Source organism: Pinus tabuliformis, chromosome X, assembly GCF_031772625.1.
Source record: "Pinus tabuliformis cultivar Carrire ecotype Pingquan chromosome X, CPIR1, whole genome shotgun sequence".
Classification (NCBI taxonomy): domain Eukaryota; kingdom Viridiplantae; phylum Streptophyta; class Pinopsida; order Pinales; family Pinaceae; genus Pinus; species Pinus tabuliformis.
The window spans coordinates 922,903,181-923,047,359 of record NC_142308.1 but is presented as its reverse complement, the minus strand read 5'-3'; the positions used below and the strand labels follow the sequence as shown (position 1 = coordinate 923,047,359).

Below are 144,179 nucleotides of genomic sequence, written 5' to 3'. Positions count from 1 at the left end.
CCCTCGACGAGTGTTGAGCACAATGCTAAATTAGGAAAAAGAACTAGGGTCCCATGTACATGTGCTTGGCACTAGGCTAAAATAATCCAACAAGCCCCACCATAAGCCTGGGTCCCATGTACAAGTTTTAATTGTCATGCTAGAGTATCCAATGTCCCATGTGCAAATACCAACTATCATACTGAATTATTTCAAGGAGATAATCCACAAACTTTAGTCCCATGTGCAACAAATCATATTGATTCCCCATTGGATATATTTGACCTCATTACCTAGAAGAGAATGATTCTTCAAATTAAGGTTAGGTGACCTCTCAATGTGCTAAGCTCCAAATACAATAAAATCCACACATTTCATAAGAAGTATTTCAACCTTATCCATGACTACATAAGAGAACCCTAATCATAACAAGCTCCTAGCTACTAAGTAGACCTTTCTTAATGAGGCCTCATTATATTTATTCGTTACTACCTAACATAACGGGTTTTATAATTAATCCAAGTTACATTAAATGGTCTTCATTATTATCAATATTACTATGGTCCCTTCACCCTCGTGTTACACCCTTGGGAAGGATCTCAAGATTCCCAATCTTAAGAGGCATGTGTACAGGAAGGGATTACTTCTATAAAAGTGTCATATTATGGTGTTTTATTACCTTAAGGATATTTTTATATAACCAATTAAAGGGGATTTTCTATGTTATTATTGGATGTCTTAAATGTGACAGAGTTTTCAAATAACAGGTACTTAAAAAGTGGTACTAGAGCTCTTTCTTGCACCAAAAAGGAAGAAATGTTTCTCCTATTTATGATTAAGATTTGAAGAAAATATTTATATATCTATGTTTCTCTTGGAAAATAAACCGATTTCAAAAAATAAATCATCCAAATAAGAGTTTAGAAATTGAAGATATCACTATTTTGAAATAAGTTGTTAATCCTCTTTTTAAGATAGTTGTGTGGATTGAATAGAAAATATTTGTTGATAAGGTTAATATATTATTTCCAACCCAACATAATTGGCATCAACAGATGAATACTATATCATCTTGAAGTCTTTCACAACCATTGTGTATTTCACATTATGCGATATAACTTTTATCCTAAGTGTGTTTTAGATCCTACTTTGCCTCCTCCTTTTATTATTCCCCCAATGAAGTTTTTGTGTGAGGGAAAATGAGATTCTTTCACTTATGTATATTATATTTATATTATTGAAATGAATATAAATAATAGAATATGGCTTGAATTATTTCATGCTAGTTCTTGTGCCCTTGTCCTATCTTTTATGTCTTATTACTTAATATGATATCATAGCACCTTTAGTCTTAAGGGATTGATAGCTTGTATATTGTAGTGTTCCACGAGGTTCAATAGCTTCATGATTAACTCAAAACTCTAAAGAAATATTGCATTTGTATTATCTCACTAATCCCATAGAAACTGGGATGATAAGAAAGCTTTCCAAATTTCTAAAGAGTGTGTAGCAAAGCTCCAACAAATTTGGGAGGGTGGTTACAATATTCCTATAATTTTCCTTGATTCGATTAGGAAACTTCCAATAATTATTATTTATATTGTTGAGTGACTACTCTCGATAATGAGATATATGTGATCATATATTCATAAGTTTTTTGTTTGGGAAAAGACGTATGGTCTATATCATGATGGAATGCTTCAAATTTGAGTGGTTCAATTGTTTTCTCTTATATACAACATGCATACAATCCACAACATTTGGTTTGAGTATTAGCATGGCCTTTAATGTGTTCTATTTTAAATCATGTGTATTCTTAGAAGAGAAAATATATCTTCTATTTCACTCTTGATTTGTAATTTACAACTGGAGTTTAAATCATCCCCTCTAAGCACTATTTTTTTTTGAATAACAACAAATCCAATATCACTTTAACCAAACCAGGTAGTCTTTTGTCAAAAAGAATATTATCATCAAGAATCCATAGGCTCACATGCCTCCACCTAACACATCAGATAGCACAAGGGCCCAAACAGTCCCATACCTGAATGCCTCAAACATGTTACATCACAAAACGTAACATAACACATAACATGTACACGTGGCACAACACATGAACATATAGAACAATACCACATACACATAATATATGCATATACACACATGACTTAACACATTGTAACAAAAAACAAATCTTATGTGCATCCACCATCCAAATCTAGTATCTATGGTATTCTTAATTATCCATGCTTATCCCAGCATGACATATATCATGTTTCTTTCCCTTTTTCTGATTTATCCTTCAACATTCCATGTTCATGATATAAACACGGGCATAACATAAGAATCATACTCACATGATGTTAAAATCATAAATATCTAGGGATACTTTTTCCCAATTAATTCCTCTCATAACTGATAATCACAACATGTCATCCATTCCTATGCTAACCACATAAGCATAACCAATAATTCATCAACAAGAACAATCTAGAAAATAACCTTTCAGTCAAAATAACATCATATACATTTATTCAATCATCAACATGATCATAATAACAACACAAGTACATGTGTGCATAAGGTCAAAGTTAAGAGAACTTCCTTCATCCGTGCAAAGCATGCACAACATTAAGAACAATGGTTCCCAACTTGGCTAAGGCATTTTTTACCTAAATCTCATTCATTTTACCTTTTCTTGTTACCTTTTTCATGGTTGACCTACCACTAATTATTTATCCCTATGGATCAAACCATCCCAACTGGCCGCAATATTTTTATTTCCTTCCTTTAGCTACTTTATATTCATGTGTTAGGCTTCATCCAAGTCTCACATTTCCTTTTGGGTTCAAGTCAGCTCTTTGCAAGCTCCATTAGTTTTCCTCTTTCTCTAAAAAATTCCCAAGACCCTCAAAACATCGAAGGCATGCACAAGAAGAAAAATGAAGAAAATATAGAAATCCAAACAACAATACAAAACCATAAACAAAGTGGCATTGCCATCCACCAATCACAGTAAAAAACATAAATCAAGCTCAAACAAATTGGGAAACATCAAATGCACAAACCTTTCAATGGACACCATAACTCAATCCCCATGATTCCCTAATGTTTCCAAGGGTTCATAAATAAAAGCTCAGATTGAGCCTTCTTCAAGATTTTATGGCAGCCTCTTTTTCCCTATAATTCCTTGCAACATGTTGCCATACACCCGCAATGGTCAGTGCATTAATAAATAAATAAATATACTAGATTCCTTGCCTTGTTGTACCAATCACATTTCCCTACAAATAAACACATATATTATTTACTTATTAGCCACACATTTCAAAATCCGGGACATAATTAAACACACACACACACACAAATATATATCCTTCATCCGTGAAAATCATGCACAACATTGAGAACAAATGTTTCCAACTTGACTAAGGTGGTTTTTACCTAAATCTCATTCATTTTACCTTTTCTTGTTACCTTTTTCATGGTTGACCTACCACTATCCATTTATCCCTATGGATCAAACCATCCCCAACTGGTTGCAATATTTTTCTTTCCTTCCTTCGACTACCCTTTATTCATGTGTTAGGCTTCATCTGGGTCTTACATTGCCTGTTAGGTTTGAATCAGCTCTTCGTAAGCTCCATTAGTTTTCCTCTTTCTCTAAAAACTCCCCAAGACCCTAAAAACATAGAAGGCATGCACAAGAAGAAAAATGAAGAAAACATAGAAATCCAAACAACAATACAAAGCCATAAAAAAATTGGCATTGCCATGCACCAATCACACTAAAAATCATAAATCAAGCTCAAACAGATTGGGAAACATAAAATGCGCAAACATTTCAATGGACTCCATAACTCAATCCCTGTGATTTCCTAGTGTTTCCAAGGGTTCATAAAGAAAAGCTCATATCGAGCCTTCTTCAATATTTTATGGTAGCCTCTTTTTCCTTGTAATTCCATGCAACATGCTAACATACACCTGCAATTGTCAGTGCATTAATAAATAAATAAATATACTAGTTGCCTTGCCTTGTTGTACCAAGCACTTTTCCCTCCAACTAAACACATATCTGATTTACTTATTAGTCACACATTTCAAAATCTGGGACATAAATACACACACACACACACAGATATATATATATATATATATATATATATATATATATATATATATATATATATATATATATCATAAACTTTCAAAAACCATAATTTGTTACATGCACATGCACACATTAGCTCCTAAAATATTTCAATTTCCTTAACGAGTTTAACTATAATTAGAACCAGCTATTATGCCCAAACCAACATCATTAATTTTATCTATCCTTTGTACCGAGACCAAGAAATTTTTTAAATTCAACCCTTATTCCAAGGCTAGTATTCAAGGTAGCTGCAACTTAAAAGAATTAAAATAGAACACTTTGTCACACCATCATTAGCTCACTCATTTACTCATGCCTTTACAAGATTAAATTTCAACCTCTTATCATAAAATTATCGTCCTTAATTATTTTTTATCTCTCTATCAAGATCCCTACCGTCATTTGTTAAAAAATAGCCTTAATTGACTTCAATCAGTCTCTTTGCTGAGACTATCATCCCTAGTCAAAGAATTAACCTTTCCATAAAAAACCATAGTAGAAATTACCTTTAGCCTTATTTCTATAGGCCAACAACAATAAGTGTCTCATAAATTTTACAATCGTAAACAATAGTATCTTTGACATCTTCAACCATGTCCTCATCATCTGAGTTGCATGGTCTAGTGGGGTAATCCTTGTCATGTGAAATGTTCTATGAAGTCTGATAAGTTAAGACAAACTCTTTTATAGTAGTCTCATTACCACATTCTTCAACTAATTTGAGATAGGAGAATACCCGATATGGGTAAATTGGATATTTATTGAAGAGGATGATAAACACAAGAGATTTTTTTCTAATTCAAGATAAACTCTAATATTTCAGTCTCAAAGATCAGTTACAAGCCATCAACCTGTAGAATTTGTTATTTTTTTAACTCGTTACTTTTCATATTCATGACTATGTCAAGCATATGTAGACATTCTCACCATTAATACATGTATAAATTATTCAATCACAATTCCATACCCAACACCTACTTGTGTAGGTAAGAAATCAACCTACCATTCACCTTCACATTGCTACAACCAATATGAGCAAGTAACCACATAGTTGTGATTCCTTTGTGTACAAGTTCTCTGCAACACCTTTGCCTCTAAACTCATCCATTTCAAATATAGAACATGAATGCCCCATCTCTTACTGAGATAATAACCTTTACAAGCCTCGACCAACCACTTCACTAGCTACACTCTGTTCCTTAACAAGGAAGGAATTAACCAAGTACAGCAAGCATTCATAAGGTAAGGATAATATCAACATATCGAAATGAAAATCAACCTCCACTAAGGTTCTTAGCCTTGAAAACTTATAGATCATGGTATCTCCACATCCCAACCAACCTATAATACATATGTCTATCATTCACTAAACTAGTTGGTGCTATGAAAAATACACCTCACACAAGGATTTTTCTAAAGCCCTCGTATCACATGAGCTTTCTCCTGCATAATTATTATGAGTATGCAAGGTCACATCACCCTACTAATGGTGATGGTATGATACAAATAACCGTACTCCCTTCCTTACTGGCAATCCTAAAAAATTACCGAGAATGACAATTTGTCAAGATCACAACTATTAGTCGTCTAGACCTTCATGTTGCCAGCCAACAAGCATATTCCTTGCCAAGTCATTTATCACAACACCATTTCAAACATCATTGCAGTTAACTTATGATCCAAATTAACATTATGAGTAGGATGTCTGGCAAACTAAGAGAGTCTGCAACTTGAGAATTGTTCTAAGGCATTCTAGGGTTGGTTGGAATGACATTGAGAGGCACAAGGTTGATGACTGCCTCCTCATCATTTTGAGAATTAGAATTAATTTCTGAATTAGATACTCTAAAATAATCCACAAGGGTTAACCTAACGAAAATATCATCAAGGTTGTATTTTTATATCCCGTAGTACGTATTTTATCTCCTGCTATCCTACAAAGAGTTTATAGTTGTCCAACTGCTTGTCTCAGATCACCATGTTGAGCAGTGTCTCCATCTGACGGTGCTGGGTGATGGAGTGTAAGAAGTGAATTCTTCTTCTTCTAAATTTACCATATTCTGGTAGCCATTTCACATTACTTCCAGAAATCTCTGAGTCGGACAAGTATTTACGGTCTCTGAATTCCTTTAATTCTAAATTTAGGAATTCTTTCCCGACTTCAAGAGAATCAATGTCGAAGAAATTGGTGATAAATTCCCATGCAAAAGTAGCCTATGCCTCGAGGAAGACACAACGGATGCACCACCCCATCACACTTATAGTCTTCGTCTCGGAGCCATTGTGTACCTACAATGCAAACAATTGCTTACATAATATACAAGACGAAACACCAACCAATTTTGGTACCTAGAACAAAGTATGTTGACTCTAACACAAATATAAGGATTACAAATGCCAACAAAACCTATAAGGAAAAAAAACTTCCAAATTTTGAAACCTATATGAGATATTATTGCCTCCGTAGCAAATGAAGAGAGTTGGAACACGTTTGGATGGTAGAAATCCATAGTAAGGAAGGTATAGATGGACAACCTGAGAACCTCGAGGAGGAAGAGAGATAAAAGTTATGATTTTATCAGTAAACCTAGTTTCAGAACCATAATACCACACCCCGCAGACAGGAACTAGACAGTTAAATGACACTCCTGACAGCTCAGATGTTTGGAGAGAGGTCGATGATAAGGCCACCACAATTTCAAAGGATGACCCAGACCCCGTGTTTTGTAAAAACAACACAAAAAACATTGTTGATGAACCCCCTTCCAGAAAACAGGGTTAAACAAAATTCGACAACAAGAATAGCTAACATGAAAGTACTATCGAAAGGGAAGACTATGGATGCCTAAACCATTGCCATGAAATAATGAAAGAGCCAAGAGATGACCTTACTTGATTTCGAAGGGTGCCTCCTGAGGTTGGCGAGGTTGCTCTCCACTGTAAATCATATAAAAGACGTTCCACCACCCTACCAACGTTCAAGGGTATATAAATTGCTTTGCATGGATGGAAAACCTGGTACCATAGAAGGAGATTAAACCTTCAACCCTACAAATTGTTGCCCGAATGTCACAATCAAACCTCAACTTAACAAACCTGAGACAAAACCGCATGATGAATTCATTAATGAGAGTAAAACCTCTCTCAAAGTGACCAAACCAGATATCCAATTAGCCATTGCAAAGGTTCGCCATATCTAGGACGATAGAAGGAATGATCTTGCTTGAGATCCTAGGACATGCAATTCCTTTGCTTTGTATTTGAGGGACTTTAATCACCCTCACCCTTGCCATATAATATTACATATGAACTTCACATGTGAGGTTATCTTTTCCCTACCTCAAGGACTGACAACCCCATCCCATTTGTATTTCATGTGTGTCTCGCCATGCTTTAGTTTTCATGTCACCAGAATGGAGGAAATTTACCTGAGCTCGATTACTATGTTAGTCAAAGAGTGGATAACAAGTAGACACCCCCATCAGGGTTATAGGACTTCATGGTAAATTTGTCTTGCTCAACTATCTGCCTAACTCCTTGGAGGTCATTTCTCTGTGCCAACTCCATCCAAGGCTCGTCGATGTACACGTGTTCTTGTTGACTTCCCATTTCACAAGTTGGGCTGCCACCTTATTCCCTACCCTCTTCATGTTTATGGGGATTATATAATCGAAATTTGTTAAAAGGATACTTATATTTGTGGCCATATCCTTTAGGTGCCAACTGTGTATTGCTCTATCGATGGGTGACCCATAAGTAGTTTTCTAATACATGAAATGGTGAGTAGGGAATCTCCATGGATTTGTAGAAATCTATCACCTTTCTCCTTTGTAATTTGAAGATCCCGCTTAAGAGCCATAAAATCAGCCATATTGTTTATGGCCCATCCATAAGACTAAGAAAAACTATGAAGTGGATCTGAAATTGTGTTTTGAAATATTCCTCCATAACCCACTTTACGTGGATCACATTTTGTTGCTCTGGAAAATCTTAAGGAAACGAAAGCCTGAGGAGGTGGGATAAATGATGTGGAACTGGTTAATTTGATGCTAATTGATGCCTTGTGATTCGTAACTCCTCTAATATATTGGAAGTTTAATTTTTTAAAAATAATTGTCTCTTCCACATTGGGTTTCAAATATACCATTGGTGGAGGGGATACTATGATTTTCTCCCTAATATTTTGAAGAATAATATCGTGGAGGGTTTGTAATGTCCTTTGCTTACCTTCAAACATTTGAATATTTATTTCTTTCTGCATAGTCCAAAGTGTGAAGCCAAGTGCTAGCCGCCATGCTTTAGAGATCATAGGGTGTTTGATATTTCTCTTAAACCATTCTTCGAGCGATTGTGTAATTGAGGGGAAGAGAGACATAAAACACCTGAATTTCTTAGAATGAAATGCCATAGATCCTATGCAAAATAACATGAAAATAAAATATGATGCATTGTCTCTTCCTCTTTCATGCAAAAAACATAGATAGACGGTCCTGCAAATCCTTTGGACCAAAATCTTTCCCACATGAGTAGGCATCCCCAAGCAATCAACCATAGGAAGGTCGATACTTTTGGCCAGCCGCATTCCTTCCATCTATCCTTCCACAACATAATTTGTACTTGTGACTACGTGTTTGTTAATATGGAATAGGATTATTTTACCATGAACATGCCTGAAGATACCTCACCCTAGTGTAGTATGTCTTGCTTTTCCGATCTGTGAATGAGTCTCTTTTGTAAAATATAATGGAATTGTGTCCATTGGTTCTCCCTTATACATTGATTAGTTGTTGATTCCCAATCACTTTTGTATTTCCATTTATTCTAGAGTTTATCCCTCTCTGGTCCTTTCCAAAAATGTGCCACCTTATAACCCCCTGGAGTTTGAGAGAGCTTCATTATTGGTTGAAGGTCCTCGATCTCTTGTAATATAGGAAATTGGTTCCACGATTCCCATAAAAAATTAGTCTTCGTTCCTTTTCTAATCTCTAAGAATGCATGTTAATGTTGAACTAGTTCTTTTGTCTAAAATTTCCATGTCTAAATCCCAGATCCTCTAATGTTGCCTTTAAAACACAATCACTTTGTTGAGGTGGAGAGGGATAGGTATTTTCGGGACCAAATATGTTTCCATAGTTGCATGCCTCCTTGCACCCACCACCACCATAGTTTCATTTCATATGCTTTATTAATAAGGATATGGTCTCTCATACTTAACCCTCCCTATAGCTTTGGATTTGGTGACTTATTCCATCCCACTAGTGCCCATTTTCTCTTATTTGTAGAACCCTTCCATCAAAAATTTATCCAAATTGATATCAACTGATTTGACACTAAAATTGGAATTAGCATTATAAAAAGCTGGTAATTGGGTATATATTTAAGGATTGCTATAGTAAGGACTAGGCATGGGGACACTCAATGAACCTCTGACATATCACATGCATTTGTGGCATACTAAAAAATACCCCTAATTTGACTACATATTGTAAAATATCTCTAAAAGTCACATTATTTAACCCCCTACCAATATGAACCAAATACACCTTCCCAATTAAAAAACCCCTGCTTTCACTAGATATTGTACGTATCCATTTTTTTCATTAAAATGTTTTATACCCCTTTATATTTTTTTGTTAACTTTAACATCCATTTTTTATACTTTCCAATAGAAAAACCCTTTACCCCCTATTATATGCTCAATATATTATGTCATTTTTTCCTCAATATATACCCCCCAATATGAATGCACATGGTATGGTATTTCTCCCCTAATGAAGCCCTCATCGGACTAGGTGACTTGGAATGTTCAATGACTGGAAGGCCTAATTGTTGACTTTTCATTTCGACTTTTCCAAAAGAGCTTCCCACGTTGCAATTCGGTTATAAAAGATTATGAGGGGGACACCTAAATATTTGGTGGGTATTCGACCTTTAGTATAGCCTATCAATTTTCCTAAACTGATTTGGACCATCTTTGGGTAGTTAAAATAAAATATTTGTGTTTTATCCTTATTGACCTCCATGTCAGATGCGTCTATAAAAAATTGTAAAATTACTCTTATTATTTTCAGCTTTTTAGTGGTAGGAAGACCAAATAATATAACATCATCTACAGACTGTAGATGAGTTATCAGAAGGTATTCACCATACAATCGAAGCCCATATATTAAACCTCTCTCGCCATCCTTCTAAAACAATTGGCCAAGTCCTTCCATTGCTAGAATGAAAAGGAATGGTGAGAAAGGATGTCATTGTCTTAAACCCCTTGACGATTTAAGAGTTTGTGATGGAGATCCATTAACCAATATAGAGAAGGAGACGGTTTAAATTAGACAGCATACCCAAGCTAACTAGTGTGGGGAAATCCATAGGCATTTAAAATATGGAACAAATATGTCAAACTTATTCGATCATATGCTTTAGAGAGATCCAATTTAATAAACATACTTAGTCATTTGGATGACCTCATTGAATGTATGATTTCATGAACCATAATGACTCCATCAAATATCTATCTTCCCTGTACAAATCCATATTGACAAGGAGAGATAAGGGAAGGAAGAAGGGGTTTCAAATGATTAGCCAAGACAGAAGGGATGGTGTTGTAGAGGACATTACAAAGATAAACAGGTCAATAGCCTTTTGGTTTCTCAGAATGGGAAATCTTGGGGACTAAATTAGGAAAAGTTGTATTTAGAGATGGGTGTAAGGAGTTACTCAACCTAGATTCTACCACTAGTTCTTGTATTTCCTTTCCCAAAAAATCCCAACACTTTTAGAAGAAATATGTTTTGAAACCATTTGTTCTATTTACTTTGTTTGTTGGCATACTCATCACTGTCATCTCAACTTCATCCAGTGTGATAGGACTCACCAACACTATATTTTGATCTCAGTTAATCTTCCTTGGGATATGATGAAGCACTGCTTCTATAATAAGTGTTCGATTCCTGTTTTTTTCTATTAATAAATTTTGAAAAAAATGAACCAATTCTTTTTATATTTCCAAATGCTCAAGTTTCCTTACCCCGTCCTGACCTATTAGAGAAAAAAAAATATTTTGATGTCTCCTTTGGAGCATATAATAATGGAAAAACTTAGAATTTATCTCCCCTTCCTTTAACCATTGGACACATGAATTTTATTTCCACATTGTCTCTTCCTGTTGTCTTCTACTTTCTAATTTTTGTAAGGTATCGGCTTCCACAACAGCTAATTCCTCAAACCAACTTTTAGAATGATTTCTATTCAATGCTAGAAATTTTTGCCTCCAATTTTTCCAATTGTACAAATATTTAATATTTTGTTTTAGAGCTCTTAATTTGACCTGAAACATATGCATTTTATTAACACCTTCCTCTCTAATTTCCATCTGCCATTTTGAAAGTGATTCCACAAAGGAAGTATCATGGAACCAGAAGCTCTCAAATTGAAGAGGCCAATTAGGAGGAGCTTCTTTCAAGTCAATTTCTAATCTAATGGGCTAATGGTCGGATCCCATACAAGGAATAATTGAAGTTTCAACACAGATATCCTTGTGCATTATTCCCTCAGAGAGTAGGAAACGGTATTGTCATCAAGCGATCTGTTTGGAACCTCCTCTATGATTATTCTGAGTATGGATATTGTTGTTAGTGTGAATATCTACAAGGTGGATATTTTCTTTACATTCATTGAAATCCATAGATGTTTGATCTAGTCAATGTACACTGCCTTTTTTTCCTTTAACGTTCAAATGATTTGAAAATCACCTCCCACCACCTACAAGGGTTCCCTATGAGTTGTTTGGTATCATATAATTGTTGCAAGAAAGTTTGTTTATCTTTCATGCTTATCTGTCCATAAATTGCCGATAGGAATACACTTTGTGATGTTCCTATGTAATGAAATATTCTTGTGAGTGTTCTATATGTAGCCCACCATTCTTTGAAAACTAGTTGGTTGGGGTTCCACCATATTGCTAAGCCTCCCACAGTTCCTTTTGCATCCAAAGACACCATTTCGCAGCCTTTCTAGCACAAGCCTGCAATTTTGGACATTTTATCTCCTATTAATTTGGTTTCTTGTAAAATGAGAATAAATGGGTTGTATTTACTAATTTGATCCCTAAGATAACATTGTTTCCCTCTTTTACTAAGCTCTCTAATATTCCAAGACAATATCTTCATATTGTAATGCTAGGTAAAGTAGATGGGATATTCATCGAAATAGTTGATGTACCCTGACTTACCTGATTTTGATAATTGTTTGTCTAGCTTCCTTTCTCGGTTTGTTACCCTTTTTCTTCAATTCTTTATAAGTATTTCCTGCCCTTTTCCCTTAAAACTCTAAAAATCTTGGGCAATTTTCTCATTTAAGAGGTCACACCACTTTGCTTTAAAATAAAGGTAACCACTTGCTTACAATTCTCTATTTTCTAGACTTAAATCTCCCAAATATTTATGAGTCGAGTTGTTAACGTAGGAGAATAACACTTTCTCTTCTTTGGAAGGATTGGTTTCTTTCTGATTCATCAATGGATCCACCTCCTCGAAACCTGACAGTGAGTTAAAATCAAAGCATGCAATAATGATCTCTTGCTATTTTTTACGTTTCAACCCATTGTGATCATCAGATAATTTTGGTTGTAGGATTTCCATTTGATTATCCTCCCCTTTTTGTATGTCTTCATCCATTTCATCTAAGAGAGAGAATGGGTTTTTCTCCTTCATTATCCTTTGAGTATTTAAGGGACGATTTTTTTTGTTTCATCTTTTGGATTATACTCCGGTGAAACCATCCATTGAAGCTAAGCCTCCTACAACTTGTTCCTTCCTTCTCTTAGGGAAATCTTGGATAAGGTGACCATGTTCATGGCAGAGACACCATCTAAATGGTACATTCTCATAATCCATAGGTTGTTTCCAGACTTTTCCTTGGTAATCGAGCTCAATAGAGTCTGTTAAAGGTTTGGAAATGCTCATGTAGATATAAAATCAAGTATGTGACATATTTTTCCCCTCCTAGATATATGTGAGATATTTACAAAGTGCCCTAATGCTTGTCCTATTCCTTCGAGGATTTCAAGTATCCAGAAGTCCACTGGTAGGGAATATAGTCTAATCCAAACTAGTGCTTCAGTGAATTCTTCTTTATCAAGATTGAAACATACCTCCCAATGTCTTTTGTAAAGACTGAAATTGTTGTAAAAATACAAACCACTCTTAAATATTCTAGCTTTATCTTCGAGGTTGGAGAATATGACTGTAAAAAATCCTTTTGGTCTTAATCTCAAGTCAATTTCTCTTTTTGGTTTTCAATTATGTTGTATCCGTCATTCTAGATCCTTTTCCATTGGCCATATGCCTATGAATTTACATATGAAAGCATGATCTCTCATGCTTTTTCTGTAGTCATCTAGTACCTTTGTCGGAATAATTAATCTGGGGATTTGGGGTACTTTAGGGATACATTATCCCTTTAGACCCTTTTTCCACTGGTCCCCTCGGACCAGTAACTGGGCTGATTCTATCCCATTTCCTTTAGCTGTTGATTTCATGTCATTGTGGATAAGGCTTCTGCTTAGTACATTATAGAAGGAGGGGTTTCCCCTCCCACCCTGGAATACGTTATACAGATACAGAGCTAGGATTTTTCAGTCAAACAACAAATATTCTTACCGTCTATAAAATATCGCTTGTGGAACAATGTATTGATTCAGTGCTCTCAATCTTCACCACCTTCTGTTCCTCCACATTTCATAGTAGTTTAAGATTATTGATTGATATCTCTCAACATTTACCAACAATTTAACTTAGAATTAAAATTAAAAAAATAATATTATCATTTTTCAATTAGAAATTATTTAGATTATTATTCAATCTTAAAAGTGAGAAGGCATTTTATTTTGTTCTTCCGCTTGTCTTCCCTTCTCTACGTAATGTATAGTTACAAATTGTGAAGCCATAGCCTATAACTTGGAAGTGAAAAGAAAATTAAGAAACATTCAAGAGAGAGATGAATTTCAGGTTATATTGAGATGACTTGCAAGTTATATTTTTCATCCATTTTAGTAAATCACTAATGCTCAAATTATCAAAATTTTAAGAATTATAGTCTACACTCGTTAAGTTTAAGATATTTTTTTTTCATATTATTGTTCTCCAAAATTTTATTTAAACTGAAATTATGAATATTAATCTCTGAGGTAGCAAAATCGGAATGCAATAAAAATGTTGAAAATGTGAAACATATTTAAAAATAAAAAATTAATCATGAAAATTATAATCTAACTAAAAAATTATATAAATAAAGTATGATGGCTTTAAAACAAAATCCATACCACAAATTATGGTTGCTTAAAAAATATCCATGATATATAACACTTCAACATTTTTTTTAAGTATAATTTATTAAAATATAAAAATAAAAACAAAAAATAAGTTTATTTTTAATGGTTTGGTTTTATTTTGATATTAATCTTGGAATGTGACATGTCTAGTTCATAATGAGTATTTATTCTCATGGCTTTATGTTTAATTTTATAACAATTTTTGGGGACCAATATAGAATATAAAATATTTACGAAAAAAAAATAAAAAATTAATACATTATATTTTTTTAGGAAAGAAATTAGTTTCCCTCTTAACTCCAGGGCTAGAGAGGTTGGAGTATCAATCCAGCCTACAAGTATACTCACTTAAGGTTCACAAGCCTAGAAACCAATAGAATAATATTTATTAAGACATTATAGCTCATCATGTAACTAGCAGAAATTTAAACTTGGGTGGAGAGTATAATAGTCATTTTGCCTAACCACTCAAAAATTTTCCATTTAACTTAATTTTTAATACATTACTAATAAACAAAATCAAAGTTTTATATTTTTATTAATAAAATTTAATTTTTTTATTAATTATAAAATTACTAACAATGTTAAATAATTCAATAAAAATTCAAACATTAATAGACATCATTATTAATATAGCTAACCAAATGAATCCAAGGATCACTTTTTTTGTTTGTTGCACTTTCACTAAGTAGGTTTGGGGGGCTTGGGGTATCTGATATCTTTCTTTTGATCATGATTGCAGGTGGGAAGCTATATCTTTCAAAGAGATATGGATAGGATGGACTAAGAATAGCGCCATTAAATATTTTAAGCTATCCCCCTCATTTTGTGTTGGGGTGTTTGGTTGGCAAGGAATACAAAATTTTTTCAAAACTCTTCATCCTATACGAAAAAGGTTACAATAGAAGGTTTAGCTATTCCATCACACTACCTCTAATCCAAGATTCCTTAGGGTAGGAGATCAGTGGTCATGGAAACTCCATATGTCCACATTCCTTGGGGTTATTTTGGGGGTGTCTCTCTGGGGAAGCATCCATATGTGCAAGTGGTTTTGTTCTTCACTTATCTGTGAATCAATCCTATCATGTTAAAAATGGGTCTTTGCAGTGGCACAAATAATTTTCCATAAATTATTGCATGTAAATCTCTTATTGCTTTTTATCATGAAAATGGATCAATGTTTCGGTGACTCTTTATTAGTATTAAACTAGGTCAATAAGACAGAGATGCAGGCATATTATTCTTGATCATATTGTGGACTACATTTAGAGATTAAAAAATTCATTCACTTCATTTTGATGTTGTCATTTATACAGGGAGAGGAACGGGGATGCTAATAGAGTTTCTAAAGAAGGACTACTTTTGGGATGCTAATAGACTTTCTAAGGAAGGACTACTTTTGGATTAGGGGTTATAGCAGGGGACTGAGATATTTCAAGTGTTATCACAAGACATGCTAATAGAATTTCTAAGGGAGGACTACTTTTGGGATGCTAAGAGACTTTCTAAGGGAGGACTACTTTTGGATTAGGGGTTATAGCAGGTGACTGAGATATTTCAAGTGTTATCACAAGGCTTTTAAAGACCAGCCTCCTCATGTTGTACCTATTTAACATATTTTAGACCAGTCTCCTCATGTTGTACACTACTTTTGGATTAGGGGTTATAGAAAGTGACTGAGATATTTCAAGTGTTATCACAAGACATGCTAATAGAATTTCTAAGGAAGGACTACTTTTGGGATGCTAACAAACTTTCTAAGGGAGGACTACTTTTGGATTAGGGGTTATAGAAGGTGACTAAGATATTTCAACTGTTATTACAAGGCTTTTAAAGACCAGCCTCCTCATGTTGTACCTATTTAGCTTATTTTCTTGTACCTATTTAACATATTTTAGACCAGCCTCCTCATGTTGTACCTATTTAACATATTTTAGACCAGCCTCCTCATGTTGTACCTATTTAGCATATTTTCTTTATATCTCTATTTCATATGTATCTTATAGATCTTTGTTAAGTATGACTGCAGTTTTTTTGACAATGATCATATACCTTGATTTGTGATACAGAAATGTAAGCACATAATGACTAATATATTTTTTTGTTAGTTTTTTGCTACTTAACAATGTGGGAAGAATCTCATGAATGCACACTTCAAAAGTGTATATACAAAATGTATCTTATTTTCAATTATGAATGAGAATACAATTATTTTTAGCCAAGAAAAAATACAACCAGACAAATTTCCACCCACCAAACTCTTTATAAATATGAACAAATTTTCTCAAAATTCCACTACCAGTGATTTAATTGAATAAATCTTTTATTTCTTATCAATATTAATATACCAAATATAAGTATAAGAGAGTGAGATTCATTATAAATAAAACCAATCAATTAAGTTTTATTCTAATTAAAAAATTGGAAATTATATTTTTTTATTATTAAATTTCTCTACACTTTTTCTAAATCTAAAGAAATTTCTACTGCAAACCACATACCTTTCATTTTTCTGAATATTAATTTACTAAAAATGAGTATAAAACAATTCAAATTTATTATAAAATTAATAACCAAATTTTCTTGAAAAAATGAGGAAAAATGAAATTACACTATCATTTTTTCTTATTATTTCAAATTAAATTATTGAGGTCCACGGGTTTTGGATAGATGATGATTGGGTGCTCTGTTAAGGCACTCCTTGATGTGAAGTTATCCCCAATATTAATTGGAGTGATATAAATTAAAAAAAATAATTAAATTATTAAAAATTACTTAAAAATTTAAAACTGACTATCTTTTAAATCATCAACATTACCTTTATTAATAGACCAAAAAAAAAAAAAATGCCCGCCTCGAATGCAAATGAGATTGCATTTTTGTATTGCTATGTTTCACTTTTGATCAATCCATTAAGAAATCCGAAAGATTTAACATTTTACTTTAGCAAACATTAACATCGTCTTTATCAATATACTGTTCAATGATAATGCGGACATTAAAGAAACTGGACACAACCATCTAGGCTTGCATTTCTCTGTGTGTAAGAGGTTATTCTGGTTATATTTAGACACATGTCAAATTAATTATCTACACATGCCTAGTGTGTTCCAAGCTGTAAGACATGTAGTAGTTTTACCCAGGATAAGGAAAAATAATTTTATTTTATTTTTTTCTCTTTTTACTTTCATCGATAAAGAATTTTCTAACAGTAAGATATGTGGTAGTTTTACATAGAACCAGGAAAAACAAATTTTTATTTTATTTTTTTCTTCTTTCTACTTTCATCGATAGAGAATGTTCTAACATTTTGTAGGTGAAAAAAGGGAAATACAGATTTGAATACATTGAGCTACATTTCAAAGTATTTTAACTTTCTAGATTTTTTTAATAATAAAGTCTTTTGTCCATATCAGGAAAATGTCAATGTTTGAGTTTATTGGTTTCTCTCTTATTATTTTTTTTCAGGGGGCGGGGCCTGCTGAAGAAGCTATATATATATTGTCAAATACATTCTATACATAGTACATACATCACTGACCATGGCTCAAATACGCTGCAGTGTAGCTCTGCAAGACTCGATACTGGCCGGGGATGTGTAAACCTACCACCCTGACTATTACATCATGCACTCACGTGCTGATTTCTCTCTCTTATTATTACACACTCAAAAAAGGAAATGTCCTTGTTTTATCAAATCACTCTCTTATTTTATAAATTTCGTTAATAATTTCATTTATAATATTAACATTTTTAAAGAAAAAATAGTATTATTAAAAGTATTGTAGTAGATACATGGTGAGTATATCAGCTCAGTTTTATAACTTCCTCAGAACCAGCTGCCTGCCAACCCATTACATAAAACTGCATGACGACATATTGACATATTAACAAGACACCAATTGATTAATAGAGATTTCATTACAGTGATTGTTACTAAAAGTGACAAACCCGAAATTTACAAAATTTGAGACCCCTGCAAGAGCACTGCCTACTGAAATTATAGACTCAACCCACAAAAACTGTAACCAACCAAAGACCCCATGAAGATCATTCTAATTTTGAAGCTGACTTATTAAGTTCTATATCTTGTTTAACTGGGAACTCCGGAGGCTAGTTCTGAAAAGCTAGAGAAGGTCTGCTAATATTGAGATATGTGGGGATCCCTCTAAGAGCATCGACATCGTCTTCCAACCAGTCAATTTGTTGCTTGAGAGATAGATTGTGTTCTTCTTGTTCAGCCTGCATATGGAACATTTTCCAAAACTTCACTTGAAGATCATAGGATGCCCTCTACAAAGCTTCTATTTCTTAAATGCGATTAGAACGCAGATGGGCATCAGAGAAGGCACTAGAATTGTAGCTAGAAGCCATTAAAATAGAGTGACTTCTTTGCCAGAGCGAGCTCAACCAACTCAAGTTGACAGAGCAGAGAAATGTTGTTTTGTGAGTGTATGGAGTGAAATTCAGGCTTCTAAAGGCAGGGTCGTGACAACTTGAGCTTGGAAACCAACAATTTCCTAAAGTCTCAACCCGTTCACCATGCCACTGCTGAATTACTAAATTACCCTGTGTCCAAGGTACCCACGGGGCAGCAAAGAGGATTTGAGACAAATTATTTTCCCAAACAAATACAATAAAGCCGAGTCTTGAGGGTCTTTCTCCCAAACAAGTACAATAAAGCCGAGTCTGGAGGGACTTTCTTTCCTGTACTGAAATTGGGAAATTGTCCAACCAAATAGAGGAGGCTCAAAGTTACCTTTGAACTGATTAGCATGCGTAGGAGAAATGCAGCTAGGATCAACCGAAGGACATTGTGAGCCGAAGAGGCCTTTGCGCCAAATCAACCATAAACAAAAGTGATAATTGTCGGACTTCCCTGCTACAAGATGAAGCACCAGGATGGCTGGAGACTCTTCACAGAGCAGACCAAAGGAAGCCTGACCATATGCCACAACTAGATACAAAGACCGAACCTTTGTCCAATTCCTCATCCATGAGCAGGAACACAAAGTCGTCGAATTTATGGGGGGAGATAGAGCACAATTGAGAGCCATTTTATCTTCATATTTTCTATCTTGCCACATGATTGTCACCATTCCTTCGTTTATTTCGCTCGGATGCCTATCAACAAAATTGTTCAGAAATATGGCGAGAGGGTTATTACAATAATGTAACCATAGAAATTCATAAGTGCAAGCATGCGAGGAGGGGAGTTGAAGCTCTGCATGTCGGTGGACATCACATGAAACCATGTCAAGGATATAGTAGGGAGAGGAAATCTTAACTAACTCAATAAAGGCACAAAGTGTATTTGTCTTTTTGCACAAGGTGCCTTTTTGGACATTTGACTTTTGCTTGTTTCTCGAGATGTCTTGGATCCTTTTGTATCTTATGATGGTTTTTATATTATCTCAATATAATCTATGATACTTTTTTCTCTGAAAAAACTAACTCAATAAAGGCGACGGGACAGAAAAGTCTCCCGAGGGGCCTTGAAGTGGAAACGGAGGAAAGAGAGTGGGAGAAAGGGAAAAGAAGGAAGGGAATAATGGGGATAGGAGCTGTGCAGGGAAATGGAGAAATGAGATGATGTTCAAGGAGTTTAGAGATGGGAGGAATATGGAGAAAGAAAGGGGACATAAATTCTGGAAGGAGAGAGAAGAAAGGGAGAAATTTTTTATTTCAAACTTAAATCTTCAAATAAAAGGAGAGTTGAACAAAATGCTAGAGAGTGAATTCATTGGACCTTAGGGGATGAGACTAACACTAATATTACCATTGATTTCAAGCATGGATTCTCTTAATGCACAAGCTTTGTTTACTTCCAAATATGCCTTCGTGTTGCTATTTTTAAGGATATGATAAAATTTTCTATTGTGAGAGAATTTTTCCAAGTTTTTGATGCGAAATAGAATTTGGGAGAGGGAATTGTCCTTAGGGTTGCTAGGTTAGTAAGGTACAATATTGTGATTAGTGTGTCACCCAAGATAGTGATGTCATCAATACCTTTATCTTTTTCAATAATGAGGCCTTGATAAAGTCCATATAGCTCAGCGTGATTGTTAGTCTTCCTACCCAATCCCAATATTCATCTTATTTCAGCTATTCCACCATGATTAAACAAAATCCCTCCCCCTCTAGGATTAATATTAACAATATGAAATAAATCGAATATCTATATATATATATATATATATATAGAGAGAGAGAGAGAGAGAGAGAGAGAGAGATGCATTGTATAGCATAGTAAGATGGTGATGTGTGATTAGCTAAACCTCAATTTGGCGTGTTCCTTTTAAAATAAAAATTAAAATATACTCTGAATTAAAAAACTATGTCAACTATAATAAAAACATTAATGAATATATATATTTGGTTAGTTTTAATTAAAAATATTATAAAAATCAATAATCTCACTATCACTATGCTCACTTGCGTTGTTAATATTACAAAGCTTCACTTTCACCATTTTAACCATAAGTTAAATATTCCCATGTCTATTTAAACAAATGCCATAAGGCAACTTAGTCTATGCCATTGAAATTAAGGATTATAATGCTACAAAATTTGAATATAGAAATCACTAGCATGATACATATAAGCATACTATGAAATAGTTAAACTAATATTAGTATAATAAGGAGAAGATTAATATATATTTTTCATATATGTAAGCTAACAAAAAGTGAGTATTCTATAAAACTATTTTAAAAAGAAAATTTGTATTCATATTTATATGACAAAGTTTGACAATTTATATTTTCCTTCAAAAGAAAAAAGCAAAATGTTGTACTTCAATTACGAAGTAGTAACTTTTGTAGGACTTGTTCAAATCATATTTACATTATGTGCATATACAATTAAATGGATGTAGTAACTTGTATAGGACTTGTTCAAATCATATTTACATTATGTGCATACACAACTAAATGGATGTTGCAACTAAATTACAAATCATTTAGTACAATGCACAATTACATAGTGTTGATCAATTTGGCATGGCACTTAACATGATGCTAGACTGCTAGACTCTTTCTTAGGAAGGGATTAATAATGTGAAAATTGTGAGGTATTTTTCTTGAGTTTCGGTTGGCCTAAGAATGGATTAATAATGTGAAAAATGTGACCTATTTTTCTTGAGTTTCTTTTGGCCTAAGCATTCAATCATTGGCCATCTCATAGTTTGTCCATATTTTCGAAAAAGCAATGAAGAAACAATATCTATTAATGCTTTTTTGACTTTTCTAAAAATTATCATACATTGTCTCATAACTTCGAAAAATAATGGAGAAAGTATGAATTCAAGTAGAGTGGAGAAGAGATGCTTTCTAATTATATGAAAAGTTCATTGTAAAATTGAGGATTCCAATAAATGATAAAATTAGAAGGGCTAGACAAAATCAAGAGTAGAATACAAATAAAATAAAAATGTCTCTTCTATTTAACTTATAGACTTATATATAAATTAGTTAGAAAATTGAATCATAAAGAATATTAAAAGGAAATATGCATATAAGAAGTTATGCTTTGTTATTGTTAATTTATGTGGATGATGTTATGTTATTAACAAATCATAAAAATACTTGTGATAAAAATATAATCATTTCATATAGTAATGACATTTTCTTCTTAGGTAATATCATTGTTATTATTAAAACTCTTGTGTAGAGAAATATATAACCATGAGCATAAATTCCATTTATTTTGTACATAATAAATGAAAAATAATTTTATATGGTTGTTGTTTGGCCTATAGAGTTAGTTCAAAATCCCTGAAAGAATGTAATATATTCTATAAATAGTAAATGGAAAAAATAGCAACACTAACAATTTTATATAATTGTTGTATGAGTTATAGAGTTAGTTAAAGAATCATAGAAGAATGTTGAAAACATTAACAAATTGTTTTTAGTAAAACAATTATCTATTAAAATACAAACATCAATTTATTATATATATTATCAAATTTAATAATAATAAAAAAAATACAAGTGAAAATTATTTACTCAGATAAAAGTTAAACAAAAGTTATCTGTCTCACATAGAGTTAGAAACCTATAAATAAATCTCAACTAATAATACATCTAAAATAAAAATTATATACATAAAAATATATACTTTACAAACCAAAAAAAATGAGCACAAAGTACATGTAATGAGACATGATGCTATAAAAAAATTAAATGAAAATATAAACATTTTTTTTGTTATTTGTGAGAATAGAACTTTTTTGTTCTCAAATTCTGTAATCTTATTTGTGAGAATAGATCGATTGGATATTGATAGTGTATTTTGCACGTAAAGTATAGATAGATTAAAATTTCTATGAGCCATTGTGTTATTATGTGCAAATGTAATTTGTATGTGCAATTAAAGTATTTCAATTCAAACACTCTTATCCACCATCATTCTTCTCATGCCATTTCGTAACTGCCATGTTTAAAAACAAAGTCAAGGTAATCCAAACAAGAAAAAAGTCTCTGAAATGACCAAATAAATATGTATTACTATTTTAATAAGACAAGTATAATACATGCTTCTTTTTTAAAGACTTATATCTTTACTGTTGATTGGCTGAAAACTAATAAAACTTAAAATATTAGTTAGACTAATATCGAGTTCTGGGTTAAATTAAATAAAAATTTAAAATATTGGTTAACTTATATGAAATTTTGTCATTACCTAATAATTTGCAATTATTTTTTCTGGAATATATTGTCACAACCCATATGACTTATATCAATTCAAGCTTACAATATAGCTAAATAACATCCATCCATATCCATATATATATATATATATATATGAATCCTTGATAAAAGTTGGAACTATTTCATATACTCTATAAGTATGTTATGGCAAAAGACTGAAAATGTGAACTTGGGAAACACTTTTAGCTTGTTTTTTACATACAAAATTGCTAATTTTAATGTTTTTCCAACTTCAAGTTCTACAAAACCATATTTTCTTTGAGAATTTTTGTGTGCAGTAAAAACAAGATTTCTAGAGAATTGTCTTGCCTTCATACTCATATTTTAAAAAAATTATGGACATATAGTTGGAAAAATTTGGTAGATACTGAATGCATATACATCAAAATTTCGGGAAAGTATAATGAATGACTTCAGTATCCACCATGAAGGTATACTGAGTGACTTTAGTGTCAACCATGGTTTGTATGGACAGTAATTCATTTTAGGAAAACAATTATATCATCACAATCTACACATATTGCACTCGAGTTTGGACTATTTTTAGTCAGTTTTCATATTCAATCATTATGTTTAATCATTTAATGAAATAGGGTAAGACAAAAAAATGGTGATCATTAATGAGTCTATTGAAAATAAAGTTGTCATTTTATTCATATTCAATCATTATGTTTAATCATTTAATGAAATAGGGTAAGACAAAAAAAATGGTGATCATTAATGAGTCTATTGAAAATAAAGTTGTCATTTTAATGTGATCATTAATGTGTCTGCTAAAAATAACGTTTTGAAGAGGACATAGAGAAAAAGTGTCGTGTGAATTTATAAATGATTTGGTATTTCAATTTTGAAGTTATTGACTTTTTATTTCAGGTAATTTTCAAAGTCTATTTTAGTACAAAATTATTAATAAATATAATTTCCCATTGAAATGAATAAAATTTAAAATTTATATCATTCAAAATTATTCAAAATTAAATTCAGAGTTGAATTAAATAGTACCAAAAGCATCAGCTAACTCCTAAATTTTGCAGAGATTTGATTCCTGTGAAGTAACCTTTCCTAGAAAAACATTGATTTTTTTTTTTCATTACCTCAAAACTCTCGGGCGAGAGTTGTGAAAAACTTTGGGCTCAGAAAATTACAACTCTCGGCTGAGAGTTTTTTGCAACTTTGATTAACTTTAGCTACACTAAATTAACAATTTAAAAACTCTTGTCCTAGAAATTTAGCAGCTCTCAACCGAGAATAGTGTGAGACACCAAGTTCAATGAGTTCATCTTTGGATAAAATTCCTATAAGGTAAGTTTTTATTTATACGGGAAAAATAAGAAATTTTTTTTTAATAGAAAGAAAAAGAATTTTTTTGTGGTTGTTTTTGTATGAAAATAAAATATGGTTAATTTTTTATATATATATAAAATATTTTGAATGTTTTTTTTTCTAAGATACAAATATTGTCTTTTTGATAAGAGGAAAAAAGAGTATATATATATATATATATATAAAATTAATTTAATCTAAAATAAATTTCTAAATATCTTTTGTTTTAGAAAAAATCAAAATATTTTTTTAATAGAAAAATATTAATATTTAATTTCTATAGAAAAACAATAAAATAATGCTTTTTCTATCTCCACAATATATGTGGAAAATGATTTTTTTGTGGGGTAGAAGAAGCATTATTTTATTGGTTTTCTATGGAAATTAAATATTAATATTTCTCTATGATAAAGATATTTTGATTTTTTTCTAAAGTAGAAGATATATAGAAATTTATTTTAGATTAAATTATGACTTAAAAAAAAAAAAAAAAAAACGCTTTGAGATATTTAAATTTGTCTTGAATCATTTGTAGTATTAAAAGCTTGAATTGTCTTGTGTTGTTTTGGAATTAGATTTCATATTTCTAAATTTAAGAACATAGAAAACCAAAAGAATTGTAAACGAAAGTATGATTGCATTAGAACTATTTTAAAGGGGGAAAATGAAAAGCTAAAATCAAATAGAAGAGAACTAAGGGAAAATAGAGAGACCAAAAAGAATGTGGATATATCAAATAGAAAGCCTCAAGGAAATGTGGAGGTACCAAATAGAGAGCTCGAAGAAGATGTTAGGGTACAAAATAGGGATTTTGAAAGAAATGTGGATTTACATGTAAATGATGAGGAAATGAGAGATGTCGAGGAACTTGTCAACAAGAATACCGACACTATGGTGAGTCAACTAGTGTTTTAAATTTTAAATAAATTTTAATACTTATATTAAATCATATTTCGAAGTCATCATTATGATCTATTTTAATAATGTTCAATATACATACATGTCAAGTACAACATACAAATTTATATCTTTTTATGCAGGGACAACATCCAACCTACAAAAAGATCCTACCACATCTAGAAAAACACAGAAATTAATTGGAAGATACAAGAACATTATATTTGATGAAAATTTTCTGGAGAATATGGGTCCAACTACAATTGAAGAAATTGGGTCATCAATCAATGAACAAACAATTCAAAATAAAGTAAATAAGGGAATCAAAATGTTTTTCAGAGTAACTCTCTCATAGCACAAACTCAAATGTTATATCGAATTTTCAAACACAAATCTTTAATAGATGTAGTTCAATTATTGGGCATTAGAGATTCCAAAGAGGTTCAGGTAAATCAGTTGGTATAAAAAAAAATATGACATCAGCGCTTGGCACACTTGCAAAAAATCAATCTCGAGATGGAAAAACTTCTTGTAGAGCATTGTTAATAGGTAATGCCGAAAAAGGAACTGCATCACATCGGTTGTTGTTAGTGGCAACAAGAATATACAAAACATCAAGAAAAAGTCTATGAAGGCATAAAAAATTTAGGATTCAAGTAGATGACAATGATGAGCTTGCATGTTGGGATAATATCTATAGGCAATCCTATCAAGATATACTTGACAATAATGTGAGAGATAGGGTAAAACAGTTTTGGAATTCGAATTCTTGTGTATTACAAATGAAACGGATGTTGTGCAACATCATATATCTATAGGGAATTATGAAGATCATCCCAAACAAACAAAAGAAGTCAATCAAATGGAGTTATTTCAAAATTTTATGGAGAGTAATGCTAATGTGAATGTTTCCATTACCACATTTGTGAAGCTTAAACCATGGTATTTCATGCATGTAACTATTTCTGACACTTGTTGTTGTCGATACCATGTAGAATTTCAATTATATTATGAGACGTTTCTAAAATTTGGTGTAAATTATTGGTCTAATGATCTCCCTCCTTCTAGTGTTCATGAATTTTTATCTAATATATTATGTGGTTGAGAAAATTGCTAATTATTTTATAAGAAAGAATGTGTTGGTGTAAGAAAGTGTAAAGAGTGTTCTCATTTGGCACTTGAATCTAAGTATCCTATGATCTGAATGATTCACAATTGTCAAATGTCACTGTTAAGTGGAGAAGATATGAGTATTCATTGCAATTTCAACGTTAACGTCAAGAAGGATTAATTTACTTGAAGACGGAATTTCTATGACACATCCGATGAAGAAGTTTATGGAGAAAATATATAAATATATCAAGCACTCTCATACAACAAAATTGAAAGACTTACAGTTCAAACAATCATGTGATGTCACTACAACAGAATAGGAAATTTGCGCTAGATTTAGCATTAGATTTTAGTGCAATTTGTTTCCAATTTGGATGAGCAGTTTGGCACTAAATTTGACTCTATTCTACAATTTTTAAAGTGTCTTTTTTTGTGATAGCTTTTGCATCCTTTTTTGCATCATATTTTGCATCTAGTTTTGTTCCATGTTTTGCGTCTAATTTTGTACCACTTTATGTATCTAGTATTTCACCTTGTTTTACATCAACTTTTCCTTCCAATTTTTTCATATGTTTTTGCATCATTTTTTCTTCTAGTTTTGCGTTATTCTTTACTTCTAGTTTTGCACCATAATTTGCATTAGGTTTTACACCATTTTTTGCATCCAATTTCTACTAGGTTTTGCATCTAGTCTTACACCAGTTTTTTCTTCTAATTTTGTACCTATTTTTGCATCCAATTTTGCACCATATCTTAAATATGATTTAGCACCAAATTTTGAGTCATTTTTGTGTCCATTTGTGCATCTTATTTTGCACCACTTTTTTCATCCACTTTTACATTTGATTTTTCTCCCTTTTCTGCACCATATTTTGCATCATTTGTTGCATCCAATTCTGCATCATTTTTGACACCATTTCTTGCTTCCAATTTTACATCATTTTGAGCATCCAAATTTTCATCTAGATTTGCATCCTATGTTGAGCCAATGTGTGTTGCATCCACGTTTGCATCCCATTTTGTGTCTAATGTTATCTTCCATTTTGAACCATTTTTTGCATCTACTTTTGCATTTGTTTCTGCACCAAGTTTTACATTGCTTTTTGCACCTCATTTTTCATCCAACATTGCATCTCAATTTATGTTCAATTTGAGCCATTTTTATGCCCATTTTTGTACCATTTTCTATGTTTACTTATATGTCCAATTTTACATCTTTTTTTACATCCATTTTTGCATCTTTTTTTGTGTCTAATTTTGCATCTTTTTCAGCATCCAAATTTCCATAATTTTTTGTGCCTTGTTTTGTGTACAGATTAGCATCTCATTTTGAGCCTAGGTTTGAGTCTAAAATTGCATCTAGTTATGTGTTATTTTTGGTATCCCATATTGTGTCCTTGGTTTCAACCTTTTCTTATTCCCATTTTTCATCTTTTTTATTTTTATTTTTTATATCCTCTTTTGTGCCCAATTTTTCATCCCAATTTTACACCATTTTTTGCATCCTCATTTGGCATCTAAATTTGTATCATTTTTTGCTTATTTTCAGCACCCAACTTGGCATCCTTTTTTTCATCCAATTTTATATCTAGTTTTTTGTCCTTTCTTGCATCTAGTTTGGTGTCCATTTCTTTATCCTTATTTGCACCCAGTTTGGTATCCTTTTGCATGCCATGTTTGGTTCGCTTCTTTGTGTCCAGTGTTACACCCTTTTTTACTTCTAGTTTAGAACCCTTTTCGTGTCCTTGTTTGCATCTTGTTTTGATGCCTAGTTTAACATCCAATTCTACTCTCAATTTTGCATCCATGGTTACACCACATTTACATCCACATTTGGCTTCTTGTTTAGAGTGTATTGTTCTTTCCATTTATGACCCCATTTATGGGTTCATTTTACTAATTTCAATTACATAGTGAAATATATTACAGTGTCTAAATATCATTAAAGAAAATATGACAATTCAAATTGATAACATAGTGTTTGTAAAGAAATTTAAGGGACACTGACAACATCCATCCAAAATATAGAAATATCATCATATACAATAAGTCTCCATAAAAAAATCATTAACAATTTTCGATATACATATATGACTACCAAATCAATACTAATCACAGATATCATTATTCCAAGGTAAATTCACAATATTCACCCAAAAATAGTAATATCATCATACATAATGGTTCTCCATCAGAAAACATTGATGATTTTCAAAACATATATAAAGTAACAAGATAATCCTACTAATATGATTATCATCTTCAATCAAATGAACTAAAATTCCAATGTGTGATTACTATATCAAAATATTTCATGAATATCATTATTCTAAGGTAAATTCACAACATCCATCCAAAGATAGTAATATCACCATACATAATAATTCTTCATAAAAATAATGTTTATAATTCTCAATATATATAGTAAAAACATAATAATGATAATATCATCACCATGTCTAATAAAATCAACTAAAATTCAATGTATGATAACCAAATCAAAATGTTTCATAGATATCATTACTCTAAGGTAAATCCATGACATCCATCTAAAAATAGGAATTTCCAAGATCATCAAGATATTGCTAGCTAGCTACACCACCAAAATCATAGCCAAGATCATCTTCATGCATTAACATGATCATCATCCTAACGATCCCAGTTAGTTTCATCCACATCATCATCACCAATGTTATCACCATCATCATCATCACAAATGCTATCACCATCCTCATCATCGTTGTCTCCTATATCTGGCGTATGTTCAACATAGTATGGATTATCCTCTTTGGGGCCATTACCCTATAGTGTTCTTGAAAAAAAATCAATATTACATGTTATTATTCATTTCATAGTACAATACATATTTTGATTGCAATTATAACCATAAAATGAGGTAGGATACAATAACATATAATCGTACTAAAAAATAAAATGAAAAATTGGTTTAAGATATATTGGAGATCCAACTAAGATTATGCTTGTAATTCACATTAAGTACTAGAAGCAATTTTTAATGCATATGAAGTAGGTACCCAAATTTTCTTCATATTATATTGTGAATGTTTCTTATGATTTCCATGCACCATTGGTAAACTAAAAGTTACTGGAAGTTGTAGTTCAAATTACAATTTTAATTCGCAAGTGCATAATCTTCTTAATCACAAATTGTGAACATTCTGCACAATGGACTCGCAACAAGGATTCACCACCATGCTTCAGGTTGTCATTACTGGGTTAAGAATCAACATGAAAAAAATCATGCCATTCATAATTTGAAAGGCAAGCAATCGACTCATCTTCTACAATAAATTGGTAACTAATTCAAGTTATCATCAGTCTCAAGTATATTACATGATACAACAGATTGCATGATACAACAGTCTTAGCCTGGAGAAGCTAGATTGGATTATACAATAGTCTTAGCCTAGAGAAGTTGTAGGATATTCAAGAAAATATGTCCATGGAAATGCATGTCACCAACAACACAATAGGAAAACCCTACATTAAAGAGGTCAACATGCTAAATATTATACCATACCACATATGAAAGGGTAGATCATAATTGCAGAGTGCACAACTATTTAAAAATGGTGTGTGAATATAATCATAGCTCCATCACAAAGATATCAAAATATACAACAGAAACAATTATTGAATATCTTGTACCATACATGTAACACCCCCTTTTAAATTATTATTATTATTATTATTATTGGTCTAATTTCATCATTGGTGACGCTATATCATGGTCATGGCATAGTTATTTGTGGGGTAGAAGAAGCATTATTTTATTGGTTTTCTATGGAAATTAAATATTAATATTTTTCTATGATAAAGATATTTTGATTTTTTTCTAAAGTAGAAGATATATAGAAATTTATTTTAAATTAAATTATGACTTACCATAAAAAAGTAAAAAAATAAATAAAAATAAAAAATAAAATAAAATAAAATAAATGCTTTGAGATATTTAAATTTGTCTTGAATCATTTGTAGTATTAAAAGCTTGAATTGTCTTGTGTTGTTTTGGAATTAGATTTCATATTTCTAAATTTAAGGACATAGGAAACCAAAAGAATTGTCAACGAAAGTATGATTGCATTAGAACTATTTTAAAGGGGGAAAGTGAAAAGCTAAAATCAAATAGGAGAGAACTAAGGGAAAATAGAGAGACCAAAAAGAATGTGGATATATCAAATAGAAAGCCTCAAGGAAATGTGGAGGTACCAAATAGAGAGCTCGAAGAAGATTTTAGGGTACAAAATAGGGAGTTTGAAAGAAATGTGGATTTACATGTAAATGCTGAGGAAATGAGAGATGTCGAGGAACTTGTCAACAAGAATACCGACACTATGGTGAGTCAACTAGTGTTTTAAATTTTAAATAAATTTTAATACTTATATTAAATCATATTTCGAAGTCATCATTATGATCTATTTTAATAATGTTCAATATACATACATGTCAAGTACAACATACAAATTTATATTTTTTTATGCAGGGACAACATCCAACCTACAAAAAGATCCTACCACATCTAGAAAAACACAGAAATTAATTGGAAGATATAAGAACATTACATTTGATGAAAATTTTCTGGAGAATATGGGTCCAACTACAATTGAATAAATTGGGTCATCAACCAATGAACAAACAATTCAAAATAAAGTAAATAAGGGAATCAAAATGTTTTTCAGAGTAACTCTATCATAGCACAAACTCAAATGTTATATAGAATTTTCAAACACAAATCTTTAATAGATGTAGTTCAATCACTAGGCATTATAGATTCCAAAGAGGTTGAGGTAAATCAGTTGGTATAAAAAAAATATGACATCAGCGCTTGGCACACTTGAAAAAAATCGATCTCGAGATGGAAAAACTTCTTGTAGAGCATTGTTAATAGGTAATGCCGAAAAAGGAACTGCATCACATCGGTTGTTGTCAGTGGCAACAAGAATATACAAAACATCAAGAAAAATTCTATGGAGGCATAAAAAATTTAGGATTCAAGTAGATGAGAATGATGAGCTTGCATGTTGGGATAATATCTGTAGGCAATCCTATCAAGATATACTTGAAAATAATGTGAGAGAAGGGTAAAACAGTTTTGGAATTCGAATTGTTGTGTATTACAAATGAAATGGATGTTGTGCAACATCATATATCTATAGGGAATTATGAAGATCATCCCAAACAAACAAAAGAAGTCAATCAAGTGGAGTTGTTTCAAAATTTTATGGAGAGTAATGCTATTGTGAATGTTTCCATTACCACATTTGTGAAGCTTAAACCATGGTATTTCATGCATGTAACTATTTCTGACACTTGTTGTTGTCGATACCATGTAGAATTTCAATTATATTATGAGACATTTCTAAAATTTGGTGTAAATTATTGGTCTAATGATCCCCCTCCTTCTAGTGTTCATGAATTTTTATCTAATATATTATGTGGTTGAGAAAATTGCCAATTATTTTATAAGAAAGAATGTGTTGGTGGAAGAAAGTGCAAAGAGTGTTCATTTGGCACTTGAATCTAAGTATCCTATGATCTGAATGATTCACAATTGTCAAATGTCACTGTGAAGTGGAGAAGATATGAATATATTACATACATTGTCATTGCAGTTTCAACGTTAACGTCAAGAAGGATTAATTTACTTGAAGACGGAATTTATATGACACATCCGATCAAGAAGTTTATGGAGAAAATATATAAATATATCAAGCACTCTCATACAAAAAAATTGAAAGACTTACAGTTCAAACAATCATGTGATGTCACTACAACAGAATAGGAAATTTGCGCTAGATTTAGCATTAGATTTTAGTGCAATTTGTTTCCAATTTGGATGAGCAGTCTGGCACTAAATTTGACCCTATTCTACAATTTTTAAAGTGTCTTTTTTTGTGACAGTTTTTTCATCCTTTTTTGCATCAGATTTTGCATCTAGTTTTGTTCCATGTTTTGCGTCTAATTTAGTACCACTTTATGTATCTAGTATTTCACCTTGTTTTACATCAACTTTTCCTTCCAATTTTTTCATATGTTTTTGCATCATTTTTTCTTCTAGTTTTGCGTCATTCTTTACTTCTAGTTTTGCACCATAATTTGCATTAGGTTTTACACCATTTTTTGCATTCAATTTAACACCTTTTTTTTGCATCCAATTTCTGCTAGGTTTTGCATCTAGTCTTACACCAGTTTTTTCTTCTAATTTTGTACCTATTTTTGTATCCAATTTTGCACCATATATTAAATATGATTTAGCACCAAATTTTGAGTCATTTTTGTGTCCATTTGTGCATCTTATTTTGCACCACTTTTTTCATCCACTTTTACATTTGATTTTTCTCCCTTTTTTGCACCATATTTTGCATCATTTATTGCATCCAATTTTGCATCGTTTTTAACACCATTTTGAGCAACCAAATTTTCATCTAGATTTGCATCCTATGTTGAACCAATGTGTGTTGCATCAATGTTTTCATCCCATTTTGTGTCTAATGTTATCTTCCATTTTGTTCCATTTTTTACATCCACTTTTGCATTTGTTTCTGCACCAAGTTTTACATTGCTTTTTGCACCTCATTTTTCGTCCAACATTGCATCTCAATTTATGTTCAATTTGAGCCATTTTTATGCCCATTTTTGTACCATTTTCTATTTTTACTTATATGTCCAATTTTACATCTTTTTTTACATCCATTTTTGCATCTTTTTTGGTCTCTAATTTTGCATCTTTTTCAGCATCCAAATTTCCATAATTTTTTGTGCCTTGTTTTGTGTACAGATTAGCATCTCATTTTGTGCCTAGGTTTGAGTCTAAAATTGCATCTAGTTATGTGTTATTTTTGGTATCCCATATTGCATCCTCGGTTTCAACCTTTTCTTATCTCCATTTTTCATCTTTTTTTGTCTTTTTTACATCCTCTTTTGTGCCCAATTTTTCATCCCAATTTTACACCATTTTTTGCATCCTCATTTGGCATCTAAATTTGTATCCTTTTTTGCTTATTTTTAGCACCCAAATTGGCATCCTTTTTTTCATCCAATTTTACATCTAGTTGTTTGTCCTTTCTTGCATCTAGTTTGGTGTCCATTTCTTTATCCTTATTTGCACCCAGTTTGGTATCCTTTTGTATGCCATGTTTGGTTCCCTTCTTTGTGTCTAGTGTTACACCCTTTTTTACTTCTAGTTTAAAACCCTTTTTGTGTCCTTGTTTGCATCTTGTTTTGATGCCTAGTTTAACATCCAATTCTACTCTCAATTTTGCATCCATGGTTACACCACATTTACATCCACATTTGGCTTCTTGTTTAGAGTGTATTGTTCTTTCCATTTATGACCCCATTTATGGGTTCATTTTACTAATTTCAATTACATAGTGAAATATATTACAGTTTCTAAATATCATTAAAGAAAATATGACAATTCAAATTGATAACATAGTGTTTGTAAAGAAATTTAAGGGACAATGACAACATCCATCCAAAATATAGAAATACCATCATATATAATAAGTCTCCATAAAAAAATCATTAACAATTTTCGATATACATATATGACTACCAAATCAATACTAATAAAAAATATCATTATTCCAAGGTAAATTCACAATATTCACCCAAAAATAGTAATATCATCATACATAATGGTTCTCCATCAAAAAACATTGATGATTTTCAAAACATATATAAAGTAACAAGATAATCCTAATAATATAATTATCATCTTCAATCAAATGAACTAAAATTCCAATGTGTGATTACTATATCAAAATATTTCATAAATATCATTATTCTAAGGTAAATTCACAACATCCATCCAAAGATAGTAATATCACCATACATAATAATTCTTCATAAAAATAATGTTTATAATTCTCAATATATATAGTAAAAACATAATAATGATAATATCATCACCATGTTTAATAAAATCAACTAAAATTCAATGTGTGATAACTGAATCAAAATGTTTCATAGATATCATTATTCTAAGGTAAATCCACAACATCCATCTAAAAATAGGAATTTCAAAGATCATCAAGATATTGCTAGCTAGCTACACCACCAAAATCATAACCAAGATCATCTTCATTCATTAACATGATCATCATCCTGATGATCCCAGTCAGTTTCATCCACATCATCATCACCAATGTTATCACCATCATCATCATCACAAATGCTATCACCATCCTCATCATCATTGTCTCCTATATCTGATGTATGTTCAACATAGTATGGATTATCATCTTTGGGGCCATTACCCTATAGTGTTCTTGAACAAAAATCAATATTACATGTTATTATTCATTTCATAGTACAATACATATTTTGGTTGCAATTATAACCATAAAATGAGGTAGGATACAATAACATATAATAATACTAAAATATAAAATGAAAAATTGGTTTAAGATATATTGGAGATCCAACTAAGATTATGCTTGTAATTCACATTAAGTACTAGAAGCAATTTTTAATGCATATGAAGTAGGTACCCAATTTTTCTTCATATTATATTGTGAATGTTTCTTATGATTTCCATGCACCATTGGTAAACTAAAAGTTACTGGAAGTTGTAGTTCAAATTACAATTGTAATTCGCAAATGCATAATCTTCTTAATCACAAATTGTGAACATTATGCACGATGGACTCGCAACAAGGATTCACCACCATGCTTCAGGTTATCATTACTGGGTTAAGAATCAACATGAAAAAAATCATGCCATTCATAATTTGGAAGGCAAGAAATCGACTCATCTTCTACAATAAATTGGTAACTAATTCAAGTTATCATCAGTCTCAACTATATTACATGATACAACAGATTACATGATACAACAGTCTTAGCCTAGAGAAGCTAGATTAGATTATACAATAGTCTTAGCCTAGAGAAGTTGTAGGATATTAAAGAAAATATGTCCATGGAAATGCATGTCACCAACAACACAATAGGAAAACCCTACATTAAAGAGGTCAACATGCTAAATATTATACCATGCCACATATGAAAGGGTAGATCATAATTGCAGAGCGCACAACTATTTAAAAATGGTGTGTGAATATAATCATAGCTCCATCACAAAGATATCAAAAGATACAATAGAACAATTATTGAATATCTTGTACCATACCTGTAACACCCCCTTTTAAATTATTATTATTATTATTATTGGTCTAATTTCATCATTGGTGACTCTATATCATGGTCATGGCATAGTTATAATTCGATTAGGTTTTCTTTTACACTTGGGGTACTCATTTTGTAACACCATTCCTTGAAATATTTGATGTGCAAGTTATGGAGATGACTCCTTGTCCCATAACTACTGATGTTGTAAGTCATATGGTGATGACTATGTTAAATACATAGAGGGTGTATCGTTTACTAACAACCTTCATACACATTTGTTATAGAGAGGTTCTTGAAGCTTATAATTAAATCTGTATGATCTCATGAGGTGTACTTTATAACCTATTGAAAAATGTGTAACTAGGTTTGGTCTTCATAAATATGAAATGTACTTTGGATTCTTGTGTTTTGTAAAATGAAAGAAAAAATATTATTATTATTATTGGAACATGGGTTTCATGCTCAAGGTATTTTATTTTACAATTTAAGCACCCATTGAGTGGTTCTAAGGTTTTCCCTAGGTCAAGAAGTCAAAAGATTCATTATCATAAGTTGAAAACCCCATCGGGCACATTGTAACTTGTAAAGAAAATTATTTGTGTCATTAAAATTTTCAAAATACCCTTCAAGACCAAGCTGGTCAGGAAGCTAGGAAGTTGGCCTATTTTGAGGAACCATGTCCACCTTAGAAGCCTATATAAAGGAGGGAACTTGACCTCATTTCTTCATTCTATTGAAATATGTAACTAGGTTCGGTCTTCATAATGACATATGTAATCATGATTTTATATATTCAATGTAAAGAGAAAAATAAATTTATTGTTGTTGTTCTTGAGGCATGGTTTTCATGCTCAAGGGAAATTTATTTTTAGGTCAAGCGCCCATTGATTCCTTCTAGGGTTGTCATAAAGTCAATTGAGTCATTATCATGTATTGAAGATCCATTTGGGCATGTTACATATTATAAAGGAAATTTATTTGAGTCAAAGTAGAGTCAGAAGACCCTCCAATACCTCATCATGGCGCAAAGATCAAGTCAGATTACATGAAGGGATAAGTCAGCCTAAATATAGCAATGCGTACCCCTCAAAAGCCTATATATATGAAGGAACACAACCTCTTTTGGACACACACTCAAGCAAGTTCGATCTCCTCAAGATAAAAGCTAGAAAAGGATGATGAAGAATAACAAGAACAAGATCGAAGTTTTTTGACTCTCTCTCTCTCTCTTGTGTTAGGGTTTCTACAATTACTGGGAAAGACGAAATTCTATAGCTGCATCAAATTTTTGAAGCTGCATTGAAGCTGCAGTAAGGTCAAAGTTGTCATTCTACTAGAGAGGTTGAAGTTGCAGTAGAATCTATTGGATGAAATTGTAAAAGGATTTGCTAGAGGGGACAGAGTTGCAGAAGAATTTGTTTAGAAAAAGAATTTGATGGAGGTCGAAATTGCAGGAGTTGTTGAGGAACTGCTAGAAGGAAAGCTTGTCAAGGGACTTGGCCTTGGAGGGTCTTGGTGAAGGGTCATAGGTCTTGGAATTCATCAATTGAAGATTCTATAAGCAAATAATTCTTGTGGGTTTTCCTCTCAAGTGGAGAGGTTTTCACCTTAGATGATCGTCTATATCTTGTGTCCTCTTGTTTCATTGTTTTTATGGTTTGATATTTTTTTGATGAAAATAGCACAATAATAATCACTTTAAAGAATAATATAATTAAGATAAGTAAAAATACATGAATATAAATTATCAAAGTGAGAGAAATCACATAATCTAGCTGCCCTAGATTTCTTAACATGGTTTGAAATCTAAGGCAACAAGTCAAGGAAAGGCATCTTAAAGAAGTACACTTAAGGGACAAAGCACAAGAAGAACATCCAAGGAACAACAAGAAAATCAATCAACTAGAAGGACTAAACCTCTCAGCATCTTGAAGGAAGTATCTAAGGAGCATCAAAGAAGACCTCAAAACCCTAACTCATTCAAGGAATCTTTAGTTGAAATTTTTTTGGGAATCCCACATATCGAACAAGGGAAAGAATACCACAAGTACTCAACATCCACTCAATTAAACGAAGACTCTACATTTGAAGCGCCTTGGGAAAACCACTACATCCTAATCTATCATCCAATGAAGTAAGGAGAAGACGTTTTCATCAAGGTGATGTCCTTTTTTGTGAGTTAAGGATCACTTCTGAAGGAATAAATTTTCATCAAGAAGACATCTTCTATTATCAACATCATCATCAAAATCCGGAAGGCATCAAGTCGAAGATATCATCATCAAGGAGTATCTTCTCAAGTAAGTACCTATATATATATATATATATATATATATATATATATATATATATATATATGAATCTACTAAAATTATTTAATTTTACAAGGAGAGCAACAAATTAATTAGGTCAACAAACTATCTTGCACGGAAAAAGAGAACAAATTTGATCCTCATATAAAATGACATCATTGATCATGTTAAGGGTTTAATTGTCAAATTGCCAAAAGAAGAATCTCAAGCTCTAGAAGAATACATGAAGGGGGAAATAAGGGCTCAAATAATCCTTATAGAATATAAGGATTCTCTCATCCCATATGTAGTAAAGTTAGAAAAGTCAAAATACCATTGGGTTGTGTTATATTCTTTCCACGACTAGCTACCCTAGTGAAACCAGGGGCTTAGAGGGGAGGCGGAGCCCCCCCTTCATTGTGCCAACAGTGTAGTCGGGGGGGGTGGCGGTGTCATAGGGAGGTTTGAGGGGGGCAATTAGCCCTGCTCTACGGGGTTCGAGGCAACGCCCCAGGGAAATTTTTTTTTTTGGACCCTATATTAGGTGGGCGGACCTACCTATGGTTTTGTGCATGGTTTTTGCACATGGTTTTGGGTGCAATGGTTTTCAGTCCATGGTATTGGATGCTTCGACATGTATACTATTGTAACATTGAAAGGAATATAATGAAAAATCACTCTGGTAGTCCCGGTTTTGGGATCTAGGGGAAAATATCTATGTATATTTGTTTTTATGTGTTATGCTCTCGCTATTGTTTATTTTCTATTTTTAGAATTTGTATGCACTTAATTTATGTACGGGGTTAAAACCTACAAATACATCTATGACAAACTAGTCGAATTATTCTCCATGAGTACTGCATGAGAAGTGATATCATTAAGAACCAAGCTCTACAATATGAAGATATTAAAGGAAGAAAGAATAGCCTCATACTCTATGAGGGTGCTAGAAATATGAGATCAACTGTAAAAGTTGGGGGAATTAATGTCTAATAAGGAAATGACCATTATGGTGCTTAATGAGATACCAGAGGAATGAGGCAACGTCATATCAAGAATTAATGGAAAGAAGGAAGCTACCCCATTCAATGAACTTTTGTCACTATATAATATCGAAGAAACGAAGTTGAAGGAAAAAAGTGACGTGGGATCAAATGAACAAGTTCAAGCATTTGTTTCCATGGCTAAAATAAAAGGAAAGTTTGGGAAGTTTTGTCCTCAGATAAAGAAGAAGAATATGTCAAAGATCCAATGTTATGGTTTTCAATAATATGGGCACTGCAAGAGATATTTTCCAAAGCTCAAGAAAGAAAACAATAAAAGTAATGAAGCCCATATCATCGAAGAAATGGAAGAACCTGAGAAGAAGAAATCAAAGAAGGAAGAAGTGAAAGATCTCTACTATTCTTCACCTAGTTCTTTTCAGGTTTGTAAAGTATAACTATCATGGTATGATATGATGTATCATTTTATGGGATAGCATCATAATATCATATGATTGAAGTAAGAACTTGTGATGTCAATATAATAATCTTGAAATATATTTGAAGTAAAAGTCTACATGGTTATAGCAGTCATCATAGTAAGGAAGTAAATCTTGGTAACCTCTTTGAAATCATAAGTAATACTCATGGGTAGAATAAATTCATCTAGCATAGAGCTCATCATACATCATAATCATTGTTGGCATTATGATACAGGTGTTGTCCTTGATGGCAACTCACTCAGATGAAAGATCACAGTACAATAGGTTAACAACAAAGAATTACATATCAGACTACAACGAATGAAGAAAGAGATGTATACGCAGGTTCACCTTGACCAAGGTGCGTATACACGGAGGTTCACTAAACACAAGTAGCGTATATGTACACACGCACTTTCGTAGAAGGAAAATCACATATATCTTGGAAAACTAAGTTTTTGGTCCAAGGTATTTAGTCCATGGTATTTTGATCCATGGTATTGGTCCAAGGTATCTGGTCCGAGGTATTGACCCTAGATATTTGGTCCAAGGTATTGGTCCTAAGTGGTTTTGGTCCATGGTATTGAGAAAGGCCTAAAACTATAAAAGGAGGAGAAGATCATTAGGCCAGGTGTTCAAGTATCGAATATATGATGAAGTGCGAGATTTACTATGCAGGTTATTGGCTTATGGTGTTGTGCTTGATTTGAACCAGGGATGAACCTTAGCGGTTGATGGATGATAAGATCTAATGATAGATCGGGATCTTAAGGCTTGAAATGAATTATCTTTATATGGTTTGATCATGTTTATTCTAGATCTGAATACTGGCACATGTGTTTTTCTGTAAATATTATGATCTGGGTATAACTAAAGTCTGGAATAGCTGCAGAATTATGAATTAATATTTGCATATGTATATGCTGGTTGGCTTTGAGAAAAGCGCGTATACACGCAGGTTCAACACATGGAAGTAGCGTATACCTTATAAAGTATGTTTTAGTTGTTTCTATTTGCTGTTGCAGAGTTCTGCGTTTTGGTTTGGGTTCTGGTTATTGTATTCTAGTGATAGTATTCTGAATGATCAGATTGATGGGTTGTCAAAGTGATTGATTGATTTGGTTGTGGTTGGTTCAGAAAGTGATTGGTTGATGTAGATTTATTTGATGATTGAATTACAATTATGATGTTGTTGATGGATCGAGTCTAAAAATTTATGAAACGCGGTCCTTGGAGGAAGAAAGAAGGTTGTAGCCTTCTGTAGGTCACAGCCTACGTACTAGTAAACATATCAGCTAGTACAGGAGTTAGGGGGTTGTGGCTCCCTTCTAGTAGAAGCTGGAGAAGGAGAGAAGGTTGTAACCTTGTGTAGGTAGAAGCCTGCATACTGGTATAAGTCTGCACCAGTACAAAATTGTAAACATATTTTCTTATTATTAATAGAAGACAGAGACGACAGTTGCAGGTGGTTTTCACCCACATTGGGTTCCCACCTTATATCTTGGTGTTCATATGTGCTGCTTATGCGTGATGCTTTATTCTGCTTTTACTGCACTATCTAATAAATATTTGATATACTGGTTAAAGTTCAATGCATGATAAATTGGGTAAATCAAAAGTTCTCTGCACATACACTGGTTGTTTTAAGTACAGTCGTGTATACATGCTAGTTCACTTAGCTAAAGTAGTGTATACAAATCCGTTTGGAAAATAAAATTATTGATATGATAATACTGATTCACTCCCCCTCTCAGTATTATTTCCAATAGTTGGTATCAGAGTAGGTCCTTCAGAAGAAGCTTGATTGCTTGAAGGGAGATCCATCATCATGAGTAATCAAAAAAGCATGGGATCCATCAGACCGCCAATCTTTGATGGGAGAAACTTTGTTTATTGGGAGATAAGAACCACAACCTATCTACAATCACTTGGAACATATGTCTGGGAAATCATGGAAGGAGGATATACATTTCCATCAGCAATTCCTACAGATACGGTAGGTAAAAAGGAATATGAAACCAATGACAGGGTTGTCAATACATTATTGGGAATTCTGTCACAATCAGAGTTTGTCAAAGTTATGAAGCTCAAATCAACCAAAGAAATATGGGAAAAAATCATTCTAAGCTACGAAGGAGACTCTCAGGTAAAACATGCTAAACTGTAAACTCTTAGAATTCAATATGAAACTCTTAAGATGCACAATGATGAAAGTATAGCTAGTTACTTCTTACATATAGATAAGTTTGTTAATTGCATGAAGAATCTAGGTGAAGAGATAAAGGAAGTTACCTTAGTTGAGAAAGTTTTAAGATCCTTGTTTACTAAATTTGAATCAAAAGTATCTACCATAGAAGAAAAACAAGATCTATAGACTATCACTATGACATAGCTTCGTGAAATCTTAACTACCTTTGAGATGAGAAAAGGAGGCCCACCAGATATGAGAGAAGTTTCATTTAAAGCTTAAGCAAAAGGAAAGGAAGAAATCAATGAATCAACACATATTTCAGAAGAAGAAGATGAAGTAAACTTTGTCAAGAAACTTCAACGGGGTTCCAGAAGATTTAGAGGTAAATGACCTTTCAAATGTTTTTCTTGTGGTAGAGTCAGTCATTATGCTACCAAATGTCCTCATAAATATAAATTTGATAAAGGGAAGGAATCTACAAAATGGAATAGAAAACAAAGTGTAAGTAAAAAGAGTTACTATTCTCATGAAGATAGCGATGGTTTATCAAATAGTGATGAAGATGAAAATAGTAATGACTATAGACTTCTAATGGCTTATGAAGATGATAATTTTTGGGATGCTTTAGAAGAAGATGACCTTCATGAAGAAATCTCTAGAATCAAAATCTATTTAGAAGAAAATAATATGATTATAGATACCTTGACATACCAACTTGCTGAAATAGAAAAACACAATGAAAACCTAGAATGTGAAATTGTGGGTCTAAGAAAGGATATTGAGAAAACAAAATCTCGCAATCTTAGATTTGCTAAAGGATCAAAAACCTTAAATGAAATTATCAAAGTGCAGCATTCTCCTCTAATAAAGATAGGTCTTGGATATAATGAAGAAGAATCTCAATCACAGAAGCCATCAACCTCCACTAAAATCTATCTTGATGCAGCAAAGAACAGTGAACAGTATGACAATCGTCAACAAAGGCATAAAGCAAATCACCAGGTAAATCAGGCTCAATTTGCTTCAAGGATGAACAGAAGCCACAACCAACCTTAGGTAAATCATACTCAATTTGCTTCAAAGATGAATATCAATAGAAACTACAATCACCAGGTTAATAGATTCGATAATCGTAGGAACTTCTTTAATGGTCAATGTTTCTCATGTCATAATTTTGGACACAAAGCTACTCAATGTGTTGCTTACAAAACCATCATGACTAGATAAGCACACAAATCAAAGGAATGTGACAGGGATCAAGAAAAGTTCCTATATTAACTTTTCTCTTCTTGAAAATGAAATAGAATGCTCAATCTATAACAACTTTGGCCATGAAGAAACTAAATGCAGGAGTAAATTTTGGAAAATATCTCAAAAGAAGCAAACTCCATTAAATCCCAAAATATGGAGAAGGAAAGAACCTCAAACAGAAAGATGTGGTATAGCCTTGTATGCAGAAGGACAAAAAAATCAATGGTACATCGACAGTGGATGCTTAAAACACCTGACAGGTGACAAAGAAAAACTTCACTCATATAATTCCTTAGAAAAAGAAAAGAATGTCTCATTTGGAAATGACAGTCCTACTATCATAAAAGGTAAAGGCTCTATTTTCTTGAAAGAAAAGGTTAAAGATGGGAATGTTATGTATGTAGATGGTCTAAATCATAACCTGTTGAGTGTCAGTCAAATGTGTGATCAAGGAAATGAAGTGGTGTTTCGATCAAATGGATGTGTTGTTCGTGAGCTTGATACAGGAGAAACCGTGATCAAAGGTACAAGAACTCCAAACAACTTATACATACTCAAGGGAGGACAACAAAAGTGCTATCTAAGCAAAAATGATGAAAACTGGCTATGGCACAGAAGATTGGGACATCTAAGCTTTTCTCAAATAAGAAAAGCATGCAGATTCTAGGTTGTTCATGATCTTCCAGATATCAGCATTCCTGAAAATACAATATGCAAACCATGTCAATTCGGTAAGCAAACCAGATCTCACTTCATTGAAAAAGAAGGGTCAGCTAGTAAGCCTCTTAAACTTGTTCATACTGATTTATGTGGACCATCAAGGAAAAAGTCACCTTATGGAGAAGAATACTTTATATTGTTCATTGATGATTTTTCCAAAATGTGTTGGATAGGTCTTCTAAAGCATAAAGATGAAGCATTTGAAAAGTTCAAAGCCTTCAAAACGTTGGTTAAAAATGAATCAGATCACAAAATCAAATGCATCAGATCAAATAAAGGAGCGGAATTTACCTCAGATGAATTCTTTGACTTTTGTGAACAACATGGAATAAAAAGGCAGTTCTCCACCGCAATGACTCCTTATCAAAATGGAGTGGTAGAAAGAATGAAAAAAATTGTTCAACAAATGGCTCAAGCTATGCTAGACGAATTTTGAACTCCTACAACCTTTTGGGGTGAAGCTGCATTCGTTGCCATAACTATTCTCAACCAAGCAAATGTTTGGGTAAACAACACTCAAAAACCACATGAACTTTGGTATGGGAAGACTCCTATGGTAGAATACTTTAAATTTTTTGGAAGCAAATGCTATATCAAAAGGACTAATGGAAAAATTGGTAAGTTTGGGCCCACAGCAGATGAAGGTATTCTTCTTGGTTACTCTTCCCGAAGTAAAGGATATAAATGTTATAATAAAAGACTTGGAAAAATTGTTGAAAGTATTGATGTTGTAGTTGATGAAGCATGCAAAAATCCAAAACGGATAAACACTGAAGATTATGACAATGAAGAGGATGGGAATTATTTTCCCACATTAAATCACAATGATTCTGAAGAAGAAACCAATGAATCACCAGAAGTAGAGATAACGATAGAAGAAAAGTCTTTGTCTAGGTATGTTCAGAAAAATCATCCAAAAAATCAAATTTTAGGGGAAAAAGAGGCAAGCGTACAGACAAGAAGAACTATTACAGAAACCTCAAACTATCTAGCATTACTATCCTCCATTGAACCTCAAAATGTAAATGAAGCATGCAAAGATGGCTGTTGGGTCAAGGCTATGAATGAAGAACTTGAGAAAATTGAAAAGAATAATACTTGGGAATTAGTTCCTAGACCTCATGATAAAAATATCATAGGAACTAAATGGATATTCAAAAACAAGCTGAATGAAAATGGAGAAGTTATTAGAAACACAGCTAGACTTGTTTGTAAAGGATATGCTCAACAAGAAGGTATAGATTTTGAAGAAACTTTTGCACTTGTTGCTAGACTTGAAGCCATAAGGATGTTTCTTGCTCTTTCTAGTTTTTAGAAATTCAAAGTATACCAAATGGATGTAAAATCTGCCTTCCTTAATGAAGACTTAGAAGAAGAAGTATATATTGAACAACCAAAAGGATTCATTCTTGGAAATGATGCAAAACTTGTATGCAGACTCAGAAAGGCTCTCTATGGTCTAAAACAGGCTCTAAGGGCCTGTTATTACCGTCTTGAAAAATATCTCCACCAACAAGGTTTTTCAAAGGGGTTAACAAATAGCAATCTATATACAAAGACTAACAGTGATAAATTGCTAATAATTGTTGTTTATGTTGATGATATCATTTTTGGTAGCAATGAAGAATCCATGAGTCGGAATTTTGCTTCAGTAATGCAGCAAGAATTTGAAATATCCTTGCTTGGTGGGCTTACCTATTTTCTTGGTCTACAAGTTCAACAAAATAAAGATGGTATTTTTCTTTCACAAACCAAATATCTCAAATAGATCTTGAAAAGTACAGCATGGAATATTCTAAACTAGTATGTACCGTAATGGTAATAGGATGCAGTCTCAGCTCAAATGATGAATCAGCAGTAGTACATCAACCAACTTACAGATCCATGATTGGCAGTTTGCTTTATCTAACAGGTACCCGACCTGACATCATGCATGCAGTATGAATAGTTGGAAGATTCTAATCAAATCCAAAGGAATCACACCTTCAAGTAGTCAAAATGATTTCCAAATATCTTCAAGGAACACAAAAATTTGGTTTATGGTATCCTAGAGATACAGATCTTACTCTTCATGCATATATAGATGCAGATTGGGCCAGAAGTGTTGATGATAGAAAAAGCACTAGTGGTGGTGTATTCTATATGGGTTCCAAGTTAGTGTCTTGGTTTAGCAAGAAACAAAGTTCAATTGCATTATCTACAGCTGAAGCAAAATATGTGGCTGATGCATCTTGTTGCACACAACTACTTTGGATGATGCAAACCTTGCAAGACATTCAGATCACATGTACTCCACCCATCTCCATTCTATGTGATAATACAAGTGTTATCAATATTTCAAAGAATCCAGTCATGCACTCCAAGACCAAGCACATACCCATGAAATATCACTTTCTACATGAACAAATGCTTGAAAAAAGGTCAAATTGGAGCATGTTCCCTCCAAAGAACAGGTTGCTGATATATTCACTAAACCACTACCCAAAGATACATTTGAATATCTCAAACAAAAGTTGGGAGTAGTTGCTACATCATCCTATTGTTAAATCCTATTTTTCATATAAAGGTTGTTATACGTGAGTTTCATGAAGCTTAGTCACATACATACGCGAGTTTCTGTAGGCACAGTCGCGTATATGTTGGTTTGAGGAAAAGTAGTGGGCCAGACTCAGGAAAAGGGGGCTTGATATGGCTCTGTCAATTATCTACTCTGTTTGATGATGGTTACAATCTATTCATAACATGTGAAAATATGTTGGTCCTCATAAGTTGTTGATAACTTGATGTATATCTTATTAATGATGATGCCTTGATATTTCTTACCGATATATGCAATAATCAGATCTGACAGTGAAAATCTGGCACAGGTTCAGGGGGAGCATATGCTTCTAATAATGCATTGTTGGCATTATCTTAGAAGATCTTGGTATAGATCCGCATAATTGTTTTGATTCAGGTGACTCTTTTGTTGATGGAAATATACAGGCTATTGATCCTGATGGTGTTGATGGTGCAGATCATATATGGTGTATGATAGTTGCTATCACGGTCTTGTTTAGATCAGTTGTCCTTATTATAAATGTCATGTATACCATTTAATGTAAAGGTCATGAATATACCTAATTTGTAACCCCACTATGCATGGGATGGATGATGTAATATTTCTTGTTTTTGTCATGTATAAACCATTGGTATATCCCCACTTGGTTGGGAGATGGATGTATGAGTCATTGGTGATAGGAAGGTAATCCTCACATAATTTATTTATAGAGTCATGTTATTATTTTAGAAAATCTTCTTCCAGACTTTGCTAGTGCTCAGGGGGAGCATGGACTCAATCATGGGAGCTCAATCAATACATTCAACATATCAGAGAATTCAACATGCACTCAGGGGGAGCATGAACCTTTGCCCTTGATGTCAAAGGGGGAGAGTGATTTGGTGTTGTTGTTTCCATCAAGTCCAAAGGGATATATTGTTGGCATTATGATACAGGTGTTATCCTTGATGGAAACTCACTTAGATGAAAGATCACAGTACAATAGGTTAACAACAAAGAATTACATATCAAACTACAAAGAATGAAGAAAGAGATGTATATGCAGGTTCACCTTAGCCAAGGTGCATATACACGTAGGTTCACTGAACACAAGTAGCGTATACGTACACACACACTTTCACAGAAGGAAAAGCGCTATATCTTGGAAAACTAAGTTTTTGGTCCAAGGTATTTAGTCCATGGTATTTTGATCCATGGTATTGGTCCAAGGTATCTGGTCTGAGGTATTGACCCTAGATATTTGGTCCAAGGTATTGGTCCTAAGTGGTTTTGGTCCATGGTATTGAGAAAGGCCTAAAACTATAAAAGGAGGAGAAGATTATTAGGCCAGGTGTGCAAGTATCCAATATCTGATAAAGTGTGAGATCTAGTATATAGGTTATTAGCTTATGGTGTTGTGCTTGATCTGAACTAGGGATGAACCTTAGCGGTTGATGGAGGATAAGCTCTAATGATAGATCAGGATCATAAGGCTTGAAATGAATTATCTTTATATGGTTTGATCATGTTTATTCTAGATCTGAATACTGACGCATGTGTTGTTCTGTAAATATTATGATCTGGGTATAACTGAAGTCTAGAATAGTTGTAGAACTATGAATTAATAGTTGCAGATGTATACGCCGGTTGGCTTTGAGAAAAGCACGTATACACGCAGGTTTGACACATGGAAGTAGCGTATACCTTATAAAGTATGTTTCAGTTGTTTCTATTTGCTATTATAGAGTTCTAGGTTTTGGCTTGGGTTCTGGTTACTGTATTCTGGTGACAATATTCTGAATGATCAGATTGATGGGTTGTCAAAGTGATTGATGTTGGGTTGTGTTATATTCTTTCCACATAGTTAATAGGGGGTTTTAGGGGCACCCGTAAACCCACTTTATGGGGTCCGGGGCAGCGCCTCGGAAAATTTTGGTTTTGGACCCTATGTTAGGTTGGGCGGACCCACCTATGGTTTTGTGCATGATTTTCGCACATGTTTTTTGGATGCGATGGTTTTTGGTCCATGGTATTGGACGCAATGGTTTTCAGTCCATGGTATTGTATGCTTCAGCATGTATAAATATGTATTGTAATATTGAAAGGAACATAATGAAAAAAATCAAGCTGGTAGTCCCGGTTTTGGGATCCAGGGGAAAATCTCTAAGTATATGTGTTTTATGTGTTCTTCTCTCGCATTATTTATTTTCTGTGTTTTAGAATTCGTATGCAGGTAATTTCTGTATGGGGTTAAAACCTACATTTGGTGACAGAGCAGATTTGGCTTCAAGGGGACACCTTTGTTGCTGAGGGGTTTCGCTCGGGCCTATGGTAGACCCTGTTCAGTGGGAGATCTGCGAGATCAATTATGGTGGTGAAAGAATATGGCGAGAAGTGGAAGGATAGAGATTGAGAAATTTAATGGTCAGAGTTTTGAGTTGTGGAAACTCAAGATGGAGGATCTATTGGTGGATAAAGATCAATGGATTGCGGTAGATCCAGGTACTAAACCAACGGGAGTGTTCGACGAAGAATGGAAGAAGTTGGAGCGAAAGGCAAAGAGAACAATACGATTGTGTGTCTCAGATTGACTATTATTGAATGTATTAGGGGAAGCTACAACAAAGCCTTTGTGGGACAAGTTAGGGACTGTGTACCAATCTAAGTCTCTAGTGAATAAACTGTTCCTGTGGAAAAAGCTATATAACCTGAGGATGAAAGATGGAGACTCGGTGATAGAGCATCTGAATGCATTTAATACTGTGGTAAGTCAGTTAGCATTTGTTGATATTAAAATTTTAGATGAAGATAAGTGCATCAGTTTGTTGTGTTCTCTACCGGATTGTGGGATAGTCAGGTTATTGCAATAGGTAGCAATGCAACTGCCTTGCAGTTTGATGAAATAGTCCCAGCCTTGCTGACGGAGGATATGAGACAGAAAAATATGGAGAGCCAAAATGGTGATGCCTTGTCTGTACGAGGGTGGTCCCAGAACAGAAACAAAAATAATTCATCGAGTGGGAGATCTAAATCTCCAGGAAAACCTGTAAAGGTGGTGTGCTGGAAATGCGGAAAGGAAGGCCACTTCAAAAGGGACTGTAAATCTAAAGCTCTTGAAAAAGGAAAAGGATCTGATGAGGCTCCTTCTGCAGAGGTGAAAACCACCTTAGATGAAGGTGGGGATGTGTACTTGGCTTCTTCAAGTACACATGTAGATCATGAGGCATGGTTGATTGACTCAGGTGCATATTTTCACTTCACTCTCCATAGAGAGTGGTTCTGTGAGTATGAGAAATATGATGGTGGTGATGTCTTCTTGGGGGATGATAGGAAGGCTAGAATCATTGGTCGTGGAAAAGTAAAGTTGAAGCTGCAAGGTGGAAGGGTTAGAACACTTCCGAGTGTTCTGCATATTCCTGCATTAGCCAGAAATCTGATTTCTATTAGTAAGTTGGATGATGCAGGTGCAACAACAGTGTTCGAGAAGGATACCTACAAGATGGTTTGGGGAGCACTGGTATTGATGCAGGGATTTTGGATTGGAACTCTATACAAGCTGCAAGGTAGCACTGTTGTTGATGGGTGCAACAGTTCCGTGGTTCCTGAAAGTGGAGCAGAAAATCTAGTGGTCTCTAGAGAAAAGACCATGTTGTGGCATCAAAGGCTTGGAAATATTGGAGAGAAGGGCCTTCGAATACTTCGTGGTAAAGGTATGGTGGAAGGTATGAGTAATAGCTCTCTGGATTTTGATTTCTGTGAAAATTGTGTATACGGGAAGAAGAATCGGGTGAGTTTCCCCTCTGGTGGTAAGAGGGTGAAACATATATTAGAGCTTGTGCACAATGATGTGTTTGGACCTGTGAAGGTTCCATCACTAGGTAAGTTTGCGTACTATGTATCATTTATAGATGACTTCTCAAGGAATACATGGATATATTTCCTTAAGAAGAAATCTGAAGTCTTTGATAGGTTTAAAGAATTTAAGGTTCTAGTGGAAAACCAGACAGAGAAGAAAAAGGTGTTGAGGACAGATAATGGTGGAGAGTTTTGCAGTAAGGAATTTGAAGAATTCTGCAAGAAGTGTGGTATAACACAGCAGAAGACTACTCCATATACACTTCAGCAAAATGGAGTTGCAGAAAGAATGAAGAAGATGTTAATGGAAAGGGAAAGAAGCATGCTCAGTGGTGCCGAGTTAGGACAAGAATTTTGGGCAGAGGCGGTGGATACTGCATGTTACCTGGTTAATAGGTCACCTTCATCAGCGTTGGAGGATAAGACTCCACAAGAGGTATGGACTGGTAAGAAACCCTCTCTTTCACATCTAAGGGTATTTAAATGTGATGCATATGTACATGTTCCAAATAAGAAAAGAACAAAGTTGGATAGTAAATCTGAAAAGTGCATCTTTATTAGGTATAACGATGGTTTAAAGGGTTATAAGCTTTAGAACCTTGTAACAAGGAAGGTTATGTACAACCAAGATGTGGTGTTCAGAGAGGTGAAAGATGTTATTAAACATGAAGTCCAACCAAAGGAACCTAAGAAGATAGAGTTTGAGCTAAAGGAGGAAGAATCAGACTCTACAGCAAAGGAGGAATCAGAAGATGAAGAGCCACAAACTCCAGCTGTGAGAAGATCAGTCTGAGAAAGAAGGCAGCCAGAAAGATATAGTCCATCTACTTTCTGTTCAAATTTTTCTTTTTCTGTTATTGATGATGATCCTAGAACTATGAAGGAAGCAATGGATTCAGAGGATGGAAAACTCTAGAAAGAGGCCATGGTTGATGAAATGGCATCTTTGCACAAAAATGAGGCTTGGGATCTGGTGGAGTTGCCGGCTGGAAGGAAACCTATTGGCAGCAAATGGGTGTTCAAAAGGAAGACAAATGCAGAAGGAAAAGTGGAGAAATACAAAGCTCAGTTGGTAGCAAAAGGTTATTCCCAGGTGTCGGGAATTGATTTTGATGATATTTTTTCTCCTATTGCCAAGGTAACTTCTATTAGATTACTTTTATTTGTTGTTGCTACTTTTGATTTTGAGGTAGAACAGATGGATCTGAAGATAGCATTTCTTCACGGGGATCTGGAAGAGGAGATATACATGAAGCAACCTGAAGGCTTTGCGGTGAAGGGTAAGAAAGAACTGATATGTAAGTTAAAGAAGTCTCTATATGGGTTAAAAAAGTCACCAAGGATATGGTATCAAAAATTTGATACATTTATACGGGGACTTGGCTTCACCAGAAGCAAAGCAAATCACTATGTGTATTTTAAATTAATTGGTGACCGTGTTATTTATCTAGTCTTGTATGTGGATGATATGTTGTTGGTTGGAAATGACAAAGAAGTTATCCAGGATTTGAAGACCCAATTGTCCTCCAAATTCGACATGAAAGATCTTGGTGTTGCAAACTATATTTTGGGCATGGAAATTAAAAGAGATCGGGCAAAGAGGAAGCTTTGGTTAAAATATTGCAGAGGTTTAATATGAAGGATAGTAAACCGGTGAAGGTTCCTATTCTTGTAGGCGTGAGGTTATCTGCTAAACAGTGTCCCAAGACACAGGAAGAGGAAGAGGACATGTCCTGTGTTCCATATGCAAGTGTAGTCGGTAGCTTGATATATGCAATGGTCTGTACTAGACCAAAAATTGCACATGCAGTGGGAGTATTGAGCAGGTTTATGTCAAAACTAGGGAAGGAGCACTAGACAACAGTGAAGTGAGTTTTCAGGTATTTGCATGGCACTAGTGATTATGGTTTGTGCTACCAAGGAAGACCAGGATTGGACAAAGTGTTGGATATTCATGGCTTTGTTGATGTAGCCACTCATGCAAGCAAGGAAGCAGTTTGGTTGCAGAGATTGTGTTCAAGTATGGGGTTAGTACAGGAAGCTATAAGGATAGACTGTGACAGCCAAAGTGCAATTTTCTTGGCAAAGAACCCTGCACATCATTCAAAGACAAAGCACATTGATGTTCAGTATCACATTGTGAGGGATATGATAGAAGACAAAAAGGTGTTGCTGGTAAAGGTGGACACTTTGAAGAATACTGCAGATGCATTGACAAAATATGTGAGCTCTGAGAAGTTCTCTTGGTGTAGAGAGACAATGGGAATTTCAGGGCTAGAAAAATTACTAATCTCTCTTGTGAACCCCTGTGGAAAGAAAACAACAAGTGGGAGAATGTTCGGTTGTGTTATATTCTTTCCACATAGTTAACAGGGGGTTTGAGGGGCACTCGTAACCCCACTTTATGGGGTCTGGGGTAGCTCCCCGGAAAATTTTGGTTTTGGACCCTATGTTAGGTTGGGCAGACAACCTATGGTTTTGTGCATGATTTTCGCACATGTTTTTTGGACGCGATGGTTTTTGGTCCATGGTATTGGATGTGATGGTTTTCGGTCCATGGTATTGGACGCTTCGGCATGTATAAATATGTATTGTAACATTGAAAGGAACATAATGAAAAAAATCAAGCTAGTAGTCCCGGTTTTGGGATCCAGGGGAAAATCTATGTGTATTTGTGTTTTATGTGTTCTGCTCTCGTATTATTTATTTTTTGTGTTTTAGAATTTGTATGCAGGTAATTTCTGTATGGGGTTAAAACCTACAATTGATTGATTCAATTGTGATTGGTTCAAAAAGTGATTGGTTGATGCAGATGATTTAATGATTGAGTTACAATTATGATGTTGTTGATGGATCGAGTCTAAAAATTTATGAAACATGGTCCTTGGAGGAAGAAAGAAGGTCGTAGCCTTCTATAGGTCACAGCCTACGTACTAGTAAACATATCGGTTAGTACAATAGTTAGGGGTTTCTAGCTCCCTTCCAGTAGAAGCTGGAGAATGAGAGAAGGTTGTAACCTTGTGCAGGTAGAAGCCTGCGTACTAGTATAAGTCTGCACTAGTACAAAATTGTAAACATATTTTCTTATTATTAAAAGAAGATAGAGACGACGGTAGCAGGTGGTTTTCACCCACATTGAGTTTCCACCTTATATCTTGGTGTTCATGTGTGTTGCTTATGTGTGATGATTTATTCTGTGTTTATTGCACTGTCTAATAAATCTCTGATATATTGGTTAAAGCTAAATGCATGATAAATTGGGTAAATCAAAATTTCTCTGCATATACGTTTATTTCTTTAAGTACAGTCGTGTATACACGCTAGTTCACTTAGCTGAAGTAGCGTATACAAATCTGTTTGGAAAATTAAATTATTGATCTAATAATACTAATTCACCCCCCCTCTTAGTATTATTCCCAATAATCATTATAAAGGAGCATTTTTAGGATGAGGATAAGCAAGATCCTTCGTTGGAATCTTCATTAGAAGGTTCACCTCTCTTGGGAGAAGCAAGTGTCTCGCTAAGAATTCCATCTTGTATGGATTTCACAGTTTAAATAACTCATCAATCAACTAATATAAATAATCAATATTTCTTGACTCCATACCTCCTTAGCATATTATCTTCATTCTCCCACTCTCTAGTTTGTACCATATAGGATACCAAACTATAATTCCCTTATAAATAGAAATAACCATGTATATATCAACTGCAAGTTCCTCCTAAATCCCAGTCACATAGAAGGATGAACATACCACTCATAAGGAGGGATTTTTATTATAATTATTGTAAAAGCATAACCTGAATCCATTATTGACATTTTTAGCATATTTAGTGACAATTCCAATCCTAGATTAAATTCATATGAAATGAACACGGCCATGAAAATCCAATAAAGAAAGATTGTCATATGTTTTGTGTAGCAAGTATAGACTAAACTAATCCCCAAAAGGTTCATCCAACTTTAGCAAGAAGGCAATTTAAAAAATATAAAGCAACAAATAAGATGAAATCCCTCAGTATAATGTAGTGGTTGCAACTTCATTTGTTAAAAATGTGGCTATGTTTACAGTGTTAACATCAAGGGGCAGTATGTGAAAACAATTATATGTAAGGCTAGTTTCCAAATCTAATATTTATTGGTTAACATGTCACTGGAAAAATTAATAATTGTTGGGAAATCCTTCATATTTATTGAAAGATTAAGCATGACTTACCCAGATATCATCAAATGGACATGTCTTCATCCCAGAAGGTGCTTTCTGTTTCTTCTAGTTTCGAAGCAATAAACCTTAATGTTTACCATAACTGAACAAACAAGAAAATGTACGGGCATTGAAATTTTGGTACCTTGAGACCCAAAGGATTAGAGACACCTCTCAAGAACTCAATATGTGCACCATCAGGCTGCCTGGTGCATTCACCAACCCACAATATATGAGCAGAGAAATCATACCATAGTCTAGAAGTGGAATCTTCCCCAGTCATTGCTTGCTCATATGGGAGTAGCAAGCATTCATGGGATGTCTAGAATTCAGTGGAATTCATAACGGGATGGTCAACTATAAGGCCACAGGAAAACATGAATCCAAGAGCTTCATCAACACGATGGGAAAGCTCCATATATACCTGAAACACATACACATTATCAAGAAGATAGAACAAGAATATATAGATGAATTCAAAAAATATTTGTAATGCTTTATAAAAAAATGAGAATGAAAAATTATAAATGAATTTCGAAAGCTTTTGCAAGGCCTGGTGAAAAGCTTACTTCTCCCCTTGCTCATTGTTAGAGGTGAAATCCAAATTCCACTGAATAACATGTTGCATTGTTGCATAACCTCCTATTGCAAACACCCAAATAAGGTTGAGGGTTGCAACAGCTTGGCAAAAATCACGAACCATCCTTTGAGGATCTAGCTGCTGAGCTTTCAGGTTGAAAGTATCACCATTAATATTATCTCCTCTGTAACTTGGTAGTTTCACACCATCCATAGTTTCAAAATCATCTGATCTGGGTTTAGCAAACTTCCCAACCATTTACCCCACCTTAGACAGAAGAAAAATCATTGTTAGATAAGCCTCTATTACCACTGCAAATTCAACCTTGCACCAAAGAAAACTCTTCTTGAACATTGCAAATTGTCCATGATTCCTTGAAAACATAGTGGTTTGTTCATGCTTCATTCACTTTCAATGCCTCCAAGAAATTGGCAATATACTCCGAAAAAACTAAAAGAACACTCTTCATAGAGTCAACTTCACTATGCTAGTTGTTCACAAAACTATTGATAATCAAATCAACATATGACAAAATTAAAAGAGTTTTTCATTATGGATGATCACCCACCAATTTCCATTTCTCCATTGATCTAATTGGTAAGTTGGTTCACTTACCATGACAGTTAACCAAACTCAACTCTTTAGGGAAGAAAAAAATTTGGTTCCTATGACCAATGCTGGATGCAAGTTCTAGTGACAAATAACTCATGGTTTTATAGGAATCGGTGGATACAAAGAAGTTCATGTAGTGAGAAATTTGATAGAATAGATACCCTCAGTTGTGGCATCTAGGTTGACAACATAACTCACTGTGAAAAAGAAAACAAGATGACCATTTACCTATCAAAAATAAAAAATACCATCCATCCTACAAAACAAGCAATAGTTTTCCATTAATACACTAGTTTTTCACAATGGCATATATGCATTTAAATCTCAAAGTTAGAACCACCATGAAAGTCACAACACAAGTAAAATATTACATTATGGGGAAATTTATACTATTTTCCTCACCAACCATAAGTTTCTCCTTGCAATGAGATCAAATCACTATTCCATGTTGTTGTGTGTTTTATTCCACAATTTGAACCTTCTGCAAGTAACATTGTATTTGTCTTGATTTGGGACTGGTTAGGCTCCCAATTAGTTTCCTGGATCTCACTTGTTTAAGATATTTCTAAATTTAAACCAAGGCTTTCTTGGATGTCTCTCACAGAATCCCAATTATAGTCTTTGGTTCTTTATGCTTTCCTTTTCCATGTTTGTTGTCACACAACTTCGAGAGTCTTGTAGATGCTCCTCCATAGATAAACCACCACATTTCTAATTAAATAGATGCCAAATCGACATCTCCTAAACTCAATTGATGTAAAAATTTCACTTCATATAAAACAACAGTCAAGTTCCTATGAACCACTACTTTGCAGAATATCCATTTTTCCATTCTCCAAATTTTAGTTCTTGCAGCAAGAGGGAAAATACCATGAAAAAGAACTCTGACAGAGTAGATATATGGAAAAGGTACTTTAAGGTTGTGATTCCATTGCATACCTTATTGTTTACTTCTTACAAGAACATTTCATATGGTTGTGTTGCATAATAATAGTTGTAATAAGCCATAAAACCACCAGCTAAGCGGACAAGTTCACAAGGAACAAATGTCCAATATCCCTCTTGAAATGATCAAAGCAAAGGACACTCCAAGACAAGCTTGAGAATTGATCTGAAAATGGGGCACTTAGGCTCCTTGTCTAACTTACAAGAGCCTCTCCCACTTCCAAAGCTTTAAATATTCCCAAGTCTTATTGATTAACCAATGCGGAATTAAATGTGTGCTTGACAATATAAGTGTATGCTTATGTTTGTTTTAAATTGTTCAGGTGCTGTAAATTAATTTTCTTAAACTTATATAAAGCAAATAGCGCAATTAAAAACAACAGATACAATGCAACAATAAAACACACATAGAACAAGAATATTAATTTGGAGTTCACCCAAAACCCTTGGGCTACATCTCCTTGAGCTCTAGTCAACTCGACTAGGCTCTCTGGGATTATGGCAAGGTATTTTTTTTACAAGCTCATAGCTCAACTCCACTATTTTACACAGAAACAATGGGTCTAGACACCATTTTAGCCCATGGCTCTGAAGTTCTTGGCTTTCTTGCTCTAGTCTCTGGCTCTAGCTTTGGCTCTTCGGCTCTGGCTATCTTGAGCTCTCTCTCTCGGCCTCTGTGTGCCTCTATGATCTGCTTGACCTCCAAGCGATCCTCGACAACCTTCCAGCGACCTTTTTGCAACTTTGCTACCTATCAATCACGCTCTCAAGCTTTCTCGCCCCTTCAGCTCTCTGCACTGCCTGCTTATGCCTCTCAATCGTGATCTCAAACTCAAAAACCCCTCTGTCTCTGTCATTGAACAACTTTTAGGCCTATCGACGCTCGTCTGTTCATTTTAGCTCTCGAGCTCTCTGGCTCTCGGTCGTTGTCCCTTCATCTTCCTTCTGGAGTGTTTAACAATCATTATTAACGTCCCAAGGAATGGTGGCCACCTGTTTTGCAATGGAAAAGGCCACTAATGTGTTAAAATCCCAAAGATATCATTTCTCTATTTACATAGAGAAATACACCGAAAATGCTGAAAAATCTGCATAAATGCCTTTTATCGGACTGGAAAATCCCTTAAATCTAACCATATCAAGTCTGCCTTTGGCAGCTGTCGTAATCTCCGCCATCGATCTAGGTGTTCTTAGATCCAACAGTCATCATGCAATTTCGGGTGGCTTAGGAGTACGAAGGCTACCCACCCAAAAAGCCAGTTTTCCTCTCTCCTCCGCTAGCCATGTGTCGACCAGTCTATGGGATCAGGTAGAGTAAGCCCAAAACCATTTACCGCTTGATTCCGGCCTGAAATCCGCCTTTACTGAACTCAAAATCAATGAAATCGGGATTAGAATTTCCCTTCGGGTCCGTAATATCACTTCAGGTATCGTTCCTTTGTATTTCAGTTTTTACACAGAAAAACATTAATACACAGAAAAATCCAAATTTTCAGATTTAAAAAATTATAGAATCCCACCTTATTTTCCATCGGGTTCACCTTTTAAATCGCTATCACATGTTGCAAATTCCCATTCCATGGCTTTCCCTTTGTATTTGAAAAATACATTTAAACCTTTGAAAACCCAACGAAGGGCTTTATGGTGGACTTTAAATACCTATGCAGCAGAATCCATAACCTTTTTAGGTCCAATTTCATCGCATTGGAGCATATATATGTGTGGCCCTGCTCTGTCGTATGACTTTGATGTGATATTGCAATGCGATTGATCGCAATCGCGTATCACATGGGCCCAAGGTATTACCATATGGCATCACCGATTGCAATCTGCCGATATCAGCGATCGCAATATCGCATCGGCTTGGTCCTTTCGTTATGTTCCATGCCCTCGTCGATGCTAATCCGCCAATCGGTAATCGCATTGTCGCATCGACCCGGGTATTTTGCTCATATTATATGCGTATGCTCACCTCTGACCGGATATGTCGAGGATCGGTGATCGAGGGTGCTTCCCCTTTCTTCTTAAGTACGCCTTGGATCTCCTCCGATGCGATTTTCTTCATAAAGCCTTTTAGGCCATTTTTTTGAAGATTTGCCTCTTTTTCCAAATAAGCAAGGGCGTCTTCTTTCTACCACAACTTTTGCATCCTAAGTCCATTTTTTTCCCATTCAGGTTGCAGTAGATTTAGAATAAGACAATCTTTGTAATGGGGCTAATTCTAGGAACTTCCTAGGACTTTCATTTTTCCTCTGTGAGGAACACTTAGACTTAGGAGTCTATCCAAAATCCATTTTGGATCAAGAATACAAAATATTAGCATCCAAATGCAATGAATGAAAGTATATTCCTTAGCAATTATAAAAATATTATATGACATATTTGATCCATCTGCTATGAAAAAACACTAGGTAAAATAATGAATTAATAAGAAAAGGTCTTGCTGCCCTGATTATCAAGAAACATTGATTTTTTTATGTCTTCAAATAAGCAACTTGAAAACATCCTTTTTCCATAGTTGAAATCATACTAATATTTAGTTTGAATAAATTTGGGCCTAAACTTCATTCAAAATACCTTGAAAATTGTACTGAGGAATCAGCTAAATGCCTTGCAGGAAAATTTTACCTAGCTATCAGCTAACATTCCTACCACCAATCATGAATGGAGCATGGATTCATGCTTTCCAAAATGTAATAAGAAACAGGTAATGAAGTAAATGAAAGCCTCCATACATGAAGGTATAGTATCAACAAATATGCATTCATAGTGATGAGTTGGCTCTTGAAAAGCAATCTTTGCATTGTTGTGGCTAGCGCTAAGACATAGATATTGTCTTAGAATAGTTTTGGGCTTTTGTTTCTCAATAGCAAGCCCTTCTTAGATATATGTTTTTGCTTCCAGTAGATATGAATTGACTCAATTAGCGATGATGTAAATTCCATCATCAACCTCATTTAAGTTGTTGCTTCCTTGAGATCTCCAAAACTACACCTTTTTATGGCATAGAGATGGTGACTTTAAGGTTTGAAATGACCCACATCATATATTTTTTGATTTTAATATTCTTTATTTGAAGGATATGAATGTGTCAATTCCTTCTAATTTGATAAACCATATTGTGATGGAATTTAAGAAACCAACAAAGCTACAGATTTCTTGTACATATGCATAGACTGTCATAGGTGTTCAAATTATGGAAAAAAAATTAAAAAAAAAGGGAGGACTATTTGTTAAACTTATTGTCATGGATAAAAGAAGATTGAGAATTTGACAGCTGAACATTATAATTTGATGGTTTCAATGGATCTTTATTTGATTTTTTAGAGCCAAAGGTTAGAGGTGAATATACATTTATCTTGTTAGGGTTGAATTTGGTGAATGTGGTATATCCTGAGAAGACAACTAGTTCTCTCAATCAAATGTTATCTTCATTTCACTTTCAAACATAACAAAAGGTCAGTGTTCAATCAGGATCTTGTTGGAAGTGCCTAATATGAGGCTTTTTCTATGCTTTCATATGATCAAGCCTATTTCAATTACACCTAGAATATATTATATAGTCTCTCTTGTTAAAGGTGATGAATTCAATAACAAGGGATATGAAATTCTATCTCTGTTATGTTTTAGTTCATATATAATTTATATAAACATTGTCTATTGCTCTGTTTTACTTTTTTGTTTCTTTTCCTTCCTTGGAGGTGCTAAATTCAATGATGGTGAATTACTTGATTTTGTTAGAATATCAATTTTTGCACTAGCTTTTGTGGTTGGGTTATTTACAGTTATTTTTTTCAAAAACATGATAATCTTATTGGAGGAAAGAACTCCAAGAAGTAAAATAGTTAGTACAGATATAGAAACACTTCCAATACAACAAATTAAATGTGATTCTCCATCTCTTGGTTTATGTATGGATGCACACTAAACATACCTGCTCATAGAAGAGCTTCTAGTCTCTAGGCATATTTAGTGATGTTGAGGTTTAGAATTTTTTTCTTGACATCTTCAAGTGTCATCAAGTCACGATTGTGACTTTGAGATGCTTAAAAGTAGCCACCACCCCTTCCCAATCATTTAAATCTACTCTCTCAGTTTTAGACATTTCAAACTTCTTGCCTTGCTTACCAGATGCTTCAAACTTACCTCCTGGATTGCCAGATATTTCAAAATCACTGCCTCATCTACCAGATGTCTGTGACTTACTGTTTTGTCTTCCATATGTTTTAAAGCTATTGCCTTGCCTTCTAGATGTTAGTTTTCTACTGTATTTCCATTTGGAAGTTCTTAAACTATCATCCTTTATTCCAGATGTTTTGGAGTTAAAATCTGTGTCTGGATTGCCAAATGTTTTACAATCACTGCCTTGTCTACCATATGCCTGCAACTTATTGTTTTGTCTCCCAGATGCTTCAAAGCTAATGCCTTGTCCTCCAGATGTTTTTTTCTACAGTCTTCCCATTTGGAAGATCTTAAACAACCATCCTTAACTCCATATGTTTTGGAGTTAAACTTACTACCTGGATTGTCAGATGTTTCAAAATGACTACTTCATCTACCAAACATCTGAAACTTATTTTTTTGTCTTCCAGATACTTCAAATCTACTTCCTTATTTTCTAGGTGATTTTTTGTTACTATCTTCCCCTTTGAAATTTCTTAAACTACTGTCCTTCACTCCATATGTTTTGGAGTTAAACTTCCTGCCTATATTGCCAGATGTTTCAAAATGAATACCTCCTCTATCAGATGTCTGCAATTTAGTGTTTCATGTTCTATAGGTTTCAAAGTGACTACCTTTCCATCCAGATGTTTTTTCTCTACTGTCTTGCCATTTGGAAATTCCCAAACTTCCATCCTTTATTCCAGGTAGTTTGGATTTACCAACTCGACTTCCCCGTGACTGCAAACTAGTAGCTTGCCTACTAGATGGCATGAAGTTACCACTCCTCCTTCTAGATGTTCTAACTTCTTTACCAATTTCCTCCCCCTCATTATCATCATCATCTTCATGTTCATCCTCCTCATCATCACATTAATCCTTCTCATCATCATCACCATCTTCATTTGCCTCATCATCATCCTCATCCTTGGTCTCAGTCTCACTCTTAGTTTCAACTTCATCCTCACTGAAAAGTCTTTCATTATATTTTTTTTCATCCAAACTCTCCTCTCTTATGATTCTTTGTTCCCATAAGGATGCTTATCACAATCATCACCTTTTTTCTTGGCATGGTCATTGTCTCCATCTGCCGAATCTTTTTGTTGTGACTAACCCTTTTTGTACAACCCTTTCTTCCTGTCTTCCATCTCCTTCACCATTAAGTGAATATACTTCCCTCTCAAGGTTACAAGAGGATGAAACTCGACCAGCTCGGCTCTTTTGAAGGCCTCTCTGAGGATGATGGTTATGACACCATTCTTCATAGACTGGTAAAAAATCCCAAGATGGCGACTGAAACACCTCACAAACTTGTGTCAGAGACCCATTGGTTCATGCAAACTAAGAAGTGTACACCTGTGAACTTTCTTGTTAACCATGATGCATAGTAGCTCATGCAGAACACTGACCACCCACTTCTCCCCTAAATTTCTAGTAGGATCCAAATCATATGCATCCTTGTAAGGATATTGAGTTGAACTTAAACAAGAATGAAAAAAATTACAGATATAACCATAAATACAAAGATGTAGCAGAAATAACACTTCATTTTATTAATAGAAAATACTGAAATAAGCTTATAAACAAAATGGAAATAAAGTAGCTCAGACGATGGTAGCTTACCTCTGAGAAGAGATGTGACGGATATATGCCTCTGAACTATCTTACACTGAAGCTCAAAGGCATATTTATTATTGAGAAACAATGGAAAATCCTAAAAATCCAAAAGCCTAACCCTAGGAGATGAATCACCAAAACTATGGGGCTTGTTTGGGTAAATTGGTACATCAACTTCCTGGGGTCGTAACTTTGGCATGTGATTTATGTTTGGCGTGCATAATACCTCATTAGAAAGATCTATCCAACGAATACAAATTTAGAATATAAAACATTAGTTTGCCTTGATTTTCCCAAAAGGTATTGTTTAGCGCCTCTAAACGGCTTCGGAAGTTCAAGACCTGAAAAACTTCCAAAAATAGTAAATTATGCTACAATTAAGGAAACTTAAAGAGACAATGGTGGGGGTCCAAGTGGAATAGGCGGGTGGCCACCAACATCCACCTAGATCATTCCTCCCCCCTTAGGAAGAAATGGTCCCCATTGCATTGAGTGTCTCCATGAGATGGGGAAACTTCTGCTAAACTTGGTCTCTACTGATACACTTGCCTTGGTGCAGGAGTTGGCTAGCTTTGACAACCCGATATAGTTAGATCTTTTGCTAGAGAGTATTCTTGGTCTGTGTGTCCATAATCCGATCAGTTGTGGCTCGTTCCATGAAGTTTGGGTTTAACATTGTTGGTGTGAGCTACTCTGCAATGTCTGATGTGTCCTATAATGGTGGGAAGTATGGTCGAAGGTAGTCCACATTGAACATTGGGTGCAAGCCAAGGAATGGGGGAACACTGAGCTCAAAAGAATTATATCTCATATCCTTGGTAATGGTGTAAGGACCATATCAGAGTGGTATGAGATTTCAATGGGCTCTATTAAGGTGTTATTTCTACAAATGCAACCAAACTTTGTCACCCACCTGAAACTTGTGTGGCAACCGATGTTGATCATGTCACTGCTTTTACTTGGAATTTGACTTCTCCAAGATGTCGTGAACCTGTTGGTAGATGTGTTGGATGAGTTCAATAAATATTTTCTCTTTATCAACCTCAGACAATACATGTATGGACTTTGTCTTTGTAGTTTCATGAGGCATGACAACATCAATAAGACAGAATGGTTGAAATACTAGACCCGCTTGAAAGGGAATATGACCAATCGAGATATGGAGAGATCTATTATAACTTTGATGCACATAGGGAAGAATCTTATCTCAGGTTCATGGATGCTTGGATTTGTAAATGAAGAGTATGTGCACTATCATCCTATTGACTACATTTGTCTCGACATTAGTCTGGGGGTGGAAGGTAGTTGACTTGGTGAGTTTGGTGTCCAATAGTGTCCAGAGGCTTAACCAGAATTTTATAAGGAACTTACTATCTTGATATGATATAATGGTATGCGGGATCCCAAAGTGTACCCACACTCGTTCAAAGAAGAGTTTGGCAGTGTCATCTATTGTGAGACTCTTCTTGCAAGCCGCCAATATAGTTGTCTTAGAAAATATGTCCACGACCACAAATACACAGTCATTACCATGCTTGGTAGAAGGGAGGCCAGACATATAGTCCATGAAGATGGATTCCCATGGCTAGCTAGGAGTAGGCAGAGGAGTGTACAAGCCTTGTTTCTTTATGGTTGGCTTGGCAATGGCATAGGCAATGTAGGATATGATATATTTCCCAACATCCAGTCAGAGTTTTGGCCAATAAAAGTACTTTTGTAGTATAACCACATTTTTCTCACACCAAAGTGTCAAGCAACCCGGCTGTAGTGTTCCTCTGAAATTAGCCTGGCACGCTTGCTTGAAGGAACTCAAAGGTGACCTAGTTAGCATAATAATGCATCTTGGAGGTGGAAAACATGAACTTGATTTTCATCCACTAGAATTTGGTATGTGGAGGTGAACTCTGTATCATGTTTGTATAGTTGTGGCCATCCAGAGGTCTTGTGGCCACAAGAGTTGAGAACAGTAGTCAATGTTGCAACTGGGGGTCGGCTGACACAGTCTACAAGTTGGTAGTTTGAAACATGATTGGTGCTTCCCTTTTTTGTATTTAATTTTCAAGTGGAATTGTTGTAGATATGTCGACCACTTCTGATGACGATTGTCCTACAACTTCCCTTTTTTCTGTATAAACTAAATAGGCTAGTGATCGATGTGGATAACTGCCTCCTTCTCCAGAATGTATTGCTTCCATTGTCAGCAAGCCTACTTGATGGAATACATCTCTTTATGATATGCGGGGTACTTCTAAATTGTATCAGAAAGTGTCTTACTATGAAAGGCCATTAGATCCCATGTTGGGCAAGCACTGCATGAATAGGATATTCGAAGGCATCTGTCTCAATTTCAAATGGTTGTTGTAGGTCTAGTAGTGTGAGTACTAGTACAGAGAAGAGGCGTTGCTTCTACTCAATGAACGTCTTCTGTTGGGACTCAGACCAGGAAAACTTTTCGTTTGCCCCACCTTTATAAATTTAACTCAATGTCCAAGTGATATGGGAGAATCCCAACACAAAATTATGATAAAAATTTGCAAGGCCCAAAAAGTTACGAAGTTTTATGAGAGTGGTCGAGGTTGGACAATCCTAAATGACTTGGATCTTAGTCGGATCCATATGCACGCCATGCTCATCTATGAAGTAACCTAGATTTTGGATGTGGCTCATGCCAAAGGTGCATTTCTCAAAGTTGACATACATTTTGTGTTGCCAAAGGGTTTAAAGGACCTGCCGAATGTGTTGCAAGTGTTCTTCCCAAATCTTGTCAAGGATGAGGATCCCGCCCCGATAAACAACCATGAATGAGTTGGTGAAGGGTCACAAGATGTCATCCATTAGCCTGATAAAAGTAGCAAGGGCATTTTTCAACCCAAATGCCATAAAAAACCATTCAAAAAGACCTTCCTTGGATTTGAAGATGGTATTCCATATATCTGTGGGCTCTATTGGAACCTGGTGATAGCCAAACTTCAGATTGATCTTGTTGAAATACTTTCCCCCCTTGAGTTGGTCCAAAAGGTCATTAATCTGTGGGATTGGATACCTATTCCTGACAATGATTTTGTTTAGTACTCAACAATCACTATAGAGCTTCCAGATCCCATCCTTCCTCTATACAAGTATTGATCCGAATTGGATCCATGAAAAATAATCAAAGTTCCATGACTGTATCAAATCAGGACAGACTTCGAATTTATGGATAAAGAGTGATCAGGGAAACCTCTGGACAGTGGCAGTTTGTAGCCAGCAAGGAACGACAAGGACCTTGATCAAAGCGCGTTGATCGAGGCCCACAGAGACTGCCCCTCGAGAAGAAAAGGCCCTGAGCACTCGGTCGCATGGGATGCCGGGAAACTATGGGAAAAGTGTTAAAGTGAAAGGCGGGACCCATGATCCAAAACCAGTAGTATATCAGAGGCATCCTTGGGCGGTAAGTGGTTTTGGTGAAAAACGAGTGATTCCATACATTGCGCAACACGTGTTTGGTGGATGAGAGAGAAAACCTCCTCTCATCACACGCTAACAGTTGAGCAAGTCAACCACGCGAAATGAGCGAATGTCGTAGGATCTGGGGGCTCCAAATCTTATGGTGGAGATTGTGCCCGATGGAGGAACCGGATTTAATAGGGGATTAAGACATGACATAAAGAAGTTTGACATTCAATTTGACCGTTGAGTTGGCGGATGAGTCATTCCATAGTGTAACTAAAAAACCAAACCGTTGAGGAAGAGCTAGCACAGTTCGTGAGAGAACAAGTGGCCACTCCCAGTGAGATGTTGGTGAAGACACAGAGGTAGGGAACTCCAAGTGAACAGTAGTAGGCGAATCAAAGGGGTGAAAGAGGAAGTGAGCAGTCATGAGACAGATTGACTTTTAGCCATGAACAACCAGAGAGCAGAACATAGGAGAAGAAAGGAAGAGGACGAAGACAGAGAAAGCGAGAGCGAAGAGAAGACAGTAAAGCAAGAAGAAAAAAATAGAGAACCAAGCTGACCATAGGCAGCATCGAGCAAACAGAAAGCTTGAGAGGTTCAAGCAATCCCTAAGAGGATCTATCAGGAATTCTAGTGGCTTGGGGAATCCAATAACCACCCTACCAAACATTCTCTATTTCAGGAGACTCAAATTGAGCTCCTCATTGTAATTCTCTTCTTTAAAGACACAATAAAAGAAGGCCACCACTGAAAGCTGGACCGGAGATGTAGCCCTGGAGAATAGGGTGAACTCATTATTAGTTGTTGTGTTCTTTCATTTTCTTACTGTGTTTTCCTTATTGTTTTCCATTTTCCAGTGTCTGTGTATTTTGCAATCTGATCGATCCGTTGCCTAAAATAACATAGACACACACCAGCACATGAGTTTGTAATACCTTCATACAATAATTATTTAACTGAGGTCACACATGAGTGATTTTCAGATCAAGTGGTATCAGAGCTCTAGGCTATTAAGGTTAGGCAAGCTTGTGTTGGTTTAGCTATTGAATGCTAACTAGATCAAAGCTCAGATTAGGAGAAGGAGATTTGGTCGAAACTAATCCTGAAATTGGGAGATTCTATTCTCAGAAGACAATGTCAGAAGAAGGTTTTGTAGGGCCAGACCCTCAATTCATAAATAGTTTCCTAGCCATAAGCTCCATGGTAGAAGAAATGTATAAGGACTTTAGAAAACATAAGGATGAAGATGCATCAAGCTCCAAACAAGACAAAGGAGAAGATGAGTCTTTCCTCCATGACCACTCAAAAGGCAAAGGGAAATAAGAACACTTTCTCACACCTCCTAATAGCCCTGAACATAAAAAGAAAGCATCTTTGATCAAACTAGATGTTAAATTTGACTTGCCTATATATGATGGAGAGTTGAATGTAGAAAAGCTGGACAATTAGATTAGATAAATTGATGTTTATTGTAGAGTGCAGAGTATCGAATCATATAAGAGCAAGATTCAGCTAGCAAGCCTATGCCTTGGAGGCACTTCCTTGGTTTGGTGGGAAGGTAGGACCCAAGCTGACCTAAAGAGACATGGTAAGGCTATCTCTGTCTGAAGTGAATTTGTTTCTGCAATAAAAAAACAGTTCTATCCATTGGCCTACATGCAGCAAGCCATGATGAGTTGGCAAACTCTTCGACAATTGAAAGGGTAAAGTGTGCAGGGGTACACTCAAGAATTTAGAAAGAGAGCATTGATTCTAGAAATCTCATTAGACTCACTTGAGACCTTGTTGAAGTATATTGGTGGTCTACACAGCTACATGAGGCACACTATCCTCATATTTAATCCCACTAATATAGATGAGGTATTTGTACAAGCTACTCATCTAGAATCTAGAGGAAAGAATGGAAATCCAGAAGTTGGGGGGTCATCCCAACCCATTGCAAGCAAGAGTAAGGAGAAAAGAAAGCAAAAATGGAAAGCAGGGAAGGCTAACACTACACAAAAGAGCAAGGCTTCATGCACTCACTGTAAAAAGGATGGGCATGATGATGAGAACTGTTGGATTCTGCATCCAAAGTTGAGACCTAAGAAGTTTGAGGGCAAGAAGAAGAAGATTGCTGCAACTATTTAGAAAGATTTGGGGTTAGACTCAGGAGATGAAACAACTATTGTAGCCACAAGTATAAAAGGTTGTTTGCTTTAAAGAATGCTGAAATCAAGAAGCAAGTGCAGGAGTTGCTCGAGAAAGGGTTCATCAGACCTAGCACATCACCATGTGGGTCACCAATCATTTTGGTGAGAAAGAAAGATGGCTTGTGGAGAATGTGCATCGATTACCAAGCACTGAATAAGATAACAATAAAAAATCATTATACCCTTCCTCGCATAGATGATATTTTAGATCAATTGAAAGAAGTTGTTTTTTTTTCCAAGTTAGACTTGCATAGTGGATACCATCAGCTTAGAGTTGTAGAACAAGATGCATGGAAGACTGCTTTCAAAACAAAGCAGGGATTGTATGAGTGGCTAGTTATGCCTTTTGGCTTAACTAATGCTCCTGCTTCTTTCATGAGATTAATGAACGATGTACTCAGACCTTTTCTTGATGATTTTGTTATTGTGTATCTAGATGGAATTCTGATATTTAGAAAAACATGGGAAGAACACTTAAAGCATGTTAAGCAGACATTAGATGTTTCGAAAAGAGAAAAAATTCATGTTAAACTCTCAAAATGTGAATTTGGCAAAACATCTCTAAATTAATTGGGTCATATAGTAGGGGGTGGTGAATTGAAGATATATCCCTCTAAAGTGGCAGTCATTGTAAGCTGACCTAAACCCAAATCTGCTACAGAGGTTAGAAACTTCTTAGTGGCAGCACAATATTGGAGAAAGTTCATTTGTAACTTTTCCTTAATTGCAGCTCCCTTACATGCTTTAAGAGGATTGAACAAGGTGTTTCAGTGGGGAGAAAATAGCAGAAAGCCTTCAACACCTTGAAAGAAAAGATTAGTACAACACTTGTACTAGCACTTCCTGATCTTCAAAGACCATTTGAGATCCAAACAGATGCCAATGACTATGCCATGGGAGCAGTGTTGACACAGCACGGTAAAACGATATGTTATCATTCTGAGACATTTAATTCTACAGTAGTTAACTATCCTACATATGATAAAGAATTGTATGCATTAGTATAGAGTTTGAAAAAGTGGAAACATTACTTAATGGGCAAAGAGACAGTAATACATACTGATCATCAACCACTTCAATATCTACACTCCCAAACTAAGTTGCAACAATCAAGACACTATAGATGGATGGGTTTTCTACAATAGTTTCATTTAGTCATCAGATATAAAAAGGGCATACATAATAAAGTTGCAGACATGTTATCTAGACCCATTATAAATGCATCTACTATACTTAAGAAAAATTATGTGTTACATGAGAGTTACATTGAACAATATGCTCAAGATATAGTGTTTAAAGATGTATATGCAACTTTAAGTCAAGGAAAAAGAGTAGAAGAATTGGACTATCATGTAAAGGACCGACTCTTATACCATTATGGGAAGGTATGCATTCCACAAACTGAAAGAGTAAAGATAATTTCAGAAGCACACACTTCTCTAATATCAAGTCACTTTGGGGTAAGTAAAATAGTTGCACAGCTACAAAGATTTTTTTTTTGGCCAAAAATGAATGAGACAGTTTCTAGATGTGTAAGAGGGTGTACTATGTGTGCTAAAAGCAAGCCCAACAATAGAAAACTAGGCTTGTACACTCCACTACCAATTCCTTCTCAACCTTGGGAAAATGTTTCCATGGATTTTGTTGGAGGACTGCCTAAGTCTAGGAGAGGTCATGATTATCTATATGTTTTTGTGGATAGGTTCAACAAAATGTGTATTTTGATACCTTGTAATAAACAGATTACAACTGAACAAACTGCAAAACTGTTCTTTGAACATGTATGGGTTCATTTTGGATTACCCACTTCCATTGTATCTGATAGAGACACCCGATTTGTGGGGAAGTTTTGGTCAAGTCTGTGGGCACTGATGGACACCAAACTGAAGAAAAACACAGATTTTCATCCACAAACTGATGGCTAGACCGAAGTATTTAACAGGACAGTGATCCAATCACTCAGGGGATATTGCAACAAACATCCTAATCTTTAGGATGAACATTTGTGTTATGTGCAGCATGCTTACAACAGACAAAAACATTCTTCTACAAAGAGATCTCCTTTTGAGATCTGTTTTGGTTTCACCCCAAGGTCTTCTTTCAATTTTGTCTTTGTTAAAGACACCATAGTTGAGGGACATAGTGATGTGGACAGGGAAACTAGGTTCATTCAACAGATCCAAGAGATCCACTAGGTAGTGCAGGAATAACTGGAAAATATCCAAGTCAAATACAAGGCAAGGCATGACAAGCATTGGATGGAGCATAGTTTCCAAGTTGATGACCAACTCTGGTTGTACATCAACAAGGACAGGATGCAAGGTGAAGGCAAAAAGTTGAAGCCTATCAGGTATGGACCTTTCAGGATACTTGAGAAGATTGGTGAGAATGATTTTTGCCTTGATCTACTAACTTACATGCACATCTACTTAGTCATGAATGCAGATTGCTTGAGGCTGTTTGAACCTTCATTAATTGAGGATCCCGAAGAGTAGAGTCAATTGCCTTCTATTGATGACCTACTACCCAGATATCTTAATGAATTGCAGGAAGACATAGTGCTAGACAGGAAGGTGAGGATGACGCACAAGGGAGCTATTGAGTACCTTAGAATTGGGCTCAAGGGTTCAAAGCCAAGCAGTGCAAAGTTGATAGAGATTGGACAAGTGAGACAATTGTACCCTCACTTAATCGATGCTTGAAAACCAACTTTTGGTGGTTCAAAATCTTTTTTAGTGGGAAGGCCATGATCTGGATTGGATCCATGAAAAATAATCAAAGTGCCATGACTATATAAAATCAGGACAGACTTCAAATTTACGGATAAAGATTGATCAGGAAAACCCCTGAACGGTGGTAGTTTGCAGTCAACAAGGAACAACGAGGACCTCAGTCAAAGTGCGCTGATCGAGGCCCATGGAGACTGCGTAGGAGGAAAAACTGGCACTTGGGAAATCCAGATCAGGAAATAGAGGCCATTTCTGATGCGTGATTAGTGCTAATTGTGCATCGCCGGGAAAAACCCTTTGAGAAGGAAAGGCCCCGAGCGCTTGGTCACATGGGATGCTGGGAAACCATGGGGAAAGTGCTAAAGCTAAAGGAAGCACCCGTGCTCCAGAACTGGTAGTATATCAGAGGCATCCTTAAGCGGTAAGTGGATTTGGCGAAAAAAGAGCGTTCCATACATTGGGCGATGCATGTCCGGCAGATGAGAGAAAAAACCGCCTCTCATCGTGCACTAACGGTTGAGCAAGTAAACCGCACGATATGAGTGAATGTCTTAGGATCTGGGGGCTCCAGATATGATGGTGGAGATTGCGCCCGATGGAGGAACTGGATTTAACAGGGGATTAAGCCACGTCATAAAGAAGTTTGATGTCTGATTTGACCGTTGATTTGGCAGATGAGTCATTCCACAGTGACTGAAAAACCGAACCATTGAGGAAGAGCTTGTGTAGTTCGTGAGAGGACAAGTGGCCACTCCCTGTGAGACATTGGCGAAGACGTAGAGGTAGGGAACTCCAAGTGAACAACAACAGGCAAACCAAAGGGGCAGAAGAGGAAGCAAGCAGTCATAAGATAGATTAGCTTTTAGCCATGAACAGCCAAAGAGTAGAACAAAGAAGAAGAAAGTAAGAGGATGAAGACAGAGAAAGCAAGAGTGAAGAGAAGACAGTAAAGCAAGAAGAAGAAAATAGAGAGCCTAGCTGACCATAGGCAGCATCGACCAGACAAAAATCTTGAGAGGTTCAAGCAATCCCTGAGAGGATCTGGCGGGAATTGAGCACCACATTGGGCTCCTCCCATTAAAGACCAGAGAGGTCAATATTAGGTAAGGAAAAGAGTCTATGTACTATAGTGGCTTAGGGAATCCAAGAACCACCCTACCAAACATTCTCTGTTTTAGGAGACTCAAATTGAGCTCCTCATTGTAATTCTCTACTTTAAAGACACAATAAAAGAAGGCCACCATTGAAAGCTGGACCAGAGATGTTCTTGCATTTCCTTACTGTGTTTTCCTTACTATTTTCCATTTTCCAGTGTCTATGTGTTTTGCAATTTGATTGATCCATTGCCTAAAATAACATAGACACACACCAGCACATGAGTCTATAATACCTTCATACAATAATTATTTAACTGAGGTCACACACGAGTGATTTTCAGATCAAGTATATTCAGGCTCCATAAGGTGAGGAAATTAGTCGGATGTGCCCTTTTTGCAACAATTCTTGGATTTTCCGTGTGATATCTTCATTTTTAATAATGGAGCAATGATATATCAGTTCATTGGGTAGAGGTTCTATGGGAGTCAGATCGATCGAATGCTTGACCTGACAATTCAATGGTACCCCTATGGGTGAGGAGAAGATGTCCCTGTATTCTTTCACAACTGTATCGACCTGCTTTCGCTGCATGGAGGAACCCTTCCTGGAGGCCATGGATGTGGTTATGATCTTCCTCTTACTTTGAGAGAGAATAAGAAAGAAACCAAATTTACCAGTCTGGGAGATGATCTTACTGCATTTCTTCACAGAGATCAAAGAGATGGTGGTAGGCTGGGATACCTCTAGTATCATGTTAACTTATTACTCGAATAGATAATAAAAGATTGAGGTCTAGACTCATATATAGTATGTCGCTTCCATAAGTATGGTTTTCCTAATAATAAATCACAAACTTCAAGAGGAGAAACACCACACAGTATCTCATCCATGAAGGGCTTGATGTTGTATGGAAGGCAACACTGCTAACTGACACATAGGTCTCATCCTTGGTGAAGCCACCCGATGGTGTATGGTTGTGGATGTGATATAGTTGGTAGGCCTAGATGATTCATGACCTCTACTGAAATGAGGTTCTTTTGGCTCCTGCTGTCAACAATGAACTGCAGTGGAGAACCCTTCACCCACATTTGTGACTGGAAGAGGTATCCCCCCTCCTCTGGATCTTCAGGCATAATCTTCTAGATCTTGGTAGTGGCCATGGTGGCACTAGGATCAGGGTCAATGATCTACATCCATTTTTCATTCCCCTTGTCAGGTTCTGACTCAGATTTGGAACATGCGTCTAATTCGAAAGCCTTCAGCTTGGCCACCAGTGACTTCTTGGCCCGATACTCACTTGTGTTGTGAATGGAGCTCTTATGGAACTCACATCACTTTCCTGTATCCTTCTTTGTCTTCATGGTGTTGTTCTTTGCTTACATCTTCAGCGAGTTATCCTGGGTCACCTCGCCTTGGATTTTTCCTTTGCTATGCAGTCTGGTGGCTCCTTTCCCTTACTTTAGATTCACAGATCCAAAGTCTCACTTTTACTATTTAAACTTTTTCTCAATCTTAACAACGTATTGATACCTCATGCCGAGCGAGGAGATGTCCAGAAACTCCATCTCATCTTAGATGTACCTATGTAGACAGTCATGGTACTTGCGTACCAAATTCCACTCAGAATCATTAATACCCAACTACATACAAAGGGTATGAAAAACATTGGTAAACTCTAGCAGGTCTTGGTCCCTTCCCCACTGCAGCGTGATCCACTCTATGTATTTATCCTCATAGCTCCCAACAGGTTATTACTACTCCTTGATGGCATCCTAGAATGAATTCCAAGTCGGTGAGGCTGAAAATAGTGAGTGTGTACTTTCGTCCTTCTTCTCACAGTAGGTTTCCCACTAGTGCTTGATGAGGGGGGCAGCTTTGAGAAGTGCAAAAGTAATATTTTTCCAGCTAGAAAAATCATGAACAGAAAAATATTCTTCTATCAAATTTAAACATTTATCTATGACGTCCAGATCTATCTAACCTTAAAATATGGGGATTTCAAAGTTAACTTGTGCCTTGAAGGATATGGCACTTCCAAAGTGGCTGCTAGAAGGAGATGTGTCACCTCTGGGTAGTCGTTGAAGGATCTGGGCAAAGTTTTCCATCATCATGTTCTTCTGTCACTCGAGGGCTTCTTTGAGAAAGATTTTGAAGGGATCCTACGCCCCCTCGTCTTTCTTCTCTTACACCATGGGAGGTCATAGGGGTTTGCGAGGTTGGTCATGCAAAGGTTCGACCAGTTCGATCCCTAAATCCTTATATCCTGACCTCGTTCGGGACATGCAAAGAAAAATCGAGAAAGAGCAAATCACTCTGATACCACTGATCCAAACTTAAATAGGAATGCAAAAAATTACATATATAACCATAAAAACAAAGATGCAACAGAAATAACACTTCTTTTCATTAATATCAAATCCTAAAATAAGCTTATAAACATAATGGAAATGAACTAGCTTGGGTGATGGTAGCTTATCTCTGAGAAGACATGTGGTGGAAAAATGCCTCTGAATTATGTTACAATGAGAGTCAAAGGACTATTTATTATTGAGAAACAATGAAAAACCCTAAACATCCAAAAGCCTAACCCTAGGAGATGAAGCACCAAAACTATGGGCCCCATTTGGTTAAATTGGTACATCAACTTCTCGGGGTCGTAACTTTGGCATACAGTCTCCATTTGACATGCACAATACCTCGTTAGAAATATCTATCTGAGGAATACAACTTTGAATGGAAAAAATCAATTAAAAACCAATGTTTTCCTCAGTTTTCCCAAAAAAACATCGTTTAGGGCCTCAAAACAGCTCCAGAAGTTTAGGACCTAAAAACTTGCTAAAAATAGTAAAGTATGCTAAAATTAAGGAAACTAAAAAACTGAAAGAGACATTGGTGGGGGTCCAAGTGGAATAGGTGGTGTGGCCACCAAGATCTACCTAGATCAGAGATATATAGGGTAGTTTCTTGCATGCTTGTAACCATTTCACAACTTTCTATTTTATTTCATGCCCCTTAGAAAAATTGATAGGAAAAGCCAGAGGCATACCTTTTTTGTATTTTCCAACACTAGCTTCTCTCTTCTCTAATGTTGATACATCCAATTCATTATTACAGCATACGAGATCCAATCTAGGCATATTATCAGGCATGTTGATGATGCTAAAATAGTCAGGATAGTTGGGCACCAAGCTCTGAACATAATTATCTGGAAAACCCAAATCCCATTTCAACTCGTCTATTAAGCTTAAGTGAAGTTGTTTTGGTCGTGTCATCATGAGTATCTTACAAATTTTCTCTATGTTATCTGATTCATGTTGTCGATGGATTCTCTCTTCCTCTTCTTCAAGTGTGAGGGCCTCTTTGCTCAATCGGAACCATGGCAGATTAGTTTTTTTAGCAACATATTCCTTAAAGATCGACAGATAATTCTTGAGAAACCTGGAAACCCTAATCTTCAAGCCAAGTTCCCTATTTTTCTTCGAAACAACATTGACAGGGAAATATGCCCCAAGCTGCTTCTTCACAATGTCATTGAGAGAAATAACTGATTTTCATCCCTTCCTCTAAAACATGACCCAAAGTTTCATATTTTATCCATCTCAATTTGACAGTCAATAAGAAAAAATTCTATACATAGTAGTAGCTATGGCATTCCTTGAGAAATGGACTTGGATTTGTAGTTTTAGTAGAAGAAGAATAAACTCTCTACAATGTTTGGATGTTGGGTGTGGAGCCTGATTATCTTCTGCATTCAAAGGTATCGCCGCATTGACCCCAGTGTTTCCGCCCGTAAAATATTCACTGCAGGGGGGTCCAAGGGGGGCGACTGCGACATTTTGGGAGCCGCCCCCTAGTGGGGGGTTTCGGGGGAAACACCCCCAAAGCTAAGAATATATTTAAAATTTCCTTGTAAAATGTTGTAATGTCGTAGTCAATCTGGGCCATTCATTAGGCAGAGATCTGACGATAGAAGTTATGTTTAATTTAGGGTTTTTTGCCCTATAAGGCAACCCCTCACTATATATGAGGGAATTGTATTGCGTCTATGTATATCTGTATGCTGAGTGAGGAAGAGAGAGGAGATTTAGAGAAAAAAGGGTGTTAAAATGGATCTACTATAGGTTGTATCTCTTCAGTTTGCTGGATAATATAATAAAATAAGGACTGGTTGTTTCTCCATGGACGTAGCCCAAACTGGTGAACCACATATATCTATGTCTCTCTTGTTTTATGCGTTTTCTGTGTTTATATTTCTGCAATATTTTATGTGTTCCATTGCTCTTTAATATATAATTTTCTAACAATTAGTATCAGAGCCGAAGGTCTATTTGGCTAATAAACTCATAGAAGAGAAGGGTTCTTTGTTCGAGTGGGAGCAATGGCGGAATATGGTAGGTTTAGGGTCGAAAAATTCAACTGCCAAAACTACCAACTGTGGAAGATGCAGATGGAAGATTATCTGTATCAGAGAGATCTCTACCTACCATTGACTGGAAAGACAAAGAAGTCGATGAGTATGACAGACAGAGAATGGGATGTTCTCGACAGAAAGGCACTTGGAACAATATGGTTGTGCCTAGCGGTGTCAGTAGCGTTTAATATTTCAAAGGAAATGACAATAGAGGGTTTAATTTCGGCATTGGCCAAACTATATGAAAAACCCTCAGCCTCAAATAAGGTATTTCTTATGAAGCGTTTATTTAATGTGAAGATGTCAGAAGGTGGATCTATTGTAGAACATTTAAATGATTTTAATACAGTTACAAGTCAGTTAAGTTCTGTAGGGGTAAATTTTGATGATGAAGTTAGGGCTCTGTTATTTCTGTGCTCATTGCCAGAAAGTTGGAATGGTTTAGTTATGGCCATTAGTAACTCTGTCTCTAGATCTAGTACTTTAAAGTTTGATGATGTTGTCAGTGCAATCCTTAGCCAAGAAATGCGACGGAAAAGCTTCAGTGAGACATCAGGTAATGCTTTGACTACAGAGAATAGGGGAAGAAAAATGGAAAGAGGAAAGAGCCCAAGATATTGCAGTAAGTCAAGAAAAGGTAGATCCAAGTCCAGATCGGGGATAGTGTGCTGGAAATGTGGGAAGAAAGGACACCTGAAGAAAGACTGCAAGTCTCGGAAGGGAAAAGAAGGAGACACGCAGCAAGAAACTAATCATGAAGCGAATGTAACAGGTGATGTGTTGCAAGATTCTTTGATTCTTTTGTTAGAAAATATTATTGATGCCTGGGTGGTAGATTTAGGGGCCTCATTCCATGCCACACCTAATAAGAAACATTTTCATGGTTATGTTCAAGGAGATTTTGGACAGGTTTGATTGGGTGATGATAAACCCTATAAAATCGTTGGAATGGGTATAGTTTTCATAAAACAGCACAATGGAAATCAATGGCTATTGAAGGAGGTAAGGCATGCTCCATATTTGAAGAAAAATCTGATTTCAACAGGGATGTTGGGAGGTGAAGGTTGCATAACTACTTTCACAGACAAAAACTGGAAGGTCACTAAAGGATCCTTGGTAATAGCAAAAGGAGAAAAGGTAGGTACATTGTATTTATGCAATGGTACTTCTAATTCTGTTAATACTTTAACCTCTACAGGAGAAGATATGACATTGTGGCATCATAGGCTTGGGCACATGAGTGAGAAGGGGATGCAGACTCTTCACTCAAGAAATTTTTTGCCAGGTTTGAAGCATGTTGATTTAAAATTCTGTGAGAATTGTGTTTATGGAAAACAGAAAAAAGTCATATTCCTTAGGGTTGGGAAAGAAAATAAGTGCGAAAAATTAGAGCTTGTGCATACAGATGTATGGGGACCTGCTCAGGTATCATCTCTTGGTGGCTCTCATTATTATGTTACTTTTATTCAGATGATGTAACCAGAAAAACTTGGATTTATTGTATTCAAAATAAATCTGATGTATTTGATACTTTCAAGAAGTGGAAAGCTTTGGTTGAAAATGAGACAGGAAAAAGGTTGAAGTGTCTCATATCAGACAATGGAGGTGAATATTGCAGCAAAGAGTTTGATAGGTACTGTTCTAAGAATGGAATTCGCAGAGAGAAGACAGTTCCAAGAACACCACAAGAAAATGGTGTGTCAGAAAGGATGAACATGACAATCATGGAGCATGCAAGGTGAATGAGATTGTATGCAAGATTTCCTTTACAATTTTGGGCAGACGTTGTAGATACTATTGTTTATCTAATAAATAGAGGGCCTTCAATTTCCTTGGATGGTGGTATTCCAGAGGAGGCATGGACAGGTAAAAAGGTAAACTACTCTTTTCTAAAGACTTTTGGTTGTGAAACCTTTATCCACATTAACAAAGAAAATAGAACAAAGCCTGAGGCAAAATCAAAGAAATGTACCTTTATTGGATATGGTGTTAATGATTTTAGTTATCGCTTTTATGATTATGAAAAACATAAAATCATTAGGAGCATAGATGTCATATTCAATGAAAAGGTTTTGTATAAGGATCAGCTGCAGGAAAAGAAACAGGAAAAAGAAAACAGAGAATACACAGTGCTTGACGAGATCACAGAAAAAGTGATGGTGCCTGAAAATCATAATGATCAACAGCCAGAACAACAACCACAACAGTAACAAGCACTTAAAACACCTGAAAGCGGTGTTAGAAGATCTACCAGGATAAGTAGACCCCCTAAATGATACTCTCCTTCATTATATTATGTATTGTTGACTCATTCTGGTGAACCAGAATGTTATGAAAAAGTAGTGCAGGTAGAAACTAGGAAGAAGTGGGAGCAAGACATGAAAGAAGAGATGGACTCCTTAGCACATAACCAGACTTGGGACTTAGTCAGGTTTCCTACAAGTAAAACAGCATTACAGAATAAATGGGTTTATAGGCTGAAGGAAGAAGATGGAGGTAGAAAAAGGTACAAAGCTAGACTTGTGGTGAAGGGGTTTGCACAGAAGAAAGGTATTGATTTTGATGAAATATTTTCTCCTATTGTTAAAATGACTTCAATCAGAACTATTTTAAGTCTAGTAGCAGTTGAATATTTGTGTCTTGATCAGTTAGATGTAAATACAACCTTTCTCCATGGGGATTTGGAGGAAAAGATAAATATGCAGTAGCTACAAGGATATGAGGTAAAAGGGAAGGAGAAACTTGTGTGCAGGTTGAAGAAGAACTTGTATGGCTTAAAACAGGCTCCAAGGTAGTGGTATCTAAAATTTGACAAGTTTATGTTTGAACAAGGTTATACTAGATGTCACTCTGATCATTGTTTTTATCTCAAAAGGCAAAATAATGGCAATTATATTATATTGTTATTGTATGTAGATGACATGCTTGTTGCAGGTTCTAACATGCAGGAAATAAATGTGCTCAAAATGAAATTGGCAAACTCATTTGCAATAAAGGATTTGGGTGTTGCAAAACAAATCCTTGGTATGAGAATAACTAGAGATAGGAAGAATCGCAAATTAACATTATCTCAAAGTGAGTACATATAAAAGGTGTTGAAAAGGTTTAATATGTAGAATGAAAAACCAGTTGGTATACCTTTGGCTAGCCATTTCAAATTAAGTAAGGAGGAGTGTCCCAAGGCTTAGGAAGATATGGCTCATATGTCTAAAGTTCCATATGCATCAGCAGTTGGAAGCTTAATGTATGCAATGGTCTGCACGAGGCCTGATATTACACATGTAGTGGGAGTTGTAAGCAGGTACATGAACAATTCAGGAAATGAACGTTGGATGACAGTGAAGTGGATTCTCAGGTATTTGAGAGGTACCACAAATTAAGCATTATGCTTTGGTGGTTCAAACATTTCTCTACAGGGATATGTTGATGCAGATATGGCAGGTGATAGAGATAACAGGAGGAGCACAATAGTGTATGTGTTTACTGTAGGTGGAACAACTCTTAGTTGGGTCTCAAAACTGCAAAGTGTTGTTGCACTCTTAGCAATAGAAGCAGAGTATGTTGCTACTAGAGAGGCTAGTAAAGAAATGATTTGGTTACAAAGGTTTCTGGATGAATTGGGTAAGAAGTAGGAGTTGGGCAGGTTATACATTGACAGCCAGAGTGCCATACATCTTGCAAATAACTCTACATTTCATTCTAGGACTAAACATATACAGCTCAAGTACCATTTCATACTGTCTGTGTTGGAAGATGGACAGTTGAAGCTGGAAAAGATACACACTAGCCAGAATCCTGCAGATATGTTAACAAAAGTAGTAACCAGGGAGAAACTGAGAATCTGCTTAGTTTCAGTTGGTCTTCAAGTATGATGATGAAGATGAGAAACAGCCAAGTCCAAAGTGGACTCATTTTCTAGCAAATGAAGCAGTAGTGGAGTTGCTATAATCAGTCTCCAAGTGGGAGATTGTTAGGTTTGGAGCCTGATTATCTTATGCATTCAAAGGTATCGCCGCATTGGACCCCAGTTCAAAACGGGGTGGCAATGCCACCCATAAAATATTCACTGCAAGGGGGGTCCAGGGGGGGCTGTGACCTTTTGGGAGCCCCCCCTAGTAGGGAGTTTCGGGGATAGCGCCCCTGAAGCTAAGAATAGATGTAAAATTTCCTTGTAAAATGTTGTAATTTTGTATTCAATCTGGGCCGTTCATTAGGCAAAGATCTGATGGTAGAAGTTATGTTTAATTTAGGTTTTTTTGCCCTAGAAGGAAACCCCTCGCTATATATGAGGGAATTGTATTGCGTCTATGTATATCTGTATGCTGAGTGAGGAAGAGAGAGGAGATTGAGAGCGAAGAGGGCGTTACAACGGATTTTCTATAGGTTGTATCTCTTCAGTTTGCTAGATAATATAATAAAAGAAGGATTGGATGTTTCTCCATGGACGTAGCCCAAACTGGGTGAACCACGTATATCTGTATCTCTCTTATTTTATCTGTTTTCTGTGTTTATAATTCTACAATATTTTATGTGTTTCATTGGTCTGTAATATATAATTTTCTAACATTGGAATCCATACTAAATAGAAATCGCTTGCCTGTGAGACATTTTTCATTTACAAAGGCAAAATAATAGTAGCATAGGTGAAGTCCATGATCATACATTAAATTTCAACTATTTGAACCTTACTACTTAGTTTTCATGGTGCTCCTTCCCTGTGCAGTGTCATGTAGGATTTTAGTGGGGTTTTTCATGCCATCATGTTAATATTTCTTACAACTCAAGTGGATAGGTCACAAGAGGGAGGGTGGTGACATGAAATAGTTAGCTCCAATCATAGTTAACAACAATAAATACGGAGAATGAATATTTTTTTATCTAAGGGAATTGGTAGTTGGTTGCAGTTTCCTAGCTGCCCATTGTGGTCGAGCTTCACTGCTCCCACTGTAACATTTGGGGAAAATGCACACTCTATAAACACACTTTCTATTTGGGACGATTTACAGTTATGGTCTAGAAACGTAATGAAAGTAGTACATCAGAATTTTTCTGAAATTCTGTAATTAAAATAATAATATAAGTTCATATACAAGTTGCAACAGTTAATTGAGTATATACGAAGTGAAAGGGTGATATTAGCACACAAATTATCATGAATTTTTTTTCTGATAAATCATGGATCGATAAATATATTATTTCTGCCCTAGTTTTATCCCACACCCAACAATTTACATCTTCTAAGCTCTATCTATTAAAAATGAACAATGGAATAATGACCAATACCATTCATTAGCAGAAAATAGGCTTTAATTTTGTCTAACTTTGTCTTGTTTGGATTGCTCAGTATGCATATGAAATGAATAAGGTCCCCACTACAAGGAAGAAAGTGACTGGCATGCCCATGAAGACACTGATAGCCCAGGAAATGTTGAAGGAAAATGGATCAAAATGATGTACACCTAGTGTTATAGCACGTCTGATGGGACTAGATGCCATGCCAGCAGAGTCAATTGCAATGCAACATATAAAAGCAACAGAGATTCATCCCCAAAAGAACAACACTAGGAATCTAAAACAATGGTCTGAGTTAGAAACCTCAATTTTTTCAAAATAATTTAAAAGTTTCAACCAGTAAGCCTTGTAAAATAATATTCTTTGCCTAAGACTTAAGAGAAGCCCATAGATCATACTGATAAGAAAAATGTTTATGTATTTCTTCCATTTTGGGATCATACTCAAGAAAAGCAGTAGCAGGAGTTTAATAAACTTGTCGTAGCTTGGAAATCTTCAAAGATTCACGATCATTCAAAGTCTGCCCAACCAGATTACTCAAATGAAATTAGCAGAAAAATAAATGCTTGTCTGTGAAAATATGAATGAGAAAAAAATGGCCATTCTACATGAGAGTGTTAGTAATTCTCAGCATCTTATAAATGATGAAGAGATTCAAAGTTCCAAATAATCTCTCAATGCATTGGAAGTTTTGCAATAAAACAAGAAATTGTTCCTTAAATTTCTTTAGGAACCAAATTCATTGCTTGAAAATCATCCTCAAGATATACAATCTACTTCAAAAACTTGAGAAAAACAATTTCCAAAAATGAAGTCATCAAATCCAATGAAAAGTCATGGGGCATTGAAGGAGAAAGAGAACAATCGAAATAATTCCAAAGGAGATAAGAAAAATGAAAAATGTCTTCAGAAGTAGAAGGAGAAAAAGTTTTTGATATAATTGAAGTTGAGAAAGTATGAGTCTTTCCACCTAAGAATTCAATGCCAGACTGTTTTGGGCGGGGATAAAATAAAAATTGTGTTGCAGTAAGTTAAGATGGTAATAATAACATTTATTCCTTACTAACAATAATAGTTTTCTTAAAGCCTTCTCCTGGAAGGTGTCAAAATTTTAGGCCTAGTCCATCACCAAGTTTCTTCCCACACTCTCAAATTGGATTCATGGATCCAGAACTAGTGAGGGATAACACTCAACATTTTCTTTGGGAAGTGAGTAACAGGCTTAAATTTGTTTTGTGGAGAAGAGAAAAGATGAGTCAAGGATTAATAAATTAGTTGTCTTGGATCAAATTCATGATGTTCCTAAGAATCCAAGGAAAATTGCTTGATAGATTGCAAGGAAAGTCAAGGAAAATGTGACCAGAGATATGGAGAACGATTCATCTAGCTTGGTCGAAGTTAGAACTTTGATGGGTTTTCAAAAAAAAAAAATGTTCACAAAACAAGTTGACAGATACTTCTCCAAATGCGAGCATCAATAATTCACTAGAATCTTCCACCTCTGGTACCAAATATTCATGGGATTACAAAACCATGTTAGGCTCATCCTTATCATCTTCCCCTTGCAAACCTTCTGATTCACCTGAATATGGAAACAAAGTAGTTGGGAAGACAATTTCAGAAAGGTTGAGAGCTACTCAAGGGAATGAAGAGAAGAAACACATCAGAAAAATTCAAGATACCTTAGGGAAACTCCTTGTTTTTCTTGATGAAAATAAACAAGTGTCCCAGTCAAAAATCTACCAACAAAATAATAGAGCTAACATAGGTGATGAGGAATGTTATGAATTCTTTTGTGATATGCATGAACCATGTAGAAAGATTAAAAGGCCTAGTAGACGATACATGCATGCAAAGTGGGATGTCTCTTTAGACAATAATAATGTGGAAAATAACAGAGATATTTCACCCAGTAGCCTGCTGAGGTCCCAATCTCTTCCAAAATCTACCACAATTTTAGAGATGGGTAGTAAAATTGCTTCTTGTGTTATCAGGGCCACTAAAAATGAAATTGATAGTGACAGACGAGGTGACACCCTACCTGTGGAATCAATCAAATATAGGAGCAAAAGATCTAGGTTTAAAGCTAACATTTCAAATTTGAAAGGCAGATTTCGACCGAGAAAGCAAAGGTCAAGCAGCAAGAAAATGGATTCTTTGTGTAACTTGCAATCAAAAAATTATCTTGAAATTCACTTCGATAAGGGATGTGATTTATTGCCCAAATTTTCTTTTGAATTAGGAATGCTCAAGGAGAGATTAGATAATCTCCCGGTTGTATCACTGTAGAAAACTTGTCCACAACTAGGTGATGTTCCAGACATGGAAATAGAACAATTGCAGAGCACAGGCAACATACACAGAGCCTCACCTATAAATGAGAAAGGATACATGGCAACAAAACAATTGCAGATCACATGCAACATACACAAAGTCTCACTTGTAGATGAGAAAGGATCTGGAGAATGCAATCTTGAAGCATCAATTTTTATCATTGCAATAGTAGAGAATGAAACATTGTCTAGTATTGGTGTTGACGGCATGACAGATGTAAGTTTCATTCCATTTTTTTGTTTGAATCTACACATTGTTTATGCATTTTATGGTTTCCACTTGAAATGGTTGCCTAATTTTCTTAAATGATTTGACTTGTATATGTATCCTAGGAAATTTTACCTGTAGAGATTTTGGGTGTTCCATCTTGTTGTGCAATAGATCAAGTGTCTATAAATGAATTTAATGAATCATGTGCCTTCTAAAAAACCAAAGAAAAAGATGGAAGTCCAAGTCCAATATCAAGTCTATACTTTTGTGTCAAAGAAGGAACTCCGAGCCATAGGGGTTTCAAAGAACTAAGTTCAAATCTGCAAGGTGGTGGCTGAGGATGTTTCTCTTCATAATCAGGAGTTGATATTTATGGGTCCAGTTACTTTACATCACTTGTTCATATTCTATTTTTTTCAATATGGGTATAATACTTTTTGAATTGGCACAATTTTTCTAATTTGCATATGTATTTTGTACAATTGTGTTTATGCCTTGATCTTCCTGTTTTGGAGAATTTGGTATCTATGAATAAATACTAATTCCCTAGATAAGTAGTTGTATCTAGAACAATAGTTTAAAGTGTTTTAGTCTTTTCCTATAAGCAATAGATAATATGAGAAGACCTACTTACCTACTTGTAGTTTCACTTTCCTCTCATCTCCCTTGTATCGATCCTGTCGCTCCTTCCTGTACTTAATACGCTTAATAAGTACCTGTAAACACAATAGAAAACAAAGAATCGATCAAAGCACATTATCTATTGAATATAAGTGAAAGGAATCAGATACAATTCACACATATAAGAATTATGAAACAATACAAACATATGGGAGAAAGGTTCAAACACTTCATTAAATAGAAGAAGGAAATACAACCATTGGTGTCTGATTCAAAGCCATTCCTCCAGCTTGGATCCCATCCACATCACATCAAAAGCATGAAAAACTTGTAGCATTACATTACTTTCTTCAAAGCCAAATCTCATAGCAACATTATCTCCTTACAATTTAACATAATCCAGCCCCTGATCACTTAGATGAGTGGTCAATTTATAGGAAGATGAAGGAGGTTTTGTCATAAATGGTGGCATTGAATGGGCTTCCATACTTAGAATTAGTTCCATGGAGGAAGGGATGAGAGGATAGGATGCACCTTAACTCATTCCTCATCCATTTTCGATCTCATAGGAGTTGATAAGTGAGGGAACCTTCTAGATGACTCTAAAATATAAGAATATTCCCCAAACCCTTTGTGAATTGTGCTCAATCTCGCCGAGCATAGGTGAAAGGAAGACTAAGTGCTTTGCAGAACACCCTGGTAGTGCACTCAATTGCTCTGCACTACACCTTTACAAGGGCTTAGCTGCATTGGTCCCTCTAGAGGTTATTTCTGGATGTCTTCAAGCCATGAAACTGTCTGGGAAGGAGGCATTCAAAGGGGTGACTTGTTTAGGGCATGTAGCAACTGAAATTAGGGTTTGATGAGCCCTAAAAAACTGATCTGGATGATGGGATTGATGTGACCAAATGGATCTATAACAGTTTCCCCCTAAAGCATCAAGTCAGAAAAATGCCAATGTCGAATGAAATGCTTTACGATGTGATGAGGTGGTATCGACGTGGAAGGTGACCTGCATCAATTACAATACATATATCATGATATTTGATTTTACATGAATTGCTGAGGGAAGGCATACCCATGCTCAGCTTATAAACTTTCACTACATATACATAAACAGTGGTCTACAGATATAGACCCATGATCGGAATGACTATCAATGTAAAGCCATTGTACATATGATTTAGTACTCATGAATTCGCAACCCAGATGGATGAAACTAGATCAAAGGTCTTCTATCTTGTTCAATTGTTTGCTCAAGTACGAGTCTAACCATGTGAATATGTGATCTGAAGTCGAACATGGGAAGACATCATTTGATTACCAGCCAATGATGTAAATTGTTAACAGATGTGAGAGAAATCACTGATAATGATAATGATCCTCAAGGTACTGCAGTACATTTTGCATGGTGTGAATGGATGATTTGATGTCGAACACCATGCAAAGTCTTTCGGTCGAAGGATATTAATGCATGGCTATCGCTGAAAGCGAGAAACCTACCATTGATTCATGCAAACCTCAAGGTATTGGAAGGGTGTTTCGAAATCAACTTCTTGGATAATGTGTTGATGTTGACAAGAAGCGACTCATCATAGCAGGGCCTTGATGTATCCCACATCAAAGACAAAAAAAGAGTGTAGTGATTTTAGAGATGGAATTTGACTGATGACACAAGGTTCAGGAATGGCGGTCATGAAAATGAAGGTTTATGGTATTGCAAAGGATGAATTTTGACTGGATGACTTCTCTTGATCATGTTGGTGACACTAAAATGAATTAGTAGCATTAACCCAAAACAAAGTTATGGATGGTATGATAGACCAATGGTGTGATAATTGTCAAGTTGATAACCCAACCGAAATAGTTATGAGATGGAGTGAAAATTTCATGTTCAAGAGTGACCTGCTACCATAAAATGGTTTTCCCATTTTTTCCATTTTCTCTAGTCATTGCTGACCAGTACCTCTTTATTTTTATCAAGCTTGAGGAGGATAACATATTCTTACTGTATAATTTCACCCTTCAGGCGAATCCATCACTATTTGATGTTTTAACGAGTCTAGCGAAGGTGAAACCCGGTCTTGTCTAGATGGACAAGTTTGTCGCTATTTGATGTTTTAACAAGTTTAACGACAAATATAATTCGGTCCTTTTCATGTTTAGAGAGTTTGAAAAGGGACAAAAAGAAAACTCCACAAGTTATTTTTCATAAATTAATCTCTCAGACTTGAAAAAGCGTAAAATAATACAAGAGATATATCGTTTCCAATCCGTTAACGAGCTAGAAAGAGCAAGCGCTCGGAAATCTTTTCATGTTTAGAGAGTCTCGAAAGAGCTTAAAGACGACTCCAAGGGGGTTCCTTTTTCATTTTTAACAGAGCTCTAAAAAGAGATAAAAGTGTGCTCTGTGGTGAAAGGTACAATTTACAATTGAGCACATTGAATTTTGTAAGCCAGTTGCAAAACCTACTCAAAACACCACAAAATGGATTAAAAATACATATTTCATAGGCAAAAATAGGTAAATACTACTGTTTACTCAATTAATGAACATGAAATAAACATAAAACAAGTTTTCACCATGACATTTTTACCATTTGGAACTTACCATTCAGTTTTGTGCTCTGAGTTAGTTTTTTACCTCGATCTTCACTAGCTGATTGCGAGAGATTCTACAGACCATTTCTCGAGTTGTCCAAACCAGATAGGAGCTAAACCTCTCTTCTTCTTCTTTTCAGGTCATTCTTTTGTCATTTCATGCAAGTTTTAGGGTTTTTTGGCGTCCCTGGGGTTTCATTTTTTCACTGTGGGACCAGCGCAGGCTTTCACATCAAAAACTGCACTAAAGAGCACCTAGATAGAAGCCTTCATGTTCTGCAATGCACTGTCTCCGTGCCTTTGCTACATTGGATGAGTTTCCCAAGTTTAATTTAGTTGTTTGCTCCAAAATTTGTCCTATTTTTTGCATGGAAAGGATCCTAATTAAGCTTATGATTGTGTTTCAAGCTTTCATCGGATCAAAATGTCAATTACATGGTGAGAAAGAGAGCACGAAGAACAAGACATGGTTGCCCTAAACAATCCGGGTATAGTTGAGGCCCTCAAAAACTGCGGGTTACTCAAATACTTCAAGTTGTCTGGAATGAGGCAACAAATAGAACTACTGCAGTTCCTTGTTCATGCATCAGATTTGACAGATCAGACTTTTCACATTAGGGACAAGATGGTCCCTATTACCATTGATGATATTTACTTTCTTACCTGACTGTTGAGGCGAGGTTCCCCCATCGTACTTTCTGGATTTGCCCATGGAGGTGAATTGGTGAGAGAATACATTAGACAGTTTTGTCAGCCAGGTACACAGCCTAGCAAGGATGGGGAAATAAACATCATGGATGAAGGTGATTTGTCTTTTAGAACGATCCTATTTACAATTGCAAAATTGGCTAGCATTGTGACACTACATTTGGCGAACATATCTTATATGCAGTATGCACTGGAGTGTCTAGAGCCAAAAGTTTTCAATTTGTGCGAGGTTGTGCTTTCCTCACTGAAAGAACAACTGACCAAGGTAAAAAGTGGTAAGATGAAGAATTTCTACTATGGTTCAATCTTAATTGCTTTTACATTAGAGAGAATCCCATTGATTCAACCACAACATGTATTACTAGGTGTAGCTGGTCCTAGAGATCCACATATGCAGAGGTAGGTCGAATTGATGGCTTGACATGTGGGTTAGTCAACGATCATTTTTTCCACTGCATTTTTTAGTTGGCTCGAGTGAAAACACCTTATCATTGATGAGAATCCATACTCAGGGATGGATTTCCGTGGAGATCCAAATTTGATTCTACTAGTTGGAGCACAATGGGGTGGTATGGGTAAGTTGTTTGACCAAAGTGTTTTTTTATTTTTCAAGTTTCTACATGTTTTTTGTGTTTTTAATGTTTCCAAGACTAAACTAAAATAACTCTTATGCATGCATATGTGGGTACTGTTCGACCTGTGGGGCACCAACAGGTTGTAGGTGGGCCAACCCGGAGAAACATTGGGGGAGCAGTTCTCCAAGACTTGGATTTGGCCAAGACCTTAGCAGAGTTCCAGGATCACATGGAGGGATTAATCCCTGATATTCCAGATGTCCAGATCGAGGAGTTACCTATGAGGCTGCAATGTCATACTATTGGTGTTCCTAGCCGCTGGGCAAGGCTTTTGTGCATGATAGAACAAGTTGTGACCTGTTACATGAACACCACTAGATCTACTTAGGATATTTTGCATGCATTTTGAGTTTTTTGGGTCAAATGACCAAGCATGTCTTGGACAAAAATTTTGTAAATTTTTTTAAAACACCTATATATTTTACTTTCATAGTTTTATGGTTATATGCAATCCTATTCAACTGATGATGTGAATTGAAAATATTACTTTTACATGTGTTGCAAATGTTTATTTAACACATAATTTTCTAGAGAATCAGTTAATGTGTTAAGATTTCTAGAGATATGTCGATATTGAATGTGTTCAAAATGTCTTTCCAAAATACGAACTCTAAGGAACATACGAAAAATTGTTGGATTTCAGATAGCATAAATGTTTGTTAGTTGTAGTACAACGAGTTGTGAGTCCAGCCTAACGAGGATTCAACGAATGCCAAGTGAAATTGCATCAGATAGAAATTCAATCAACGTGCTATACTCAGCAATATTGTTCATCGATCGACCGATACAAATCCCTTGGAAACTCACTAACTGGCCACTTGGAGTGAAAATAGCCCATGCTGTAGAAGACAAGTTCTGCGTACTACGACTAGCACCACCGTCGTAACCAACAAAAGGTTGTGAAGACTCTGACATCTGCAAAAAATGAAAAGTGTATTTCTAACTAGATAAAAACTCTAAAAGATACACACACACACATGCAATGAAAGCATATATACAGTGAGTTTTACTACACTTAATCAAGCATAGTAACATTTGAGGCTGCAACAATGGAATTCCATCGTAATCTGCTAACCCATAGGCACCTTTTGCCAAAATACACTTGACAATATAAGGACCCATCCACATTGGTTCAAATTTCCCTGCTCTAAGTTTATCAGCTTCCTGATCGTAAAGCAAGACCAGGTCTCCTTCCGAGAAGATACTAGGCTTGACATTTCTATCATATTGCACCTTAATAGGTTTCTTATGTGATTCATTAGCCAATGTGGCATCACGATGGGTTTCGTCCAGATGGATTAATTCCAAGAAACACACTTCTTCTTCAGAAGTGTCGGGTAATAGGTCAATCACAAGTTTGAGCGATGAAATTTCACATTGTATTGGTAATATTGCTTCCAAACCATACACCAACTAAAAGGGTCTGAATCCAGTTGCATTTCTCATCGAGGTTCGATATGCCTACAAGGCAGAGTACAGGATTAAGTGCCAGTTTCGCTTATGAACTATTATAGACATTTTTGGGCACTACAACCCCAAGCATGAAATGTCCATAAACCAAGGGCTCCTAAGTCCCTAAAAGTGTTGTTCTAACCCCTAAAGGAACAAGGTCAGCTGATTACAGCTTCTCCCAGAAGTTCTCCATGAAAAACTGCTCAGAATTGGTCAAAACAAGATCATTTCAGCTGCTCCACAGGCCAAGTACATTACATCTCACCTAAGTACATTGTGTGGGTGCGTTGCATTTCAAAAATCCCTTCTATGGGGTGCGATGGGCGAGAAATGACAAATGGTAGTGTCATTCCGCAAGGTGGAGAGGCAATGGAAGCTTCCATAAACTTCTCCTGTGACACTTGCCTCTCTGAATTCGACCAAGGATGAGTAAGAGGTCATCAATCTCCAAGTGGAAGCAAGAACTATCAGAGGGAAGACACTAATCAAATCACAAGCTGACTCATCTCCCTTATCTATATATGGATCCCTCATCCCAGAGATCCAGAGGCTAGAATTTTGCATATTGTAAGGAATTGCTGTTAGTTTCTTGAGACAAACATCATATTGTTGGGTGATCTAAGCTTTGTATGAGGTGAAGAGGGGCTTCCTTGCTGAGAGGTTGATGTTGGGTCAAAACAACTGGTTGTAACTCCTCTTGGCTTTTCTCTTGTTTATCAATAAAAGCTATTCAAGTTTTCATCCATACTCTTGTGTCATTTATGTTTGCTGCATTTGTATGGTCAATTTACATTTGATCCTAGATTGTTTATGATTATAGATCCATGTCTTTGTATAGTGCTATGCTACTATGATCTTACAGGTACTCTGTGAAGCTGGGCGTGTAAGGGAACAAGTAGCGAAAGACTATCAAGGAAGAGAGAAATCAAACCAGGAGATTAGCACATGACAGAGGTTGGTCTTCTTTGTTCCTTTCTATCTATACTTCATAAAGGAAAAACGAAAGTAGCTTTACTTTGTTTGTTTCTAAGGTAGCTATCACACCTTAATGGGATAAGCAGTTCTAAGTAGACACTTTTCCCTGTAACAAAATGGCGACTCCGCTGGGGACGAATTAGTTTGTTTGTTTATCTTCCTTGTTGTCTATTTCATAAACTTACAAACGGAGTCTGAAGTCATGCCAGGTAGCATTCGAACTGCATTTGCCATAGCAAATGCAAAGTAGATAAATGCCACTTCAGTCCATCTCTGGGATCTGTTTATGATTTAAACAACTGATTCACAAACTCTCTGATTGCCCTTGTGATAGCTCTTAAATCCCCCTTAGATCTACCCTTGATTGTTGAATTATTGATTACCTTTTTCTCGGCCAAAACCCATGAACTGAACTGTAAACTGTGACCCGGAACCCAAGCAAAGTCTCGTTTCTGGCCCAGCATAGGTACTGTTCTGAGAATCTGAAATTCAGCGCACTTCCCGAGTTTAGAAGGTGCATTGCATTTCAAATTCCCTGTGTTACAGGTGCACTGATCAGGCTAGGCTTTGTGCAGTTTTGGTTTCTGTGATTCATTCTTTCCAGTTCTATTCATGAATTTTGCTGCCTGTGATCAGTATATCTTTGTTTGAAACCCCTTTTCCTTGCTGTTATTTCGCCTCCTTTGTACAAAAGAACTGTAAATGTTTTTGTGTGTTTGTTGAGTCATTTTCAGTTCTCCTTTGCAAAAGTAGCGTAATCGTACTGTCATCCTTTGATTTGAAAGTGTCGCAAGTGTCGATTTCAATCATAGGAAAGAGTTTGATTGCTGTTGATAGTCGATTATCCTGTTACTATTGTTTTTGGTCTGAATTTGTAATTTTTCTAGTGTCAAAAACAAGTATTCATTTCAAAATCGTAAGGTGTTGTGATCGTCTCCATTTTTTATTTTGAAAAGAAACTTGTTGATATTTGTCGCTTGAAAAGAAATTCAGTTTGTGCATCAACTTTCTTCTTATCATTCATATACTAAGAAATTCAAAAACAAATACATGCATGTGCATTTGCATTTAGATAGTCTGATTGGTTTGATTTAGGAAAGTGCATTTAGAGTGTGCTCTTTGCTCTTTGTGAAATAATTATGTCTTTCTTTCCTTAGTAGCTAGGATTTTCATTGCACAAAGAAGATAAAAAGATTGTTTATCATCTTAGATTGCATTTTAGGAATTACATCTGTAACATCTCGCGGTGAACCTGAAAGGCAAACTTCATAAACAAGATCAACTATAAAATAAATTCAATGAATCTAACAACACTTTGGAACCTAACACACAACATTTAGAAGTCTAGGCTAGAGACGTATTCCAGCGTCGTAAAGCCTGGTAACTGTTGTTCTCACTGATGGTTGGGTGATTCCTCCACTTTGAGACGATAAGTACCAGTACGGACTTGTGCTCCCACGTACCGTCGAGTATATTTTGGGAGACCACAATAGGCTTAATCCTTTATCCATAGGAAGTCGTGTCTGCCGCCCTATCGATCGCAATGCACTGAACACAGCATTCGAGAAGATTGACTGCCGTACCATTAAAAGTATTCTGCAGTTTTGCGATTGGTTTGGTAATCCCTCTACCTAGATTTCCAGAGTAGTCCCTTTTGTTCCTTTTTAGACTCTTTAACGGAAAAGGTCCATCTGAGCACTTGTCACTTCAGGCTCATTAAAAATCGAAGGCGACTAGAGTCATCTTTTGTTTTTTCTCGACTCTTAAAAATTGAAAAAACAAGTTGTGTCAAAGCGTCTAAAATTTATTTTAAACGGAATATTCATTACCCTTTCCTATGTTGATCTTGGGTTGAGAAAATGGAATCCACCAACCAAGGAATTCCCCTTGGAGGAAATCCTAGTCCCTTCTCCTCTTGGGGAGATGTTGGTGCACCCCATATGGCCACATTGTCGCTTCCAGTACTGACAATCGGTTTGCTTGTATGGCTCTTCTCAACCTCTGTCGTTCAGAACACCGCAATTCCTGAACAGTCGAGTCAGCAACTAGACGATTCCAGAGTTACCCACCAACCTTCTACTTCCTCCAATTCTTCCTCTCCTCCTTCCTCTTTGCTTGATCGGGCTGGTAAAGCCAAAATTCGAGTACCTGAGAAGAAGAAGGAAAAGAAGAAGAAAGAGAAGAAGAAGAAGGAGCCAAAAGCGAATAGGGGCAAACGAGCGTCGTCTAGCGAAAATCCACACACTGCACCGACCAGGCCTAAATCACCATGTGTCATTTGCAAAGGAGACCACTATCATAGAGATTGTCCTTGCATCCCTCGGATCTTAAGGGACTGGTCTCCTCGTTTGCACAACCCGGTGTCGTTAACCTCTGATGATCATGTTGAAAACACACCATTGACTAGTGAAAGTGAAGCCCCAGGAAAAAAAGGAAAATATAGATTTCCTTGTAAATTGTGCGAAGGCGATCATGCCATCCACCGTTGTCCCTTATTAGACGAGGCTAAAAGAGTTTTGGACGATCGTCCGGTTTCACCGTTACAACTTCCTCCTGGATATAAAAACTCTTGCCGAGTCCGTCACTAGTTGAAAATCTGGCTGGCCCGCTCAGGTGGTCGACTGAAGCATCTATCATTGAAGACAAACCATCTGAACCCATACCAGACGAAAGTCAAAAGGTCGAGGCGGCAGTTGACCCGTTCTTGCCTTCAGAGGTTCCATCTTCAGATGATACAGTCACCGAAGAGAACAAGGATGACACCGTCCAAATTCTTTTCGTAAGCACAGACTCCAATGAACATGGGGGCAATTTACCCGTTCCTTTACCGCAGGAAGGAAGTTCGTTAGAGTCATACCCGGCCGTCTATTCGGTCCCACCTCCAAGCAACCTAGTTGTATCCTTTGATTGGAATCAACTAGGCAGACCCCATTTACCAGCTAGTATACCATTCCGAATCATTGTTCAAATATATAGACTAGTTATGGCTTGTACCATCATAGATGAAGGGGCTTCTGTGAGTATCCTTTCCTCGACTGCTTGGAAAGTGCTTGGTTCGCCACCGCTTTTGCCTGAGATGAGAAATCTAACAGGCTTTGATAAAGGAACCAGTCGACCGTTAGGGATCCTTCCCAATGTACCTATAACATTGAGAGGAAAAACCATTCAAATGAACTTAATGGTAGTTCAAGGACCCATGGATTATAATCTACTCCTTGGATGAGACTATATTTATTGCATGGGAGTGATTATCTCCTCACTCTTTAGAGTAATGTGTTTTCCGCACGAAGGAAGAGTGGTCAAGCTCGTGGACCAGCTTTCATTTCCCGGATCACACAGAGAAAATAGTCATATACCATCCCTGAATGGTATTTTCACGCAAGAAATGTGTCAACCTCCAGTCCGTCTGCCTGATGAGCGCGAGTGATTCGGGGGACATGACTGAAACCCATGGGGCATGCACCCTGGCCTGCTTCGGCAGGAAAACTTTGGGTATAGGGTAGGTTTCCGCGAGAAAATATGACTAGTATGTACTCCCGTCCGTGATTGGAAGACGGGGTTATTTTGGAATAAGATTCTCTTGTCAAAGTTATGTGGGTTGGCAAGCATCGCCACCCACCTTTGTTTATTTTGATAAACATCGCCGAAGAAGTGTTTTGTTTACGCCGTAAATAGAACAATTTTTGGTAACCTGTAAGAGGTAGACCTCTCCCGGTAAAACAAATGTTTTAACGGAAGGAAGAAGGGGTAACCTTGAAACTCTGTTTTATACCTGGGGGCATGCAAACCTTTTGGCATGCAAGTGAAGAGCGACTATTTATTTTTTAAATTTGTAGGTCCTCTAACCCTTTAAACTCGTAGGATTGGTCGTTTCCTAACTTGCATAAAGAAAGGATGTGGGGCAAAACTCTAAAAGTTTCCGTTTTTATATATGAGACATTCTTATCACACGACTGGATTAATCGAACAGTTTTAGCGCAGACTTCATGCTCGTTAAAAAATAAACATAAGCAATGAGCACATGTTCCTCCAGAGTTTAAGCTCATTAAAAAATGAACCAATTTCCGATAAATAACCATCGTGAATGTAATACTTCAGCCTTTAAAGCCTTGGTCTTGTTTGCACCGTCACCTCCACTTTTGCATTGGCCGATCATTCACCTCCATTTGATTGTTTACCCATTTTGAGGAACAGCTGCAAAGAGTGATCATGTTAGCCATCCTTGTAACACTACCGTGATTGGAAAATTCCAAACCTTACCTGGAATCAGTTGCTACCCATTTTATCACTCGTTCCTCAAGAGACGAGTCTCCTTTAAGCTCTTTTCAATTGACTCGTAAAATATGAAAAGATTTCCGAGCCATTGGCCTCTCCAGCTCGTTAAAGGGACTGGAAGTGCTATCCCTCCTCTAAATTTTAATCTTTTTGGACCTGAGGGATTATTACACAAAACGATCGAGCGCTTGTTTTGTTCGGCTCGTTAAAAGTATCGAAAATTCATCCCTTCTATATTGTTTTATACTTTTTCGGACTTAAGGGATTAGATGACGAAAAAGGAATTTTGGAGTTTCCTTTACGTTCCTTTTCAGACTCTCTAAAATTGAAAAGGACCGATTTATCTTTGTCCTTAAACTCGTTAAAATTTTAATAGCGACAAACTTGTCTATAGACGAGAACGAGTTTCACTATCGCTAGGCTCGTTAAAACATAGCGATGGGTTTGCCCGAAGGGCAGATTATAGAACAAGCATATGTTATCCTCCTCAAGCTTGATAAAAATAAAGAGGTACTGGTCAGCAATGACTGGGGAAAAATTGGGAAGAAAACTTGAAGAAACTTTGTTTGTAGCAAGTCACTCTTGAACATGACACTTTCACTCCGCATCCAAGTCGGGTTGGGTTATTTCATTCACTGGTCACATCACCATGGTCCCATCATACCATCCACATTCGGGGTTAATGCTACCAATCCATCACATCAGTGTCGCCGATATGTTCAAGAGAAGTCATTCAAAGAATTCACCTATGTCTCACCCACTACAATACATTTATACTCCATTCTTTCATGATCGCCACCCTGAACCTTATATCACCAGATCGTTTTCACCTCCATTAAAATCATTTGCTCCGTTCTGTGTCATTGATGTGGGATTCATTAAGGCCCTCTTGTGACGGATTGCTTCTTATCGACATCAGCTCATTATCCAAGAAGTTGATCTAAGAACACCCCATTCAGTACTTTGAAGCTTGCATGCCTCAATGGCAAGTTTTTCACTTTCGGCGACAGGTTTACATCAATGACCTTCGACCGAAAGATTTTGCGTGGTGTTCGACGCCAAGTCCTTTATTCACACCACGTGAATTGTACTGCAGTACCTTGAGGGTCATTATCATTATCGTTGATTCCTCTCGCGCTTGTTAACATCTTATATCATTGGCTGGTAATCAAGCGATGTCTTTCCATGTTCGAGACTAGAACATCTCTCACATGGATAGATTTGTACTTCGAGTGAAGATCGAACGAGATTGAAGACCCCGGATCTAGTTTCATCCATCCGGGCTGCGATATATATTCAGGGAAATAAAGACATCAAATGTACATCATTGCTGCACAGATAATCATCCAATCAAAGGGATGATGGCTCTATCTGAATCATTAGTCTACACTCAGACGATTGTCTGTCCTATGTACATGAAATTGAATTTATAAATCTGAGCATGGGCATGCCTGCCTCAGCTAGATCATGAAAATATTATGAATATAATGTATTGTATTGTATCTTATTACAGGTCTCCTCTCAGCTTGAAAGAACTTCGGATCCTCATAATAAAGCATTTCACCCAACATAAAAAGATTAACGACCTCATGCTTTAGGGGGCAACTGTTATAGACATTTTTGGGCACTACAACCCCAAGCATGAAATGTCCATAAACCAAGGGCTCCTAAGTCCCTAAAAGTGTTGTTCTAACCCCTAAAGGAACAAGGTCAACTGATTACAGCTTCTCCCAGAAGTTCTCCATGAAAAACTGCTCAGAATTGGTCAAAACAGGATCATTTCAGCTGCTCCATAGGACAAGTGCATTGCATCTCACCTAAGTACACTGTGTGCGTGTGTTGCATTTCAAAAAGCCCTTCTATGGGGTGCGATGGGCGATAAATGACAAATGGCAGTGTCATTCCGCGAGGTGGAGAGGCAATGGAAGCTTCCAGAAACTTCTCCTGTGACACTTGCCTCTCTGAATTCGACCAAGGATGAGTAAGAGGTCATCAATCTCCAAGTGGAAGCAAGAACTATCAGAGGGAAGAAACTAATCAAATCACAAGCTGACTCATCTCCCTTACAGATATCTATATATGGATCCCTCATCCCAGAGATCCTGAGGCTGGAATTTTGCATATTGTAAGGAATTGCTATTGGTTTCTTGAGACAAACATCAGATTGTTGGGTGATCTAAGCTTTGTATGAGGTGAAGAGGGGCTTCCTTGCTGAGAGGTTGATCCTGGGTCAGAACAACTGGTTGTAACTCCTCTTGGCTTTTTTCTTGTTTATCAATAAAAGCTATTCAAGTTTTCCTCCATACTCTTGTGTCATTTATGTTTGCTGCATTTGTATGGTAAATTTACATTTGATCCTAGATTTTTTATGATTATAGATCCATGTCTTTGTATAGTGCTATGCTACTGTGATCTTACAGGTACTCTATGAAGCTGGGTGTGCAAGGGAACAAGTAGCGAAAGACTATCAAGGAAGAGAGAAATCAAACCAGGAGATTAGCACAAGACAGAGGTTGGTCTTCTTTGTTCCTCTCTATCTATACTTCATAAAGGAAAAACGAAAGTAGCTTTACTTTGTTTGTTTCTAAGGTAGCTATCACACCTTAGTGGGATAAGCAGTTCTGAGTAGACACTTTTCCCTGTAACATGAACCCCTATCATTCTCTGCAACATCCACTTCAAGACTTTGTTGATAACCTCAACTTGTCCATTTTCTTGCGGGTAATAAGGGGTAGAACCATCATCTGACAGTCCTAACTTAGCAGTCAACTCAGCCATCATCTGATTGCGAAAATGTGACCCATGATCTGTAACTATGGCTTATGGTACACCAAACTGGGCAACCACATGGTTAAAAAAGAAAAGAGCAGTTGTTTCGGCACTATTGTTCAATGTTGGCATCACCTCGGCCCATTTGGTAAAATAGTCAACGACGACTATAATATACCCATGCCCCCCGGCTGAGATGGGGTTACATGTTATAAAGTCAATGCCCCATTTGGTGAATGGGCCAATAGAAATGACTGGATGTAATGGTGCAGGTGGTAATCTGGTTTTTTGGTCATATATCTGGCATGCGTGACAACTTCTGACAACAATAATACAATCTTTGAATATAGTTGGCCAGAAGTAACCGGCATGGAGAATTCTCTGTGCAGTTGCATATCCAAATAAGTATCCACCACAGGCACCTGAATGGAAATCATTCAATGCTTTCTCGACTTCCTCATGTGTGATGCACCTTTGTAAAATTGTATCAATACCACGACGGTAAAGAGTGTCGCCAATGATAAGATAATCTTTGGCTTGGTATTGAATATGTCGTTGTTGCGAGCGAGAGGTATTAGGCTAGAAAGTTTGGGTCTGGAGATAGATCAATATATCTCCATATGACGATATCAAAAATAGAGACTTATCCAAAATCAATGGTTCAAATGTTGAATCAATGGAGGTTGAGGGAAGGTCGTAAAGTAACTCTACGAAAACTAGAGATTTCTTTGATTTGGAATTGATGAATTCCAAATCAACCTACAAAATAACTTTCCATTTTGAGTATTTCCCTTCTAGCAATTGACGTGACAAAATGTATGTCATAGGGTTGCAATCTGAAATGGTAGTTGTTTTTTGTAGCAGCATGTAATGGTGAAATCTTTGAACAGCTTGCACAATTTCCAAAGCTAGTTTTTCGACATAAGAGTACTTACTTTCTGTGTTGTTGAGATTACAACTCAAGTAATAAATCAAACGTTCACTCCCATTTTCTTCTTGGACTACAACCATGCCAATGGTTGTATCTACAACGGCGAGATATAGGTAATAGTAATTTTGATAATTTGGAGAATACATTAATGAATCTCTAATCAAGGTATCTTTAAGAGCATCAAAGGAAGCTTGTGCAACTTGTTCCCACTGGAAGGGTATCTCCTTTTTCGAAAGACATGTTAAACCTTTAGCCATCTTAGCGTAATTAGGAATGAACCTCCTCAGAAAGTTTGCTTTCCCTTGGAGTCTCTGTAATTGTAAAAGATTTGAAGGTGGAGGAAAATGAAGAATTTCCTGAACCTTTAATGGATTGATTCGAATCCCCTCTCTAGACACTACAAATCCAAGAAATCAACTAGAACCAACACAAAACACACATTTGTGTGGATTGAGTCATATCTTGTAGTGTCGACACCATAAAAATATTGCTCTCAAATGTTGCAGGTGATCAGTCTGCTTTCGTGAATGAGCAGGTAAATCTTCAAGGTAAGGTTGAACAATGTGCTTGATGTCATGGAAGGCATAGTTCATTTCCCTCTGAAATGTGGCACCTATATTCTTCAAACCAAAAGAGAGTTTCCTATACGTGAAAGTGCCCCATGGACAAATAAAAGTTATTTTCAATTGATCCCGTGGGCGGATATTTATTTGATTGCAGCAAGAAAAACCATCCATGAATGAGAATATTTTGCATCCGACACATTTGTCAATAATATGGTCAATAAAAGTGTTATCACTTAGAAGTCTTCCCTAGAAGTTATCAAAAGAAGGAATAATCTAAGGTAACCACAAACCAATCTTTAGACTCAGGTTCTAGCCAACCTAAGTCCAGAGAGGGCTCTCTCTTTATAATTTAACATTGTTTGGGCAGGATTTTAGGCTAGTTCCTAGTGTTCATAAGGTGTTGATTTTGGTTGGGTGGTGGAATTCTAGGAAAAGATGGATAGCACTAGTTTCTTTAGGCCATTGGGCTATGGAGTCAATAAAAGGATAGCATAATTGGATCATATCATTAAAGGAAGTGTTCTCAAGGCAGGCTAACAAAGAAAAAGGCAAATCTTCAAAGGGCTGATGGATGGAATGATTCTAACCAGGGTGAAGGGCACATAAGAATCCTTGGACCGAGATCAGAATGAATAACAGAGGGTGATCATCAACAAAGGGAAATTAAGAATCCTTTGCCACATAGACCACAAGGAAAACCACAGAAGCTAAGGAGCAACTAAGAATTCCCTAGCTAAGATAGTTTAGCATAAAACATTAAGAATGTAAACAGTCAAGATAGAGTGCATTGAAGCAAGTTCTGAAATATCATTCCTAGTTTAACATTCAGATTTCATAGAAACACATATGATTATTAAGAAACATAAGGAGAAACAATAATACACATGAGAGAATACTTATTTGATTTTTGCTTTACACAAGAATCCTGAAAAATGTCTGAGCTTTATTCCATGATCCAGCAAGCCAATCCAGTTTTTGATATAATAAGACTTTAATTTGAGAGAAAAGTCTATAGAAATGTTTTTGAATCCACACTAAATACTTCAAAATATGAATTATTTATACAAAATTTACTGCAAAATATCTCATAACAGTTTGAGATTTAATTAAGGAAATAAAAATATCTTCAAGCATGAAGATAGAGACAGATGGAAAACTGCATCATGTTGTCCCTCTTATTGTGGTAGTGCTGGTTGTTGCAGTTGGATTTGAGCCCTTTAAGCTGGCTGATATTTGTACACTGGAATCATCTTTATATTTAATCTTTTACTGATACTCTTTGACCCTACTGATCTATCTCTTACCTGTTTCATCTGGCTGCTTTCATATTTACTATGGTAATTTATAGAAAATCTGTCATTTTTTCCCACCATTCATCCTTAGGTAACTTTACTTTGAGCATTCTTCTGTAGATTTCGTCTACCTCTGCATATTTGGAAAAATTAGGATTGGTGACAAACAAATGTTTCACCTCATGCTCTAGAAAAAACAAATTCTCCAATGTATCATACAATATTTTTCTAGTTGGAGAGGTTTTGATACCTGAAGTGCTTGCTTGTTCCTTGGCCAACTTCCTTAGTCTGTCAGTGTAGTCCAATTGGGTCATAAGTTTATCATGGATGAGAATAGGACTGGGAAGGCCTTTGTCCCTCAAAATTTGAAATTTGGTCATGAATCTATCAATGGCCACCTGCATGTTATGGCATTTTTCCTCTAAGTCGACCATAATGTTTATTTTTGAAAGAACCTTTTTGACTTCCAGGATGGCTTCAGTCCTATCCTCTATACCAAGCTCATTTAGCTCATGTTTGTTCTTGTTGTTCAGGAAGTGGATGAGTCGATTTGCATCCTCAGGTTGATCTCCCAAATCTTCCCTTACTTTCTAAATAGCCTCAGTGGCCACTTTCACCAATTCAGTCTATTCAAATATAACTTGAATTGATGGCCAAATATCATTGACAGAGTCAATGATATTGGCCTAGAGCATCTCTTTGGTCTATCCTAGTGGCTTTTGTAGTGTTAAATCTTTTTCTAGGACCTTGATCTTCTCACCCATCCTTAGGGCTTTCTGTGTTTCTTCTCTCTGTTGAATTTGGGCAAGCTTATAGTCAGTTTCTAAGCTTGCCACTTTCTCTTTTAGCCTTTTGAGCTCTGTTGCCTGGATGGACATCTCCTCCATGGCTTTTACTAACTCTGTTGTTTTCTCTGTTGAAGTACCTGCTGTAGTAGATTCAGTAGTGATTGGCAGTGCTATGGCAGGTGGAGCTGTGGGTGCCAATGATGCTGCCACTATTGAAGGAACTGCAGTAGAAACAGTGGGAATAGTAGTCCTAGAAGTGGTGGCCTAGTCACTTTGTTTGGACTGAATCAATGTGTCTAGCTCCTTCTTTGTTTCCTTTAATTGGTCATTTAGCTTTAGGATCAAGTCCATAAGCTCTTCTTGTCCTTTTTGGGTCTCTAGGACTTCTGTTGTTTGTGGGTGATGTAATGGTGGAATCTTGAGTTGCTTCTTCAAAGTAGCTATGTCATCATTCTTCTTCTTAATCAATTTTTTGGTGGCCTTTACATCTTTGGGATCATCTCTCAAATCAATGATTAAGTCCTCTAAGGAATTTATTCTGGTGTCTTTGGCCTATGAAGAGGCCTTCTCCAATTGGAACTGAGCTGATATGTTATTCAGGGAGTTTTGCAATTGGTGGGTTGCGATGGCTTTCCCTGTTAAAGTGGAGTAAATCATCCCCCCCTATTTGCTTGTGTAGCTCAATTTGGTCAATAGGATGTATGTCCTTTGCCAGTACTTCGAAGTCTATATTTTTTAGGTCTGTTGTTGTTCTTGGTTGCTGAGTGGTGGGCTTCATAAATGCCATCTACATTTTGCCTTCTTTCACATCATAGGCTGACATAAGCCTTGTCTGATTGGTAGGTGTCATCTTTAGGTATTGTGCATAATTTTGGGCTTTTAGCCTCTAATTCCTGGCTTTTATGTCCTTGTATATTTCTCTGATTTCTTGGTCTCTGTTAGCTAGCATCCTGAATGAGGACACTTCAACACTTTGCTACCTTTCCAACATCTGAGTGTGTGATGTGGAAGGTTCTAGTGTGCCCCCAAAGGGAGTGGCATGCCTTCTTCCTTCTCTTTCTATGCTAGCGGCCCCAACTATTTCTTCTGTGAATTCCTATTCAGAGACAGGATTTATCCTATTCCTTTTGACCAAGATGGTCTCTGCATATGCCTGTGTGGTTTCTTTGCCTGAAGTAGTGGCCTCTTCCCTATTTGTTTTGAGGTTTTTCTCCTCATTTATAGGAGTTTGCAAGGCTGGGAGAGTACTCATGATGGGCTCTGGTATACCTATTTGAGTTAACTCCTCTGATAGGTCTGGTTGTTACGACTCTTCTTGCACCTGGGATTCTTCTTCTACATGTGATTCACTTTGTGCCTGAGATTCTCCTTGTTCCTGAGATTCTCCTTGGACTTGAGATTCTCCTGGAACCTGTGGGAAAGAACCCTCATCAAGCCGTTTCTCTAGATCAATTAGAGCATTTTAAACAACAACTTCAATGTTATCCCTATCCACAAAAGTATTCTCCACCCATTCCAATTGATTTGCATATTTTTCTATTTCAGGGATTAAGTGGTGAATGTAGGGAGCCATCTTGTTTTTCTACCTTCTGTTGTGGATGAAGTCCAAGGGATCATATCTCCACATGAAGCTTTGTTTTAGTTTAAGTCTCTGAAGGATTTGCTCTGCTTCTTTTCTAGATTCTTGGTTATTACACACAAAGGGGCCTAGTTGATCTTTGATCCTGAGCAGGGCCTTCTTTTCGGCTTTAATAAAATGCAACTCATCTGAATTGATTATCTGCCTGTAGTACTCCAGAGAAAATAACCTCATTGGGAGGTATCTAGGTAGTTTATATGGGGCCACCTCACAACCATAGATCCTAATTTTAGTGTGATTTTGGTACAAGTACCAATCTCCCACTTTGTGTTGTTTTGAAAGCTACAGGATACCCCTGATATCTGAACTAATCCTTGGAGGAGGATTTCCTAATAGTATGGTTATTATAGGATGTACAAAAAGATATATGAATTCTATGTATGGATATGGTGAGTCATACTTATGGATCAAAGGAGTCCAGAAAATCACTGACCTAGGGTGACCTTTAGTATCAAGCTTTTGGAGAGTAAAGGGGAACTTGTCAGCTTGGTAATATAGAAAAAGGTGGTACAAAACTGAGGAATACTTGAATACTCTCTCATTAATCATCCTAAGAAATTGGTCATGCATCTTATTAGCTATGAACTTGGCATAATCATACATGACCGCAATAGGCTGTCCTGGAGAGAAAATGGACATGAAGGCCTTAGATTATTTCATCTATATACTCACTGGTGGTATAGCCTAAGACACATGAAATCATTGCTACAATGTCTTGACCAAATGGGGAAAATATGGTAGCCACATATGGAGGAGGATATTTTGGGATATGATTTTCCTCCCTGATGAAGGTTTGGAACATCTCAGCAAGTTTGGCAATGGTAAGCTTAGGGAATGTGTCTAGTAGGTCTCCAATTGAAATATGGGTTAGATTTTTCCCTCGTTGAATTTGTAGCATTTCATTGATTGACTCGGCAGTGATGGTGAAAAGTATGGTTTGGTCAGGGGACATCACTACTCTTTGACTGGGAATGTAGTTTGCATGGAAATAATGGACAATTTCTGGAAAGATGCGTACCTTAGGAAATTGATACTTGGGCAAATTAGACTCCCAAGGACCAATTTTGAATGGCGTGGTTGAGGTATTGATCTCTATATTGGCAATATAGTTTGATAGTGGATTTAAGGATAGAGGTGTCCTTGATTTGGAAATCTTTATCAACAAGGGGAAGGTGGTCCAAGTGCAAGTGAGGAGTGGAAATTGGTCTGACATCCATGGCAAATGGGGCTACCATTCTCAGTTCTTCTGGATTTGAGAATGGGGGAGGTAAATTGTCAGTATTTAAGGTAATGGTGGTTCAATTCCAGGTGGGTTTTAGTTACTAGAGTTTCCCTTTAATTTCAATTAAGAAAAATTAGTGACTGTTTCAGAAATTGACAAGGTTTTTCAATGGATTCTATCATAAATAGTTGGAATTTGAAGAAAACTGGATCTGAACCAGGTGAATGGCAACTGTGAATGGTCGAAAAAACTTCAAGCAAGCTAGAAGGCAATTTGGGAGCTTTGTAGCGTCTTCAGGGTGAAATTATATGTGGGTTGATAGCTTGGACGTTAACATATGCATGCATGGAAGTTTTCAGTTGAAAAAAATGATAAAAAACAATAATTTGGGGATTTTTTGGATGTATGCACGAAAATTCAATTTGGTGGGTACGGGTGTACAATGGCCGTTTGTCACATAGCGGAGTGAACAATGGCAGTTTTGGCATGTAGCAGGCTGGCAGTAAGTGGTTTGCTTCACACAGCTTTTGGGCACTTGGCAGTATTGGGGGGAGGCCACCTGATTCCATTCATTGAGTGCCACGTCGCCTCGAGGGCCCAACAGAAAACAACCCATTTTGGGCGGGTAACATTTGGATTTTAGGCCCTTTCGAAATCAACATGGGTCATTGGATGGGGAGGGGATGGATCGTGTGGTGGTCGGGCAATGGAGTTACATGGAAGGTAATGGTGGGGGGCCTGGCGGATGTTTAAGCGCGGCAGTTTTGGTTTAATTAGGGATTAAGGTGGGGATTAAGGTATCGGGTGGGATTTAATTAGGTTTTTTAAACTAACTTAATCAAGGATTGATTAATTAGTGGGTCTAGGGTAGAAAACCTTAGTTTATATAATTAAACTGGGGTGGGATTAATTAATATTGCGGGAGTTAATGTATATACGGGAAACAGGTTTTATTAGGGATTTAATAAATAAATTAATAATTTAGTCAAATGAGCGGAAGGGGCACCATACCCTAAGCATATGATTTTCATGTTTTTAATGCTTTCCAATAATAACATAAATACTTAGGATATAATGCTTTTGAGGGTTTTTGATGTGAAAATGGGTTATGTGGGGAAACAAATACTTTTCCTAGGTAAAAGTGATTTAAGCTTAGGAAAGAATATTATTTAGGGAAAATGAATGAAGTGAAGGGGGGGAATGAATGCTTAGGAAGGGATTTAATACTTATTGCCTATAAATCATTGAGGTAAGGGTTTGGTCCCTCCAAAAGTCAGAAAAATGCTCTGAGCCTCTTTGACTTAGGGTTTTTAAGTACTTTGATCTTTATTTTGGGAAATTAGTTAAGTAAAAGGTCAAATGAATGAGGGAAATTAATTAATTGACTTTGATATGCATCTGCATGCTTGAGTGTCCATTCACATTTCGAACTTTTATGATGAAAAAAGATGATACACATGCTTTTTCTAATCAATCATCAAAATTCTGCAACCTTTCTACTACTTACCCATCTACTCATCCTACCATTTTTACTTCTCTTTATTAGGGTGCATTCAAGCTAGCAAACCCTTATCAAACATTTTTATTTTACTTTACAATAGTAAACTAACTAAATCTAACCTTGTTACATCCAAGGGCTCAAATTAAACAATTGAGCTCCTTTTATTTACTCTACCTATCTACTTATCTGCCAAGATTAAATAGTTTTGTCATATATTTATTCTCTAACTATCAACATGAAATTGAAACATGAAATAGCCAAGTTTAAACATTTCGACTATCATGGATTGTCGCAAAGATTACAAGCTACACACAATCATTTATTTTGCACAAAAATTAAATAGTAGTGGCATTTTGACTTGCTCACTTTCATGGTCTTTTTATTTTCTTGGGGTTCATATTTTTCATCCTTTTTTACCTTTTTATTCTTTTTGTCCTTTGATTATTTTTTTAGGACATACCCTCTTTACATTTTTTAATTTTTTTGAATATGGAAAACATTTGCAGAAAGCAAAGGTATGTACATATTACAGGTTTAATCTCAGTCATTCAAAAATTATGACTCGTATTGGTATAGGAACCTAATAGTGGCTCCACTTGGGGATGGCATTTCCTGGTGAAATGTCAAGAACTTGTGCATCAATGGCCTTCTGAATTGTTGTCATGTTCTCCTACAACTTTACCTTTCACTTTTATGCCTTATTACTATTTTTGACAGTAAACTTTTGAAGCATAGGGCCTTCTCTTCGGGCTTCAACTTCAAAAAAATATCACCATCCGATCAACTCTAGACTTTTGAAAAACAGAATATGTACAAATGATTAGTAAAATTAGAAACTAGGCTCAATGTAGTGTTTAAGCATTTGACCATTAACTGGTCCTCCTTTTGCTTCTGTGCCATCCATTTCCCTGAGGGAGAAAGCATTATTACCTCTAAAAGCATAAATGATATATGGGCCTTTCCATAGGAAATCAAATTTCCCATGTTTACTTTTATCCTCTCTTCTTGAATCCCATTTCAAAACTTTGTCCCCTAGGTAAAAATATTTTGCCTTGGTCCTTTTATCAAAAGCCTTCTTGATCCTTTCTTGGACAACTTGAGATCTGATGTACACTTCTTCCCTGGTCTACTGTAAATGAATTGTTTGGTTGATTCTTCTTTAGATGTCACTTGGTTCAACCTGCAACTCTTGGAGTAGCTTCATCACTAGTGTTCCCAAGGAGGATGGGAAAACATCTTCCATTCCATAAACTAATTGATAAGGACTAGTACCAATGGACTTCTTTGTGGTCAGCTTGTCTTCCCATAAGGAATTTACTATCTTCTTACTCCATGTTTTATTGTTATCTTCCAACAATTTTTTGACGATATTCACTAAACTCTTGTTTGACGATTCTGCTAGTCCATTTCCTTGAGGGTAATAATCTGCGGAATGGCCCAAAGTTATATGGTACTTATGACAGAAATCAATCATTCTCCTAGAATTGAAGGCTGCTACATTATTAGTGATGATCTTGGTTGGCCACCCAAATCTAGATAGGACATTGGATTCAAGGAAGGTTATTATAACAGTGTCAGTGGCTTGTCTTGATGGTATGTGTTATTAGGCAATCTAGTGTCCACTAGGAGCTGCTAGTCCCACTAAGACTGGTAGCTATCTTAGAAACAAACGAACTAAAACTACTTTCGCTTTCCTTTATGAGAAGTAGATAAGAGGGGAACAAAGGACACCAACCTTAGTCTTGCGCTTGGTTCCTTGCTTGGTTCCTCTCCCTTCTAAAAAATCCTTGCCACTTTTCCTTCATCTACCCAGCTTCAAAGAGCACCTGTGGAATCAAAGCAGCATAGTACTATCGAAGAATAGAGATCTACCATCATAAACAATATAGGACCAGATATATATTGACCACACAAATGTATATATCATAAAACATACAAGAATGTGGAGGAAAACTTGAATAGCTTTATTAATATCAAAAATAGAAAAGAGGATTACAACCAATTGTTCTGACCCAGTGTCATCCTCCCAGCATGAAAGCCCTTCTTCACCTCATGAAAGGCTTATATCACCCAACACTATGATATTCCACCAAGAAACCAACAGCACTTCCTTACAAGATACAAAATTCCAGCCTCTGGATCTCTAGGATGAGGGATCCATATATAGATGATTGCAGGGGGGTGAGTCAGCTTTTGGGATTTTGATTAGTGTCCTCTCTCTGATAGTTCTTGATTCCACTTGGAGATTGATGATCTCTTACTCATCCCTGGGCGAATTCAGAGAGGCAAGTGTCACAGGAGAAGTTTCTGGAAGATTCCATGACGATCCACCTTGCAAACTGTCTCTGCATCGAACCCTTTGCACCGGGCAGTCTGTATGGTCCAACTTTGACCAGTTCTGAGCAGTTTTCTATGGAGAACTTCTGGGAGATTATATAATTAGCTGACCTTGTTCCTTTGGGGTGTGAAGCAACACTTTTAGGGACTTAAGAGCCCTTGGTTTATGGACATGTATGATTGGGGTTGTAGTTCCCAAAAATGTCTATAACAGTTGCCCCCTAAAGCATGAGGTCATTAATCTTTTGATGTCGGGTGAAATGCTTTATCATGAGGATCCAAAGTTTTTTCGAGCTGGAAGGAAACCTGTAATAAGATACAATACAATACATTATCTTCATAATATTTCTCATGATCTAGCTAAGGCAGGCATTCCCATGCTCAACTTTATAAATTCATTTTCATGTACATAAGACAGACAACCGTCTGTGTGGTAGACTGATGATTTTGATAGAGTCATCATCCTTTGATTTGGATGATCATCTGTGCAGCAATGATGTACATTTGATGTCGTTATTTTCCTGAATATATTGCAGCCCGGATGGATGAAACTAGATCTGAGGTCTTCAAACTTGTCCAATATTCACTCAGAGTACAAGTTGATCCATGTGAAAGATGTTCTGGAGTCGAACATTGAAATACATCACCTGATTACCAGCCAATGATGTAAGTTGTTAATAAGTGCAAGAGGAATTACCGGCAATTGATGACCCTCAAGGTACTACAGTGCAATTCGTGTGGTGTGAAAAGCGACTTGGTGTCAAACACCACGCAAAATCTTTTGGTCGAAGGCCATTGATTTAAACCTGTCACCAGAAGTGAGAAACTTACCATTGAGGCATGTAAGCTTCAAAGTACTGAAATGGTTGTCCCCGAGTCGACTTCTTGGATAATGATCTGATGTCGACAAGAAGCGACCCGTCGTAGGAGGGCCTTCATGAATCCCACATCTATGACACGGAATGGAGTAAATGATTTCAGAGATGAAAACTATCTGATGATACAGGGTTCAAGGTGGCGGTCATGAAAGAATGGAGCGCGAATGTATTGCAGTAGATGAGACACAGGTGAATTCTCTGAGTGACTTCTCTTAAACATACCAGCGACACTGACATGGATTGGTAGCATTAACCCTAGATATGGATGGTGCGATGGACCAATGGTGATATGACCGGTGAATGGAATAACCCAACCTGACTCGGATGTGGAGTGAAAGTGTCATGTTCAAGAGCGACTTGCTACCAACAAAGTTTCTTCAAGTTTTCTTCCCAATTTTTCCCCAATCATCGCTGACCAGTACCTCTTTATTTTTGTCAAGCTTGAGGAGGATAACATATGCTTGTTTTATAATTTTCCCTTCGAGCAAACCTGTCGTTATGTTTTAACGAGCCTAGCGACAGTGAAACTCATTCTTTTCTATATGGACAAGTTTGTCACTATTTAGTTTTAATGAGTTTAACGACAAAGATAACTTAGTCCTTTTCAATTTTAGAGATACTGAAAGGGATGTAAAGGAAACTCCAATAATCCTTTTTCGTCATATAATCCCATAAGTCCAAAAAAGTATAAAATAATACGAAATGGATGAATTTTTGGTAATTTTAACGAGCTGAACAAAACAAGCGCTCGATCTTTTTGTGTAATAATCCCTCAGGTCCAAAAAGATTAAAATCTAGAGGAGGGATAGCACTCTCGGTAGCTTTAACAAGCTGGAGAGGCCAATTTCTCGGAAATATTTTCATATTTTACGAGTCAGATGAAAAGAGCTTAAAGGAGACTCGTATTTTGATGAACGAGTGATAATTTCAGGTAGCAGCTGATTCCAGGTAAGGTTTGGAGTTTTCCAATCACGGTAGTGTCACAAGGATGGCTAACAGGATCACTCTTTGCTGTTGTTCCTCAAAAGGGGTAAACAATCAAGCGGAGGTTAATGATTAGCTAAAACATAGTGGAGGTGATGGTAAGAACATGACTAAGGCTCAAAAGCTGATGATAATGCATTCACAATGGTTATTTACCGGGGATTGGTTCATTTTTTAATGAGCTTAAACTCTGGGGGGAACGTTTTCTCATTGCTAAGGTTTAATTTTTAACAAGCTTGAACTTCGCATAAAAACTGCTCGTGCTAGTCGTATAATAAGGACGTCTCATCGATAGGTTCAATTTTTAGGGAGCTTGCACCATTCGAAACTTTGCTTAGGATCCTTTCATTATGCAAGTTAGGAATGACCAATCCTATGAGTTTAAAGGGTTGAGAAACTACAAATTAAGAAAATAAATGGTCGCTCTTAACATTTAGGCAAAAAGGCTTGCATGCCCCCAGGCATAGAAAAGTAGAGTTTCTAGGTTACCATATGAAAGTTCTCGCATTTGCAAGATTGCTTCATCCGCGTTGCAGACAAAACACTTCCTTGGCGATGTCTACCGAAATAGACAAAGGTGAGTGGCACGGTTGCCTCCACTCACATAACTTTGACGAGGAAATATTTTTCCAGTCTAATCCCATTTTCCTAAACGGACAGGTGTGTCAGACTAGTCATATATCCTCCGCAGAAACCTACCCTATACCCAAGGTTTTCCTGCCGAAATAGACCAGGGTGCATGCCCCCTGGGTTTCAGTCATGTCCCCCCGAATCACTCGCGCTCTTCAGGTGGACGGACCGGATATTGATGAGACATTCCTTGCATGAAAAGACCATTTAGGGATGGCATTTGACTATTAGCTATGTGTGAGCCAGGGAACGAAAGCTGGTCTACGAGCTGGACCACTCGGCCTTCATGCAGAAAACACATTACTCTAAAGAGTGAGGAGACAATGGCTCCCATGTTATAAATATAGTTGCGCCCCAGGAGTAGATTATAATCTAGAGGTCCTTGGACTACCATTGCGTTCATATAAACAGTTTTCCTTCTCAACGTTATGGGCACATTGGGAAGGATCCCTAACGGTCGACTAGTTCCTTTGTGGAAGCCTGTCAGATTTCTCATCCCAGGAAGAAGCGATGGCAAACCAAGCGCTTCCCAAGCAGTTGAGGAAAGGATACTCATAGAAGCCCCTTCATCTATGATGGTACTGACCATGATCATTTTGTAAACTTGTACAATGATTCGGAATGGCACATTAGCCGGTAAATGGGGTCTTCCTAGTAGATTCCAATCGAAGGAAACGACTAGGTTGCTTGGAGGTGGGACTGAATAGACAACTCGATATGACTCTAATGAACTTCCTTCCTGCGGTAAAGGAACGGGTAGATTGCCCCCATATTCATCGGAGTCTGTGTTTACGAAAAGAATTTGAACAACGTTGTTCTCATTCTCTTCGGTGATTGTATCATCTGAAGATGGAACTTTCGAAGACAAAACCGGGTCGACTGCCGCCTCAACCTTTTGACTTTCATCTGGTATGGATTCGGTGAGTTTATCTTCAATGATAGATGCTTCGACTGACCACAATGGCATGTCGGTCAGATTTTCAACTAGTGACGGACTTGGTAAGAGTTTCTTATATCCAGGAGGAAGCTGTAGCGGTGAAGCTAGATGGTTATCCAAGACTCTTTTAGCTTCATCTAGAAAGGGACAATGGTGGACGACGTGATCGCCTTCACATAGTTTACAAGGAAATTTACATTTCCTTTTCTGTCCAAATGCTTCGCTTTCACTAGTTGATGGTGTACTTTCAACGTGATCTTCAGAGGTTGATGACACCGGATTGTGCAAATGAGGAGACCAGTCCCTTAAGATCCGAGGGATGTAAGGACAATCTCGATGATAGTGGTCTCCTTTGCAAATGACACATGGAGATTTACGTTTGGACAGTGCAGTGTATGGATTTTCACTAGACGATGCCCGATTACCCCTTTTCACCTTTGGCTCCTTCTTCTTCTTCTCTTTCTTCTCCTTCCCCTTCTTCTCCTTCTTAGTTACTTGATTTTTGGCTTTACCAGCTTCATCAAGTGAAGAGGAAGGAGGAGAGGGAGAATTGGATGAAGTGGAAGGTTGGGGGGTAACTCTGGTATCATCTAGTTGCTGACTTGATTGCTTAGGAATCACGGTGTTCTGAATGACAAAGGTCAAGAAGAGCCATATTTGCAAGCCAATCATCAATCCTGGAAGTGACAATGTAGCCATATGAGGTGCACCAACATCTCCCCAAGACGAGAAAGGACTAGGATTTCCTCCAAGGGGAAATCCTTGGTTGGTGGACTCTATTTTCCTCAACCTAAGACCAACGTGGGAATGGTGATATTATTCCGATTAAAATAAATTTTAGACGCTTTGACACAACTTGTTTTTTCAATTTTTAGGAGTCGAGAAAAAACAAAAGATGACTCTAGTCGCCTTCGATTTTTAATGAGCCTGAAGTGACAAGTGCTTAGATGGACCTTTTCCTTTAAGGAGTCTGAAAAGGAACGAAAGAGACTACTCTGGAAATCTAGATAGAGGGATTACCAAACCAATCGCAAAACTGTAGAATACTTTTACAGTACAACAGTCAATCTTCACGAATGTTGTGTTCAGTGCATTGCAATCAATAGGGCGGCAGACACGGCTTCCTATGGATAAAGGATATAGCCTATTGTGGTCTCCCAATATATACTCGACGGTACGTGGGAGCACAAGTCTGTACTGGCACTTGTCATCTCAAATAGGAGGAATGACCCAACCGATAATGAAAGCGATAGTTACCAGGCTTTATGACACCAGAATATGTCTCTAGCCTAGACTTTTAGATGTTGTGCGTTAGGTTCCAAAGCGTTTTTAGGTTCATTGAATTTATTTTACAGTTGATCTTTCTTAAGAAAGTTTCCTTTCAGGTTCACTGCGTGATGTAGATACACAATTCCTAAAATGCAATCTAAGATGATAAACAATCGTTTAATCTTCTTTTTGCAATGAAAATCCTAGCTACTAAAGAAAGAGGGATGATATTCTTTCAACATAGAGCAGAGAGCACACACTAGATGCACTGTCTTAAATCAAACCAACAAGTAGTCTAAATGCAAATGCACATGCATGTATTTGTTTTCAGCTTTCTTAATGTTTGACTGACAAGAAGAATGCTAAGTACAAATCTGAATTATATTTTCAAAGCGACAGTACTAACAAATTTCTCTTCAAAAACGAAAGGAAGATAATGACAACACTTTGCGATTTTGAATTGAAAACTGTTTTCGACACTTGAAAAACTACTAATTCAAATCAAATACAAGAGTAACAGTATAATCGACTATCAAGAACAATAGAATTCTTTTCTTTGACTGAAAACGACACTTGCGACACTTCCAAATCAAAAGATGACAGTTTGATTATGTTACTTTTTGTAAAAGAGAACTGTAAATGGTGCACAATACATAAAAACATTCACAATTCTTTGTACTATGGAGGCAGAATCATGCAAAAGAAGGGAGTTTCTACAATGGTATACTGATCACAGACAGCAAAACTCCTGAATAAAGCTGAAGAGAGTGAACATAGAAACCAAAATCTGAGAGCAGAAAAGGTCTTATCTGATCAACGCACCTGCAACACAGGGAAAGTGCGATGCAGCGCACCTACTGCACACGGGAGGTGCAACGCATCTAGGTTCCCAAGAGGAGAAAGTGTGATGGTCCAGGGACGAGACTTCAATTTGGTTCCGGGTCACAGTTTGTAGCTTAGTTCAGGGATTTAGGCCGAGCTAATGATAGTCAATAAATAGAAATCACAGGGGCTGATCTAATGAGGTTACTAGAGCCACCACTAGGGCAATTAGGATGTTTGCAAATCGATTGTTCAGTTTATAAACAAAACCCAGAGATAGACTGAAGCAGCATTGATCTACTTTGCACTTGAATAGCAAATGCAGTTCGAAGGCTAGCTGGCTTAACTTCAGGCTCCGTTTGTAAGTTTATAAAACAAACAAATATAGACAAGCAAACAACCTATTCTCTCCCCAGTGGAGTCGCCATTTTGTTATCAGGAAATCTAGTGTCCACTCAAAGCTGCTAGTCTCACTAAGACTGGTAGCTATCTTAGAAACAAACAAACTAAAACTACTTTCGCTTTCCTTTATGAGAAGTAGATAAGAGGGGAACAAAGGACACCAAGCTCAGTCTTGCGCTTGGTTCCTTGCTTGGTTCCTCTCCCTTCTAACAAATCCTTGCTGCTTTTCCTTCGTCCCAGCTTCAAAGAGCACCTGTGGAATCAAAGTAGGATAGTACTATCGAAGAACAGAGATCTACCATCATAAACAATATAGGACCAGATATATATTGACCACACAAATGCATATATCATCAAATATACAAGAATGTGGAGGAAAACTTGAATAGCTTTGTTAATATCAAGAATAGCAAAGAGGATTACAACCAATTTTTCTGACCCAGTGTCATCCTCCCAGCATGAAAACCCTTCTTCACCTCATGAAAAGCTTAGATCACCCAACACTATGATATTCCACCAAGAAACAAAAGGCACTTCCTTACAAGATACAAAATTCCAGCCTCTGGATCTCTGGGATGAGGGATCCATATATAGATGATTGCAGGGGGGTGAGTTAGCTTCTGGGATTTTAATTAGTGTCCTCTCTCTGATAGTTCTTGATTCCACTTGGAGATTGATGATCTCTTACTCATCCCTGGGCGAATTCAGAGAGGCAAGTGTCACAGGAGAAGTTTTTGGAAGATTCCATGGCGATCCACCTTGCAAACTGTCTTTTCCATTTGTCTACTCTCGCCCATCACACCCTACAGAAGGGCTTTCCAGTATGCATCACACCCTTTTCACTGATTAGGTGAGATGCATCGCACCCTCTGCACTGGATAGTTTGTATGGTCCAACTTTGACCAGTTCTGAGCAGTTTTCTGTGGAGAACTTCTGGGAGATGATATAATCAGCTGACCTTGTTCCTTTAGGGTGTGAAGCAACAATTTTAGGGACTTAGGAGCCCTTGGTTTATGGACATTTATGATTGGGTTTGCAGTGCCCAAAAATGTCTATAATAGTATGGCTTCTATCCATTTGGTAAAATAATATGTAGTAGTGAGGATCCATTTGGTAAAATAATTTGTAGCAGTGAGGATCCATTTGTGTTGGGCAGAGGAAGGTGGGTGGATTTCACCAATGAAGTAAAGACCCCATTGTTGAAAAGTGCTTCAATAGATATTGGTTTTAGGGGCAGGGGTAAAAGCTTTTTCTTTCCTTCAACAATTTGGCATTTATGACATGAGGTTATGAATTTCTTTACATCAAAAAACAAAGTGGGCCAATAGAAACCGGCTCTAAGAATCTTGTTAGTAGTGGTTTTCCATTAAATATGTCCTCCATAGTCACCTGCATAAAACTCTTGTAACACCTTGTCATATTCTTCTTTCAATAAACAGTTTAGAATGATATCTTCATGATTCCTCTAAAACAAAGCTTTGTCAATTATGCAAAATTTTAAAGATTTCATTTTTAAAAACCTGCTTTTGGTCTTGGAAAATTCAGGAGGAGCTTGTAAATTTTGTAAAACATATATGATTTCAGCATACCATGGTGATTCAATAAAGGCCTGCCTGATTGGTGGAGTTGCCATATCCTCTCCATTATCCATTTTTGCAATAAAATTTATATCTAAGGCTTGACAAATTGATTCAGCCATGAGCTTGGCTAAACCTTGGCCTTTGATTAACTTTGTTGGCTTGATTTCTAGGTCATATTCTAATATAGTAGTAATCCATTTCCCTCTTTTTCCATCTGGACCATCTTGGGTTAGGATATCCTCGACTACTGCATTGGGGACATAGGCTATTATATGAGAATATAAAATGTAAACTCTAAAATATTTGATAGCTTTGACCAAAGAAAAAGCTTGCTTTTCCATTATATTGCTTCATAACCCTCATCATTTTTCCACAGTAGGACTACAACAATTGTGTGTTCTGAGGCAAAGGAAAACATAACGAAATCCCTATCAAACTTTGGACTGGTCAAAACTGGTGTTTTTGTTAAAGCTATCTTAATATCTTCGGTTAGTGTCAATTTTTGCAGCCTTCCTCCAGTGATCAAACATGATCTTACAAAGTGATTTTAAGGTTTCAAGGTCAAATTTTGTCATTTCAATGAGTCTTCAAGCAAAATTTGGTCACTAGGCATTAGGTCTAGGGTTTGCTTTTACTCCTGTCAAAGTTGTACAAATGTCAGTCCATGTCACCATTCAGCTAAGTGTACTATCATTCAGAGGGTTTTCATCATCATTTCAGGTTCCAATGGGTCATTTTACACCTTGTTCATGGTTCAGTTGCGCCTAGGTAAGGTTCATATCTCTCTCCTAGGGTTTTGAAGGTAATTTCTCTTGGATGGTCAAATCATTAGAAAACTTGTATCCTGATGTTCATACACCTTCCCCTATCCTTAATGTACCTTATTAAACAATTCCCATCACTGAGATCCCCCAAATTCCTCATTTTCGCACAAACCCTAGTTTCTTGCTACAACTTGACAATTTTCTAGGTTAGGCCTATGTTTTGCCCTTTTGGATCCCTTCACCTCACTCAATCTTTGAAATTCCACTTTCCCCTACTTCCTAACATACCTCCATACTTTCCAAAATTTTCTCAAGAACTTAGAAGCCCGTTATCCCCTTCATTTCACTTCATTTTGGCAAATCCGCTGTTCCACACATCGGGATAGGTTTTACTCCAATGATGTTTCTGAGCAATAAAAGATTAATTTGGGAAAACCGAGAGAGGTATTTCTCCAAAATAGGACAAGGAAGAAAAACCTCCTTGACGTTTTACACAGGTGTCATGGTTTTATAGAAATGTCAAAAATACAGTTGCCTCGGGAGAATTGATGCATCTCTAAAGTGACCTTGGGAAAATCAAGTTTTCTCATAGCTTGGTTGACCAAATGACTTTCTTGATGAGTCCAATGATAACTAGACACAAAGAGATTTCCAATGAGCTATCATTAGCTCAATTTGGAGTTGAGGAAGTCTTTCAAAAGTTGATTGCAACAGCACTCTGCCTTTAGGCAGCCTCATTTGGCACATTTTGACCAGTCTTGGGAGATTTGATTTTTGACAGGGCAAATGAACTCAAAATTGAAAAATTCCAGTTGGGTTGGAAATTAGACTCAATAACCTTTCCAAAAAGCTATGCTATACTAATTTGGACATCAGGAAGGCCTCCACAAGTCTCCTGTAGAAAGCGCTACGCATTGGGTCACTGGCGTGGCACATAGAGCTGGCGCGACGCATTGGGCTGCCCTCCACAGTGCAAAAAATACACTAGCGCGGCGCATAGAGAAGGTGCGGCGCATTGGGTTTGAGGCGCGGCACATAGAACTGCCAAGCCTGATTCTTTCAAAAACTCCCTCAAATTTCCAAAATCACTCAACTCTTCTAGTGTGCAAGTAAGTCAAGACCTTTTCCTTGCTAGTAAAGGAGTTTTTCTTAAAGTTTATGGTGGTTGTGTAAAAGAAAATTCAAACCCTAATACCTTGAAATTTCTTAAAAGCCATTGCCTAGGGTTTTTACTTGTCATTTTTCTACCAAGTTTGTTCTACCACTCCCTCATTTTTTCACTCCTCCATTCATTTTCTCAGCTTATCCACCCATTCCCTAACTCCCATATTCAGTTATCCCTATCCCCAATTCCCATTTTCCCAAATCCTAACTACAAATCCAAAAACCCTAATTGCCATCCCAAACCCTAAATATCATCCCCAAACCCTTTCATTCCCTAAAACTTTACAGCTAGCATCAAACCCTCCCCTCATTAGTCCCACTCATCCATGGCGCTCAAAAACATGAAGGCAAAACCGACACGCTGCCAAGAGGAGGAAAATCAAATTGACCACACTTGAGCAAGAAATTCAAGCTGATCATGAATCTTGGCTTGAGAGGACAAAATTACACTTGGGAAAGGATGCTAGAGAAGACCAACAATGTGAAAACTATGTTGAGGCACATGGACCATCATTACTTGGCGAGAAACAAGGTGTGCCAAGCTAGAATCAGGAGCTTGAAGGCAAAGTTGAAGAAGAGAACGAGGAGGGAAAAAACACAAGATAAACTCTAGATCTTGGCTGAGGCTTCCTTAGCCCATCACAACACTTGATGGAGAAGACTCAACCCAAATTTCAAAAAATATGGGACACTTTTTGCATTTTTGAAATTTTTGGCACTAAAACACAGAAATTTCTGCTCTATGCGCCGCGCCACCCAGCGCTCGCTTTTGATGGAGGAATCATTTTGAGAAAAACTCAACATATTTGGATTTTTCATGAAAAAATATGCATGCTCACAAATGGACAAGAAATTTTGACAGGTTTTGAGCCCCCAAAAAGGTCAAAAACACCCTAAAAATGGCCTTTCTGCCCCTATTTTGACACACAGGAAGCAGTGTTGGGAGAATTGAGCTTTGGAGGGGAAAATGGAGGGAAAATTGAAAAATTCCACTTGGGTTGGAAATTAGACAGCCAGACCTTTCCAATAAGAACACTTGGAGTAAATTTGGACATCTATAAGGCCTCCAAAAGTGGGTCCAAATAGGCACTACGCATAGAGAATCACACGTGGCACATAGAGGGAAAATTGCCAATTTGACCAAGTATTGCTCTGTTTTTCGCCCAGTTTTGGCCAGTTTGACTTTTTCACTTTCTTAATGGAAAATTTGTGATGCAATTTAAGGTACATTGATGGATCATGATGTAAATATGTCAAATTTTCACTTATGGAGGTAGATTCATTGGTTAAAATGGCGTTTGAAATTGAATGAATCAGTTCCCTAGTTTCTAGAGGCAAGTTGTTCCACTGCCTGATTTCTAGTTCTCAGTTTAGAATTAGTTGGAATAGCTCCTAAAATTGTGAGCTCGACCCCTAGAGGCTAGGATGAGTTATGCTTTGTCAATATCTTATGATCTTTCAGTCATTAGCATGGTTGGAATTTTTAGAAAGCCTTGAGCTTCATTGTACACTCATGTCAGCATTTTGGCTAAGGAATTGAGACTAGGGTTTGTAGCACTCTTTGGGATCCATGTGGAAATTTGTCTTGGTACAATGCTTTTCTTTGTAATTTTGAATTTTCTTATATGTCATGTATGTCGTTCTCTATCTTGTTTCTTCTGAACTAAACAAACAAGAGTGTAAGTAGAATCCATTGAAATTGCAGTGTTCTACTTGAAGTTTGCTTTAGTTTCTTGATGTTTTCAGCTGTTTGGGGAGGATCCATGATTGCTCTTGCCCTATTCAACACCTCACCTGTCTATTCCTTTCATCTCATTCAATTTTAAGTGCCAAAAGCAATTGCCTACCTTGCCCCATTGAGATCTCTGCAAGACTGAACCTCAATTCCTGCACCCAAAATCTATCTTTCCATCTGAGCCAACAAAAACAACATTTTATTCAATCAAACTTTTGCACACATATACCTAGCCTAAGATCAGTGTTTCTATGAGTCATCTCAAGCCATCATCGATTATAATTTGCTGAGATTGACCCGGAGAGAGCCCTCTCCCGACCTGGTAGGGCTAGCTACCAGGTTAAACGTGGTTTGATGTTGGCCCTGGATCCTACCTTCCTCAGCCTAAGGTAAATCTAGGCTCTAACATAGTGGCGACCATACTGGGGAAGAGCTTATTTGTTTGGCAGTGTTTTTTCTTTATAAACTACAGACGGAGCATGAAGTTAGCCAGGTAGCCTTCGAAACGCTCTTGCTTTGCATTAGCAAAAGTAGATAAAAGCTGCTTCAATCAATCTCCAGTCTAGTCTTATAAGTTGAACATCTGACTTGCACATTGCCCCAGTAACATGTATCAAGTTCAGATCTGATTGTTGATGGTGGACAACGATCAGACACAGCAAGGATGAAATCATTCACCTGGCGATTCCAAATCATTTTTGAGATCAGATCCAAAGACTCCACTGGAGGATGAACCTAACCAGTAAAAACATGTAAGGACAATATGGATAGATCAAGTATTCAAGTTGGAATTTCATCCAAGACATTTTGTTCTTTGTTATAAATTATTTCTTTTCTTTTCCCGAGAATGTCAAGAAGGCTTTGCAAAGTATACTATGTTTGAGAAGAGATCCTTGGCCTACATTTGATTCCTTCCCTTTGAAGATTGTAAATACCAAATATTTGCATGCCTTTGAGCTTGATCAAGACCCTTCTTCTGAATCTTGTGATGACCGTCTTCAAAATGATGAACGTAAAGAGACCAAGACTGATTCTACACCTTTTATACATACCCCTATACCTTGTAAAATTCTAGATCAATACAAGCCTCTTATTTTACCTCTTATATCCCATGCTTTCCCTAAAAATCATGACCTGTATCCACCAAGATTTGATGGTGAACACGAAAACATCACTGTTGAGAGACGTGTTCTAAATTTTTAGTCTTTTCTTGACCTTTTTGAAGTTGATGAAGAGGATGTCAGTATTAGGTTTTTTGCTCTTTCTTTGCAAGGAAAAGTCAAGAGTTGGTTCAAAACCCTGCCTAATGGGAGCATCTCAGATTTCCAGTAGTTCATCAAAGTTTTCCTCGACAGGTGGGTGGTCAGACAGAACCCTTTCTTGATTATAGAAGAGTATAACTAGCTGAAAAGACTGCCAGGGGAGACAGTACAACCATTCTCTACCAGATTTAACCAAGTTTATTATTCAATGCCTATTAATATAAGACCTCCTCCTGGATCCGCTCTCTTGCACTACCCAGGTGCCTTTGATCCAGAAATGGAGTTTCAGCTGAGGGAAAGGAATCTTGCAACACTTGAAGAGATGCAGAATAGTGCAGTAGATGTAGAGGCTCATTTGCTGATCAGAAGGGCAAAGTTGAAGGAAGAAGAGATGAAAAACATAGATCCGTAGGAATCGACATCTCTAGAGGTAAAGCTTGACGTTTTGGTAAGTGCAGTGGAAGAGACAATGCAAAGGATCACCACAAGGAATGAGTATAGTGTTCAAGCCCATCGCTCACTGATTGAAGAAGAACAAGTTGTTGATCCAAAACATCTTCTTTCTTATCCCAGTTGTCATAGATATGATAATGATTGTTTTATAGATCATCTTGGAGAAGAGAGATCTGTTGATATGACATATATGCTTGATGATGTCTTTTATACTGATGATTTGCCTCAGTTTGATCAGTATGATGATGATTATGTTCTCCAAACAGAGGCTAATCTTGCAGCTAAATCAGCAGCTAGTTTGTGGGAGGAAGAAGTTCACTTGTAGTAGCTCAAGTATAGTAATCAACCGATGCACATCAGCTATGACAGTGACAAGGAAAGTGCAGCAAATTTTGAAGTAAGTGAAGGATCTTTTCCTTTTTGTTTTTCTTCGTTTCAGTTCATTAGAGACAACATTCATGCAATTAGAAATCAACTGTCGACAAGTCTTGATTTGGACCATCTTGAGGGCAATGAAAACCTTGTTTAAGACTTCTCATATCCAGATTTGCAGCCCCCGAATGCCATTGATTGTCAAGTTGCATATGAGGACTTGGAAGCTGGCACATACGATCAAATGATACAAGATGATTCCGTACCATTCTGTTTTGAGTCATTTCAGTTTCTGAAGGGAAAACAGCATAGTATATCTTCAAATGAGCAGCCTGTAGGAAATCATGTAATCTCATCTGAACCAATAGAAAATGGGTTGCAGCAGTCTTTTCAAGTTTTTCACGATCCAATAGCTGATGTGTTGGATAATGTCTGTAGTCAAAGTCCTTCTCCTATCTGTGAGTTGGACAAAAGTATTGATACAAACTTGATCTGGAAGTCGGTTTCTTTGTCATTTTCAACAAGAGTCTTGTCAGAAAGCTCAGATCAAAGTTTTCATTCATGGTATGAAGAGAAGAAAAGTAATCCATTGGATGAGCTAAGTCCCAGTGTGCATTAATTTCGAGATCCTTATGCAGTGTTTTTGGAGGCAAATAGAGAATCCATAGTATTCAACAGATTTCACAAGTTTTCATGGCAGTTGCCTTTCAATAGTTCTCTTTGTTGTTCATAAGCAAGCACTTGTGGAGAATTCAAACAACAGCTGGAGTACTTACTTGGTTGCATTGGTTGTTTCATTTCACTTGATCAGGTGATGAATGAAACTGTTAGAGTTGGTTTTGATGAATAAGCTATACTTTAAGCATCATTTCCATTTTTTCAGTTGTGTTTAAGTATTGAGTCAATTGAGTGAGAGTCAGTTTGTGTTGTCAAGTCATCAGTTTTCAGTCATGCATTTCAGCTTCAGTTTTTGACTCCATTGCCCAATGGACGAAGGCACTGTCTGCTTTCCAAAGATCTGTAGTTCTTGGCACCTCCAAGGAGCTACCATCCCCATTGGAGCCAATGTTAGTGTCAGTTTTTGCAGCCTTCCTCCAGTGATCAAACATGCTCTTACAAAGTGATTTTAAGGTGTCAAGGTCAAATTTTGTCATTTCAGTGAGTCTTCAAGCAAAATTTGGTCACTAGGCATTAGGTCTAGGGTTTTATTTTACTCCTATCAAAGTTGTTCAAATTTTGGTCCATGTCACCATTCAGATGAGTGTACCATAATTCAAAGAGTTTTCATCATCATTTCAGGTTCTAATGGGTCATTTTACACCTTGTTCATGCTTCAGTTGTGCCTAGGTAAGGTTCATTTCTCTCTCCTAGGGTTTTGAAGGTAATTTCTCTTGGATGGTCAAATCATTAGAAAAAACTTGTATCCTGATGTTCATACACCTTCCCCTATCCTTAATGTGCCTTATTAAACACTCCCCATCACTGAAATCCCCCAAATTCCTCATTTTCGCACAAACCCTAGTTTCTTACTACAACTTGACAATTTTCTAGGTTAGGCCTGCGTTTTTCCCTCTTGGACCCATTCCCCTCACTCAATCTTTGAAATTCCACTTTCCCCTACTTCCTAACATCCCTCCCTACTTCTCAAAATTTTCTCAAGAATTTAGAAGCTCTTTATCCCCTTCATTTCACTTCATTTTGACAAATCCCTTGTTCCACACATCGGGATAGGTTTTACTCCAATGATGTTTTTGAGCAATAAAAGATGAATTTGGGAAAACTGATAGAGTTTTTTGTCCATAATATGCCAAGGAAGAAAAATATCCTTCACTTTTTACACAAGTTTCATGGTTTTAGAGAAATGTCAAAAATACAGTTGCCTCGGGAGAATTGATGCACCTCTAAAGTGACCTTGGGAAAATCAAGTTTTCTCCTAGCTTGGTTGGCCAAATGACTTTCTTGATAAGTACAATAATAACTAGACACAAATATCTTTCCAATGCACTATCATTAGCTTAATTTGGGGTTGAGGAAGTCTTTCAAAAGTTGACTGCAAGAGCACTCTGCCTTTAGGCAGCCTCATTTGGCACATTTTGACCAGTCTTGGGAGATTTGATTTTTGATAGGGAAAATGAACTCAAAATTGAAAAATTCTAGTTGGGTTGGAAATTAGACTCAATAAACTTTCCAAAGAGCTATCCCAAACCCAATTTGGACATCAGAAAGGCCTCCAAAAGTCTCCTGTAAAAAGCACTACGCATTGGGTCACTGGCACGGCGCATTGGGCTGCCCTCCACAGTGCAAAAAATACACTGGCGCGATGCATAGAGAAGGCACAGCGCATTGGGTTTGAGGCATGGTGCATAGAGCTGCCAAGCCTGATTCTCTCAAAAACTCCCTCAAATTGCCAAAATCACTCAACTCTTCTAGTGTGCAAGTAAGTCAAGACCTTTTCCTTACTAGTAAAGGAGCTTTTCTTAAAGTTTATGGTAGTTGTGTAAAAGAAAATTCAAACCCTAATACCTTGAAATTTCTCAAAAGCCATTGCCTAGGGTTTTTACTTGTCATTTTTCTGCCAAATTTGTTCTACCACTCCCTCATTTTTTCACTCTCCCATTCATTTTCTCAGCTTATCCACCCATTACCTAACTCCCATATTTAGTCATCCCTATCCCCAATTCCCATTTTCCCAAATCCTAACTACAAATCCCCAAACCCTAATTGCCATCCCAAACCCTAAATATCATCCCCAAACCCTTTTATTCCCTAAAACCCTACAGCTAGCATAAAACCCTCCCCTCATCAGTCCCACTCATCCATGGCGCTCAAAAACATGAAGGCAAAACCGGCAAGCTACCAAGAGGAGGAAAATCAAATTGACCACACTTGAGCAAGAAATTCAAGTTGATCGTGAATCTTGGATTGAGAGGACAAACTTGCACTTGGTAAAGGATGCTAGAGAAGGCCAACAACGTGAAAAATATGTTGAGGCACATGGCTCGTCATTACTTGGAGAGAAACAAGGTGTGCCAAGCTAGAATCAGGAGCTTGAAGGCAAAGTTGAAGAAGAGATCGAGGAGGCAAGAATTGCAAGATAAACTTCAGATCTTGGCTAAGGCTTCCTTGGCCCATCACAACACTTAATGGAGAATACTCAGCCCAAATTTCAAAAACATTTGGACACTTTTGCATTTTTGAAATTTTTGGCACTAAAACACAGAAATTTCTGCTCTATGCATCGTGCCACTCGGTGCTTGCTTTTGATGGAGGAATCATTTTGAGAAAAACTCAACATATTTGGATTTTTCATGAAAAAATATGCATGCTCACAAATGGACAAGAAATTTTGATAGGTTTTGAGCCCCCAAAAAGGTCAAAAACACCCTAAAAATGGCCTTTCTGCCCTTATTTTGACACACAAGAAGCAGTGTTGGGAGAACTGAGTTTTGGAGGGGTAAATGGAGGCCAAATTGAAAAATTCCACTTGGGTTGGAAAGTAGACAGCCAGAAATTTCCAACAAGAACACTTGGAGTGAATTTTGACATCAGGAAGGCCTCTAAAAGTGGGTCCAAATAGGCACTACGCATAGAGAATCACGCGCGCACATAGAGGGAAAATTGCCAGTTTGATCAATTATTGCTCTGTTTTTCGCCCAGCTTTGGCCAGTTTGACTTTTTCACTTTCTTAATGGAAAATTTGTGATGTAATTTAAGGTTCATTGATGGATCATGATGTAAATGTGTCAAATTTTCACTTATGGAGGTAGATTCATTGGTTAAAATGTTGTTTGAAACTGAATGAATCAGTTCCCTAATTTCTAGAGGCAAGTTGTTCCACTCCTGATTTCTAGTTCTTAGTTTAGAATTAGTTGGAACAGCTCCTAAACTTGTGAGCTCGACCCCTAGAGGCTAGGATGAGTTATGCTTTGTCTATATCTTATGATATTTCAGTCATTAGCATGGTTGGACTTTTGAGAAAGCCTTGAGCTTCATTGTACACTCATATCAGCATTTTGGCTAAGGAATTGAGACCAGGGTTTGGAGCACTCTTTGGGATCCATGTGGCAATTTGTCTTGGTACAGTGCTTTTCCTTGTAATTTTGAATTTTCTTATATGTCATGTATGCGATCTTGTTTCTTCTGAACTAAACAAACAAGAGTGTAAGTAGAATCCATTGAAATTGCAGTGCTCTACTTGAAGTTTGCTTTAGTTTCTTGATGTTTTCAGTTGTTTGGGGAGGATCCATGATTGCTCTTGCCCTATGCAACACCTCACCTTTCTATTCCTTCCATCACATTCAATTTTAAGTGCCAAAAGAAATTTCCTACCTTGCCCCATTAAGATCTCTGAAAAACTGAACCTCAATCCCCGCACCCAAAATCTACCTTTCCATCTGAGCCAACAAAAACAACATTTTATTCAATCAAACTTTTGCACACATATACCTAGCCTAAGATCAGTATTTCTATCAGTCATCTCAAGCCCTCATCGATTATAATTTGCTGAGATTGACCCGGAGAGAGCCCTCTCCTGACCTGGTAGGGCTAGCTACCAGGTTAAGCGTGGTTTGATGTTGGCCCTGGATTCTACCTTCCTCAGCTTGAGGTAAGTCTAGGCTCTAACATATTCAAAGGATCTCTTAGCCTCAATGGTCCATTTTATGGTCGAATCTTTCTTCAACATGTTATTCAATGATCTAATTAATTCTTCTAAGTTAGAAATAAATCTCCTAAGAAAGTTAATCTTTCCTAAAAGGCTTGTAATTCTCTGAAGCTCCTAGGATGTTGTAATTGTAAGATGGCTTCAATTCTTGCAGGATCTATTCAAATACCATCTTTAGATATTATGTGTCCTATCAATTTTCCCTCTTCTAACCCAAATAAATATTTTTTAGGATTCAAAGAAATTCCATACTTCCTACATTTGATGAAGACCCGCCTTAGATGATCTAGGTGTTGTTTATCAGATTTTGAGAATACAGTGATATCATCTAAGTATATTACTAGGAAGTCATGAATCTCCTTAACAAAAACTATGTCCATAGCTCTTTGAAAGGTGGCCCCTGCATTCTTTAATCCAAAAGGCATTTTCAAATATATGAATGTGCCCCAAGGAGTAGTGAACGTTGTTTAAGCCTGGTCATCTAGGTGAACTAAAATCTGATTGTAACCAGAAAACCCATCCAATAATCAGATTCTGGTTTACCCTGCTACCCTTTGTAATATATGATCCATTTTAGGGAGAGGGTAATTATCTTTGAGTGAAAATTTATTGAGATTCCTGAAATCAACACAAAGTCTGATCTCACTAGTCTTTTTCCTTGTTGGCACCGAATTTGAAACCCAATTAGAGAATCTAATTGGTGCTATTCTCTTGGCTTCATACATGCTTCTAATTTCCTTTTCAATAGAAAGCAATAGAATAGATTAATCCTCCTAAGCTTCTGTCTAAAAGGCTTTTGGTTTTCTTTCATGGGGATGGTGTGTTGTATTATGCTGGTGTCATAGGACTTGAGGTCCTCATAACTCCAAGCAAAGACATCTTGGAATTCCTTTAGTAATTCAACGTATTTCACTTTTTCAGTAGGAGGTAAGGATTTTGAAAGTTTGATAAATTTTGGGTTTTTCTCAGTGCCTATATTACATTCCTCTATATCAGATTTTAAGGGTTCCATTTTTGGTTTTCTAGAGACATCATTTGAATCAAATAAGTCTTCCAAAGGAGTTAATCTTTTGGGAAAAAAGTTATCTTTGAGATTGATGATTTCAGAATCTTCGTTAGTTATCTCTTGAATTTCAACTTGCTTTAGGTTTTGTACATCTGATTTTGTAAATCTAGTGGGATGGAATCTATCTATCTCTTCATGTTCTAATTTGTTAATTTCTATTTTATCTTTAAGATCAAGGTCTGCTGTTATGTCAGTATCTATATTACTATTTAAAAATTCTTCTTCTAGAGTTAAAAAATTATTTATCTATTGGTCATTAGTAAATACTTGCTAGTTTTTCAAGCTATCTGGGATAGCAAGTCTATGCCTAACCTTAGCAGTATACTAATGGTTAGGTTGGAATGGTAACTTACAAGTGCTAGCAAACATTGCTAAACTATGAGCCTGCATATTATGTTACCTTGGGATGACTACAAGCTTAGTTTCTAGAAAAGTGTTCAATATTTTTACAATTGTTCCTCTATAAAAACTTAATCTAGGGTCTTTGGTCATATAGACAACATTAATTTGTTTTATAACCAATTCAGAATCTCCCATAATAAAAAATCTTATAGCTCCTAACTTTCTAACCAATTTGAGACCTAAAAGAAGTGCTTCATACTCAGCCATGTTGTTAGTGCATTTGAAATTCAATATGTAAGCATGGCCCTCTGAGTAATCATTCTCTAAATTGTAAATCCACACTCCTGCTCCTGCTCCTAATTTATTCACTAACCCATCAAATTCAATATGCCATAATATTTCATGTTCATAATTCTTACTATCTGGGGGGACAAAATCTTGATTGATTAAGGTGTCTTGATCATTTTTTTTATTTGAAAACTCTTGAGTTTGGATGATTTCATTGTGAGATGTATTTGCAATTTCTTTTGGTTCTGAAATAGCACTGTTTGAAGTAGTTTCTTATGTTTGTTCAACATTGTACAGAATAAAATAATCAATGTCAGAATGCATGTAATAGATACGAAAGTTCTAAGGCCTATCCTGGCTATTCACTACATATTTCATTAGGGTTTCTCTGTACAGTTTTTTAGGATGTCCAAAGACTGAAATTGTGGCATATGACATGTCAAGTTGCTAAGATCCCTAGAGTTTAGCCCCCCATGATCTAGATAATAGCATGCCATTTAGGTGGTATATCAGCAACAATTATGTCCATGAGAATGGTCTTAGCAGGATATTGTACTAAGGAAACACACAGTCTTTAATTGACCCTAGACAATTTACTTGACTTGAATCAAATGAAAAGCAGTCCTTGTAAGGCCTAGTGATGTCGAAGTTTAATTTTTTCATAATAGATTTAGGCATTAAATTGTGTGAAGCCCCAAAATCTAACATTGCATTGTGTAAGATTTTATCATGAATGTTAAGGCTAATATAAAATGGTGGCATCCCTCCTTCTAATGGTTTTCCATTAACATCAAGACCGAATATCAACTCAGGCTGATCATCAAACAAGTTGACAGATCTTCATTCTCAACAAAGTTTAAGGTTTTGCTTATTTCAAATTTACAGGTTTCATTTTTAATCAGCTCTGTTAAGGGAACTAATATTTTCAGTTTAGCCATCTCTGCGCCCAAATTGAAAGGCAAAGGGGCTCTCTCTGTTTGAGGGCTTGGAATTTTCATGGCAAGAGTTTGAATAGATTGCTCTCCTTTTTCTGCATTTGAAGTATCTTTTTGTGGATTTTCTAATATGTTGTTTGGAGATTTCTCCACTGTCTCCTTGGAGGGGATTGAAGTGGATGATTGATCATTAGGGGGTTGGTCATGGGTTATATCCACAATGGTGGGGCTAGAAGGGTTCTGATTTGGTCTAGGGAGGATTTGGAGAATTTTAGTAAATGGAGTTGTTTTGATTTTCTTATATTGATTTGGTATTGCTTTCTTGTTTTGGTCAGGATAATCAGTGTTCTTTTTACTCCTCAAGTTGTATTGATTGTTCACTTCGAAGATAGTAGAATCATACCCTTGCTTATAATTGAACGATTCTTCGGATTGGGTCTGTAATTGTTGAAGCATATGTAATTCCTAATCATCTTGAGTCAAAAATACATTTTCCTTATCATCTAATCCCATTAGGTTAAATTGTGTCTCTTGTTCAGGGTCTTCTAAATGGGATGTTTCAGCATAGTTTTCTTGAAAATGAGGCCTAATACTCTAATCATGTCCATTTTTTCCAGTGTTTTGATTTTGATTTTTTCTAAAGTTTGGATTTATCACCAGAGGTGCTTATTGATTATCTCAGTGAGGCTTCATTTCAATGTTTTCTATCCTATCCATCAGTTTTTCCATTCCTTTGGTTAGGGCATATATTTTAAGGTCAGAGGGTGAGGCTTCATCTTTCAAGGGTCCTCTCCTTTCATTCCTAACCCTAGCTCTTTTTGCTAGCAAATTAGCTTCTACACTAACTGCTACACTTTGCATGTCTTCTAAAGTTGGAGGATTTCTCTCTCTCAGTTGGAATGCCATATCAGTATCAAACCCATCAGGAAACATTGTCAGAGCTAAACCAGGTGGGGGTCTAAGATTAACTGGTATTACATTGTATATATTGTTAAATATGGTACAGTAATCCTGGACTATTTCATTTGGTCCTCTCCTAATGTTTTCATATTCTAAAAGGATCTGCAGAGAGTTCTTTTTCCTTTCCCATCTATTTAAAAAATGCTGATAAAATACTTCTAAAGTGTTTATGCTATTAGTAGGTAAAGCTCTAAACCATGTTTTTACATCACCAGCTAGAGTCTGAGCAAAAAGTCTCATTTGGACATCTCCAATGTCAATTTCATGTAATTCAAAGAAATTTGTCATTTTGTTTGTATGTTGTTGTGCTGTGTAAGTTCCTATGCCATCAAATTGGACAATTTTGTTCTGGTAATCTTGTGGCATGGCACCACGTGGAGTAAGTAACACAAGAGGAGCATATCTATTTGCCATGGCTCTAAGTTGGGCAAGACTAAGAAGTGGGGTTGGGGTACCAGGAGGTGATACAGTGGTTGATGAAGAACTGGGAGTAATGGGTGACTGATGTGTAATGATAGGTTGGTGGGGAAGTGAAGGTATAAATGGAGTTGAGGAATGAAATTTAGAGGTGGAAGGGAATAATGGTGAACAAAGGGGAGTTGAAACTGTTTCAGAAAGCTCAGGGATCTTAGCAGTAGTAAGGGATGAATGAGGGGAATTTAGAATATATTTATTAATTGACAGGTTTGCCTTTTGGACTTCAAGATCTGTAATAAACTCTGGATCTAGAACTATATGATCAAGTGCACTTTCAGACCTGGTTCTAAGTAGGTAAAGGTCAAATGACTCATCAAAGGGGAGGTCTTCTAAAAACAACCACTCATCAGGGCATGAATATGCTTTGATAGAAGGTATTCGACTGATTGAACTTTCTTGTCTTCTGTATATTCTCGAAATCAAGTTAGGATTATCAAATACTAGGGTAGGGTTTGGATCAGGATTGGCCCTAATATAGTGAGTTCTCCTTGAAGCCAGTGTTTCGAACTTTTATAGTTACTTTCTTTTTGTAAAATTTTGTAAATATCTTCTAATAAACCCTTCAAGAGGCTTGAAATAAAGATTTGAAATTTTTTCAAAGGTTTATTAAGACTGAGGATTTGAGTCCCCAGTATGGTCGCTACTATGTTATCACTCATAAGTCTTCCCTAGAAGTTATCAAAAGAAGGAATAATTCGAGGTAACCACAAACCAATCTTTAGACTCAGGTTCTAGCCATCCTAAGTCCAGAGAGGGCTCTCTCTTTATAATTTAACTTTGTTTGGGCAGGATTTTAGGCTAGTTCTTAGTGTTCATAAGGTGTTGATTTTGGTGGGGTGGTGGAATTCTAGGAACAGATGGATAGAGCTGGTTTCTTCAGGCCATTTGGCTATGGATTCAATAAAAGGATAGCATAATTGGATTAGATCATTAAAGGGAGTGTTCTCGGGGTAGGCTAGCAAAGAAAAAGGTAAATCTTCAAAGGGCTGATGGATGGAATGATTCTAACCAAGATGAAGGGCACTTAAGAATCCTTGGACTGGGATCAGAATGAGGAACAGAGGGTGATCATCAACAAAGGGAAATTAATAATCCTTTGCCACATAGACCACAAGGAAAACCACAGAAGCTAAGGAGCAGCTAAGAATTCCCTAGCTAAGACGGTTTAGGATAAAACATTAAGAATGTAAACAATCAAGACAGAGTGCTTTGAAGCAAGTTCTAAAATATCATTCCTAGTTTAACATTCAGATTTCATAGAAACACATATGATTATTAAGAAACATAAGGAGAAACAATAATACACATGAGAGAATACTTATTTAATTTTCGCTTTACACAAGAATCCTGAAAAATTTCTAAGCTTTATTCCATGATCCAGCAAGCCAATCCAGTTTTTGATACAATAAGACTTTAATTTGAGAGAAAAGTCTACAAAAATGTCTTTGAATCCACACTAAATACTTCGAAATATGAAGTATTTATTCAAAAATTATTACAAATTATCTCATAACAGTTTGATATGTAATTAAGGAAATAAAAATATCTTCAAGCATGAAGATAGAGACAGATGGAAAACTACATCACATTGTCCATCTTATTGTGGTAGCGTTGGTTATTGCAGTTGGATTTGAGCCCTTTAAGCTAGCTGATATTTGTACGCTGGAATCATCTTTATCTTTAATCTTTTACTGATACTCTTTAACCTGCTACTCTTTGACCCTATTGATCTGTCTCTTACCTGTTTCATCTGGCTGCTTTCAGATTTATTGTGGTAACTTATAGTAAATCTATCATATTTTCCCACCATTCATCCTTAGGTAACTTTACTTTGAGCATTCTTCTGTAGATTTCATCTGCCTCTGTGTATTTGGAAAAATTAGGCTTGGTGACAAACAAATGTTTCACCTCATGCTCTAGAAAAAACAAATTCTCCAAAGTATCATACAATACTTTTCTAGTTGGCAAGGCTTTGATACCTGAAGTGCTTGCTTATTCCTTGGCCAACTTCCTTAGTCTATCAGTGTATTCCAATTGGGTCATAAGTTTATCATGGATAAGCATAGGACTGGGAAGGCCTTTGTCCCTCAAAATTTGAAATTTGATCATGAATCTGTCAATGGCCACCTGCATGTTATGGCATTTTTCCTCTAAGTTGACTGTAAGGTTTCTTTTTGAAAGAATCCTTTTGACTTCCTGGATGGCTTCAATCCTGTCCTCTATACCAAGCTCATTTAGCTCATGTCTATTCTTGTTGTTTAGGAAGTGGATGAGTCGATTTTCATCCTCAGCTTGATCTCCCAAATCTTCCCTTACTTTCTAAATAGCCTCAGTGGCCACTTTCACCAATTTAGTCTATTCAAATATAACTTGAATTGATGGCCAAATATCATTGATAGAGTCAATGATATTGGCCTAGAGCATCTCTTTGGTATGTCCTATTGGCTTTTACAGTGTTAAATCTTTTTCTAGGACCTTGATCTTCTCACCCATCCTTAGGGCTTTCTGTGTTTCTTCTCTCTGTTGAATTTGGGCAAGCTTACAGTCAATTTCTAAGCTTGCCAATTTCTCTCTTAGCCTTTTGAGCTATGTTGCCTGGATGGACATCTCCTCTATGGCTTTTACCAGCTCTGTTGTTTTCTCTGTTGAAGTACCTGCTGTAGTAGTTTCAGTAGTGATTGGCAGTGTTATGGAAGGTGGATCTGTGGGTGCTAATGTTGAAGGAATTGCAGTAGGAACAGTGGGAATAATGGTCCTAGAAGTGGTGGCCAAGTCACTTTGTTTGGACTGAATCAATGTGTCTAGCTCCTTCTTTATTTCTTTTAATTGGTCATTTAGCTTTAGGACCAAGTCCATAAGCTCTTCTTGACCTTTTTGTGTCTCTAGGACTTCTGCTATTTGTAGGTGATGTAATGGTGGAATCTTGAGTTGATTCTTCAAAGCAACTATGTCATCATTCTTCTTCTTAATCAATTTTTAGGTGGCCTGTACATCTTTGGGATCGTGTCCCAACTCAACGATTAAGTCCTCTAAGGACTTGACTCTAGTGTCTTTGTCCTATGAAGAGGCCTTCTCCAATTGGAACTGAGTTGATATGTTATTCAGGGAGTTTGCAATTGGTGGGCTGCGATGGATTTCCCTGTTAAAGTGGATTATATCATCTCCCCTGTCCACTTGTGTAGTTCAATCTGGTCAATAGGATGTATGTCATTTTCCAATACTTCGAATTCTATCTTTTTGAAGTCTGCTACTGTTCTTGGTTGCTAAGTAGTGGGCTTCATAAATGTCATCTGCATTGTGCCTTCTTTCACATCATAGGCTGACATAAGCCTTATCTGATTGGTAGGTGCCATATTTAGGTATTGTTCATAAGTTTGGGCTTTTAGCCTCTCATTCCTGGCTTTTATGTCCTTGTATCTTTCTCTAATGTCTTGGTCTCTGTCAGCTGTCATCCTGAATGAGGACACTTCAACACTTTGTTGCCTTTCCAACATCTAAGTGTGTGATGTGGAAGGTTCTAGTGTGCCCCCAGAGGGAGTGGCATGCTTGCTTCCTTCTCTTTCTATGCTAGTGGCCCCAACTATTTCTTCTATGAATTCTTGTTCAGAGATAGGATTTATCCTTTGCCTTTTGACCAAGTTGGTCTCTACATATGCCTGTGTGGTTTCTTCTCCTGAAGTTGTGGCCTCTACCCTATTTCTTTTGAGGTTTTTCTCCTCATTTAGAGGAGTTTGCAAGGCTGGGGGAGTACTCATGATGGACTCTAATATACCTATTTGATTAAACTCCTCTTATAGGTCTGGTTGTTCTGACTCTTCTTGCACCTAGGATTCTTCTTCTACATGTGATTCACTTTATGCCTAAGATTCTCCTTGTGCCTGAGATTCTCCTTGGACTTGAGATTCTCCTAGTACCTGCAGGAAAGAACCCTCATCAAGCCGTTTCTCTAGATCAATTAGAGCATTTTCAACGACAACTTCAGTGCTATCCCTATCCACTAAAGTATTCTCCACCCATTCCAATTTATTTGCATATTTTTCTATTTCAGGGATTCGGTGGTGAAAGTAGGGAGCCATCTTGTTTTTCTGCCTTTTGTTGCAGATGAAGTCCAAGGGATCATATCTCCACATGAAGCTATGTTTTAGTTTAAGTCTCTGAAGGATTTTCTCTACTTCTTTTCCAGCTTCTCGGCTATTACACACAAAGGGGCCCAGTTGATCTTTGATCCTAAGCTGGGCCTTCTTTTTGGCTTTAATGAAATGCACCTCATCTGAATTGATTATCTGCCTGTAGTACTCGAGAGAAAATAACCTCATTGGGAGGTATCTAGGTAGCTTATATGGGGCCAACTCATAGCCATAGATCCTAATTTTAGTGTGATTTTGGTACAAGTACCAATCTCCCACTTTGTGTTGTTTTGAAAGCTGTAGGATCCTCCTCATATCTGAATTGATCCTTGGAGGAGGGCTTCCTAATAGTATGGTTATTATAGGATGTACAAAAATATCTATGAAGTTTGTGTATGGATATGGTGAGTCAGACTTATGGATAAAAGGAGTCCAAAATATCACTGACCTAGGGTGACCTTTAGTATCAAGCTTTTGGAGAGTAAAGGGGAACTTGTCAGCTTGGTAATATAGAAGAAGGTGTTACAAAATTGAGGAATGCTTGAATACTCTCTCATTACTCATCCTAAGAAATTGGTCATGCATCTTATCAGCTATGAACTTGGCATAATCATGCATGACCCCAAGAGGCTATCCTAGAGAGAAAATGGACGTGAAGGCTAAGATGATTTCATCTATATACTCACTAGTGATATAGGTTAAGACACAAGAAATCATTTCTACAATGTCCTGACCAAATGGGGAAAATATGGTAGCCACATATGGGTGAGGATCTTTTGGGATATGCTTTTCCTCCCTGATGAAGGTTTGGAACATCTCAACAAGTTTGGCAGTGGTAAGCTTAGGGAATGTGTCTAGTAGGTCTCCAATTGAAATAGGGGTTAGATTTTTCCCTAGTTGAAGTTGTAGCATTTCATTGATTGACTCAACAGTGATGGTGAAAAGTATGGTTTGGTCAGGGGACATCACTGCTCTTTGACTGGGAATGTAGTTTGCATGGCAATAATGGACAATTTCTGGAAAGATGTGTACCTCAGGAAATTGATACTTGGGAAAATTAGACTCCCAAAGACCAATTTTATCGGCGTGGTTGAGGTATTGATCTCTATATCAATAGTATAGTTTGATAGGGGATTCAAGGACAGAGGTGTCCTTGATTTGGAAATATTTATCAGCAAGGGGAAGGTGGTCCAAGTCCAGGTGAGGAGTGGAAATTGGTTTAACATCCATGGAAATTGGGGCTACCATTCTCAGTTCTTGTGGATTTGAGAATGGGGGAGGTAAATTGTCAGTCTTTAAGGTAATGGTGGTTCAATTCCAGGTGGGTTTTAGTTACTAGAGTTTCCCTTTAATTTCAATTAAGAAAACTTAGTGACTGTTTCAGAAATTGACAGGGTTTTTCAATGGATTCTGGCTTAAATACTTGGAATTTGAAGAAAACTGGGTCTAAACAAGGTGAATGGCAACTGTGAATGGTCAAAAAAGCTTCAAGCTAGCTGGAAGACAATCTGGGAGCTTTATAGTGTCTTCAGGGTGCAATTGTACGTGGGTTGACAGCTTGGACGTTCACAGACGCGTGCATGGAAGTTTTCAGTTGAAAAAAATGATAAAAACAATAATTTGGGGCTTTTTTGGATTTATGCGTGAAAAGTCAATTTGGCGGGTACAGGTGTACAGTGGCTGTTTATCACGTAGCGAAGTGAACAATGGCAGTTTTGGCATGTAGCGGGATGGTGGTAAGTGGTTTGCTTCGCACAGCTTTTGGGCGCTTGGCAGTGTTGGGGGGAGGCCGCCCGATTCCATTCATTGAGCGCCACATCACCTCGGGGACTTGTTCATGCCTCTAAAATTGCTGCATCAACATCGGGGAAAACCACCTAGTCTAGGCCTTAGTGCATCTCCTTTTCCATTTGGTGTGGTGGCTCCGACTGGATGTAATGGGACCAGTTTCCTAGTGATATATGAGTTGATGGGTGATTGGTTTGTAATGTATAATGGAATTGATAAGTGTTCTATTCTACAATGAAAAAATATACAAAGATAACTAATATATCCCGGGTATTCTTCCAATAACGCGATTCTTGATTATTTCTATTAACAAATAACCATAAAGATGAATTATTCATAAAATAGAAATATGCATTCATATGATGATTACTTTGTTTAAGTAGTTAAACAAAGTAATAATAATAACATCATCGCATTGATCATAATATATCACCGACATATATATTCAAATGATAACAATTCTTAAAACATTTAGAAATGACAAGCTAAAGAATTGCTGGAGAAACATATATATATATATATATATATATATATATATATAATAGCAATGTTGAAAAATGTTCATCCACATAGAGAAATGAAACAAAAACAGAGATAATAGTACCGTATGCATTTGGATTTTCCCGATATAAATAACATTCAAATTCTGCTTTCTAATTTGGGAATGCCTTCAAAAGATGCAATAGTGCAAATCTCATAAGAGCCTCTTTGTCAAAATGCAAAACTCTGGTCCAGACTTTTATAAAAAAATATATCGAAAGTATAGTAGTGCAACTTCTGAGTCAAGTTATAATACAAATTGCAGACCCTTTCCAAAAACATGAAAGGGTCTTTAAATACTAATAACGACAACAAACTATGAATGAAAATCGCTATGCACTGGTATAACCAAAAGACATATAAATCTGGGATTTATCGTGAAAATAGCATTGTTGTGGAGGTCGAATGGATTCACTGTATCGGTTTATTTTCCTTTGATTGCAGTTGACAGATTGCAAGCAGGAGCCGGATTTCCAGTGGCTGACTCATCTTGAAGTGCAGCTGGGCTGTATAGGTGGCATCGAAGAGTTCGGAGACCATGCAGTTGATTGCATCTGAGAGACACTTCATGGCCATCTGCTGACTATGAGGCTTGACAAAGAAAAACTAGAATGTTTCCCATGTCAAGCTTTGTATTCCTCCGATCAATTTTTCCCTGTGTGTCAGCTCTTGTTTCCAATTTTGTTCCAACAACTTTTCCTGTGGGAGTTTACCTGGAGAGCAATTTGTGATCATATTAGTCATATGCAAACTGTTTATCAATTTGATCAGATTATTTGTTGCGGCTCTGCATCTGGACGTGGCTCTTTTGGCTTTCATTAATTGTGACTCCCATTCGGAAAACAAGATTTCCTTATGTGATTCTTGTATCTTTGGTAGATTTGTAGCTATCCCTTCTTTTGAATCTTGTCATGATAGAAAATTGGTTAATTTTTCATCTGCCTTATCTAATTCAAACCTAGCATCTACTGATTTTTCAATCATAGATGCAGAAATATCACATAAGGGGGTGGCCAATGATATATTATGACATAGAATATCCAATTGTTGGGATAAAGCCTTGGTTATTTCCAGGGTTTCTATTCTGAATTCATTTACCTATGGATATCCTTTGAACCATTCTATCTGGTCTTTCATTTGCGCGATTTGTTCTTCTTTTAATTTCTTCTCCTGCTCACTCAACAGCTACAGTCTACTCAACTCCTGAGACAACTCCTGTTGTTTATGGAGAGTCTGTTCATCAATCCTCTGCTTTTCTAGTTTTAAATGGTCTTTCAATTGTTCATTTTGTTGCCTCTGTTCTATCAACTGTTGCTTAAGCTAATATATCTTTTGTTGTTGTCCAACTGATTGTGCTTCCAGTTGGATGATTACTTGGTCTTTTTCTCTCATCAGGTGGCTGACCTCTGAGGCCTTATCCATTGTCACTGTTGTGTAAGCTCCTACATACTATGACAGATTTGTTAAATCCTCAGAGGGATTGACCTTTGCTTGCCATACCACATTCATCGTCTCTGCCTAAGGAGTCAAAAGAGGACTTTGATCAATTTTCCTCTTCTTCCTTTGTCTTTTAACTACATCCCTATGCTTTGGACTATAGAAGACATCAAGTGGTGGTATTTCTTCAGTTTGCAGTACAATCTCCTCAATAGGATTTTTGGGAATAATCTCCATGTCTTGCTGAAACCTGGGTGGGCCGCTTGTTCCTACAATCGGAACTGTGTTGACTTTTGGCTTTTGCACTGTAGCCACTTCTGGTGTAGTGAACTCTTGGGATTTATTGGGGTTGTTGATGATCGAATCAAACTGTTCCCATTCCTTGATTAACTTGGGATCAATATTAATATCCGTAAGGGGTTCACTAGTTCCTTCCTGCTTCTGCTCCCTTTCTGGAGTCTTCTCCTTCTTAGGAATTTTCTCCTCATTGTGGCCTTGTGGTTGTACCATAGAGGTTGTATTTAATAAGTCCAAAGGTAGTGTTTCCAATCTTTGTGCCCTGAACTTATAAAATTCCTCTAGTCCTTCCGCTCCAAATTTGATTTTGGCTAAATGTTCGACTTGAGAAAATACTTCTACGGAAACAAACAAATCATCGTAGCTATCCTTCTCATGATCAAATTTAGCGATTTTGGCCTGAGAAGTAACATTGTAGGCAACCAATCTAGGATCGTACTTCCTTTTTGGGATGATTGCGAGTTTTAACAGCTTTATTTTCTCAGCTTCCTTCTCTGCATGTTTGAAATCATGCAGGGTAAATGTGCTGCATCGAAGGGGAAATGTTGGCCACATGTGCTTTTTAGAATCTCTAAGAGTCCTTGACATCCCTTCAACTATTATTTGATGTGCTAATTCTCTAGACAACAGTTTATCAGGGATATACAGGGGAAGGACATGTAGGTTGGCAAGGCTACTAAAAAGTCTTATGTAAGTGAACCTCTCTTCACCAAATCAACTCCCAATTGCAATTAGGTCGACTGATGCTTCCTCAGATAACCTAGGAGCAGGCTTATTGAATATGGCATAATACACGGGAAGGATTAAACCATGACAAATTCTATACAGGTGATTTTTGTAATGGGCTTTCCACAGGTCCTTATGATAAATGTGAATGGGATTGGGATCCTATGGATTCCATTTCCATCCAAGAATGGGGTGTTCGGAATTAAAACAAATGGTGACCATAATATAAGCACTCATATAAAACGGGGGTATTACCCGAGTGGTCACAAACCCGTTTTTCCTATAGTCAAGTATCTGGTTGGCCATTTTATCAGACAAAATGGTCACACAATCCATGATATAGCCATTAATTACAGCCTCCATTAATGGTACCATTTCTATAGAAAATTTAGCAGAATCATGGACTTTGAAGAGTCTACACATCATTGCACCAGCATGAAAATAAGGAGAGGCAAACAAATCTACGAAGTACATACCTAATGATTCATGTTTGTGTTTGGTCAGAAAATGCCTTCATTGTTTGATAGGATCCGATTCAATCGCATTTTCTTTGGCGAAAGCCTCCAAGAATGCTTTGTTATATCTCTTCTTAGGTTTAGGCAAATGGTACATTGCTTGGATATCTTCTGCTTTGAACGACCCAAACCTTCTTCCATTAGTTGTAAAGAAATTTCTATCTGTAATATTGATGCTCTCAATAACCCATCTGACGACGTCATTATAAGGTAGCACTTTGGCGCAGGCTGCTATTCTATGAAGATAGGAGCAAGCCAAACCTCTGAGAGTATTTTCTGACTTACTCATAGAATCTGTTGTTGCCTCTTCTTTAAATTCTTCTGGATCCTCAGCCTCTAGCAAATTATAGATACTTTCCCAAGATGCCTTGCCTAAACCAAGGCAAGTAGTATCAGATATTAACACTTTCTTCACTAGTTCTTCCTTGGCTATGATGGGGGCCTTGGGTTTCTTAGATTTCTTCGTCATCTTTACTGGATTCATCAACTTAGAGATGTTATGTGAAAACAACAAAGGAACGTAACAGAGAAATAAACCCGTTCACAGCCAATGCAAAATGAAAAGAATTATGGTAATTCAAGCATGATAAGCAAAATGAAATCAAATATTACCACGGATGAAATCCATGAAGGACTCAACCTTAAATGCTATATTAGTGACTTCCATAACTGCCAATCATGATAATTAAATGTAATAATGATATGTCGCATCACACATATGAATACTACTTTTTTAACATGGATCCCTAGGTTTTAGCGATCAATGATCAACAAAAAATCGCATATCGGACATCGGGAGGTTCATAGGCCAAGTTCAAACGTTTTCCATTGGTAGCCCCGATTGTGATAAAGGTGAGAAGTATCATTAGGCAGTGGGATAATCAATAAATTGTTTATTTCTCATTTATTATTAATTTAAGGGTTATGCCTGCTAATATACACTTTAAAGGCCTTTTTTTCGAAAAGCGCACTTTTCTTTATGATATCGCATCGGCAAATTCGAAAGGGGCTTTTGTTATGTATCACATGGTATGTGCGATGGCCAATCGTGATCATGTTATCGCATCGGGGGTTTGGTATAGACCTTTGGGATGCTTCTTTGTTCAACTTTGCGATTTGCAATCTCTAATAGCATTATCACATCGGAGATCTACTTATGAGAGCATCTCACTAATAAAGGATATGACATATTATATTACAATTTTTTTACAAAAGGTTTTGGATACTATTTCTATCAGATCTGACCTTTTGATAAGGATTTATATCTTATGTGATTAAATACAAGCTTGCAATTATTATTGAATTATTGAATTTAGCTAATTCTTAAAAAGGGGACCCATTTCTAATTAAAGTTTTGAATAAAAATTTTGAAATGGGGGGGGGGGGGGGGGAGGGTTGTTGTATAGCACAATAGGACCTGGTGGAAAACAACCCATTTCGGGTGGGTAACATTCGGATTTTGGGCCCTTCCGAAATCAACATGGGCTGTTCGATGGGGAGAGGAGAGATCGTGTGGTGGTCGGGCGATGGAGTTACACGGAAGGTAATGGAGGGGGGTGGGGAGGCGAGCGGGCATTTAAGCGCGGCAATGTTGGTTTAATGAGGGATTAAGGCGGGGATTAAGGTATCGGGCATGATTTAATTGGGTTTTTTAAACTAACTTAATCGAGGAACGATTAATTAGTGGGTTCGAGGTAGAAAACCTTAGTTTATATAATTAAACTGGGGTGGGATTGATTAATATTGCGGGATTTAATGTGTATATGGGAAATGGGTTTTATTAGGGATTTAAATAATAATTAATAATTTAGTCAAATGAGCGGAAGGGGCACCATACCCTAAACTATAATTTTCATGTTTTTAATGCTTTCCGTTAATCACATAAAGACTTAGGATATAATGTTTTTGAGGGTTTTTGATGTGAAAATGAGTTATGTGGGGGAAGAAATACTTTTCCTAGGTAAAAGTGATTTAACCTTAGGAAAGAATATTATTTAGGGAAAATGAAAGAAGTGAAGGGGGGGAATGAATGCTTAGGAAGGGATTTAGTACTTATTTCCTATAAGCCATTGAGCCGAGGGTCCGGTCCCTCCAAAAGTTAAAGAAATGCTCTGACCCTCTTTGACTTAGGGTTTTTAAGTACTTTGATCTTTATTTTTGGAAATTAGTTAAGTAAAAGGTGAAATGAATGAGGGAAATTAATTAATTGAATTTGATATGCATTTGTGTGCTTGAGTGCCCATTCACATTTGGAACTTTTATGATGAAAAAAGATTATACACATGCTTTGTTTAATCAATCATCAAAATTCTGTAACCTTTCTACTACTTACCCATCTACTCATCCTACCATTTTTACTTCTCTTTATTAGGGTGCATTTGAGCTAGCAAACCCTTATCAAACATTTTTATTTTCCTTTACAATAGTAAACTAACTAAATCTAACCTTATTACCTCCAAGGGCTTAAATTAAACAATTGATCTCTTTTTATTTACTCTACCTATCTACTTATCTGCCAAGATTAAATATTTTGGTCAAATATTTATTCTCTAACTATCAACATGAAATTGAAACATGAAATAGCCAAGTTTAAACATTTTGACTATCATGGATTGTGGCAAAGATTACAAGCTGCACACAATCATTTATTTTGCACAAAAAGTAAATAGTAGTGGCATTTTGACTTGCTCACTTTCATGGTCATTTTATTTTCTTGGGGTTCATATTTTTCATCTTTTTTGACCTTTTTATTCTTTTTTTCCTTTGATTATTCTTTTAGGACATACGCTCTTTACATTTTTTTATTTTTTCGAATATGGAAAACATTTGCAGAAAGCAAAGGTATGTACATATTATAGGTTTAATCTCAGTCATTCAAAAATTATGACTCTTATTGGTATAGGAACCTAACAAAAAGGAGTAGGATAATTGTCCTTTGGACATGCCTGATTTACATCCCTATAATCAACGCACACTCGAATTGTCACTTGTTTCTTCATGACATGAACAAGGTTGGAAACCTAGTTAGTAAGAGGTATAGGGTAAATGAAACTAGCTCGCAAGAGTTTTTTAACTTCTACCTTAATTGAATCGCCTTTTTTTGGATGAACAAGTGGAAGCCGTTGTCGAAATGGCTTGACATCAAGGTACATTTTGATTTCATGTTCAACAATACTAGATTCAATGCCCAGCATCTCCTCGTAAGACCATGCAAATATATCTCTAAATTCACGAAAGAGAGTACGGTAACTATCAAGTTCTGATGGAGAACAAGATTTTCCAACATTAATGTTCTCTACAATATTAGGCTTGGTCGAAATATTAATAGAATCGTTTCTTCAATATTTGACAGGTTTCGCTTAGATTCTATTGTGTCTTTGAAAACTGAATTCAAATGAAAATCAACAACTGAAGGGTGGTTTAGGTCATTTGAATAATCTTCAATGTCATCTGGAAGATGGGAACAATGATGATAATCTTCCTAAGGTTCTTCTCCTATCATCATTGATTGGACGATTCCTTCGTTCATAGAATGTATACGTGAGAAAGGATCTAAAAAAGTACCATATTCTAATGAATGATCTACCCATACATTTGGTGAATGCGGATTTGGGTTTACCGCACAAGCCAGAAAAATTTATTGCTATGCTAATTCAATGGGGCTTAGCGGCATTACCTCAATATCACTATCAACGTCAAACTTGTTGGTAATCCTCCTTAAATCAGATGAGGTGGAGGAAATCATGTTGCAAGTCTCTACTCTTGTTACTTCCACCAAATCAGGTGGTAACAGTAGTGTAAAAGTATCCATTAGGGAAGGATCTTTAAAGATACCTACTCCAACACTTTGAAGTGACAACGAGGGTCTGTGTACCAATGGAATACTTCCCGTAGCCTGTGAACTATTGGCAAAGAAGGTAAGTTGATCAATGAATTTGATTCCACCCTTATGAGGGAATGCAATAGTACGAAAGTACATGGAAACCACAAAAGCCATAGCATATACCCATGGCCTTCCCAGTAAAATGTTGTAATCGAGGGGTCCATCAACTACGTCAACTTCAACAGTAACTATTTTTCCTACTAGTTCGATTTGCAGGTTACTCAGAATCCCACAAGGAGTATATGTTCATCCATCAAAAGCTTTTAACGTGGTTGGTGAGCATGATAATGGCGGTGAACCAAGTGTTTTCCAGCAGCTCATTGACATAACGCAAGTAGGTGCCCCCTCATTAATAATAGTTTGGTGAACATACTTATTGAGAGATTTTACTTGAATTAAGAAAGCTAACTGTGCCGGTAACTATGGTGTATATCCCGCATGGTTAAAAACCACAATATTCAAATCTGTAGGGTCTACTCCTATAATTGCTGAAAGTAAATCTTGCTTCTGGGAGGGATAGTTTTGTAACACCTCAAGTGTCGACATAGCAGAAGATGATTGAGCAAGATCTTCCACTATGTTATAGTTTTGAGCTGCTCGAGCTCGAGGGTTAAATGTCGATTTATGAACAACTCCCTTGGGTGGTTTTATTGTCAATTCTGTTACAATAGGTGGAATATTTTCATATGACGTTGAAGTCAAAGGACTAGGTTGATCAGTGGCCTAATTATTCGACAATGATAGTGGATTTCCATGATATTTGTTTCTCATTGAC

At 36.6% G+C, this 144,179-nt stretch overlaps 2 pseudogenes; one reads left to right on the top strand and one right to left on the bottom strand.

Annotated features, from left to right (window-relative positions):
- Window positions 1–54,274: 54,274 nt before the first annotated feature.
- LOC149142695 (phospho-2-dehydro-3-deoxyheptonate aldolase 2, chloroplastic-like) lies at window positions 54,275–58,241 on the bottom strand (annotated as a pseudogene).
- A 7,197-nt stretch (window positions 58,242–65,438) lies between these two features.
- Window positions 65,439–137,104, top strand: LOC149142694 (uncharacterized; annotated as a pseudogene).
- Window positions 137,105–144,179: the final 7,075 nt, after the last annotated feature.